Source organism: Chrysemys picta, chromosome 1 (assembly GCF_011386835.1).
Source record: "Chrysemys picta bellii isolate R12L10 chromosome 1, ASM1138683v2, whole genome shotgun sequence".
Classification (NCBI taxonomy): domain Eukaryota; kingdom Metazoa; phylum Chordata; order Testudines; family Emydidae; genus Chrysemys; species Chrysemys picta.
In genome coordinates, this window is record NC_088791.1 from 344255417 (window position 1) to 344399595 (window position 144179).

A 144179-nucleotide genomic window follows, 5' to 3' on the forward strand; every position below is an offset into this window, starting at 1 on the left:
TTGCTGCCCCCACTAAGGTAGTTGTATGCGGTTCTGGGGACCTGTTAGTTTGGCCGCCCCCATATGCATATAAAAGATGCATAGGTATGCACCGGTGCTGAGGGGTTTTTACCGCCTCAAGAGGGGTTGTTACCACCTCATAGTGTAAATGCATCGTGGTACATGAAAATAAAGGCCTTGGTGTGTGGGTGTGTTTGTGTGTGTGTGTGTGTGTGTACACCAGTGTGAATTGAGAGTTACCGAAAGACGCCCAGAGTACTCTGCAAAGTCTTTTGGCTCGTGACCAGAACTACTCTAACGCAAGCCCAGTAACTAGAGGATCTTTTAGAAGATCCGACCCACGGTGGGCTAACTCGGCCTGGCATTGTCCGGCGAGGAGGCTACCTGGGTCTAGGAGTGTGTGAACCCATCTTCCCTCCCCTTTTCCTCTCTGTGTGAGCCACTGACAGTCTGATCATCTCACTGGAAGCAACAGAGTAAGCGGCGCCGTCTTTCTGAGACTAGCCGACGCTCTTTGCTGAAGGGAGGTGTAGGAGGGTCATGGCCATCCTCGTTAGCCTCTCCTGTGTAAGTACCCTGTAGGGAAAGATCCTTAGTTTATGAACCGCTAGCGCGGACAGGGCATCCTCCCTGTGTGTGTAATTAAAAAATGGGTGGGGGACAGTCTAAGGATTCCCTCTCACCCCCTAAGGGTACCCCAGCTTATTTCATGTACGTACATTTCGGTCCGACAACCTGCAGGTATTTAAATAATTAAAATCTTTACACGCGTGTAAATCCATCTAAACAATGCCCACTAAAAGGTACCTTCAATTTAAATAAACTTACATATCTCAAAGAAACCCTAGCTTCACCAAAAGCTTCTAATACGTAGTGGAAGCAATTTGTCTATTGGTAAAAAAAAGCAACAAAGAGACTCTATAAGTCTCGGGTGCAAAGTCTAAAAAACTCCCCCAAAAAATTAAAAACCCAAGTACACAATTTACAACTTAAATGTAAGGCATCCGAATGTCTTCCTGCTCGAGCAATTCCTTCTGCTCCTCTTTATCCCCAATTAGTTAGGGCTAACTAAAGCTAAAAAAGCATTGCAATAAAATCTAGCATGTTCAAAAATTCAAAATTTCCTAAATAACCAGCTAATGGCCATTCAAAATAATCTTAAGCATCAGGCTTAGCCCATTGCCCTTACAAACACATCAAAAATACCATCTAATCTATAGCCATAAAAACATACTTAAAAACTTTCTAAATAAAAGTGCAAACGTTCTCAGTGCTCCTTCCAAGCATATAAACCAATTAAAAAAGTATGGGCTCCCACATACCAAATCCTGCCAGGTCCATAAAAAAATGCATATAAAATTAAATAATTCACCAAAACATCTAAAAAATTAAACCACCTAATATGCCCAATCAATTTTTAGTCAATGCTCCTAAAATTACACGTAACATTTAAATGGGGTTAAAAAGTCAGTAAACATTTTGGCCGTTAAAACCCCCACAGCTTCAATATATACATAAACTAAATCAAAAAAAAATTGTCACTGTTCATAACTACGTTTGCTAAAAAGATAAAAAACAAAAAACTACCCTAACAAAACACTTACTTTTTCAAGATAATAATAGCTATGTGTATGTTAATGCCACCACATCACAAAACATACATTTTAATTTCACTATCACTGCAAGCAATCATATTATCTACTGGCCTGCAAATAAAGTTTTGCAAATAGCCCTTAGGTTCCAAATACCCTTTAATTAAACTAGTTTAGTACCTAATAAATTTCAAAATTTGTTTTCACTATTACCAAAAATTCAAAAAAATCTCTAAAGTACAAAAGCAAATTCACATGCTTCAAAATATATATCAAATTAAAAAATATGCCTTTCAAACAGCTTATAAAGTATCCACCTTATATACTAAATATAATGTATTGTGTTTTATAATTAAAATTATACAACAACCCCATCATATTATCGCTATAAAAATGTTAGTGCTTATGTTGTTGTTAGCTAATGTAAAAATATGTTATTGTTATTATAAAAAACGTAATAATAATAATACCTTTCATATCCATGCTCATCATGCATTGTCATTACATCCAATCAAAACCCCTAAAATTAAAGCATCTAATATAAAATCTAAATTCCAAAATTTAATGCAAATAAAAATTTAAAAATGTTTATTGTACTAGTAGTACAAAAGGGGGGGCGGTTGTGGAAGCAAAAAAAAAAACTAACAGGAAGGGAATGCAATGCATGACAGGTTTCAGAGTAGCAGCCGTGTTAGTCTGTATCCGCAAAAAGAAGAACAGGAGGACTTGTGGCACCTTAGAGACTAACAAATTTATTAGAGCATAAGCTTTCGTGGACTACAGCCCACTTCTTCGGATGCATATCAGTTCGTTAGCAAAAGTCAGGCTAACTGTAACCCTAATAACACAAAATTTGTAGAAGCAAAAATTGTGTAAGTCAAGTAAAAAAAAACTGTGTAAAAAGTTGTTGCGACCTTATATAAATAATATATAAAAAACATTATATATAAACTAAAATCAAAACAAATAAAAAAAATAAAATATCAAAATAGCCTATATATAAACAAAATGCAACTGTTGCTTATTATTATCTATAATAAAAAATATAAACATTTACTATAATTATTTACCTATAAAAAAGCCTGTTTAGCTCTCTCCCTCTACGCAATTATTAAAAAAAATAAAGTATCTAACTTGCTATACCCAAACAAAAAATAAAAACTCGGTTATTCTCCAACACTATATACGCACACACGAAAACGGGCTTCTAATGGAAAGTGTCAGGCAGCCTTCCCCATAGGCATCACTGCCACCTATACATTGGAAGCAGTAGGATTTGGGGTATGTCTACACTGCATTGTAAATCTGGATCTGTGGGATCTGAGCTTGTGGACTCTGGCTATGCTGCACTAGGATACCCCACAGCACTCAGTCTCAGAGCCCGGGTCAGCTATATGATTGCAGTGTAGATGTTTGGGTTGGAGTCTGGGCTCTGAGACACTCCCCCTCATGTTGACACTGCAATTTTATAGCCCCACAGCTCCAGCCCCGTGAGCCCAAACCAGTTGACCCAGGCCAGCCGTGGACGCGCCACGGGTCTTTCATTGCAATGTAGACATGCCCTGTGTTTCCAAGCCTGCGTTTGAGCGTCCACACTGCATTGTAAATCTGGGCTTACAATGGGCGGGCCCAGGTCTCACAGCCACGCTAGCATGTCCATATTGCACTGCCCAGATCTTCTTACTCGGGTCTGCAGCTTGAGCTGCCCCCATACTGCCTGAAGTTAGACTCTACAATCTACATTTAGGCACCTAAATAGAAAGGGCCAGTTTCCAAAGGAGCTGAGGCTCAGATCCACAAAGGTATTTAGGCACCTAACTTCCACTGAAATAAATGGTAGTTAGGAGCCTAAATACCTTTGTGGATCTGGGCCTAAGTATCTCCAGGTCATGTTAACTTCAATGGAAGCATGAACGGTGCCCCGTGCCTCTGAGATAACAAGCCACTTTTACCCAGAGCCTAACTTTAGGCATCCAAGTTATAAAATTTTGGCCTAAGTCATTTTTTTCATCTCTAGAAAGCACGAGGCCAAGTGATGGGACTAGAAAAAAGGTTTACTACAAACAATAAGAACGTTAGGTCTTGCTGATACTGCACAGTGGTCTGGCCCATGTGTACACAGCTCTTTCCACGGCCATGATCACACTAAGCGTAGGGGAAATTTGTACTTCAGTGTGTCCCTTCGAAAGCAGTAACACTGAGAAACCCCTCAGTAGCAGTCTCCTGTTGAACATCGGTGAGCGTGGCAGGTTTGGGTTCATACCCGGTTATGATTAGTGCTATGGTATTTGCATTTGGGGTCAGAACACTGGGCTGCTGGGAACCTGGCCCCGAATTGTTCTGGGAACCTGGCCCTGAATTGTTCACCTCTAGTTCTGATTATTTTTTCTATCATCCATCCAAAGCTGTTCCCTACCCCCGTGAGTTTTGCATAAAAAGGTGTCGTCGTTCCAAAACGAGGCAGTGTGAACCCAACGACTTTTCATTGCAACTCTCCATGTTGCCTATAGAGTTGTGAGCTCTTCCAAATATTTCAATCCATTTTCACAAGGGGTCACCTGTCGTTTTTGATCAACCCCCTGGCTCCGGATTAATGTGACACCAGGGAGGAGGGAAAAGCAACTAGGAAACTTTGCTCAACTGTTTTCCTAATTAAAGAAAAATGCTTTGTAATAAAAAATAAGCAAGGAGGGAGGTAGCTTCAGCTACCAAACAGACTATTCCCTGGAAAGGTTTATACCTTGTTCTGGAAAAAATGTAGAGTATACTGAGCGTTATTATTGTTTGTATTGTACTTAAATGTCCCAATCAAGGATCAGAGCCCCTTTGTACTAGGTGCTGTGACAAAGAGAGAGTCCATGTCCCAACAAGCTTACAATCTAAGTGTAACCCACACACCTCCTGGGTGTGGTGTTCTGTCCCATCTAGTGGCACCAGGACCACGTAGAGTGAGAGAGAAAATGAGTCTGTTCTACAGCCTTAGCTAAGATCCAGTTGGCTTTTAGCTCACGTGGTAGAGGTTCATGCACTAAGCTCCAAAGGTCCCAGGTTCAAGCCTGCCCGCCGACAACTGGGGTCTGTCGGCGTTACATAAGTATAAGATGAGGCAACAGATGGATACGACAGACAGATGGAGCACAAGGAAAGAGTAAAGCGTTATGATTCGTATGCTAAGAAACGGTTGCAGCCCATCAATGTCAAGTGGCAATATAAATACAACCATCAGCATACACAGAGTGCCTAGCACAAGGGGACCCTGAGCTTGATGGAGCCCCTAAGTGCTATTCTAAATGAAAATAAATCGCTTTCTCGCTGACTGGCCTATTTCATCTTCAGAGGACGTGGGCTACACTTTTAGTCTGCACAGCACCAATCTAGAATCATAAAATCATAGGGTTAGAAGGGATTGCAAGGGTCAGCTAGTCTAAACCCCTGTCAAGATGCAGGATTTGTTGTGTCTAAACCCTACAAGACAGATGGCTCCAGCCTCCTTTTGAAAACCTCCAGTGAAGAAGCTTTCAGAACCTCCCAAGGCGTCTGTTCCATTGTCCTGCTGTTCTTACAGCTAGGAAGTTTCTCCTGAGATTTAATCTAAATCTGCTGTGCTGTAGTTGCAACCCATTGCCTCTTCTCCTGCCCTCTGTGGCAAAAGAGAACAACTTTTCTCCATCTTTTTTGTAGCAGCCTTTCAAGACCACTATCATGTCCCCCCTTAATCTCCTCTTTTCCAAACTAAACATACCCAGTTCCTTCCACCTCTGCGTATACGACTTTCATTCCATCCCTTTGATCATCTTTGTCGCTCACCTCTGGATCCTTTCCAGTTTCTCTACATCCTTGTTATACATTGGTGACCAAAACTGGACACAGTTCTCCAGCTGAGGCCTAACCAGCGTCGAGTAGAGCAGTGCTATCTCCTCCCATGACTTGCATGCTATGCCTCTGTTAATGCAACCTGAAATTGCATTTGCTTGATTTGCAACAGCATTGCATTGCTGACTCACGTTGCGGTTGTGATCCACCGCAACTCCCAGACCCTTCTCAGCAGTGCTGCTGCCACGCCGGTTATCCCCCATTCTGTACTTGTGCATTTGGTTTTTCTTTCCTAAGTGTAGCACCTTACACTTGTCTTTGTTGAATTTCATTTTGTTGTCTATAACCCAGTTCTCCATTTTATCAAGGTCCCTCTGAATTTTAGCTCTATCCTCCAACGTATTGGCAATGGCCCCTAGCTTTGTGCCATCTGCAAACTTGATCAGTATGATCTCTATACCTACATCCAGGTCATTCATAAGAATGTTAAACAACACTGGGCCCAGAACAGATCCCTGTAGAACCTCACTTGAGACCTCCCTCCAAGCTGACATGGCATCATTCCATTAATAGTTACTCTTTGTTTGCATTTGCTTAACCAATTACGTATCCACTTAATGGTAGTTCTGCCCAGCCCACATTTCTCCAACTTACTTATCAGAATGTCATGTGGGACTGTGTCAAAATCCTTGCTGAAGTCCAGGTATATTATATCCACCGCATTCCCCCATCCACCAAATAAGTTACCCTGTCAAAGAAGGACATCAGGCTGGTGAGGCATGATTTGTTCTTGGTAAATCCATGCTGGCTGCTAGTGATCATCCCTTCCTCCTCCAGGTATTCGCACATAGAATGCTTTATACACTACTCTAGTAGCTCCCCAGGTATCGAAGTCAGACTGAGTGGTCTACAATTTCCCAGCTCCTCCTTTCCCCCCCTTTTTAAAGATGGGCACTACGTTGGCCCTTCTCCATTTTCCAGAACCTCTCCTTTCATCCATTAATTTGCAAATATTATTGCCAGTGGCGCCGAAATTTCATCAGCTAATTCCTTCAGTACCCTCAGCTGAATAGCACCCAGCCCCGCTGATTTGAATTCATTCAAATTGGTCAAAAGATCTCTGACGTGTTCTTTACTTATCCCAATCTGCAACCCTCCCCTTTTATTGTCTGTGGTAACTTCGCTAGTCGTCTGGCCACATGTTATTTTTTGTGAGATGACCGAAGCAAAGCAGGCATTGAGCAGCTCTGCCTTCCTATCATCTTCCATTACCAACTCATGTCATCAAGAAGTGATCACAAAAGATTCCCCAAGATCAGGGGCATCACTGCAGAAAAATTTGTGGGAGAGAGGCAAAGTTGTGTCAACATATTGCTTCCACCTCTCTGCTACTCATGAGAGGTTAGCAGGCTGGTTCCATCCCAGAGGAGGCAGGGAGGTGGCAGGACAGTCCTATCGCAGGGAGTGTGGGGGGCGGTGAGGCAGTGAAGATGGGGTATGTGTCACCAATGGCCAGCCTGGGGCAGGGACCAGACCCCAGCTGATTCCATGCTCATCTTCAGCCCCAGCCACCACTACTGCTTCCTGTCCAGACAGCGGAGAAGGGGACAGTGCTGACAACATAGCAATTACAAGCTTCGGCCTGGCACACCTCACAGCAGGCCGAGGGGAGACATGGCAGTGCCAGTGAACAAGGAGCTTTGAAAAGTCTGGGAGTGAGGACGAGGGGGAACTGCCCCCACCCCACAGCCCATGACACCTCATGTCAAGCACTTTGGTGTTGGAACTGTTCTTAGTTCCAACATTCTGCCCAGAGTCCAGCTTGGGTAACATACAACTTGTCATATGGGACAGGATGATGGTCCAGCTAGTCTGGTGTCTGACAGTACCTGGTGATGGATGCTTCAGAGGAAGAGAGACGCTCCTCAAAATAGTCAGTGCTAGTTCCTTGGGAGGAATTCCTCAGGACCTCTTTAGGCCCCCGATAGCCTTTGTCAGAGTAGCTGAACCTGTCCTGCTGCATGTAAGTGTCACCCACACCGCTAGGATTTAGTTGCAAGTCAGATTGGATGGGTCCAGTCCTGCAAGGTGTCTCCCATTTTCAGCTTCCACTGGGAGTTGGGCATATTCAGCAGCATAGGCCTGTTTGCCTCCTGCATAACATATTCCTCCTCTCTGTGTCTAATGTGCCTATTAGAATGACTTCTGTTATCTGTGCAGCTGGGAGGTCGGAAGGGGAGTACAGGCCAAACACTCTCTATTGCTTCATTTTCAAATGTTTCAAAGCCACTGATCAGATGACCCAGATGGCGCTAAATGACCATGAACAACTATTAAACAGTGGGCTATTGTTGTGCTCATTGAGTTAGCTAATTGTGATGGCCCTGAACTAATTCATTTCTGCAAAAAGCACTGAATCGTGATCTTTTGGCAAGGCTGGTGAGAAGGACTTGCATACAGCCTCTTTTGGATTTATCCAGGGCACACACACCGCATTCTCACCGCTGGGGCAGTATTATTCGGTACCAGCTCCCAGGCCCGCAAGGTGACCTACTCAACAGCACAGGAACAAGGGGGAAACCTGTCGTGTGCCACTCGTAACAATTCAGCAGCGTTTCATCCTCCGATGCCGCCTCATCCGAAAAATACCCCAAGCTTGTTCTAAAACCCTTCACTTGTTTAGAATACACACGTGTTGGGTCGCGTCCTCAGCTGGTGCAAATCTACAGAGCTGCATTGGTTCAGTCAATTTACAGCTGTGGAGGATCTGACTTTACATGTATAATATCATCCCGTATGTATGAAAATATACAGAGCAAATTCGAAGGAAGAGGCATCCCCATGGGTAATAGCCAAGCTACGGTGCCACATGATGCTTTTCTAATTGTTTTTGATATAATCTATTTATGGTATATATAGGGCACCAGTCTCCATTCTGTCATGAAACAGACCCTCATCGAATCTCAGCTGGCCCCGATTCACCTCACAGAAACAATAACCCAGTTTCAAGCCTCCTAAGGCTAGCAGATGTGCAGTGTCAGTAGGTTAAGAGGAGCGTATCCAGGCCTTTTAAAGAGTTCTTTGGGGTTAGATAAGAGGAGACTAAGGGGGGATATGATAGAGGTGTAGAAAATCATGAGTGATGTAGAGAAAGTAAATAAGGAAAAGTTATTTACTTGTTCCCATAATACAAGAACTAGGGGCCACCAAATGAAATTAAATGGCCGCAGGTTTAAAAAAAATAAAAGGAAGTTCTTCTTCGCACAGCGCACAGTCAACTTGTGGAACTCCTTGCCTGAGGAGGTTGTGAAGGCTAGGACTATTACAGCGTTTAAAAGAGAACTGGATAAATTCATGGAGGTTAAGTCCGGGGTGGAGATGGATGGCAGGAGAGATATCACTTGATCATTGCCTGTTGGGGTCACTCCCTCTGGGGCACCTGGCATTGACCACTGTCGGAAGACAGGATACTAGGCTAGATGAACCTTTGGTCTGACCCGGTACGGCCATTCTTATGTTCTTATATGATCACACAGTACATCAGAAGAACCTCCTACCCTCTGCAACTCCCTTTTAACAATGGGAGACCTCATTAGCTGACATGGTGCAGCCTATATTATGTTTTGATATTAGGGTTGGTGAAAAGTTTTCCATCAAACCTTTTCTCAAATAGAAGAATTTTTCCCAGAATTAATTTTTTTAAAGTTGAAAACCAAAATTATTTTGTTTTTTGACAGTTTTTCAGCTGAAACTATTTTGGGTTTGGGGTTTTCAGGGTTTTTTGGGGGGTGGGAGGGTTGGCAAAAAGTTGACATTTTCTCCAGGAAAAAATAAAATACAAAATTCCAAACATCTCTACTAAATAGTATGATGGTAAGCACACTAGATTAGATACAATTCTCAACTCATCTAAAGATATAGCAGAAACAGAAAAGGTCCAGCGACAGGTAACAGAGATGATTAAAGGTACAGAAAGTTTTCCATATGAGGAGAAACTGAAAAAATTAGAACTGTTTAGTTTAGAGAGGAGGCAAATAACAGGAGACATGAACGAGGTCTCCTCAGGATACACTGCCAGTGGCAATCCCAGCAGCTCCTCAGCGTCGGCCAGATCTGGCAACTCTGGTAGCTCAGGAGAGTCCTCAGGGCAGCAGAAGTCTTCTGCAGGCTCCTGTGCCAGCAGTGGGGAGAACACATCCATCTACCTTGGCAGCTCCAGCCCAACTGAGCTACAGGGTCTGCCTTTTATACTTCCTGTTCCTGTCCCGCCCCTCTGTTTCCAGCGTACTGAGTGTGGCCTTCCTGGTTCCGCCCACCAGGGGGTGTCTGGACATCCCTCGCTGTCAATCTCCAATGGCGGCCACGCCTCTCTGCTACAGGAGTCCAGAGCTCAGGGGAGAATGACTTTTTCTTTGTCTCTTTCTCTCCTTTTCACTTGACCCTTGATTAGCGGGGGGAAGGTGGGGAGTGGATTATGTCCCACGGTGAGTATGGCCATTCACCTGCTTGGGAGGTGGGTCTTCTTCATTCACTAAAGTTCACTGGGGAACAACATCTAGTGACTTTTCGAACAAGGGTCTCTGCTTAGGTGGAGATTTGGGGCTTGCACAAAAAGAAAAAGGGGTGATCTGGACACAGCTTTGATAATTTATGTGGAACTGCAAGTGAAGCCATAACCTGCTGGGTGGGGCATTACACTCATCACACACCCCTTCCGGAACTATCCAACCAATGTGCCGAGTTCATGACCCCACTGCGACGCTCTGTACCTTGGGGGAACACCCAGCACCCCCATGTTCATCCTTGTAAAATGATTGTGTGGTATCCAATGCAAAGTTTGTCATGTTGGATATCTTCGGAAGGTTCATGATGCACTGAGCATTGTTGTTACAGTAATGTTATAGTAATGTTATAGGATATAATTTCATGTATGTAGTTATGAGGCTGAAAAGGTATCCTCATCGCTTAAAATAAACCCAGGCAAAAACTCTCCAAGAGCAGAGAGGCAGTTCACACCCCATCAGGGCAGGCATGGGACAAACCCAGCCCAGCCTCACAGGAACAAAGGACGCTGTTGGACTCTCAAGTGAGTCATCCCCCCTTCCTTTGGCTAGTTTGGGACTGTGATGAGGTAATGCTCACCTGACTCTGAAGGGAGGGGGCAAAGCCAAGAGGGAAGAAAGAGCATGGTAAAAGGGAGAGACGTTTGCCATACTCTCCTTCTCTCTTCCACGTACATCTACAGACACCACCACCAAGCAACTGAAGTGCTGAGCAAAGGGGAGAGCCTGGCTGAAGGGCAACCAGCCAGTCTGTGGTGAGAAGCATCTAAGTTTGTAAGGGCAAGTTTGTAAGTATTGAGATCAGCTTAAAATGCATTTTGCTTTTATTTCATTTGACCAAATCCGACTTGTTACGCTTTGACTTATAATCACTTAAAATGTATCTTTGTCGTTAATAAATCTGTTTGTTTATTCTACCTGAAGCAGTTTGAAGTGTGTCAGAAACTTCCCCTTGGGATAACAAGCCAGGTACATATCAATTTCTTTGTTAAATTGACGAACTCATATAAGCTTGCAGCGTCCAGCGGGCATAACTGAACACTGCAAGACAGAGGTTCATAGGGTTGTGTCTGGGACCGGAGATATTGGCTAGTGTTATTCGGTTGCACAATCCAAGGAGCAGCTTACATGCCAAAGGCTGTATGTGAACAGCTCAGGAGTGGGGGTTCTCACAGCAGAGCAGGGTAAGGCTGACTTCCAGAGTCAAGGATTGGAGTGACCTAGCAGATCACCGGTCCAGATAACACCAGAGGGGAACGTCACACCCACAAAAGAGATTGTTGCTGTTTCAAGTGGTTTTTGTATGTACGCATATAGAGTAAATAGTCTAGCATGTTTTTTCATTTGGGTGTAGGAAGTAGTGCCAGGGCTGCTTAGTATATTTTACAACTTTTCAACGGCTTAGAGTATTTTGAAACTTGCTTAAAAGCTTTTTCCTATTTTTAGGCTGTTCCTGAGAAAGATTAATCAGTTTTATTGGATTTAGAGTTTTGTGTCTGTTCCTTTTTTAACAGTTTAGTTCCAACTAAAGCTGTTTGGGGTATGTTATTAGGAATCTACCTAGTAGTCAGGTGGGAGCATTCCACCGCACAGACAGAACTGATGCAGGTAAGAGGAGCAACTGGGCAGGAGATTCCATGGTGAGAGGGCAAGATGATTTGGAAGCTCCCTTGCCATAGTCTCCAGTGTTCAGGCTCAGTCCTGGCCTCTCACCAGCAATTGTGATGTCCCTCAAGAGGGAAGGTAATTGGGTTGCAGCCTTAAACCCAATCCCAACGTGTTCTGGGGAGCCAGTAGGCAAGGCCCTGCTGGTGAAATCTCATTAGGTAGATCGGGCTAAACCCAGGGTTGTGAGTTCAATCCTTGAGGGGGCCACTTAGGGATCTGGGGCAAAATCAGTACTTGGTCCTGCTAGTGAAGGCAGGGGGATGGACTCGATGACCTTTCGGGGTCCCTTCCAGTTCTATGAGATAGGGTGAAAAGAAGTCCCCTGGCATTACTGATGTCCTGACCCTTCTCACAGGTGGGGAACCAGGCCCAGCCTGTTCCTCTGGTAACACTGGGGGTGGTAAGAGACAGGTTGTTTCTCATCCCACCAGGGTGACATAGGATCCCAGTTTACCAAACCCCTCCCAATAATCCGGTTATACTTGTTTCTTTAGTTTTCAAAATGCTTTGGGACCTTTGGGAATGAAAGGCGCGAGAGTAAGGTACTAATCGAATCACTGTTGCAGAACCACTGGACAGGCAGGGCTGATTCTTCAGGAGCAAGAACTCCTCCTAGCCCTGACAGACAGGACACTCACCTCTGACTCTGATCAAATGGATGCAGCCTAGCAGAAAACACCAATTTGTACAAGTTACACACATATTTTTCACTTTGCTGCAAATTTCAAATAAATATTCTAATTAGCTAGCTAGTGTGTACCCTCTGCTGGATGGAATTAGAACTGCACAAATGCACACGCTGGGCCCCACACTACTGACAGAGAGATTTCCCCTTCAGCTAAAGCAGTAGGGTGACATGCCCATAAATGGGATGAGCCAGGTAATTATAGGCCTTTCAGTCGGACATTGATCCCAGGCAAGATAATAGGCTAATGTGTGACTTGATTAATAAAAAAATAAAGGTGGGTAATATAATGAATGCCAATCAACATGGGTTTATGGAAAATATAGGCAACCATGGATCTACTGGACCATGGTGTACACGTAAAAGGTCTAGTCAGGTGCCTGATGAGTCCACTTATGGCTGACAAGGCCAATTTGGGAGCCACACAGCTTGTTACAAATTTCACAGATCCATGTGTTGTCAGAGCTGGAGTCCAAGATTACAGCACGCTGCTTTCTTCTTTCTCGCTTTGCTTCCATCCTCTAGATCAAAGCCGCTTGAGCTGCACCCTGGGCGAGATCTTCCCCCCAGATTGGACGGGACACTGCGCACTCCTCCCAGCTTTCTACATTGATGTTAAACAACTTCATATCATGTTTGCACACATCCTGGTACCGCCATGAAGGCCAACCCTGCTTTCTAGAGCCAACTCTAATCTCGCTGTACAAAATATTCTTGAAGATATGGTCTCCTCCCATTCTCCTGACATGACCGAGCCATCGCAACCTCCTCTTCTTTGACAGCACCTCTGTGTTTAGTATTTTGTCTTCCCACTTTATTTTCAGGATCTGGAGCAGGCATCTCATATGGAAGCTGTTCAGTCTCCGGATGTGCCTAACATATGTAGTCCTCGTTTCTGAACCATAAAGCAGATCAGACAGCACACAAGCCGCGTAGATTCGCATCTTCACCTTAGTCGATCGTTTGCTGTTATTCCATATTCGTTTTTGTAATAGCCCAGAATTCTTAGCTGCTTTTCCGATTCTGTTAGTCAGTTCAGTCTGAAGGTCAAGACTCCTGCTGATCATAGAATCCAAGTAACAAAAGCTGTCGACAATGCCAAGAGATTTACTCTCCAGAGTGACATCAAGCATCGGTTCTTCCACTCCTTGGTAAATGATCACAGTCTTCTTGAAACTACTTGTCAACCTGAAGCTCTTGCATGACACAGAAAATCTACCCAAGAGATTTTACAGGCAAGATTCATTGTGGGCAACCAAGACTGCATCATCCACAAACAGGAAATCTCTCAGAACCAATCAGTCTAAGAACTCTTTCCCCTTGGTTTTCACTCTAAACCAGGGGTGGCCAACCTGAGCCTGAGAAGGAGCCAGAATTTACCAATGGACATTGCCAAAGAGCCACAGTAATATGTCAACAGCCCCCCATCAGCTCCCCACCCAGTACCTCCCGCCCACCAGCAGCCCCGTTGATCAGCGCCTCCCCCTCTCTCCCTACACCCCCCAATCAGCTGTTTCATGGCATGCAGGAGGTTCGGGGGGGGAGGAGCCAAGGCACGGCAGGCTCAGGGGAGGGGGCGGGAAGGGGTGGAATGGGGACCAGGCCTGTGGCAGAGCCAGGGGTTGAGGAGTGAGCACCCCCCAGCACATTGGAAAGTTGGCGCCTGTAGCTCCAGCCCCGGAGTCGGTGCCTATACAAGGAGCCGCATATTAACTTCTGAAGAGCCGCATATGGCTCCGGAGCCACATGTTGGCCACCCCTGATCTAAACCTTGAGATGTTGAACAAACCTCCATCTGTTCTGGTTTGAAGATAAACACCATCATTGCTATCCTTAAATGCATTGAAAAGCAGGAATGAAATGTAGATGCTAACGAGCACAGGGGCTAAGACACCCCCCGCATTTCACCCTGTTGTTGATGTCAAAGGCATTTGATTCCATGTTTTCATAGGCTACAGTTGCCCTCATACCTTGATGTAATGAACAAATGATTTTCAACAATTTGGGGCGTCACCCCAGTTTCTTCAGAACAATGAAAAAGCCCAGTCTGTGGACTGTATCAAACGCCTTCATCAGATCGATGAAAGCAATGTATAGTGGTCTTTGTTTTTCTCTATGGAAAATAGAACCTATCAAACTAACTTGATATCTTGTTTGGATGAGATTACAAGTTTCATTAATTGTAGAATCATAGAACTGGAAGGGACCTAGAGAGGTCATCTAGTTCAGTCCCCTGCACTCAGGGTAGGACTAAGTATTATCTAGACCATCCCTGACAGGTGTTTGTCCAACCTGCTCTTAAAAATCCCCAATGATGGAGATTCCACAACCTCACTAGGCAATTTATTCCAGCGCTTAACCACCCTGACTGTTAGGAAGTTTTTCCTAATGTCCAACCTAAACCTCCCTTGCTGCAATTTAAGCCCATTGTTCTTGTCCTATCCTAAGAGGTTAAGAAGAACAATTTTTCTCCCTCCTCCTTGTAACAACCTTTTATGTTCTTGAAAACTGTTAACATGTCCCCTCTAAGTCTTCTCTTCTCCAGACTAAACAAACCCAATTTTTCAATCTTCTCTCATAGATCATGTTGCTAGACCTTTAATCATTTTTGTTGCTCTTCTGTGGCCTTTCTCCAATTTGTCCACATCTTTCCTGAAATGTGGCACCCAGAACTGGACACAATACTCCAGTTAAGGCCTAATCAGCGTGGAGTAGAGAGGAAGAATTACTTCTCGAGTCTTGCTTACAATATTCCTGCTAATACATCCCAGAATGATGTTTGCTTTTTTTGCCACAGCGTTACACTGTTGACTCATATTTAGCTTGTGATCCACTATGACCCCCAGATCCCTTTCCGCAGTACTCCTTCCTAGGCAGTCATTTCCCATTTTGTGTGTGTGCAACTGATTGTTCCTTCTAAAATGGAGTACTTTGCATTTGTCCTTATTGAATTTCATCCTATTTATTTCAGACCATTTCTCCAGTTTGTCCAGATCATTTTGAATTTTAATCCTAACCTCCAAAGCACTTGCAACCCCTCCCAGCTTGGTATCGTCCACAAACTTTATAAGTGTTCTCTCTATACCATTATCTAAATCATTGATGAAGATATTGAACAGAACCAGACCCAGAACCAATCCCTGCGGAACCCCACTCTTTATGCCCTTCCAACGTGACTGTGAACCATTGATAACTACTCTCTGGGAATGATTTTCCAACCAGTTATGCACCCACCTTATAGTAGCTCCATCTAGGTTGCAGTTCCCTAGTTTGCTTATGAGGAGGTCATGCGAGACAGTAAAAGTCAAGATTACCACATCTACCATTTCCCCCCTATCCACAAGGCTTGTTACCCTGTCAAAGAAAGCTTTCAGGTTGGTTTGACACAATTTGTTCTTGAGAAATCCATGCTGACTGTTACTTACCACCTTATTATCTTCTAGGTGTTTGCAAATTGATTTCTTAATTATTTGCTTCATTATCTTTCCGGGTACAGAAGTTAAGCGGACTGGTCTGTAATTCCCTGGGTTGTCCTTATTTCCCTTTTTATAGGTGGGCATTATATTTTCCCTTTTCCAGTCTTCTGGCATGTCTCCCGTCTTCCATGACTTTTCAAAGATAATTGCTAATGGCTCAGATATCAACCCAGTCAGCTCCTTGAGTATTCTAGGATGCATCTCATTTTAGCCTCTGATCCGATCTCATTTTCGCTGGCATTCACTATATTAGACGTCCAATAGCCACCAACCATCTTGGTGAAAACCAAAACAAAGAAGTCATTAAGCACCTCTGCCATTTCCACATTTTCTGTTATTGTCTTTCCTCCGTCATTAAGTAATGGGCCTACTCTGTCCTTGGTCTTCCTCTTTCTTCTAAAGTATTTGTAGAATGTTTTCTTGTTTTCCTTTTATGTCTCTAGCTAGTTTGATCTCATTTTGAGCCTTGGCCTTTCTAATTTTGTCCCTACATACTTGTGTTATTTGTTTATATTCATCCTTTGTAATTTGGCCAAGTTTCCACTTTTTGTAGGACTCTTTTTTGAGTTGTAGATCATTGGAAGATCTCCTGGTTAAGCCAGGTGGTCTCTTGCCATACTTCCTATCGTTCCTACGCAGTAGGATAGTTTGCTCTTGTGCCCTTAATAATGTTTCTTTGAAAAACTGCCAACTGTCTTCAATTGTTTTTTCCCCTTAGACTTGCTTCCCATGGGATTTTACCTACCAATTCCCTGAGGTTGCTAAAGTCGGCCTTCTTGAAATCCATTGTCTTTATTTTGCTGTTCTCCCTCTTACCATTCCTTAGAATCATGAACTCTACCATTTCATGATCACTTTCACCCAAGCTGCCTTCCACTTTCAAATTCTCAGCCAGTTCCTCCCTATTTGTCAGAATCAAATCTAAAACAGCCTCTCCCCTGGTAGCTTTCTCCAACTTCTAAAAATAAAAAATTGTCTCCAATATATTCCAAGAACTTGTTGGATAATCTGTGCCCTGCTGTGTTATTTTCCCAACAGATGTCTGGGTAGTTGAAGTCCCCCATCACCACCACGCCCTGTGCTTTGGATGATTCTGTTAGCTGTTTAAAAAAAGCCTCATCCACCTCTTCTTCCTGGTTTGGTGGTCTGTAGTAGACCACTACCCTGACATCATCCTTGGTTTTTTACCCCTTTTATCCTTACCCAGAGACTTTCAACAAGTCTGTCTCTTATTTCCATCTCAATCTCAGTCCAAGTGTATACATTTTTAATATATAAAGCAACACCTCCTCCCTTTTTTCCCTGCTTGTCCTTCCTGAGCAAGCTGTACCCTTCTATACCAATATTCCAGTCATGCGTATTATTCCACCAAGTCTCCGTGATGCCAACTATGTCATAGTTGTGTTTATTTACTAGCATTTCGAGTTCTTCCTGCTTATTCCCCATACTTCTCGCATTAGTATACAGACATCTAAGATACTGATTTGATTTCCTCCGCCCCCAGTTCTTTCTTGTCTCTCCCTTATTTCTGCTATAACAGCCCATGCTTCCCCCAGATTAATTGATTAATTGAGTAAAAAGCAAGAATCCTAAATTAACATGGCCACATTAAATGGATTAAAAACTGGCTAAGTGATAGCTCTCAAAATGTAATTGTAAGTGGGGAATCATCAATTGTAAGTGGGGGTATGTTTTTAGGGGGTCACTCCCGGATTGGTTCTTGGACCAATATTTCTAATTAATGACCTGAAAGAAAACATAAAATCATCAATGATAAAGTTTGCGGGAGTGGTAAATAAGGAAGAGGACAGGTCATTGTTAAAGAGCCATCTGGATCACTCTGGGTGCAAGCAAACAATCTGTGTTTTAATATGGCTAATTGTAAATGAAGGAACAAAGAATGTAGGGAATCCTTACAGGATGGGGGACTCTATCCTGGGAAGCAGTGGCTCTGGAAATGATTTGGCAGTCGTGGTGGATTATCAGCTGAACGTGATTTTGGGTCCCAAAGGGCTAATGTGATCCCTGGCTGCATAAACAGGAATCTCAAGTAGGAGTAGAGAGATTATTTTAACTCTGTATTTGGTGTTGGTGCAACTGCTGCTGGCACAAGTCAAAAAGGATGTTGATAAATTGGAGAGGGTTCAGAGAAGAGCCACGAGAATGATTAAAGGATTAGAAAACCTGCCGTACAGTGAATGAGCTCCTTGAGACTATCTATTTAGTTCAAAAAAGAGAAAGTTAGGGGGTGACTTGATCACAATCTATAAGTATTTACATGGGGAACAAGTATTTGCTAATGAGCTCTTCAGTCTAGAAGACAAAGCTATAACAAGAGCTATATTCAATCCCTGTGTGTCTGCCAAGTGGGCAGCTGTCACGGTGTTATAGGCCCCAATGTACCTGGTTCTGTATGTAAAACACAGTAAAAATGGCCCCTGCCCCAGGGACCCGACTGTCTAAAGAGACAAGACACCAGGTTGGAGAAAGGAAGTGGCTTTATTTCCATTTTGCAGAAGGGGAACAGAGGCCCAAAACAATCATGGGGCTTCTCCACAGTCAAGGAAGTGCATGCCAGAGAAAAAGTCCACGTTTTTCCAAGCCCTAGGTTAATGCTGTAACCACAAGACCATTTTTGTTCCCTAAGCGGCCCTCTCCATGAACTCTGACAGGCTTTGAAGTGTCATTTTTGTCACACTGATTGACAGAACGAGAGATGGGCCTGACTCAAAAGCCAAAATGTGAAGGGTGTGAATGCTGGGCTGCTGGAAATCCAGATCTAGGTTTGAATTTTGTAGTAAGAAAAGATAAGGAATTCGTTCAAAGCAAAGCAGCAAATCCCTTCCATTCAGCGCTACAGCTCCAGTGCTGGCTATTCTTGTTTCATATTGATTGAAGTCAATAGGAGCAGCAGGTGCCCAGCAGTGCTGAAGATCGGACCCCAGGTGTCTTAAGTTGGGCACCCAAAATTGAGACAGTCAGTGGCCATTTAAGAAAAAAATTGGCCTTACGCTCTGTGTACTACAGTTAACCCACCGGTGTAAGAAAGAAAAGGGGGATTGATCATGAGGCTTACTCACTTCTGTAACATGGTTTGGGATCTAGAAGTGCTGTCAAAATGTAAATGCTTAATACGCAGATGCACACACCTAACCTGTACTCTCACTGTGCCCCCCATAGTAACAAGAGCTGGGTGAAACAGAGTCACAACAAGGTTTTTAAAGACAAAATGTGCTTCAAAATTTGTACACAAAACACACAGCAGCCAAGACCTGAATGAGATGGGATTGTAGGGTGGGCAGAGCAAGATTTTTTCCTTCCATTTTGCTTTACACTAAATGAAACAATAATCAATACATGAGGAATGTGGGATGGTTTTGTGGGAGGTGGGGGGCAGGTTCAGAGGATGGGTTGCCCATTTTGAAAATGCTGCTTTAGGTACTTTTTGATAAAGTGATCATTATTAATAATCACTTGCACTGCAGTAACAAGCTCCACTCACGGATTAGCCCACCATTGTGCCAGGCGCTGTACAAACACAGAACAAAGAGACAATATCTGCCCCAAAGAATTTATAATCTCAGTTGACCAAAGGCCTGTTAATATTTGGTGCCAACTGTATTTAAAGATAAATGAATTAATTGCTAAGCATTGTGAGTATGCGCCAGTTCTTGTAGGAACAAGAAATGGAAAATATAACAGGGACATAACAAAAGTACTTACCAGCTAGAAGGCTGGGATATACAGCAGGTTGCAAAATGGCTACTTAAAAACTACAGATACTGATATGTGCCAGATTTAAAGGGACAGTCCCTAGAGAAGCATGCTGGGGAAAAAAATCCTATAAGAAAGCAACCCTACTCATGGGGAGGGAGAACAGGTGTCAGAGGATCACAACCAGCATGCCATCCCATATTGCTACGAGACTGTGGGGTCCCAGTATGGAAGAAGGGTTGCACATGGAAAAGATTGAGAACCTACTAGCCTATGACATACACATACAGTTGTACAGTTCTGACTCCATCCACTAGAGGGCAGAGCTATACATATTCTCTAGCCCTAAGGCTATGTCTACACTAGCACGGTAAGTCAACCTATGCTACACAACTCCAGCTATGTGAATAACAAAGCTGGAGTCGACGTACCTTAAGTAGAGTTACCGCGGGGTCTACACCGCAGGAGGTCGACTGGAGAAAATCTCCCATCAACTTACCTTAGGGTACATCTACACTACAGGGGGGAGTCGATTTAAGATACGCAAATTCAGCTACGTGAATAGCGTAGCTGAATTCGACGTATCGCAGCCGACTTACCCCGCTGTGAGGACGGCGGCAAAATCGACTTCTGCGGCTTTCTGTCAACGGCGCTTACTCCCACCTCCGCTGGTGGAGTAAGAGCGTCGATTCGGGGATCGATTGTCGCGTCCCGACGGGACGCGATAAATCAATCCCCGAGAGGTCGATTTCTACCCGCCGATTCAGGCAGGTAGTGTAGACCTAGCCTAAGTCTTCTCGTCTTGGGTAGAATACAGAACTGGAGAGTGTTCTGCAGTTGATTTGGCGGGTCTTTACTAGACCTGCTAAATTGACTGCCGGTGGATCAATCTCAGGGCGTTGATCCCAGCTGTAGTGCAGACCTGCCCTAAGATAATATTTCATGAGCTAGTGAAACATCTAGTTGTTAAGGACATAAAGGCCTTTACTGGCCTGTATGTGGTGATCATATTTAGTTTAATTTAATACATTCCCCATTTAAGAAGAGAAGTATCTGAGATCCTTTGAGATGTGCATCCCTGTGGGTACACTACTTCAGGAATTTTTCTTCCAAATAACTTTAGCCCATGACCAGTGACAAATGAATGACAGTGTGCTGCCTCTGTATGTCATAGAACTGGAAGGGACCTTGAAAGATCATCAAGTCCAGTCCTCTGCCTTCACAGCAGAACCAACTATCATCCCTGACAGATTTTGGCCCCAGATCCCTAAATGGCTCCCTCAAGGATTGAGCTTACAACCCTGGGCTTAGAAGGCCAATGCTTAAACCACTGAGCTATCCCTCCCCCCTGTGTGGCCTGATCGTTATTATAACAGGGACAGCACCAGCACCAATGAAGTAAGGCAGTGCAAAGGGGCCACATGGGGAAAAACAGAGCTCATCTGTGTACTCTTCCAGGGGCAGTCCGTAGCCCTACTGGGGCAGCAAGATGATTCCCTGCATTGGATTTCCATTTTACAGCTGCCAAGTGCTGAGTGATTAGCTGTCAGGATTGCTCCTAAAAAAACCAGAGATGTCACTTGGGTTTTCTTCAATTGTGCAAGTGCAGCGTGAGCCGAGGCACAAGATAACCTGCCAGCTGTTAAGTAGCAAAACTATAGCACTTTACGAGAGCGAGCCCAGGTCCATGATTAATGTGTGCACCACAGCGCAAGCTCATTGGCCTGCGTTACCGTGTCAGAACGGTAGGAACGGCAGCCAAAAGGAAAGTGTTTTACTGTTCAATATAAAATTTATGGGGTGGCTTTTATGACAGCATCCCAAGGTATGGCTGCAATAAAAGGATAAATAAAACACATCACAGAGGCTGAGGTAAAGGCGACGGAGATCTGGCGGCAGCGTTGTAAGGGTCCCAAGGCAGGTTTCTGATTGCAGGGGACACACAGGCAGCTGAGAAAGCACTATGCAGTTTTGGGGGCAGTCAGCAAATGGCCGTGCAATGAAGCTAGAAAATAAAGAAAGCTTCACCCATGAGGGAATATGGGCTAGTTACGACGTCAGTTACACAGTGCAAAAGTCATGATTAGACTCTTCATAGACCAACTTTTTGTTCTACGTTTGCGCAGTGCCTTGCACAATGGGGGCCCGGTCCATGGCTGGAGCTGCAATAATAATAAATAAATAAATAAATAAATAACTTACATCTATTTCCATGGCATATACCATGCAGGGGCATTGTATTTCCATGGAATGTACCATGGAGTGACACTGAATTTCTGTGCAATGTTCCATGCAGGGCGTATGGTATATGAAGAGAGACTGAAAAGACTGGGACTTGTGACAGGGGGCTTGGAGGGTCGGGCAGCCTAGTGGTTAGAGCGCTTGGCTTTCAGCCCCCTGCTTGGTCGAGGAGCCTCAGTCTTTAAGGCCGGGGAGGATAGGTGGACTCGGGCCCGCCCTCTCCACCGGGTCTCAGCTCAGGGCCCTGTGACCAGGGGGTGGCCCTCCCAGCAGGGAGTCTAAATCCACCAGTGTCTGTTCAGTTTGGGGCATGGCCCATCTAGTCCCGTTCGCTGGGTGACTTGCCTCCCACAGCGCCCTCTTTTGGATCTTGGGCAGCGCCCTGCCACGGTCCCAGGCTCCTTCGAGTGGGGCAGCCACAAGTTGGTGAGGCCGAGCCCCGCAGTGTCTCTGTCTTCGCTGTCAGAGGCTGCTCTGTCTCCTCCCGCAGTCTCCCTCGGGAGGGGAGACAGGGCTTACGCCCAGGGACTGCCTTGGCCGGCGGGCTAGTGATTCTTTCCCTCAGGTAGGCAGCTAGCTCCGGCCTCTTTGCCGGTCAGCCCCGACCTGAGCCCCCTCCAGGCTTGGCACTGGTTGCAGTTAGAACAAGGACAGGGCTAGCTGGGGTCAAAGGCTCTCCTTAACCCCTGCTGTGCTGGCAGGCAGTTTCTCTGCTTCATCACAGGACTGTTTAGTTAAGTGAGGAGATAAAGAAGAAGAGAAAATAATGAATGGGACAGAGAAGGTAAATCATGCACTCCTATTTATCCATTCTTATAATACAAGAATAAGGGGGCGCCAAACAAAATTGAAAGGCAGGACATTTAAAATGAATAGAAGGCAATATTTTGCTGCACAATACATAATTTACCTGGGGAACTCACCGCCACATGCCATCGATGAAGGCAAAAGCTTAGCAGGTTTCTGAGAAGGATTTGTCATTTATACAGATAATAAGACTCCACAGGTATACCAGACAGGATACAATATTTTTGTTTAGAAGGGATATAAAGCCACATGTTTGGTGGGATAAACTAGCCACTAAATGATGGAGGTTATGAAGAAATTTCCTCTAGGGACATGTTATTCTATAATTTTTCACTACAGGGTTTCTTACAAACGTCCTGTGGATTACCAGTCTCTATTGGAGCTACAAGACCAGATGGACCAGTGATTTGGTCTGGTCTGGCCATGCCTACGCTCCTATTGTATCTCCAAGCGAATACACCAGATGGTGGCATTGTAGTTCCATGGAATGGAGCATGTGTTTAGACATTGAACAGCGATATCTGAAACGACCGATTTCTGGAGCAGAGGGTGGTTAGTTTGGGAGCTGCTGAGTGGGTTAGAATACGTGATGAGCTGGAGTTTGCATGGCCCTTACAGTGTGTTTTGCTCTGTACCCTGCAAGGCTACCTCAGAAGCCACAAGTAAAATGTCGGACTGTACTGAGCTAATGAAGGCTACCCCAGTAAAGGAGAAAGAGCACGCTGCTTCTCAGGTACAGAATGCACTTAGGTACTGTGGGGCAGCCCTGACTTTCCACTGGCAACAAGGCTACACCTGGGAATCAAATGGGGAACCCAGTTTTCAAATGTCAGCGGCTACAGTAACTACATCTAAACTGGCATTTACTTCGGTGTCAATTACTGAAGTGTCCAATCGGAGCGTTAGATTAGATTTACTGGCGAGGCGCCGGCTTCACACAGAGAGCTGATGGGGTCCCTGTCCTGGGGCCTCAGCCTTATACCCGGCTCCCAGCAAACTAGATCTTTACTTAGCCCCGGTCTACACTACAAGCTTACATTGGTATAACTCCATTGCTCAGGAGTGTGGTGAACCCCCGAGTGACACTTATACCGACCAAAGTCCCGGTGTAGACAGCGCTGTGTCCAGGGCTGCCGAGAGCGGGTTCGGGCCCCGTTGAAAAAAAATTTTCGGGCCCCTCAGCAAAGGCAGACCGGCTAAACAGGGCCGACGAGGCGGGGGGGAAGCCGGGCCCCGGGCCCCCTTCCGGACTGCCAGGCCCCAGTAATTTGTATCAGCTTCCCCCCCCTCTCGTCGGCCCTGGCTTTGTCTACTGCAGGGCTTCTCCCATCGACATAGCTCCCGCCTCTCAGGGAGGTGAGCACCTACGCCAATGGGAGAAGCTCTTCTGTCAGCACGGGTAGCATTGGTGCAGCGCTGTAAGTGTAGACACGCCTCAGCCTCCATGGTGCAGCCCCAAAGCTCACAGGTTTAGCACCAGGGGTAATTAACCACTGGGACAGGTTTCCTAGGAATGGCGGTGGCTTCTCTGCCACTTGGAATCCTTAACATCGTGCTTGGGTGACTCTAGTTTAACACACGTTAACGAGCTGGAGGCAGAATCATGGGGTGAAATGGTCTGGGTCTAGATCGCCACCGTGCTCCCTTCTGGCCTTGGAATCTGTGGCTCTCAGCGGTTCTCCCTGAGGAAGGAAGCTGTTCTTCCTTCACTGCAGAGTTAGCCTGGGCTCCCGCAATCCCCCTCCTGTCCACACACAAAACCCTCTGCCCCGAGTTTCAGGCTTTCCACACAGACTAGCTGCCCTGACTGGGGGCTGGGTTACAGCTCGGGTGCTGCTTTCACTCAGGCTGGTAACCCACCCACTTTGGAGTGAGGACACAGGCTAAACCACTCGAGGGCTGATAGTCCTCCTAGTCCTTCCCACAATTCCCCCCGGGTGCCCCAAAAGGCAGGTACGTTCCCCTGCCAGTCACTGGGAGAGACTCATAGAGTGGCTTGGCGGACAGCAGCGCAATGGCCAATGGCATGTGCCCCCAGAAGGCCTAGGTACACTCATGGATGAATGCAGCGATGGAGAGGCTGCAGTAACTCAGGTAGGTAGCAGGAACGATCCCTTGTCCACTCTCACAGCCCACCAGGAGCAGGCTGGGCCACGGAGTTGAGCCCCGGGCTGAGGCCAGGTGGCTGGTGGGCGTGCTCCATGCATGTGGGCGGGGACCAGCTGGGGCCCATCAAGAGATCAGTGAGATGTTGCTGTTTGAAGGGCGAACCAGGTTGCACAGACCATGGTGCAGGCAGGTTCAGCCGCCGGGTGTCAGTCCAGGGCGAAAGGCAGTGGGTGAGCAGGCAAGGTGCTGGCCAACGTGGGGAACGGGCAGACCCAGAAGACTGGCTTGGATGAGCAGGAGCTTGATCTCGGGAGACAAGGAGCGTGTGGGCAGCAATAGGCCTACGAGACAAGTTATACAGACAAGGGGTGTGACAAGTTGTATAGACAACAAGGGTGGGGGGAGGGATAGCTCAGTGGCGTGAGCATTGGCCTGCTAAATCCAGAGTTGTGAGCTCAATCCTTGAGGGGGCCACTTAGGGGTCTGGGGCAAAATCAGTACTTGGTCCTGCTAGTGAAGGCAGGGTGCTGGACTTGATGACTTTTCAGGGTCCCTTCCAGCTCTAGGAGATAGGTATATCTCCATATATTAAGTACAGGAAGCTTTATACTAAGAGGTGACCACTCATCAGTCTGCTGCTAGCCAGCAGATCCCACGGAGTCAAGGGCTGTAGCTCCTGGGTGTGGGGTACCTGCTGCAGTTTCTTCATCTGAGCCTATAAGGTGGCAGTGCAGATGGTATGGCTCTGACCTGACAACTCCCACAAGCCTGAGTTTGAGATCTGGTGGCACCAGAGAGCAAAGATTAATGCAACAGAGTCTGGAGCAATTTTCTCTTCAAAGCATACGCTGTCTTTTCTTTGGTATTATTACTAGTTCATTTCCATTAGTATCTAGGTAATTAACCCCAACAAACTGGATACGAAGGCGATGGGCGCTGTAGAAGGCCCCAACACGGATGGACACAGAAAGAGCCCCGGGGGGGAGGGGGGGAAGAAATGCTGACTGGCCCTGGAGTGAAGAGGACCTGCTTGGTGCATAGAACTGACAGGAGACACACGACATCACTCTTGCTGCTGCTGGGAGGTTAAGAAGTGGTGGCAGGTTCAGACCATGAGTCTGGCTATGTCTCACTTCTTTCATCTGTAGAATGGGCTTAGCCAATCTTCCTGCCCTTGCAGCGCGCTGGGAGGCGTCACTGAGGAATGGTTCATGTACCATTTGCACTGCAGCTTGCTCCCGCCATTCCTCACGTCAGAATGTACGTCCAGCCCTGCGTGCTCCTAGCCTAGCACGCCGAAGACTGGGGTCCTAGTCAAGGCCGTCCTTACCCATACGCAAAGTACGCAGCTGCATAGGGCACCAGGAAACTTGGGGCATCACATTTCCTGGTGCCCTACACAGCTGCGTGCTGCTCCAGCCCCTGCTCCGCCTCTTCCCCAGGGCCCCCATCTCTGCTCCAACCCCACTCCACCCCTTCCCCAAAGCCCCCACCCCTGCTCCACCCCCACCCCACCTCTTCCCGCCCCTGCTCCACCCCAGCCCGCCCCCATTCCACCCCTTTCCCAAAGCCCCCGCCCCTGCTTCGCCCTCATCCCGCCTCTTCCCACTTCCCTGAGGACTACAGCAGGGCCGGGCCCCTGCACTCACCAGCAGTGGGAAGTGCAGGGACCCAGCCCCAGCCATGCCACTGGTGAGTGCTGTGGGGTGGTTCCCCCCTGTCTCCCCAAGCCAGCCCCTCCACCCCTATGGAGGCCTGGGGCCAGCTCCCCACCCCCGCGGAAGCCTGGGGCCCCACACACACCACCCCCACGGGGGGAATGCGTAGGACCCCAGAATAGCTAGGGACGGTCCTGGTCTTAGTCTTGGTTTAACCAATAACATCCTGTGTAATCTTGGCCAAGTCACTTCCTCTCTGTGCCCCTTTTCCCCCTCCCAGCCTTGGTCTGTCATGTCTTTGTAGAGTGCAAGCTTCTGGGGGCACGGCCTGTCTCCTGTGTATGTACAGCGCCTAGCACAATGGGGTCCTGAATCTGGGTTGGGGCCTCTTGCAGCGCCTCTAATACAAATAATAATTCATTGTAATCCTGAGCCAGTTTTCCCTTGCTAGCAATGGGTGTGCCGTGCTCCGGGCTCGTTTTCCACACACTTTATAAAGTTATAGAGCAGCAAAGCCCTGCTGCCCTAGAGCGTCACTGATGTGACTGTTACATGTGGGCCACTGAACTCACTGGCAGAAGCAGGGAAAGAATTTGACACCCCCCCTCAAGCCCCAGCCCCCACCACATGCAGCAAAGGCGAGTCTCCGTTATCTACATTTTATAAAGAGGAAGGATGGCTCGGTGAGCAGGGCGCGAGCCTGGAATGCAGATGACCTGGGTTCAGTGGTCGTCTCTGCCATAGACATCCTGTGTGACCCTGGACAAGTCATTTAGGCTCCGAACTCCCACTGATTTCAATGATAGTTAGGCACCTAAATACCTTTGAGGATCTGGGCCTTAGACTCTGTCTGCCTCAGTTCCCCATCTGTACAGCAATGGTGTCATAAAGGTGCTCAGGTACCATGGTAACGGGAGCCTTAGCTCAATATAGGCAGTGTGGGGTCTATGCTGCATAGGTATGAAAAATACCATAGCAACCCTAGAAAATAAAAGAAGGTGCCAGGCATGTGGATTCAGAAATACTTTAATCAGCTTCATCAGACAGATATGGATCTCCAAATAAATAGATTTAACAAAACCAAACCCAGGGATAAATACCTATACCAAACCATCTGAAAATCCCCCAAAGCTATTGCCGGGCAGTGTACACATCAATGCTACCACGCACCATCCTCGTATGGACAGAGAAGAAATGGCTCTGCTTTCCCTTTGGGAGATGCTCCCTCCTGTGAATATAGTCAGTAGATATTATGTAAGATATGTATATAGAGAGAGGTATATATATATATATATATGCCGGCATAATAATGTGTTTAAGAGCTACCTTAGTGCATGGTTTAGCTCTCAGCCCCAGAGCTCTGAGAACTCCAGAGGTTCCATCTTTGCAGGCTATGTTAGCAAGGAAATGTTTTCCATTGACGTGTCAGTAAGCTGAGAGAGGATGTCCAATCTGTGTGGCATCAAGGGCTGGGGCATTTCATCAGGCTCCCTCATGCCACGCCTAGGGCTCAGTCCCTCTGCCACTGGGAGCTTTGCCATTGATTTTGGTGGGAGCAGGATCAGCCCCCTAATTTGCCTATAAATTAACATCAAGTTTCAATAGAAAATAAGTACAACCATAGCGTTTGCCCCGATCAGCCTGGACCAAGGGCCAGAAATGGCTTGTTGCTTGGAGTCGTCAGCAGTGCAAACCTGCTGTTGATCGGCCTAGTCCTCACCCAGCCGCCACAGGGAGAGCATGGCTGGGTGCCACGTTATATGACACCATGGGCTGCATCAGCCCCCTGCACATAACGTGGGCGCCCCTGGTCGGAAGGATTTCCCTGGCCCCACGTAGTCTTGCTTAAAGTTTCCTGGCAGTTCCTAAGAAATAAGATAGAGCAGCAGGGACCTCCAGGCCATTTTGACTGGGATGGGAGATGGGGGTGGGAAGCGAGGAAGCCTCATTGAAAAGCTCACGGCTGCAGCATTTTCTTCCCAGGAAGCACTGAGCACCCTCAGCTCCGACTGACTCTGAGCAACTGAGAGGACTACACGCCTTGTGTCCGAGGTCGTCAGTATGGGGCTGCGGTTACCTCAGAGCAGAGGCAGCACCTGAGGCTGGGCACAAGGAAAAAGCACTTCACGCTCAGCTAGTGTGTGTCAGGCAAAGCACGATCTCCATCCACCTGCAAACTGACAGGGCTCAGGTGTGAGCCTGACTGCGAGCCCAGGCAGAGGAGGAAAGGGGTGTAAGGCACCCCCTCACTCCCCTGTGGGGGGACTAGCTGCGTCTCCAGACCCTGCAAGAGGGGAGGGCAGCTACTGATGGTCCCCAATTCCCCATCTCGCACGAGTAGGCAGAGCCTTAGCTCCCCCTGCCCAGGGCAATGGCCAGCACAGCCCGGAGGGGGAGTAACCTGCACTAGGAGAAAGGCCGGTCTTGTTTACTCCTCCCCTGGAGCCAGGGGGAAGCAGGGACTGGGACTCCCAGAGACTCTTCCTCTGAGGGGGTGAAATATGGGGTGGTTCAGGGTGGTGCTGTTTGTCTCATTTGCAAACATGTGCCAGCAAGAACCTGTGAAGGTGTCTAAACTGCTCCCAGTAAGAAGCCACCAGTGACCACCCAGCGGTATCAGACATGCCTCAGGATTTAGCACATGCGGTATAGTCGCAGTAAGCACTATCGTTGGCAAACGCTGCATTTTTCAGGGTTTTGCTGGTAGGTGCTGAGGCATTTAGCGCTCGTTTTGGTGCCTTTAACTGTCTTTGGTTCCCCAGAATTTGAAGTTGGGCTTAGAACTGCATTGAGATGGATTTGGTGATTGAAGACCACCTCAGTAACCTAGGAGTTATGACTAACTCCGTTGGCCCTCACGTGGATGCAGTAGCAAGCAGAGGAGCCGTGCACTCCTGAAAACCAGGTCATCTATTTACCTAACCATGGAGTTGTGTGCTCGGCTTTAGGCACTCAAGTTTGAACATTTTTGCCTGACACCGCCTCCATGCAAGTGTCTAAGCTGGCTTTGGTAATGTACAAGCTACAGTCAATAGGCCAGACTCAGATCTCTGTTACACTGCCAATGTCATTGCTCTGGCTTTATACTGGCATTATTCATATCAAAGTCTGGCTACCTTGTGGAAGGCTGTGCTAATCGATTAAGTCCCAGTCTACCCTGTGTAACTCCCAGCTGATGGATACAAGGAACTGTTTCTGCTGCCCTCTCACGGTCTGGACTTAACCCCAGAGGAATTTCAGTGACGTTCATTTTGTTAAGCCCCTTCACCCACTACACTAGGAGCCATTTAGGCCAGAGGTCTCAAACAGGCAGCCCGCGGGCCGCATGCGGCCTGCAGAGTTATTTGCTGCGGCCCGCCAAGCTCCCCTCACCTGCCGCCCCCCCCCCCCCCCAGCATGCCTCGTCCCCGCTCCTCTGCCTACCTCCAGGCGCTTCCCACTGCCAAACAGCTGTTTGGCAGCACTTAGCGCTTTCCAGGAGGGAGGGGGGAGGTGCGGGAGTCAAGCGCTCAGGGGGGGAGGCGGAGAAGAGGCGGGCCAGGGGTGGGGATTTGGGGAAGGGGTTGGAATAGGGGCAGCGAGGGGGAAAAGTTGGGGTGGGGACTTTGTTGAAGGGGTTGGAATGGGAGCGTGGAAGGGGTGGGAAGAGGCGGGGCAGGGCCTCGTGGAAGGGGTGGAGTGGGGGCCGGGCTGGGGGCAGGGTGGGGCTTTTGTACCTTTATATGAAAAGGTGTCAGTGGTGCAGCCCTCGGGCCAATGTACTAGTCCTCATGTGGCCCTCGTGGTGATTTCAGTTTGAGATCCCTGGTCTAGGCACTGCACAGATGATGGCCCTGCTTCTCCTCTAAGCCACACCGGTGTAAATCTGCAGTAGCGCCATTGATTTCAGTAGGTTTGTTCTGGATTTACACAAGTGTAATGGAGAGCAGAGTATGGTTTGCACTGTATCACCTGTGTGCTCGGAGAGGAGTAGGGGGGTGAGAAAGGTGCATAAAGGACAATAAACGAGTGACAATGGTGTCTGGTTAGCCAGCGGTGGGGGAACATTCTGGTATGATTACTGGAGCAAAAGCTGTGTGAAGGATCAGGTGCCCATCCTTGTGTTAGCCAGTGCTTTGCCAAGGTAATGCCTATCTGGGAGGGCAGCTATGCAGGGAATTTCCTACAGTTCATAAAACCAAACGAAAGCACTAGGCCCGTTGCAATACTCAATGGGGAGAGTAAAAAAACATGAGCACAGAAAAAATATAGGGGGTTGGAAATTCACACCTGGGGCCAAATTCAACCCTGCTGTAACGCTGTTGACGGTGGTGCAGTTACAGTAGGGATGAATTGGGCCCTTCGCTATCATGGGCAGTGTAATGAATGGTTTATAATCTTTAGAGCCTGGAGCTGTACATCACCACATGGCCTCGAAAAGTAAATGTATGTGACCTGCAAAGAGAAAAAATAATCTCTTGGTTCTGCATTTTTTTCTTTATGGTGCATAAAGGAGGCCTAGCCATTTTCACCCTTAGTGTTTTCCAAAAAACAATGTGCTCCTTTTCCACCTTAGAAATATCAAGAATATCAAATCTTGTCGTCTCTATTTTGTCGCTGGAGGTCTCCGAGGACGAGAGAACTGGAGTGGGAGCTTCTTTGTCTATCAGTTGAAGACAGAGGGTGAAGGATGTTCAAATCCTTCACAAGGAGGGTTTTTCCTCCTTCCTCTTTGTCAGGAGTTTGAGTTAAATAGGCGGTAAGTAAATCAAAGGAGATATAAAGCTCTGTAAACAGTTCAACTAAAAATCCTCTTCCCGCTCTGTCATCCCTATGTAGGACCCTGATTCAGCCAGGAACCCGAAGCATGTCACCTAACTTTAAGAACATGAATAGTTCCACTTAAGGAAGTAGGACTACTCACAGGATTAACGTTTGTACTTGAACTACTGGCTGAATTAGGGCCTAGGTCAGTCTGCAAAGAGGCTACATCCCTGGGAGATTTGCCATGATCAGATTATAACATCACTAGTTCTCCAGTCCTCCAAGGAGTCTTCCGGCTAAAATAGATTCAAGCGCTGATATTTCTAAAGTAATATAGTTTGTATTTTAAATGCTTTGTACATCACAACGATGCATACAAAGGAAACAATGACGATTTTCTCTCTTTGCAGGTCTCCTTTAAGATGATAACAGTAGAAGCAACAAGACTCCTGTACTGGTTCACTGATAGCCCATGATACTGATTAGCGATACAAAACAGCCGGGAACCAGAGTCCATAGTTTCTCTCTTCACAACGCATCCCTCCTGTCTTCTCCTCCTTTTCTTACACCCCCTGAAATCGTGGACAAGCAGGAGACGAGGGGTTGGCTCCCCCAAACCATCGCTGGGAACATTCCAAAGAGTGTCACGTCCGTGGTTGTCGCCGTGTTTCAGACTCAGATCTATTGTCATCGCTGGTTTGATTGCTTGAGTTTTTAGTTTACATCCGTCTTTTTTTTTCCTTTTATTGCTGTGCGAGTTTATTTAATAATGCAACTTTTTCATTTCTCTATATATTTGTTTTGGGTTTTTTTTTTACAAGTTCTTTGTTTCTTTCTCTGGACTCTCTGTCATCTTAAGCCCTGAGGTTTGGGCTCTGAAGTTGTTCCAGTGACCTAAATGAGAAGAGAAGACAGATGGATATTCACTACAGATGACTCTCCGACACTTGCCCTATTGGGAATGTAATACTAATAAATAATTATTATTTGTATTATCATGGCACCAGGATCCCTAGTCATGGACCAGGACCCCATGTGCTAGGCGCTGTGCAAACCCAGAACAAAAAGAGAGTATTATCTTATACTTACAATCTAAGTATAAGACAAGAGACAGATGGGGGAGTACAATGAATAGGGCCCTACCAAATTCACAGCCATGAAAAACACATCATGGACCGTGAAATCTCATCTCCCTGTGATATCTGATCTTTTCCGTGCTTTTACCCTATTCTATACAGATTTCACGGGGGAGACCAGAGTTTCTCAAATTGGGGGTCCTGACCCAAAAGGGAGTTGCAGGGGGGTCACAAGATTTATTTTAGGGTGATCGTGGTATTGCCACCCTTGCTCCTGCACCGCCTTCAGAGCTGGGTGGCTGGAGAGTGGCAGCTGGTGGCCAGAAAGCGGTGGCTGTTGGCCAGAAGCCCAGCTCTGAAGGCAGAACCCCGCCAGCAGCAGTGCAGAAGTAAGGGTGGCCACACCATACCATGCACCCTTACTTCTGCGCTGCTGCCTTCAGAGCTGGGCAGCCAGAGAGTGGCAGCTGCTGACTGAGGGCCCAGCTCTGAAGGCAGCAGTGCAGAAGTAAGGGTGGCAATACCATACCAGGCCATCCTTACTTCTGTGGTGCTGCTGGTGGCAGCTCTGCCTTCAGAGCTGGGCTCCCGGCCAGCAGCAACCACTCTCCAGCTGTCCAGTTCTGAAGGCAGCACCACCCCAAGCAGCAGCGCAGAAGTAAGGGTAGCAGTACTGCAATCCACCCTACAATAATCTTGCGACCCCCACACAACTTTTTTTGGGGTCAGGACCCCTACAATTACAACACCGCAAAATTTCAGATTTAAATAGCTGAAATCATGACATTTATTATTTTTAAAATCCTATGATCATGAAATTGACCAAAATGGACTGTGAATTTGGTAGGGCCCTAACAATATTAATATTGCATCTCCCATCCTCAAAGATCCTAAAGGAGAGGATTTTGCAAAGGATAGATTATAGAAGAATAGTTTCTTCCACTGCAGAGTGAAATTCTATGGCCTGTTTTGCACAGGAGGTCAGATTAGGGTGATCAGAGTGATCTCTGCTGGCCCTAAAATCGATGAAGTTATGGACGTGATCCTGCAGTCTGTGCTCAGCCCCCTGACTTCAATGGAAGTGGGTCTGAGTAAAGACAAATATCTCCATGGATCACATCGCCCCTGAAACTTAGCCATCCACAGGGTAGAGGGTAGCATTCAGAAACCTCTGGTGGAGAAAGGTGGCTACGGAAGACCAGAGCTAAACTCCTGATCTGTGCCCTGAGCAGGGCCGGTTCTGGCTTTTTTGCCGCCCCAGGCAAAAAAGCCGCCGGCCGCGCCCCCCCCCCCCCCCCGCAGGAGAGGGGGGAGGGCGCCGGGGGGGAGGGCGGCCAGAGCGCTGGGGGGAGGGCGGCGAGCCCGGCCGTGGCCCCGCTCTCCCTGGGGGCCGGAGCGCCGCACCGCCCCCCTCCAGGTGCCGCCCCAAGCACAAGCTTGGTGGGCTGGTGCCTGGAGCCAGCCCTGGCCCTGAGGCCTTTACAATCCATGCTTCACGGAGGATGTTTACGTCTGTGAGATCTCACCAAAGAGACCTGCCAATAATGAATTTACATTATCATTAGTTTTTATTTTTTTGCGTTAATGTAGTGCCCCATCAACCCTGACTCCATCTTGGGATTCCACAGAGCATGGGGATTTCAACCGCGAGGGGGAGATCCTGAAACCATCCCCGCTGCGGTGATTTTAGGGGCTTTCCACATCAGTTTTCCATTATGATTTTCAGTTGGAACCGCAAACCCAAAATAGAAAAAGCCCTTGGCCCCTCTGCCCAAAAGCTACAGTGAAGGGCCTAGGGTTACGGTTAGTGTTGGGGTTAGATAAGGAAGGAGATGTAGAGAAAACCAGCAACCCAAGGGACCTTTTTCTTCCTGCTATACAGTTTTCAACCTGTATAGCAATGGAGGCTATGCATGATTGACATGGAAATAAGACTGCTGTGCAAAGACTCCTCCCACTCTGGGCCCCCTAAATCCCAGCTCTCTAGAATCAAGCATATATAGCAAGCTACTGCCCAGAAATACACTCACAGTACGAAACAATCACATCCTCCAATGGCTCCCCGGTCATTCCAATTTAAAACCTTCCACAGAGTTACTCCAACCTATTCCATGATTCTTGGGAGGAAGGGCAGATTTGAGGCAGTGTAGCCCTAGGGCACTGCTCTGGGACTCAGAAGACTTGAATGCTATTCTTGGCTCTGCCACTGATTTGCTGTGTGACCTTGGTCAAGTCAGTTCACATGTCAGTGCCTCTTTCTCCTCTCCCTCTTAGTTCTGGCTTGTCTACCTAGACTATAAGATCTTAGGGCCAGGGACTGCTCTTACTATGTGTGTATACCATGCTTAGAATGATCTCAATGGGCGCCTCTATGCACTACTATAATACAACTACTCAAAATAGCATGTGGGTGTCAGGAGATGTGGTTTCAATCTCTGCCCAAGATTTCCTGTGTAATCTCTGGCAAATCACCCAACCTACAAGGTTTCTCAATCTGTGAAATGGGGATTAAATAATCCTCATCTACCGCTGAAAAGTATTGGGCAGTTTAATTAGTTAGGGCCAGATCCTCAGCTAGTGAAGGCAGTTGACACCAGCTCAAAATCTGGCCCTTTATCTTCGTACAGCACTTTCAATATGGTAAGTGATATAAGTGTTAAGTATTATTGGAACTAATCATTTGTATTGTGTGGTTTTTGGAAGAACTGCACTTCTTTTTGTGTTCACAGAGCATCCAAGAAAATATCACAATTTTCTCAAATGTATTCATTGTTAAAACCAATTCAACACATTTTGGGGGTGAAATTTGTTAACTCTCCAGCTCATCATTGGAAATCTGAAATTCACATTCTGTTACCTCGTTGTGATTGGTCACAAACCACAACCTTGTTGTGATTGGTCGTAACCCCCCTGTGATGGGTTTTTTTTCTGGCCTCTTATTGGCTAAGTGTAATTCCTTTTCTCCTAGATTTCTGGATTACAAATTTAAAATTCCTTTTCTGCTAACGCTCTTGCTAGTAAAACCTTGGCATACGACTGTACAAAGGGCTGGGAAGGACCTTAGATTAAAAATTCAAGTGGAAAATATTTTGCAGTATTTGCCTAGCTCTTATTGGCATTAAACGCATAGAGAGTGTCAGCTGAGTCAGAGAGAAAGGATGGCCCGGTGGGTAGGACAGTAGCCTGGCATCCGAGAATGCTGGGTTCAACTTCCAGTATTGCCATAGACTTTCGGTATAACTTAGGGTGAGTCACTTAGGGCAGGTCTACACTACCCACTGGATCGGCGGGTAATGAGCGATCTATCGGGAGAGCGCTCGGGGATCAATTTATCGCGTCTAGATTAGACGTGATAAATTGATCCCCGAGCGCTCTCCCGTCGACTCCTGTACTCCACTGCCACGAGAGGTGCAAGCAGAGTCGACGGAAGCAGTCAACTCAGCGCTGTGAAGACGCAGCGGTAAGTCGACCTAAATACATTGACTTCAGCTACTCTATTCTTGTAGCTGAAGTTGTGTAACTTAGGTCGATCCCCCCCCCGCCCAGTGTAGACCAGGGCTTAGTCTCTGTGTGCCTCACTTCTTCATCTGTAAAATGGGGATAATAAAACATTCCTACCTCACGAGTGTGCTAAGGGAATAAATACATTACAAATTGTGAGGTGCTCAGAGTCTATGGTAAAGGGGATATATATATATATATATATATATATATATATATATATATATATATATATGTATTTCAGATGGCTAGGACACACACTATAACAAATAAGTGCTGTTGTATATTGGTTCAGATTTATTTTACTGTGAAATATCACAATAATCATTGTACACCCATCTGAAAATCAGCCACGGAAGATGTTGGGGCGGCTGTCTTTTGTATTGCTAGTAAGTTTCTGATTCCAATATTCTATACAGTACTTTGAAACCTTCCTTATTCTCCCCGTAGCTGATCTCAGCCCCTTTAATCCCAGGAAGGATTGTGTATCCCTAATACTGTCATATCCGGGAGGAATATTTTCTAGCTGAATTAGTCTCCTGTCACTGGGCAATTGCTGGCCAAGGCTTTCCTAGAAATCTCGGTAACTGTAATTGATGATTTCACAACATTGCTATTTTTTCACACCACAGACCCTTTCAGAGCAGCACACTTGTGAAATCGCAGCGGGCAGGGTGTTTAGGTCATCGGAAGCTTCATCAGGGAAAAACAGGATCACAATGACATGGTGTTAATCCTTGTGTGGGCGAAATAAGGATGAACAAAAGGAATTTTAAACAGTTATTTTAGGCATTTCTGCCTTGGACATTTTGCAGCCCAATTAATTTTTGTTCTTGAAATCTCTGCTGTGCGTGACTTTAAACAATGGTGCGCTGTGCATGACTCAGGAATGTGAGTGCTCACAAAAGGTGCCAGTCTATTTAAATCCAGAGATTGTGAGCACAGCTCACCAGATCAACAAAAGGCCCTGTCTCCTCAGGTGAGGGAGGGGCCACATAACCCAGGATTTAAGTGCACACGGAAGACAAAGAATGAAAATCAGGGACAGGCGCAAGGGTCAAAGGTTTAAAACGAGCTCTCCCTACAGCACCACTGCTCTGCAATGGAGTTCATGGAGTCGGTTGATGCTGCCTAGAGGAACTCTACCTGGATGCATGAAATGACCAAGAAGGGAAACATGGACTGATGGCCTCAGACACTAAAGTCTTCTAGTTATCCACCAGACAGATGGCAAGTAATCCCACACAACCCTGCTTCAAAGCCCTCTGAACTCAATGAGTCGTTCCATGTACTTAATGGGCTTTGGATAAGGCCTGATATACATTTCATCTCTCTCCTAGCTGGACCCTCTCCAGGTGGAGCGGGAATCTCCACCTGCACTATGCATTCAGTCCCTGGCCCCTTTGCTGACAAAAGTGCCCATCAGTGCTAATTGTAACAGAAGGATTTGTGAGGTAGAAATTAGGATATTTAGGAAAAGCTTTCTAACTCTAAGCGTGGTTAAGCCCTGGAGTAGGCTTGCAAGGGAGGTTGTGGAATCCCCGTCATTGGAGGTTTTTAAGAACAGGTTGGTGTGACAGGGTGCCGGGCATGAAATGCTTAATCAGCCCCCTGCCACGCCAGCCCCAATCAAGGGGAATGGATCGGGACTGGCTGAATAGTCCTGCCTGCTTGGCAACTAGAAACACCTGCCAGCCTAAGTAGCCATGGGCAATAAAGGCTGGGAGGGAGATACAGGGAGAGGCCAGAGGCTGAGAGGGACTGGTGGCTCTGGTCTGCTGCTTGTGAAGCCTGGCTGTAAAATCCTGTATATAGATAGTAAGGTGGTAGTGGTGGGAAATAGATATAAATAAAATACACTGGCGATTGCATCAACCTGAGGCGTCCCTGACTGGTTTGTGAGGGCAGCAGGGGCAGAAGCTAGAGGGGCCCAGCTGCGCCTCGCTACAGTTGGACCAACAGCTGTCAGGGACTGTCTAGGTTTACTAGTTCCTGCCACAAACCAAGGGGCTGGACTCAGGGTCACCGGAACAGGGGGCACCCGGGGCCCATGGCCCCACCCCTTTTCACCGGTCGTAAGGGCGAGCGACAAGGGGAGGGGGCAGAGAGGAGAAATCAGGGGGTGGGGTCTTGGGGGGAAGGGGTGGTGTGAGGGCAGGGGTGGTGTGAGGGCAGGGCCTTAGGGAGTGGCGGGGGGGGCACAGTTTGGGTGCCAGTGGCTCCCCCACTTTTAGGAAGCTTCCTCCACTCCTGGCTGGTCTTGTGTCCCTTCCAGCCCTACATTTCTGTGATTCTCTGACATGGCTCCACTGAGCGGAGACCCTCACTTTCCTGTTACACAGGCTGCTGAACAGCTATCAGATGATCAGTCTTGGCCTGGACCAAGCAGTGAATGACTGTGCAGCTCAAGCCCTCTACAACCACTCTCTGTCAGCATGTGGCCTGGTGGTGCCAGGTTATTACAACAGTTACACACTTCCAGGAACATTAAGGAGGATTTCAATATTTCGGGGAGTGTTTTGTCAAAGCCATTGCATCACTTTTTCCGGCAATGCCAGATGGATTCGATATAAAAATCAAACAGTTTTACGGACTTTGGAGAGATGTAACCTTTGGGTTGCGTAATCATGTGTCCACTTGAAGGAACTTGGCTGGCCTTTCAAGTATTATTATAAAGTGAAAATGTGACTGGTAACAAAGCAGACTGTGCACATGTTTAAAGACACTTAGTCTGTGCCCCTCGTTAAATGTGGACAAGTCAGTTTGCTCACACTGTATTTCATTTCCCCCCATTTGCTCAGTGGGGTAAAAAAGATCTTTACGGGATGACTAATGAGTCCAGAACACATATCGGTAGAACCCAGTCTGCTATTGCCAGGAGATTACAGAAGTAAAGATTTGCTTTTTATTTGTACCTTCATTTGTTCTGGTGATCAGCCTAAAGTTCTGTGCTTCTGGGTTGAACTCCTGCTTCCTGATCTTCTTGATCTGTATCAAATGAAATATTCCTGGGGACAGAGATGATTGGCATGAATATTTTACAGCCAGTTATAGTTTACAGATCAGCTCCATTTTAAAACAGAACAACCCCCCCACCAACAACAACAAAAAACCCTTCTCTTTAGTTAGCTAATTAGAAAGGTAAAAACACAGGAACAGTGGAAGCACCAGACTGGATCAGACCTGTGGTCCATCTAAGAAGAACACAAGAGCTGCCATGTAGGTCAGATCATGGCCCATCTTGCCCAGTACCCTGTCTCCAACAGTGGCCTTTACCAGAGCTTCAAGGGGCGTGTACAGAACAGAGCAATTATGGACAGATCCGCCGCTGTCTTCTACCCCTGACTTCTGGTAGTCAGAGGTTTAGGGTCACCTCAACCATGGGGTTGCACACCTGACCATCTTGTCCCCAAGAACTTATCCAGTTCTTTTTTTTGAACCCAGGTATATTTTTGGCCTTCACAACATCTCATGGCAATGAGTTCCACAGGTTAGTTGTGCGTTGTATGAAAAAGTATTTCCTCTTGTTTGTATTAAACCTGCAGCCTATTAATTTCATCAAGTGGTCCCTGGTTTTTGTATTGTGGGAAAAAGTAAATAAACCTTCCCTATTCACTTTCTCCACACCATTTGTGATTGTATGGACCTCTATCAGATCCCACCTTAGTCAACTCTTGTCTAAGCTGAACACCCCTAATCTTTTTAGTTTCTCCTCATATGGAAGCCATTCCATACTCTTGATCATCTTTCTTGCCCTTCTCTGAACCTTTTCCAGTTCCACTATATTCTTTTTGAGATGGGGCAACCGGAACTGCAGCAGTATTCAAGATGTGGGCGCACCATGGATTTATATCGTGGCATTATGGTATTTTCTGTCTTATTATCTATCCCTTTCCCAGCAGCTCCTAACATTCTGTTAGCCTTTTTGATTGTCGCTGTGCACTGAACAGAAGTTTTTAGAGAACTATCTCTGGTGACTCCAAGATCTCTTTCTGGGGTAGTAACAGCTGGTTTAGACGTATAGTTGGCATTATTTGTTCCAATGTGCCTAACTTTGCATGTATCAACATTGCATTTCATCTGCCACTTTGTTGCCCAGTCGCCCGGTTTGGAGAGATCCCTCTGTAACACCTCGCATCTCATTGTCTCGTCCATTATCCCGTCTCCAAGAGTCGCAACACCAGATACTTCAGAGGAAGGTACAAAAAAACTTGCATTGAGTTATCATGATTTCAAAATATCTCTGTAATAATAGGAATAACTAATAACAGTAGCACTTGGAGACCCCAGCCAAGGCCAAGGCCCCATTGCGCTGTACAGCACCTAGCACCTGATCTCAGCTGGGGCCTCCAGCTGCTACCATAACACAGACAATAACAGGGCTCTCTCTCTCTCATTGCCCTCCTGACAAACACCTCCAGCCTCATCTCTGCACCCCTCCTTTCAGATACCCTCGTTCCCATGTCCATGGAACTGTCTGATGCTGATTCATATTTCATTTTTCTAGGCATTCAGCAGCCAACATTTTTTTTTAATCCCCCAGTTTAGAAATGTAGCTTGACTAGGAAATATAAAAATATTTCTATATAGATTTATGCTTCTTTTGTGCCAGAGTCAGAATGCGAGCGGAGGCGTTTGAGTGAATTGTTTAATTCAAGAAAACCAGAACATGTATTTAGCAATGGAAATGACCTTTAAAATGGATTAGGTATTGTAACGTTCATATTAAGTAGTGAAGTGCTGACAAACGTGCCAGGTATGCCTGGAACATCCTTCCTCACCCTCTCCCTTAGCTCACTCTTCTGCCAAGGGCAGCCTCTGTGTCCACTGGTTTGGGATGTGAGAGGAAGTGTCCCCTAGTGGTTGAAGCAGAGGACTCAAAGGCATGACTAGAGCTGAGGGAATCATTTTTGATTTTTCGATTTGGTGGCCGAATTGAAAAACCGAAGAAAAAAATCAGTTAATTTCAAACTCAAATTGAGGTGTTGGGGTTTTTTCAGTTCTTCTCAATGAAATAAAAAACCTGAAAACATTTCCTTCAGGTCGAACGAAACATTTAAAAACTGTCATTTCAGCTCAACGTTTCGGACATTTCCAAGATCCTTGTTTTCCGGTTTTTTTTCAGTCGAAGCTACTTGCCGAATTTGACCTAAATTCACAAATAGTTTCAGCGCCCAGAGAAATGCATTTTCTGGTGAGTTTACTATTAGCCAAAATAAAAAGTCACCCAGCCTTAGTCCTGACTCTTGGCCTCCATTTCTAGCTCTGGCTCTGCCTTTGAGCTGATCTGTGGCTTTGGGCAGCCTCAGTGCACTCTCTGTATAAAATGGATATAATACCTCCCTCACCGGAGTGCTTAGAGGCTTAATTAATGACTTGATGAAGTATGGTCCAGTGAATAGGGACCTCGCCTGGGCTGTGGGACACCTGTGTTTGATTCCTCTTCTGACACAAACATCCCATATGACCCTGGGCAAGTCACCTAGCCACTATGGGCCTCAGTTCCCCATCTGTAATACGGGGATAACAGCCCTGCCCTACCTCACAGGGGTGGTGTGAGGAGAAACACGTTGGGAGTTTGAAGATGCTCGGTTTCTTTGGTGATGGGGGCCATGTGAGTTCCTTAGTTAGATAACTAGAAAACATTGAACTTCCTTAGCTATAAAAGATCAGAGTAGATTATGGCTCACACTGGAGCATCCATTTCAGTAGGACCCACAGGGGCTTCACAGAGAAGAAGTCTTCTGTGTGAGGGGCTAAGCGGATCCAGCAGGGTTAGCAGATAGGTGGAGAGAGACAGACGTCCTGTCCTCTTAAGGAGCACAGCTTCCTGAGGGGATCCTTGCTTTTCTCCTTCATTCACCTTTCCTAGTGGGCAAAGGGCCCTCCGCTCTCCTGAGGCCAGCAACAGTCCTAGCCATGTGAGAAAACCGTGTGCGCGTCTGTGTGTGAACTGACACAGCCCCGAGCGTGTGTCTATAGAGAGTGCTACACAGTTCTGACAGCAGCATACATGCGTGTGAGAGAGAGAGAGAATGGCAGCTGACACAGGCCTGGCCAACAAGGTACATGTGTCTGTGTCTCTGAGACAGTGAGAATTGCTACTTGTCACAGAATCATAGATTTCAAAGCCAAAACGTATCATTTTGATCAGCTAATATGGCCTGCATAAAGGCCAGAGAACTCACCCAGTAATTCCGGAGGGGGGGCGGGGGGAGAGAGAGAGAGTGAAAATCTGCTAAAATGCTCCCTAAAACAGTCTTATCAACAGCCTGAATAAAAAGAGACAGGGACAGAAAAATCCAGTGTGTGCGTTCCACCCTGTGACGTGACTACAGGGCTCAGCTCATCTATCTGTAAAGTAATGCACATTGGAAAAAATAACCCCAACTATACATACAATAGGATGGGGGCTAATTTAGCTACAACGGATCAGGAAAAAGATCTTGGAGTCATCGTGGATAGTTCTCTGAAGATGTCCACGCAGTGTGCAGAGGCGGTCAAAAGGGGATAGAGAATAAGAAGGAGAATATATTATTGCCCTTATATAAATCGATGGTATGCCCCCATCTTGAATACTATGTACAGATGTGGTCTCCTCATCTCAAAAAAGATATACTGGCATTAGAAAAGGTTCAGAGAAGGGCAATTAAAATGATTAGGGGTTTGGAACGGGTCCCATATGAGGAGAGATTAAAGAGGCTAGGACTTTTCAGCTTGGAAAAGAGGAGACTAAGGGGGGATATGATAGAGGTGTAGAAAATCATGAGTGATGTGGAGAAAGTAGATAAGGAAAAGTTATTTACTTATTCCCATAATACAAGAACTAGGGGTCACCAAATGAAATTAATAGGCAGCAGGTTTAAAACAAACAAAAGGAAGTTCTTCTTCACACAGCGCACAGTCAACTTGTGGAACTCCTTACCTGAGGAGGTTGTGAAGGCTAGGACTATAACAGCGTTTAAAAGAGAACTGGATAAATTCATGGAGGTTAAGTCCATTAATGGCTATTAGCCAGGATGGGTAAGGAATGGTGTCCCTAGACTCTGTTTGTCAGAGGGTGGAGATGGATGGCAGGAGAGAGATCACTTGATCATTGCCTGTTGGTCCACTCCCTCTGGGGCACCTGGCATTGGCTACTGTGGGTAGACAGGATACTGGGCTGGATGGACCTTTGGTCTGACCTGGTACGGCCGTTCTTACGTTCTTATCTGCTCCCCAGGAGTCCCGCTAGGGAGTGACAGCAATGGCGGCAGGGGGCTAAGGGAAGGACGGATCGTTTATACCATGCAAGTTCCATCCCCCGGCTCCTGCAACAGTCTCCTCAAAGCCCACTTCTTTCTGCTCTCTGCCCCCAGCTCTGAGCCCCATCCCAGTGCATAGAAACCCAATTTAAAAATCAATGCCAGTGCTTTATAATGCCTTAGGAAATAACAGCACTCGCCTGCTTCACAAGGGTGTTGCCATGCTTACTAAATTAACATGATGTTAGGTCTAGGTGTACTTAATCCTGCCTCAGCACAGTGGGCTGGACTAGATGACCTCTGGGTTTCTCTTCCAGCTGGACACTTCTATGATTCTGTATTTACAAGTGCTTTGAGATCCTCAGATGAAACACATGAAGAGTGTCCTCTTGCGCCCTCTGAAATCAATGGCAAAGTTTGCACTGATTTCCACAGGCCCAGAATCAGGCCCTATACTCTTATAATTGAAGTGATGTGTAGACACAGACTGTACCAAAGCAGGAATAAATAATACCGCCTAGGGGTGAGAAATACTATAGGTCACACACAATAGTGAGGTGGATGAACTCCAATGGTCTGCTCCCAGCCTCCCCGCACCCACAAATCTTCTTCTGTTACTCAAGTGAAATACAGCGTACTGGTGGAATCCATACGTGCCGGAGCTCACACAGTCTCCCAGCAGTAACACTCTATGCTGCCAAGCAAAAGAGCAGAGCTGGACTCTTGGATGAGGGATTTCCCTGTCTTGGCTGGCAGAGCTGCAAGCTCCCTGGAGGCATTAAGCATTTGGCCTTGGTAGGTGGGAGGACCACACCATGCACTGTTTTGGTAATGACCCCTGCCAACCAATGACGAGCAGCCAGTGTCTGCTCATGAACTTGGCCCGATATCCTGAGTCAATGTCTCAGACTGTGACAATCCTTCAGTGCCTGTGAATCTCAGCATCCATGGCTGGAGACAGAGACAGACCTAGGAGGGATGGGTACTCCAGTGGAGGAGCTCAGATACTATGGTGATGGGTGTCCTTATTAAAACCTAGATCGGTACAGCCTTCATATTATATTATATATTATAGAGGTCACCTGAGGAAGAAGAACCTGGCCAATGTAAGAAAGAAGGCATTTATGGGTATGGATAGAAAGAACGGTTACTTACCTTCTGTAATTGTTGTTCTTCGAGATGTGTTGTTCACGTCCATTACACATTAGGTGTGCGCGCGCCGTGTGCACGGATGTCGGAAACTTTTTCCCTTAGCGGCTCCTGTCGGGTCGGCAGGGCCTCCCCCTCCCGCCAGAGCGGCGCCCTGCTCTAGGGTATATATATCCCTGCAGACCCGGCCCCTTCGGTTCCTTCTTGCCGGAGACTCTGACAGAGGGGAAGGAGGGTGGGAAGTGTAATGGACGTGAACAACACATCTCGAAGAACAACCGTTACAGAAGGTAAGTAACCATTCTTTCTTCTTCGAGTGATTGTTCACGTCCATTACACATTAGGTGACTCCCAAGCTTACCATTGGAGGTGGGTAGGAGTCAAGATACAACTGATTGTAGCACAGCCCGTCCAACCACTGCATCCTCTCTGGTCTGATGGTGGATCGCGTAGTGGGCTGTGAACGTATGCACGGACGACCAGGTGGCCGCTTTACAGATTTCCTGGATAGGAACCTGTGCCAAGAAGGCCGTCGAGGACGCTTGGGCCCTAGTCGAGTGAGCCCGGATCTCTGGGGCCGGGACGTTGGCGAGCTCATAACACGTGCGTATACAATGCACAATCCATGCTGACAAGTGTTGTGTCGAGATAGGCAGGCCTCTCATACGTTCCGCAATGGCAATAAACAGCTGAGGTGTTCTGCGGAACGACCTGGTCCGCTCCAGATAGAACGCCAATGCCCTCCGAACATCGAGGGTATGGAGGCTGCGGTGATAAGGGTCCGTATGGGGTTTAGGGAAGAACACCGGTAGACAAATGTCCTGCCCCATGTGAAACTGCGAGACCACTTCTGGGAGGAATTTAGGGTGCGGCCTCAGTTGCACCTTATCTTTATGGAAAACTGTATAAGGGGGTTCTGAAGTGAGGGCCCTCAATTCCGATACCCTCCTGGCCAATGTGATGGCCACGAGAAACGCCACCTTCCACGACAGGTGCATGAGGGAGCAAGTGGCTAGGGGTTCAAAGGGAGGCCCCATGAGCTTAGTTAGGACTAGGTTCAGACTCCACGCAGGGACCGGTGGGCGCGAGTAGGGAAACACCCTCTCCAGCCCCTTGAGGAATCGGGCTACTGTGGGGTTGGAGAACACTGACACTCCTAACTCCCCCGGGTGGAACGCCGATATGACAGCCAAATGCACTTTAATCGAGGCGGGGCGAGCCCCTGATGCTTGAGGTGCAGTAAGTAGTCCAGGATCAATGGAACCGAGGCTTGCAGAGGCTGTATGTGCTGAGGCTCGCACCAGTGGGAGAACCTCTTCCATTTGGCCAGGTAGGTCGCTCTTGTGGAGGGCTTCCTACTACCAAGGAGAATTTGCTGAACCTGGTGAGAGCACCTGTGTTCCGCATCGTTCAGCCAGAGAGATACCACGCCGTTAGATGTAGCGACGATAGGTTCGGGTGGAGCAGGCGACCCCTGTCCTGTGTGACTAGGTCGCGATGGAGCGGGAGGGTAATCGGGTTGGCTATGGACAATTCCAGCAGGGTCGTGAACCAATGCTGCCGCGGCCACACCGGGGCGATGAGGATAATTGTCGCCTTGTCCCTGCGGGTCTTGAGGAGGACCTTGTGGATGAGCGGGAATGGAGGGAAGGCATACCTCAGGCTCCCTCCCCACGGAATCACGAAGGCATCTGCCAACGATCCCGGGCTGAGGTTCTGAAACGAGCAAAACTGAGGGCATTGTCCGTTGTCCTTGGTGACGAAAAGATCCACCCGGGGAAAGCCCCACCTCCGGAAGATTGAATGCAGGACGTCCTGCCTCAAAGCCCATTCGTGCGTGTGGTAGGATCGGCTGAGGCGGTCCGCTAACCTGTTTTGGATCCCTGGGAGATACGTTGCAATAAGATGGACCGCATGGGCTATACAGAAGTCCCATAAGTGGAGAGCCTCGCGACAGAGGGGAGAGGACCGAGACCCGCCCTGCTTGTTTATATAGAACATGGCAGTAGTGTTGTCCATCAGGACTGCCACGCTGTGACCTTCTATGGCGGCGTGGAAGGTCTGACAGGCGAGGCGAACCTCCCTCAGCTCCTTCAGATTGATGTGAAGCAACCTGTCTTCCCTGGACCACAATCCTTGGGTCCGCAGTTCCCCCAGGTGCGCCCCCCCAACCCAGGTCCGATGCATCTGTTACTAACGTCAGAGTGGGTTGTGGGGCAGCGAAGGGGATCCCCTCGCAGACCTGCTGTTGATCGAGCCAGCAGCGGAGCGAGCTCAACACCCGAGCCGGAATCGTCACCACCAGATCCAAGGGGTCTCTGTTGGGGCGGTACGTTTGGGTAAACCACAACTGCAAGGGTCTGAGCCTTAGGCGGGCATGTCTGACCACGTGCGTGCAGGCTGCCATGTGTCCCAGGAGCTGCATGCAGCACCTTGCCGTTGTCGTGGGAAATTTCTGGACGGAGCTTACGGCCCCTTGAATTGCCAAGAACCGCAACTCTGGGAGACTTGCCCGCGCGGTCGCCGAGTCCAGGACTGCGCCTATGAAGTCCAGTCTCTGTGTGGGCGTTAACGTGGACTTGGGCACGTTGACCAGTAGGCTGAGCCTGCCGAACATCTGTAAGGCCAGCGTCACGTGACAGCGGACCTCGGCCTCCGACCTGCCCGCGAGGAGCCAGTCGTCTAAGTACGGGAACACGCGCATCCTTCTTTTCCGAAGGAAGGCTGCTACCACGGACATGCATTTCATGAACACTCGCAGTGCCGATGCTAGGCCAAAGGGCAGGACCGTAAATTGGAAATGGCGCTGGTTGACGGTGAAGCGCAGGAACCGCCGGTGGGCTGGATTGATGGCGATGTGAAAATACGCATCTTTCATATCGAGGGCAGCATACCAATCCCCCGGATCCAGGGATGGGATAATAGTTCCAAGGGAGACCATATGGAAACGCGTTCTGACCAGGAACTTGTTCAGTTCACGCAGGTCCAAAATGGGACGGAGGCCCCCTTTTGCCTTGGGAATCAGGAAGTACCTGGAGTAGAATCCTTTTCCCTTTAGGTCTGGTGGGACCTCTTCCACTGCTCCCACTGTGAGGAGGGTCTGCACCTCCTGCATGAGAAGTTGCTCGTGAGAGGGGTCCCTGAAGAGGGACAGGGAAGGGGGATGGGAGGGAGGGAGGGAGCGAGGACAACTGGAGGGTATAACCCGCCTTCACTGTGCGCAGGACCCAGCGGTCCGATGTTATGCGCGACCATGCCCGGTAAAAATGGGACAGGCGGTCCTTGAAACTTAGAGGTGGATCCGGCATGGGATGTGGTATGCTGTCCTCGAGCGTAACTTCAAAAGCCTGGTTTATTCCCTGGCTGCGGCTTGACCTGGCCGTGACCTTGGCCTTGGTTAGGCGTATTGTTACGTCTCCGCCTGTTATCCCTGCCACGACGGCGGTACGGTTCGTGCCGAGGGCAAGGGTGGTACTGCCTCTGTGGTGGTTGAGGCTTAAAGGGCTTGCGCTGTGTCACCGGGGTATGCATTCCTAACGACTTTAGGGTCGCTCGCGAGTCCTTGAGGCTATGTAGCCTGGCATCCGTTTGGTCTGAGAACAAGCCTGACCCTTCAAACGGGAGGTCCTGCAGGGTGGTCTGCACCTTTGGCGGGAGGCCGTAACCATGTAACCATGCTGAACTCCTCATCACTACCCCTGACGCGATTGTCCTAGCCGCTGCATCAGCTGAGTCGAGGGAGGCCTGCAATGAAGTTTTGGCCACCGCCATCCCCTCGTCCACCAGGGCCGTGAACTCTGGATGTGAATCCAGAGGTAGGGATTCTTTGAACTTGGAGACTGATGCCCAAGAATTAAAATTGTGCCTATTTAGAATTGCCTGTTGATTAGCGATCCTCAGTTGGAGGCCCCCAGACGAATAGACTTTTCTCCCGAATAAGTCCAATCGTTTCGCCTCCTTGCCCTTGGGCGCAGGGGCTTGCTGGCCATAGCGCTCTCGTTCGTTGACCGCAGAGACTACCAGTGAACAAGGAGACGGGTGCAGAAAGAGGAAGTCAAACCCTCTAGATGGGGCGAAGTATTTTCTCTCCACACCTCTTGCAGTTGGTGCACTGGAGGCCGGCGTTTGCCATACCGTCTTATAGTTAGACTGGACTGTCCGTATAATCGGGAGAGCGACTCTGGAGGGGCCCTCCGGGCTCAGGATGTCGACCATGGGGTCCTCCTGCTCTACAGTCTCCTCCGCTTGCAGGCCCAGGTTGAGGGCTACCCGACGAAGCAGGTCCTGGTGCGCCCGATGATCAATCGGGGGAGGGCCAGACACTGTCGTGCTCGCCACTGCCTCATCCAGCGAGGAGGAAGAGGTCGAGGCCTTTTGCCCATCCTCACCTTCCTGCAACCCGTCATCGACTGGTTGTTCCTCTGGGGCCTGTCCCACGGTGTGGGACTGGGACGGTACCATGCTCGGTGCTGAGTCCACTCCCTCCCGCTCCTGTGGTCTAGAGATCGTTGCCTCCTTGTGAGAGGGCGGACGGTACCGCGGAGAGCGGGATCGGTACCCTGATGGCCCAGATCTCGAGGCCCTAGATGGGGGCCCTTGTTGGTGGTAGGCCCAGGGTGTCCAGAATGGCCATTGGCTTGGTTGGCCCCATTGGGGATGACCACAGGCTTCATAGTCTCTACTAGCCTGTGCCCTGTGGGCATACCCGCCGTACCGGCCCGAGTCAGTCTCCGACACCACGGATGGTGATTTGGAAGGCCACGGCGGAGCCGTGGAACGGTGCTGGTCCGGGTTTGGGGAGTAGTGTCTCCGCGACCAGGACCTGGAGCAGCGTCTCACCGACCTGGACCTGGATCGGTACCGGTGACCACGGGACCGGGAATGACTATGGGTGGTCGGTCTCGGGGAACGTACAGCCAACGCATCCCGGTGCCGACTCACATATGGCTGCTCAGTCGGTGCCGACCGCTTGCTGAAGCCCGACGGCTGTGGCGCTTTCTGCGCCGAGGGCAACCGGGAGTCCACCGAGGCGGAACTTGACCGGGACCGGTGCCTTGAACGGTGCCGGGATGGCGACCGTGATGGGCACACCATCGCCGGCTTGCCTCTGGGTGGCAGTCTTGGCAGAGCGTCCTTAGTTTGTGGAGGGCCCTCAACGGACAATGCAATGAGGTCTTTTGCTGCCTCAAATGTGTCCGGAGTGGAGGGCTGTTCCAAGAGCTCCTCCAGCCCTTCTTCCTCACTCGACGCACCTATCCCGGGGCTCAACGGGCCTTTTGGCGCCGGAGCCACTACCGGGGCCTGTGCCGGGGCCGTGCCGGCCTTAGGCACAGTCGAGGTCTTCGCTGGCGCTGCCCTCTTATGCGGGGAGCGTCCTCGGGCCTTGGGCTGGCCCTTCGATTTTGTCGGCGAAGACGACCGGTGCCGTAACTGCCCCCGTTGGGTCGGTGCCGTGGGCTTCGGGTGACCCGCCGGCGCCGGTTCCCGAACCGATGTCGGGGCGCTCCGCACTGAGGCAGACGGTGCCGCCGAAGTGGAGGGCTGTAACGCCGTCTCCATGAGCAGCTGCTTGAGGCGAAAGTCTCTTTCTTTCTTAGTTCTGGGCTTAAAGGCCTTACAGATCTTGCAGCGCTCTTTCTGGTGAGCTTCCCCCAGGCAGCGGAGACACGAGTCGTGGGGGTCGCTCAATGGCATAGGCTTACGGCACGTGGCACAAGCCTTGAAGCCTTGGGCGTGCGGCATGCCCCGCACCCAGGGCCGGTGCCGGGGTTGACCAAACAACCACAGCAAGAACTTCAAGTACTTAATGAACTGTTAACTACTAAGCTTAACACTAACAACTAAAGAACTGATAACTGTTGTTCAGATAACACTAATGACTATGCTAAGGGACACTCTCAGACGAGAAACAGAGTTGTTCCAAAGCCGCCACAGACGGTAAGAAGGAACTGAAGGGGTCGGGTCTGCAGGGATATATATACCCTAGAGCGGGGCGCCGCTCTGGCGGGAGGGGGGGCCCTGCCGACCCGACGGGAGCCGCTAAGGGAAAAAGTTTCCGACGTCCGTGCACGCGGCGCGCGCACACCTAATGTGTAATGGACGTGAACAATCACTCGAAGAAGATAATGAGCTTAGTGAACCATAAGGAACAACTGAAATGGAGATCTTCTGATATAATAATACCCTCCATTTTCAAGCACCCAGAGCCTTCTAGCCTGTTCCAGTTTATTATGGGTGATCCACAGAGCAATCATCTACTAAATCAAGAATCTGAATTACAATGGGCAGTGGACAGTGGCTAACAGGTCCAGTGGGCCAGATCCTCCGCTGGTGTAAATAGGAACGTAGGATGTTAGTCTGTTACTCATTAAGGTCACACCGGACTCCTCATTGTTTTTGAGGATGTAGGACTGGAAAGGACTTCCAGTCCCCTTGTAAATTGGTGTAGATCATTTGAAGTCAGTGGAGTGACGCTGACTTATACCAGCTCAGGAAACTGCACGGTACCGTACTATATGTATAGTGTTTAATTTGAGGTCTCCTCTCATTTTACTGCTTATTAGCTATACTTCAACCTCAAAAAGTGAGAGTTTTGGGTCAGATCAGTATTCAAAAGTTTGGATCCAAAACCATCGAGTCTGAAGAATTTGACATGTTGTGTGATGTTGATTTCCAGTGTTTGCTGCTTCCTGTTGAGTCAGTATGCGAGTCAGGAGAAGAGCTTTATTGCAGTATTGCAACGTTTGCTCTTTCAGTTTGGGGTGGAAGATGGAGAGGACACGGCTCAGGCAAAAATGAAAAAGAATGAATGGAACTGTTTTGAGTGTCAGAAAGAGTTCACCTTGGGTTTGGTGTGAATTCAAGGGCAATGGCTGAAGGAGGGTCAGATTTCATCCAGACTGGTTTACTCAACTACTATGCATCAGGTCTATGGTACAATGGGGTTACCAGACACATCTACCTACAACCAATGCTAACCATGGAGATGTCTCCAAATCAGCAGACTGAGGTTACCTAGTAGGAGCATTGCAGAAAGAAGCCAAAAACATGATTCTCCTGCCAAAGCTGGAGAGGACACTAAACAGGTATGGCAATGACCCTTCAAATAACCCTTAAAAATCCTTTGCTGGTTTCATTCACCAGATTCACCTTTTACCAGTTTCCAGCTGTAAATTTCCACCTCTTCAGAAGAGTCTTTCTCGATTGCAATTTTTCTCAGGTCTTCCTTTGGGCTCTCAGAGCTGGGTGGCACAAACATGTAAACCGATACCCTGTTCGGATTCTTGGCACATCTGGGGGTATTTATTTCATCCGTGGGCCTGACTTTGGCATCTAGGCACAAACAAAGTCAGCATTAGTTGTTTCGCAGCTATGTAGTCAATAAGAGTGGCACAGAGAATGTAGACCAGGCCTTTTATTTACGACTCAGAGCAAGTCCACACTGCAATCAGAGGTGTGATTACAGCTCAAGTAGACATACCTGAGCTAGCTTTGATCTAGTTAGCAGTGAAGACGCAACACCACTGGCTTCAGTATGGGTTGTTCACGCCCACCCAGAACCCTGAGCATGTCCTCACATTCCTAGTCCATGCCAGGATCCGTGCCTGTGTCTTCACTGCTAATTTTAGTCATGCTAGCTAGAGCAAAGCTAGCATGGATATGCCTACTCAAGCTCCAGTCACACCTCTGAGTGTAGTAGAATTGTGTCTGAAGGCACTATCTGAAAAGAAGGAGCACCGAATATTATGATGAGTTTTAAAAGGAGACCATTTAGTTTTCTGTAAGTGGATGGAGACCATGACCATATTGCTATTGAATGCTGAGATAGAGACGTACCCTAGCATTAGCAATGGTGAAAGTCGATTTTTTTTAAGTTCTCTGTTATTTGCCATGTGGATTGTTAAAAACCGTTATTTTTCCGATTCACAGCCTCTGTGTTGTACACAGAAGGTGATAGGGACCGGGTAGCAGCAAACTGAAAACTTTCCCAAAACAAAACTGGGCAAAATTCTCATCTCAGATCCTGTCAGTGGGTCTCAACTTAGAATCATAGAATATCAGGGTTGGAAGGGACCTCAAGAGGTCATCTAGTCCAACCCCCTGCTCAAAGCAGGACCAATCCCCAACCAACCCCCTCAAGAACTGAACTCACAACCCTGGGTTTAGCAGGCCAATGCTCAAAACACTGAGCTATCCCTCCCCCCAAATTTGATTTGCTCTCTCTACCCAGGAGGGTCTCTTAGGGTATATCTAGGGAAGGGGGGCGGGACTTCAGAGCCCGAGCTACAACTTCCAAGCGCTGTCTACACAGCTTGTCTACCCTGCTAGCACAAGCCCCACCAGCCCAAGTCTGTCAACCCGAGCTGGGAGGCTTGCTCTAAAATGCTGTGTAGACCTACCCTCATTGACTTCAGCGGGGATAAAGTAGGGCTCAAACCAAACCCCTGGATCTGGACACTCTTCAATGTGGGGGATGATTTTCCAAACTTTGGGTCAGATCCACAGCTGCTGTAGATCTGCACAGCTCCACTGAAGTCAGCAAAGCTATGTCGGTCTACAGTAGTCATTTGGAGGTGTATGTAACACACTGGCCGACCATGTGGGACTGATCAGTCCCCATCTGCAGGTCATCTGCTGGACCTCCCTGTGGGGGAAGGGAGAGGGGCACTGAGACTTTAGAAGACAAATGCTTTGTACAGTGTTATTAATGGGGTCACTCGTGCTTTTGGGGCATGGGCTCCAGGGAAACAAAGCAAATCTTCCTGTCCTGAGCAGTGAATGAGAGGAAGGTGTATATTAAAGTAGCTGTGGGCTACTCCCCTGGGCTTCTTACACTGGCTTTACACGAGTAATGCCATTGACTTTAGTGGGGTGACTCCTGATTTAAATAGTTGTATCTGAGAGGAGACTCCAGCCTGGGTATAGCCACTCTGAATTGGAACCTCCCAACACCCACCTGGTAGGAGCTTTTCCGGCTGCACCCCTCTCCTCTGGCCCACTGACATGTCATTTCCACCAGTTCAGACTCACTGGACCTGCTTGGGATCTCACTTTCCCCAGCCAATCAGGAATAGTTTCAATTAAACCAATGGGAGGGCCCCAAAGTAAAATCGGGGCTAGAGCTTTGGCTGGTGCGTCACAGTGTAGATCTAGGATCGGGCCCCAGGTATAAGTGTGATCAGAATCAGCCCCCTTTATATTCACTCACACCCACTTATTGAGGTGTCACCCACACTCCCTTACACGTCACCTCTGAATCGGGCCTGCCCTGTCAGTTGGGAGGGTGGCAGCTGGAGGGATATTTACAACCTTGGGCAATTTTTAACACTCCCAAGCGAACGTGCGCCGTCAATTTTTGGCTTCTGCAGTAATGAAGAATTCGCTTTCAGATTTGGAAGCCAGTTTGTTGCATTTGGTTGAGGTCCCTGGAACTCAGAGGAACTCCCTCCCACCGCTGAATTTCGCCTTGTTCTCTCGCCCTTTTGGCTGGTAAGCTTTTCACACTACTCCAGAGAAAGTCTGGTTATAAATAAACACAGGGAGTTTATTTTAGGAGTGAGAATATGGGGTCTGATTCTGCTCTCACACCAGTCCTGCATCGGTGTATCTCCCTCCTCTGCAATGGATTTACACTGATATAAATGACATCGGAATCCTGAGAGAGAGAGAAAAGCAGAGCGGTGTTTTGCAATGACCATAACATAAGCATTCAGCTAGCTGTCTGGATTTAGCATGATGCTAACAGGGGTGTACCCAGCCTGCCCTCCTCCACCATTGCCAACACTGGCCTCCATAGTCCTAAAGCAGGCACACCCCCCATTAAAATCGGTGCATGTTTGACCAAGACGGTCCAATAGAGGAGGCATAGCACCACCATCTGTACTGCACTGATTCTAGTGATAGCAAACTACACCCCAGTTGCACCTTTCAGAGCTTTTGCCCAACAAGTAAGCAAGCCTTCCAACCACTCCTTTGTGGCACAGCAAGGTTTTACAAATGGGAGTGCCTATGGCACAGAATGTGACTTTCCCTCAGACAACACAATGAATCAGTGGCAGAGCTGGGACTAGAACCCACGAACCCTAGCTCCCAACCTCTCCTCACGGAAGTCAATACCAAAATCATGTGACATGGCTAACCAGTGACAAAGTGGGAGGGATGTGATAACAGCCTACGAGTAATGGAAGGGCCTAGGAGGAATTATTTAGGCTGCGGCAAAATATTTAAGTTGCAGTAAATGTACATTGGGAAAAAGCTCCTAGCGGTGAGATTCATAGATTTCAAGGTCAGAAGGGACCACTGTGATCATCTAACCTGACTTCCTGTAGAACACAGCCCATACAACTTCACTCAGCAATTCCTGCCCCTTGGTTCCAAGTAGACTCCTAAAGAAGTGGGAGAAGTTCCATTGCCTAAACTTCTAAAGCTAAATGAAGTACAGAGAGACATAACTTAGGAAACAGTCCTTCATTGGAAGGGGGGGGGGCGGATCAGGTGGCCTCACAGGTCTTTTCCATCTCTAATCCCTATGATTCAAGCCAAAAAGCTTTCACAAAAAGACCAGAATCCAATCAGGAGACACAAAAGTCCATGTGTTAATGTACGTAGTAAGGCCCTAATTTTGTTAACACATACATGTGCTTAGTCCACTGAAGTCACATGATTACTCTTGTTTGAAGTTCAGCCAGTGCATACGTAGGATTGGGGCATTAAAACTAGCCAAAGGAAAGGGAAGCCAGCAATAAATGAAGGCAAAATACCAGGAGAGAGCAGCGAATGCTGGGGAGGATAGTCTATCTGTTCTCCCACGTACCTGGACATATTTTACAACATTTCCCTTCTACTTTCTCAGGATATTCACAAGGATATTCCTTGGGACACGTAACCTTCTGGCAGTCCTGGATCCCATCCGTGCAGGTACACAGGATGCATGGTAGGACTCCATACAGTCGGAAGACGGGATGCCACACTTCTCCATGAGAGTAGGTCTTCCCATTGTAAACGCAAGCTGAAGAGAAAGAGAGAAGGGTAACAATAAATAATAATAATCGTATTGTACCTCTGTATGGTGCCTTTCGTCCTGATGGATCTCAAAGCACTTTGCAAAACTACCAAACTAACAGGCAAACTATGTCAAAGGGATTGCAACACCCACCACTGCAATGCAACCCCCTCTGGGGCACAACATGGCCGCAGCAATACTACAGAATACTTCAGGACAGAAGGTGAGTATGAAAATTATAGGGAAATGAAACTATAAGGGGGATTTAAGCAGCTGAATGTAGCTACAAGAGCTGGAACTTGGCCAGGACAGTAGGGCTAATAGCCCTACTCCTGCATAAATTGCATTGAGATCTTTAATGAGCATGTCAGGACTGTATCTGAAAAAAGAAGGCTGGGCTCCTTAGTAACATGCATCTGTTCAGCACTACTCCGAGGGAAGAGCGCCACCTACTGAATTGCAACACAAGTTGCTGTGGACTCTGACTTCCTTGGCGGTCTCCCCTCCAAGGGCCAGAATGTCCCCTCCTAGAGACAAATCCCCAGGAGGGAGCTGGAGGAGGAAAGCATCACCAAGTTACCCGAGTTTTCCCACACAGTTCCAGGAGGCTGCAGCGGTTGTCTCACACCCTCTCCTCACTGTCTAGTTTCCCCAGAGATTCTCTGGGAGACGGACGCCAGGCAGGGCTGTGCTGACAGGAATTAGCCCACTTCTGCCACTAACGCGAGGGGCAGCTCCACAGAAAAGTTACTACAGGTCCAGCCCAGGCTGTGTAAATGTTTCTGCAGGTTTTCCAGGGAGCCTGTGGAGGGACCTTGTGTTCCATACCTGCTCCTCCCCACTGCAAGGATCCCTGTCCCAGGAGGCCACAGAAGCTAACCCTTCCCGCAAACTCTCCTTTTGCCTGGGAAGAGGTAGTTCCCTGAATGGAGGATGCATCTGGGAGGCACCAGCTGACCACCAGTAATGAGCTGATCCCTTAGAGAGATGTGAGGGGCTCACTACTCCAAGCATGGCATTTAATCTGACTTGTCACAGGCAGACGTGACACCCCCCACCACCACCCAGTCTGCTGTTTATATGGCTGCCAATTGACTGGATTCTGCTGCGCTCCAGAAGCCAGCTGAGAATCATAGAATAGACCTCAGGAGGTATCTAGTCCAACCCCCTGCTCAAAGCAGGACCAATCCCCAGACAGATTTTTGCCCCTAGATGGCCCCCTCAAGGATTGAACTCATAAACCCTGGGTTTAGCAGGCCAATGCTCAAACCGCTGAGCTATCCCTCCCCCCACATGCCCTCTTCCCAGGGAACATGCAGAAACCTCGCCCCCAGGAATGAACAGCCTGTCACCTTTCTTGTGCTTTTCTTTCAAGATGAATTTGACTGTAGTGCCACCTCCGCCTCCTTTTGGCTTGAAGCCCTTGGGAATGAACTCCAGCGAGGAACTGATCACAGTGGAAGCCGTCCCGCCAAGCAATCTCTTGCTCACCAGATCCCCCGAGCACTGGTCTTGAGAGTGTCTCTGTGAAAGGCCGGAAACAAGGATACTACTGAGTACCAGGCAGTTCGGCTGCTCTGTCTGCAGCGCTTTATGGGAAATGCTAGCTCAAAGTCACGCACACATTTGCTGTGAGGGGGAAATGCTGAGCATCTAAAGAGGCAGCATGGTTTAGTGGATAGAGATCAGGGGACCTGGGTGCTATTCCTGGCTCTGCCACTGGGTGGCCTTGGGCAAATCATTTCGCTTCTCTGTGCCTCTGTTTCTCTTTCCGTCTTGTCTGTTTTGATTGCAGGCTCTCTGGCGCAGGGACTCTCTCTTACTATGTGTGTGCAGCGCCCACAACAATGAGGCCCCGATCTTCGGTGGGGCCTCTAAGTGCTACCGTAACACTCACAATAATGGTAGAGTTGAAATTTGCTACCCTTCCTCTATTCCTGCCACTCAATCCCACTCCCACAGGACATGCGTCAAGTCAAATACCATGTCTGACATCAGCAAAGCTACTCTTAGCTTCTGAACCTAGTCAATGGGTCATATTCTGTGTTTACCCGTTTACCCTGGGACACACACACACACACACACACAGCCCCGAGGTCAATATAGGCCGCAGGCCAGCAGAAAAGTCAATGTTCTCTCAAGGCTGGTAATCCTGCACTGCATGGGAATACCTTGCTCCTGGCTTTGGGATTCCAGAGAAAAATGGGACAAGACACATAGCACAAAGGATCTCCTTGTGGCTATTTCTGGAGTTTTATAGATTGGAGAGGTGTGGTGCTGGCATTTTGGCCACGGGGCTTTGGAAAGAGTAAGGACAAGAAGCTGTAAGTGACCTAATCCCGCAAACCTGGAATTGGTCATCCAACTCGAAACGCCGTCATGAAGCAACCCAAAGGAGCCAAGAGCTCACTTTTTCCTCCCTAGTAGTGTGGATACAAAGACTAGCCAGCGAGGCAGTAGGAAAACATGCTCCCATCCAGCTCACGCTCTGACTGCCACGCTCTGGGAGGAATGGGCTACATTTGTACGAGGGAAAGGGGAGAACCCAGTATTCTGACCAAAAGCAATTGCTATCACTGCACGGGAATTAGATTGTGTTTGCCCCTGGCTGTTTTCTGCAGCTAACCCTGGCGTCACTCCAATAGGGGCAGCACCAATGGGAGGCATTAATGTAGACAAGGCTCCGACTGCCTCTAGCATTTAAACCACCATATCATTTAAACCTGTTCTGAGCTATGGCGACTATGCCAGTGGCCAGCGGTGCTTTTTCTTTTTACATCAGCAGTAAAGTGGTTAAGAGACTGAACTGGGAGTCAGGAGACCTGGCTTCTATTCCCAATCCTACCAGTAACCAAGTGTGCAACTACTGACACCTCTCTGCTCCCACGTTACATTGAAAGTATAACTGGGTTAAAAAAAGAATTTGGTAAGTTCCTGGAGGATGGGTCCATCTATAGCTGTTAGCCAAGCTGGTCAGGGACACAACCCCATGGTCTGGGTGTCCCTAAACCTTTGACAGCCAAAAGTTGGGAGTGGACGACAGAGGATGGATCACTCGATAATTGCCCTGCTCTGTTCATTCCCTCTAAAGCATTGGGCACTGGCCACTGTCAGAAGCCAGGATGCTGAGCTAGATGGACCATTGGCCTGGAATGGTGAGCAGAGCTAAAACTGGGCCATCATCTCTATGCTCCTTTGCATTCAGAAAGGGCTTCCAGACATTTCTGAAGCGTGAAGGCCACTGTTTGTTCCAGGGTTGTATCCTGCTGCCCATCTCCACAGTATCCGAGCAACTTCCATGTAAAATAAATAGCATAATGGAGTCTCTAGCGGATTTCATGGAATCTCTGACACGTCTCCCTTTTTGGGATAAAGTCTCTGCCTGGGGTGAATTTTGTTGTTGTTATTGTTGGGGGTTTGGTTTGGGTGTTGGTAGAAGAACAGCTTAAAGGGCAAGTGTTGCAGAAACATGGATTTCCATGAATTGGCGATGTGGTCTATTTTAGAAGGGACACTTGGATTGTTAAAATGTAAACATCACGTACAACACCTCTGTTTAACTGCAGGGGCTCCTCGTCCATTGACTTCTCATAGGAACCGTCTGTAAAACACAACGTTACAACAGGAAACGCAGAAGGTTAAGATAGGAATTACGCTCAACAAACACCTGGCTTCTGGTGTAGGAGGCTCCCAAAAGGAGAATCACTACAGGAGGCCGCAGGGCACAGATACAATGTGAGCATCAATGGGATGGCATATTAGTTTCCACTAATGTCTCCATATATCCTGGTTTTATGAGGACAGTCCTTGTGTCACCACATCCCAGGCACTCCTGAAATGTCCTGGTTCTTTCATTTCATCAGTCCAAACTTTTGTTGCTGTTGTTTTTCTTTATAGCTACAAAAGTCGGTTCCAAACATATTGCTATAGCGAGCATTCCACCACCTTAGAAAATGTTGCCCCTAAAGTGTCCCAGAGGTTTTTGATTGCAGCTCCCTCCCCACTGTACATCCCCTTCCTCCTGGCTAAGAAGGGACTATGTTCCCCTTAGCCCAATCCCCATAGCACTTGCCTCTCCCTTGGCCAGGGACGGGAAAGGTCCCGAAGCAGGAAGTGGCCAGGCTGTCTGGGGGTGGGAGCTGCATGGCAGGAGGGAGCTGGAGAGAGACCCCAGGAACTGTGGACAGAGCCACATATGGAACAGGCTGTGACTGCTGGTCATCACAGCTGGGTACAGGTCTGGGTGGGACTTATGGGGAAGCAGCAGCAGATGGGAGGGAGCCAGTGCAGAGGGGCCCCAGTGAGAGACACTAACAGAGCCTGGCTTGGAGACCCACAATGCGTATTTGCTTGAATAGAGACTGGATGGGAGAGGGCTCCCTGGGCAATAGACCCGGAAAGCCCTGACCCTCACTCCATTGGACTGCCCCAGGGACCCAAACAGGAGCCATTATTGCTCCCTTTGAGCCGTAACTTTAAACCTCTGCACCTCAGGTATTTACAACCTTTTCCCTTCCAGTCCTATCTATCAGAAACCTTTCCCTTAGCCGTGGGTCTGAGTGGTTATGGAGACCCCCAGGGCTAATGCCTACACAGCCTACCTGAAGCACCTACAGTGCTTGCCTCCAAGACACGGTACACTGGGCACGCTACTGGCATCTTAAAAGTTTGGGGTACAGAGTAGCCCTGATAATTACATATGAAAAGGGGACGGTGGCACTCTCTATCTAAAACCCTGCTTGTCTCACACCAGTTCTGGTGGCTGCTGGCAACACGTCTGCCAGTTTCAGCTCTCAGTTGTCTAACTCTGACTTCCGTGGAGTTACTCCAGATTTACCCTGGTGTAACAGAGCAAAATTGGGGCCTCCAGCTGTTTATTATTTCAGTAGAAGGCAACAGCGTGATATGAAACTGCTGGCCTGATTCCCTGCTCTGAATTTTACATATAAATACAGGGCTTGATTGTCTTCCCATTCACCCTGGTGTCAATCTAGATGAATGACAGTAAAGTCACTAGAGCTACACCGGGGAGAATCAAGTGAGAGGAGAATCGAGCAGAAAATGCCATTGAGGTTCTTAATTACTTCAGAGTGTTTTTATCCCTTGAGAATGACTATGCCACTGCGGCATTTTCACCAGTTTATCAGAGCAATGACAATAATAGTCATAACCAGTCATACTTCCATCATCAAAGCAGCCTCTCCCCAGCCTGACAAATGAACTTCCGTGAGGCTGTCATGTCACTAACATAATATCACAGCGCCAGTAAAACAAGGAGTACGACTCAGGCCGTGACACCGATCCAACTTACACTCCACACAAGTACACAGCGGAGGGGCACTGCTGGAAGAGAGAAGAATTTGGCCCAAGAGGCTTTGTAGGCATCAGACTCTCTGACCATTGCTGGTGTCACGGAGGCAGAGATTTGTGCAATTTACAGCATGGATTTTCAAAGTCGTATTTAATAAGTGCGACATTCCCCCTCCTGGCTAACGGCCAGGGTTGCGATTCCCATCCACTGACCTGACAGCAGACCTCACTTAGCAGCAGGGACTGGTTCCCATGTTACCTTGGCAAACTTGGCAGCAGGAGTCTGGCACAGTTAGAGGAGAGGAGCACAGCAGATCAGGGCAGGTCACCAAGCCGCAGTAAATCTGGCCTTCCTAGGAAGCACAAAAAACAACCTGATGCATCATCGGCATTAACAATGTCCTGACAAGTACAGTGATACTTAGTGTTTAATAGCCAGGGGCCAAATTGTGCCATTGATTTTTAAGCAGATTTCTCTATTTGATTTCAGTGGGAAGTTCTTAAAAATGGGTGGATTGATAGGGCTCTCAATTTGCTATAGCAATAACAGCAGCTGTTGTATAATTAGCAATTACTCCATTCCAGCTTCAATCTATGTAGCCTAGTGGACTGGGACTCAGAAGACCAGCATTCTATTCCCAGCTCTGCCTCTGGACTGCTGGGTGACCTTGGGCAAATTGCTTCCCACTCTGTGCCTCAATTTCCCCATCTGTAAAATGGGGCTAATGAACCTAACCTTTGTAAAGCATTTTCAGATGTAGTGGTTAAAAGTGTTATAGAAGAGCTAGGTATCGCTGTCATAATGAAGCACCCTTCCCCAGCTTTGTTTCTAAGTGTACAGTCCTTGGGCCAGATCCTCAGCTGGTCATAGAATCATAGAATATCAGGGTTGGAAGGGACCTCAGGAGGTCATCTAGTCCAACCCCCTGCTCAAAGCAGGACCAACCCCAACTAAATCATCCCAGCCAGGGCTTTGTCAAACCTGACCTTAAAAACCTCTAAGGAAAGAGATTCCACCACCTCCCTAGGTAACCCATTCCAGTGCTTCACCACCCTCCTAGTGAAAAAGTTTTTTTTAATATCCAACCTAAACCTCCCCAACTGCAACTTGAGACCATTACTCCTTGTTCTGTCATCAGGTACCACTGAGAACAGTCTAGATCCATCCTCTTTGGAACCCCCTTTCAGGTAGTTGAAAGCAGCTATCAAATCCCCCCTCGTTCTTCTCTTCTGCAGACTAAACAATCCCAGTTCCCTCAGCCTCTCCTCATAAGTCATGTGCTCCAGACCCCTAATCATTTTTGTTGCCCTCCGATGGACTCTTTCCGATTTTCCCACATCCTTCTTGTAGTGTGGGGCCCAAAACTGGACACAGTACTCCAGATGAGGCCTCACCAATGTTGAATAGAGGGGAACGATCACATCCCTCGATCTGCTGGCAATGCCCCTACTTCTACAGCCCAAAATGCCGTTAGCCTTCTTGGCAACAAGGGCACACTGCTGACTCATATCCAGTGTAAACTGATAGCACACTATTGACTTCAATGGAGCTTAACTGATCGACACCACCTAAGGATCAGGCTCTGCAGTCTTTGTCCACTAGGGAAAGAAATCATGACCAGTCCCCAGCCACCAGACAGGACCAGAATCAAGCATTGTTGCATTGTATTGTATAGCACATGCTCAAATGAATGTGCGTGGTAGGGCCCTGCCCACACTGAGATGGGAAACTCTTTGGGGCAGGGACAGGGTTGATCTTCTACAGTGTGTGAACAGTGCCTAGTACACCCCTAGCGCTGCCATCACATCATAAATCTGAATAATGGGCTAACTTCAGCCTTGTTGTAAGCAAGCACAATTCCACTGCAGACAATGGAGTTTCATCCATTTGCCTCACGGCTGAATTTGGCCCATTATGCAGAATGCAAGTTAGAAATCAGAGAGAGATGGTATGAGGCTTTTACACCATCCCAGCCCCTTAGATATCAGGCACCTCTCCCCCTTGCATTGGGTCAGGGATAGTTTTCATTGTACCTATAGCATCCCAACTGAGGATAGTTAAACTAACTGTGAACGTCTCTAGATCCTTTGACAGCTTCTTCCACTGCCAGGTGAGAACAGACAAGGGTGTGGTGTGTAGGTGAATGGGGATAAGAAGAAAGCAAGTCTTGTGAATCAATGGATCTGAACTGAACCACTCTACACTACAAAACTCAGTTGACTTTGTTCCGTCGATATACAGTCCCCGCAGTAATTAAATTGGTTTTGCGTGTCCACACTAGCTCCTTCTGTCGGCGGTGCACGACCTCACCAGGAGTGCATGGCCCGGATGTCAGTGTGGGGTATTGACAGCCAGAGCCTCACCGTCCAGGGCTGACAGCTGGAGCCCCGCCGGGCTGATACCCTGGAGCTGGAGCCCAGCTCCGACTGTCAGCGCCAGGTGGCGGGGCTCTGACTGTCAACTGCCAGGCACTGACAGCCAGAATAGTCAACACAGCGTCTACACTGACACTACGTCGACCTAACTACACCAACCTAACGCTATGCCTCTCTTGGAGGTGGGGTTAGTAAGTCAGTTTAGTGGGCGACTTACATCGGTGGGAGCAACATTGGAGTGTAGACGCTTACAGAGTTAGGTCTACATAAACTGCCTTACATCCATCTAACTCTGTAGTGTAGACCAGGGCTCAACAAAGACAAGGTGAGTGAGGTAATATCCTTTATTGGACCAACTTCTGTTGGTGGGAAAGACAAGCTTTCAAGCCACAGGTTTTGTCTACACTACAGACATAAATCGGGATAACTACCTCACTCGGGGATGTGAAAAAGCCAGTTAGGGTTAGATTGTGGTAATTACCCATAAATCCAGTGTCCCTGTTCAGTCCATGATTTTTAGGCCATGTCTACACTGGCACTTATGTCAGCAAAACTTCTGTAGCTCAGGGCTGTGAAAAAACACACCCCAGAGTGACATAATTTCGCCGGCATAAGCACTCGTGTGCACAGCGCTATGTCAGCGGGAGACGCTCTCTTACCGCCGCTCGTGGAAGTGGTTTTATTATGTCAATGGGCGAGTTCTCTCCCAGCAGCATAATGTGGCTACATGAGCGAACTTACAGCAATGAAGATTTATTGGTACAGCTGTGCCACTGTAAGGTTGCTAGTGTAGACATGGCCTCAGTGTCTAGTGGGTACAGAATGTTGTAATTAGCCATAAATCCAGTGTCTCTGTTCAGTCCATGATTTTTTGTGTCTAGCAGAGTTATGAATGTAACAGAGACACTGGATTTATGGCTTATTACAACAATCTGTAACCACTAACCCCCTCTTTTTGTTTTAGGACCTCAGAGATGTTAACAGGCCACGCTATCTTAATGGTCCCTTAGAATACGTGGTAACTACTATGCTAAACAATCTGTTCCATCTTGTATTTAGCTGTGACACTCTGGGTACCTTTCCCAGACCTGAAAAAGAGCTGTGTGTGGCTCAAAAGCTTGTCTCTCTCCCCAGCAGAAGTTGGTCCAATAAAAGATATTACCTCCCCCACCTCATCTCTCTAATATCCTGGGACTCCACTCAGCAAAGACAGCCTTGAGCCAAACGCTGCTTTTGGGTCAGGGATGTAAATCCAGACTATCTCCACTGACTTCAGTGCTGCTGGAATTTGGCCCTTGCTTGTTTTTAGGTCACGGATGACTGTTTCCTTATTTACCCTTGAGAATGTCAGGTCGCTGCTTAAAGCTGCGTATGTATGGGCCAAGTGGAAGAGAGGCAAATGCCATAAATAAAAGAATTTATGCCAAAGGCTATGCACTTGGTGCAGTTTTCAAAGAGGTTACTTAGACCAGCTGTTCCTGCAGCTGTTTCAGCAACTGGCAATATTAGACAAGACCAATCACAATCCTACTGGTGCCTGGCTTCATTGTGATCATTTTATTTTCCCCTTAGCGTCCAAGACATTATCCCACTCAATAAACAGAGAACCAGAGAAAAGCAATCCAACGCATCTAGCAAGTACGTACAAACCTGGGAGTTCTTGATCAGCGGTGTCACAAAAAGCAGATGAGACAGTAAAACGAAATGCTGCAGTGATATATAATTGTTGACAGAAGCATCCCTCTCCATTTGTATATATTTCACACATACAAATATATACACAACCTTTGGGTCTGGTTCTCCTCTCATCAGCAAGGGCATCAATCAGGAGTTATGCTGGTAGAAAATTGGTGTAAATACGAGAAGAACCAGCCCCATCAGTTATATAATTTGTATGTCTCGTGTCTATCTGTCTATCTCTATGTGCCAGGTTTGGCCATCCTTATTCATACTGAGTAAGTCAGTTTAAGTGTAAGGCATCTTAGTGAGGACCAAGGACCTGGCCCTGTTAGCGCAGGGGTAAATGACTACACATGGTGCAAGACAACAACAAATCAAGCCCTCGTATTTTTTCAGATGAATTTTTGCGTGACTTCACTGCAGTTGATCGATGTGAAATTGACAGTCCGGAAGACTAAGCCCCTTCTATTTATCTATAGAGCAACGACACCTAGGCAGTACTAGCACTAGTTTACCATCCCCACTGTCCATGGCTTACTCAGTCCTTGGCTTCTCCACAGAGACTTCCAACAAGGGAACTACTGTCCAATGTGATGAGGAGACCCATCCATTAGGAACTGGTCTGAGACCAAGAACTCATTCCACGTAGTCTTCCCAAGAACCTTCAAGTAGTAACGACTTCTGGATGCTCTCATGCTGAACTTGATCTGGAGTTGAAAGGCTCCACACCCTATTACAACCCCATAAGCCATCTGGCCCCCTTTAATATCTTTATATAATAAATGGAATGAAAGCAATCTCTGTACAGAACTCTCCTTTTTATGGCTTTGGGACATGCAGAGAGAGGTTATTGATGCTTGGAATGTTACCATATGTCTTCCAAGTTTAGAGTGGTTGTTGCTCTGCCGTTTTATGTTCTACTCCTGGAGAAATGGGAAAGATGAGAAGAAGCCACTCAATCTATCCCCAGACACTCAGCTTACTGGCATCATCACACCTTAGACATCCATCTTTGGGCCTTACAATGGACAAACTGTGCGCTCGCCAGTCTAGTAAAGAGTTTGAAAAGCAAACGGGAGTTGGGATGCGGTTTTCAACAGGCCGTTAACACTATCTGTTGCAAAGACAGGGTAAAACACTGTGGCAGAAGGCTACCAGAGTCAAGCCAAGTCCCTGTCTGAGTCTGCTCCTGGGCTTTCAGGCTTTCTGGGAAGAAAAATATTCATCAAATGCCCATTGGCAATGTTTGCAAACTGAAAGACAAGATGATCCACTACCAATGGTTTGCTCTTCAGCAGCTAAACAGAGATCACACAAAGTAGCTAAGACTATCTCTGATGACAGGAATCTGTTCACAGCCAATGCCTCATAATGACAGAGGGTCATAACACCCACAACACTGGGGTCACCAGTTGAGGAGAATCACAGTAGTTCACTATAGAATCGGCCTTGAAAGCAAAAGATACAGCCTCTTGCAGGGTTTTCTGTCACAAATGGTCCCAAACTCACGCTGTAAAGCAAGCCCTGGGTAGCAATGTAACTTACTAAGGTATGCAGTGCTGCTCTGGGCGTCAGTAACTTGCTTCTCACTGAAATCTGCACTTCAGCGTGGTAACGTAATGGCTTCAGTGGATTTCTAAGCACACAGGAGCCGTGTTGCGAAGGCGTTGGTGTACGGCCAAGCCTCCTCTTCCAAGTGCTTCCATCTACACAGTAATGCTTCTATCCCAGCAAGGTCTCTGTGGTAAACTCCAATGGGTGATTCCAAGCCATCCCCTCTGCTGGTCTTAACTTTGGATGTTTACAATCAGATGGACAAGGCGCTAGAAAACGGACAGTAAGGAGCAATCTTGCACTGGTAGCAGGGTAGATCTTTTGGATCTTTTAAGAAGCTATTATTTAGTCAGGGTATGGTCAGAAGTTTTTGGAGGGCCCTTCGTCTTCCCAGGTGAAAAGTCCTGCCATCCAAGACCTGCCATCCTTACTCACGCTGAGTGGCACCTTACTTCACGAGTAATCCCATTGAAAACAATGGTGACTGCTTGTGGAAGGAAAATACTAAGCGTAAGCAGGGGGGCTAAAATCTGGTCCTAATACACTCTTCATATCTTCACACTCAATGGGCAGATTCTGCTCTTGGTTACTATTCTATTTCTATTCTGTTCTAGCCAGATTCATATCCCCCCCTGATCTCTGTCGTGTCTGAGCGCCTTCCAGTCGGGCATTAAGTGATGTGACCAACATGTGTTATGTGTGACCCGTTCTCTCTCTCTCTCAACCTCTCCCCATTGGGAGAATTGTGTGTGCAGTGCAGTGTTTTGTTTGGGGGTGTTGTGGGGGCATTTTTTGCAATGTCCATGCTGCTCTGTGTTCGTATCAGAGAAGACAAGTGGAAGAAGTTCATCTTGCACTGGGAGCAGAAGGTGGTGAGGTTTGCGATCAATCTTAGATCCTGGGGGAGTTCATCTCACAGTCCCAGACCACCGCCTGAGAAAGTTTTGAATAGATGAGCTTTAAATTCTTTCGAGCCAGGGTGAAGTTGTCAACCCTGGTCTTCATCCTGGAGCTTTAGGCTCTTTTAGATATCCTGGGTTGTGACGGGATGAACCAAACCCACACTGGTTCAGCAGGGGTTAACCACACTCTGTGTGCCAAGGAGACCATGCCCCCTCATCTCTGCTGGGCATGCTCCAGTTGGAATCTAGATATTAAAGGGAGCAACTCAGCTCAGTCGGGGCTGACCAGCGAAGGCGCTGCATGCTCCTGCAGAGGGACCCGCCGACACTCCAGTTCGCAGAGGCCAGCCAGCCAGGGATGACCAATGACCCTTAAGCACCCAATGCTGCAGAGAGAGGAGAGGCCGTGGGACTCCGAAGACAACTAGCCACGGAGGAACGGGTAGGAAATAACCCTGGGGAACTTAACAGGGAAACAGACATAGAACCGGGGCTTGGCTTAGCATGTTTTAGTAGGATCCCCACTGAGCAGGTGGCGGGCAACCCCACCACCGCCAGGGCCCTGGGTTGGGACCCAGTGGAGTAGGGAGGGCCCAGATCCCCCTACCCTGGCTGCCACCACCCCAAGGCACAGACCACCTCTCCAGCCACTCCTGGCCCAGGCCACGCTGCCCTGCTGGTCAAGGGTAGCCCTACTGAGTCTGGCCACTGGCCACACATCCCTGCAGAGGAGGGCATCCATATTGACTCTGGCCACTAGGCCATGCAGCTCTGCGAGGGAGGGCACACTATTAACCCCAACCATTAGACTGTACTGCTCAGAAGCCAAGGGCAGTCATCCAGACTCAGCTATGGGGTTATAATGACCCCACCACTCTCCCCAAAGGGTGGTGGGGTGTACCAACCCAGTGACATGGGCCCAGGCCATTGAGCGAGCACCTTGAAGACAAGGACTGAGACTTTGAATTTGACTCAATACTGTGTTGTAAACCCAAAGAGACTCAACTGAAATCAATGGGATTACTCTGTATTGACGCCAATGTAAGAGATCAGAATCCAGTCCTAGGTGTTGGTCAGCCAGAGAACTCCTGTCTCTCATCAAGTCTGATCGTTCTCATGTAACGGGGAAGGATCTGAATCTCCTCTCACTTATGCAGGTTTTACTCCATTGTGACTCCATTGACTGCAATGGAAGATCTTCCAGTTTACACCAGCATAAGATCAGAATTCCTATCCAAAGGGACAGGCTCTGATACACTACCTGATGCCACTGAATAGTCCTACGGAAGCCAATGGGACTACTCATGGAGCGAGGTACTATTCAACATAGGGATGGCTACCAGAATCAGCTCATGGGGAATAACATTGCCAGGCCAGCCGTGCCCGGTGGGAGCACCCCTTACGGAGCTGAGCTGGAATAGCTGGTCAGATTATTGTGATACTGCTGTAGCGACATAAAGGTTAAAACACAACGATTGGCATTCCCTGACCACGTCCTCCTCCTTCAAACCCATGCCCACCTGACAGATAAAGCATTGCGACTCCCTTTGATTCAAAAATAGCTTACGGAGCAGCTGCACTGTACACACTGATTTGGCTGCCGAGAAGGGAAGAGTTCGCTCGTGGTAAACATCTCCCCTGGTTGGTAGGTTGTCCCGTTGTACTGGCAAGACTTCACAGGCGCCCGGAGACCAGACGGCGTGTGCGGCTCTACAGGGGGAGAGGAGGAACAGCAACAGCCCGGCTGAGTCTCGTCACTTCCCAGGCCCGGCATGCAGGACCTGAAACCCTGACGCTAAACAGATCCACTCGCCTCCACTGACACTGCTCTGAATAATGGGAAGCTGGGACCATCTTCCAGGGGAGATGTAAACATGGAACACTTTTATCAGCCCTCCCTCAGCCCTGGATCTAGCCTGGCCTGGACCATCTCCGCCTGGAAGGGAGCCCATAAAGACAGTTTGCTCTGCCTCTCTGTGAGATTATTGTTAATCTTAAAAGTAGAGTTAGATTGCCAAAGACACGCCCATAGGAAAAGGGAAGGACTGGTGGATAAGGAAGCCACATTCCTTCCCTTTCTCCCCTTGGCTTCAGAGGGGAGTGAGCAGCTGCTTCCCTGCCCCGGCAGCACGTTCTTCCCCACAATGCAGGGAAGGGGGCAGGGAATGAGAGGAGCCTGGATTCCGTCCCCTACCCCCACCAATGCACCAGACGTGGCCCATCTGCCCTGGGTAGCCTGCACACAGGTGTAAGGGAGGATTCTTAACACCCCACATCCATCCCTATGTGAGCACGTTGTCTAAGCCACTATAAGTTTGGAGCAGGGGAGTGACGAAAACCAACAGGGTTTGGCTCAGATTTCCACGTTTTCCCGTCCTTTCACACCACGGCCCGGACGGCGCGTCTGTTTCAAACAGTGAGGTGGCATAATAATAGTTTGTTCCTCTGCAGCGACGTTGGCCATGAAAGCTCGTTACACACAGTAATCCCAGTACCCCCGTGAGACGGTCCCCACTTTGCAGAGGGATACACTGGGACAGAGAGGCTAAGGGTGTGTCTTCATTGCAGAGTTAATACGGGAGATCGGCACCTGGCTTTGCGCATCCAGTTCAGCCTCGCCTGGGTGGGCGTGTGCCCACTGCCTCCCCGCAAAAAGTCCTGTGATCCAGGTGCTATTTCCAGCCCTGCCTCGCTGTGAAGCACTGAGTGGGTCTCAGGGCCACCCTGTGCTGCTGTGAAATGGGGACAACAATTTGTGCCCGCTTTCACCAAGTGTTTTGATATCGCTGGGGGCAAATGGGGCTCTGTGCGCCAGCCCCTCCACTGGTGAAATTGGCACAGCTCCATTAATGTCCTGTGCTGACAGCAGTCAGTGATCTGGCTCTATTGGGCATTGTCTCTTCTGGGTTTATACAGATCCCGGCACACGGGAGCCCCATTCCCGCTTGGGCTTTTGGACCCTCTCCTAATATAAATATTTAGAGCTAAGAACAATGTTATAAGTGCAGAGCGTTGTTACGATTCCTGTTTTCCTCACGCCCTGACTGTCCAAAAGCAGAAGCATCTAGAGAAACCGAGCTCCCAGAGAAACAGAAATGTGGAACAAAGAAATCTGCTCCAGAAATCCACTTACCTGCACAGCGAGGGCAGCACTGCTGTGGGTCAGTGACAGGCTTTACGCAATGCAGGGCTGGGCACTGGATTTGGTAACAGCTCACATTCACATTCTGTTTGCAGGGAGAGAGAACAGGGCTGCTCAGGGACAAAAATCCTTCCCCCGCAGGCCTTTATGAAGATGCTGCCTTATTTGGCCTTTTGGACTGAGCCAGAAGTGGAAGGCACTAGGCTGAGTTACCTCAGCTTAGGGTTTGGGCCATTGTATTTAAATTGTTGGATAGCACCACGAGCTGCTAACCAGCATATGATCCTTGACAAGTAAAATGATTATGAGACTGTCTAACTAGTTACTAGAGGGGCCAGCTGGCCTGCAAACATTCTGCCCCGTGCACCGATCCTGTCAGATCTCCCTGTTCATCCAAACGGTGCAAAGCCTCTGCACTGCTTGACTCTTCACTAAGTTGATCTGGTCCAATAGGCTCCGTGGTCTTGTACCTGGGGCACTGCTGTGGGACTCAGGAGACCTGAGATCTACTCCTCGCTCTGCCTGTGACCTTAGGCCAGGCACTTCTCATCTCTGTGGCGCTGCTTCCCCTCCCACCCTTGGCCAGAAGCAGAGGATGGATCACCTGATGATTTTCTGTTCATTCCCTCTGAAGCACCTGACATTGGCCGCTGTTGGATGGCAGGATACTGGGCTAGATGGACCTTTGATCTGACCCACTATGGCCATTCTTATGTTCTTATGCCTATTTAGACTGTCAGGTTTATGGGATTCTCTCTTATGTGTTTGTGCAGGGCTTAGCACAATGGAGCCTCAGTCTTCTTTGAGGAATGTCATCCTTTGCTCCTGGCCCTGGCCCCAGGGACCCATGTGTTTGTCACTCTAGACAGGATCTTCCTGTGTCTAGGAGGACTGAACATGGGAGAAAATGCAGAAGCTCTAGCTTGTACAGTACACAGCTAATCTCCTCAGCAGGATGAGCTGCTGCAAGGCCATCACTCCCTGTACTCCAGTCCCTCCATTAGCTCCCAGCCCACTTCCATTGCTAGTCCAGGGCCCTGTCCCTGAACATCAAAGCCCTCAATGGGTCAGGACCCCACCGCATCTCCACCCATAATCCACCAACGTGGCTTCCCGCCTCTGGGACAATGCAGTTTACGAAGCTGTGAGAACCAGTGATAAAGCTTCACCATCCAGGGGATTCAGTTGTGGAATGAGTTTCCAAAAAGGATTAGGCTAATCCAGCAGCTGGTCACCCTTAAGGCAACTGCAAGACCCTTCTCTTTGATAGAGTTTGCCACCATAACTGGACTGATTAAAGGCCGCCAAAGCAAGGTTAATGCCCAGCGGCCCACTATAAACAAGTCTGGTAACAGCACCATTGACACCTGTTCTCATACTGTAGATCAGCACGACCGACTAGACTGTGAAGCTATACCTCCAAACAGGTGCATCGGATGCAGTACGTCAGCCCCTGAGGTTCCAAGTAGGGATGCCAGCTCTCTCCTGGACCGTACTTCTTGCCATTAAAATCACAGAACATATCTGGACCTGAAAATCAAACAGATGGACATTATGCATGAGACGGGAGCGCTCTTGGAAACGCATTCTCCTTCCCCAGTTGACCAGCAGGGCTGAGCCAATACTTCCTAGGGTCCATGTTAAGATGCAAACCCGAGCTTTTCGACTCAGAGTGTGTAACCTGGTGGTCCGGGCACTGACCCGTGGGACACCCACATTCAAGTCCCTGCTCTGCCTGCTTCAGAACAGAGTTTTCCATCCCATATTGCTCTAAATCAGGTACAGCAGGGATTTAGATCTCCCACATCCCAGGTCAGGGCCTTAACCACCCAGCCATGCAACATCAGTCTTTTTTTACCAGAAACTGTGGAAACTGATACATCTCTGGATGTATGCAGTGTTGTTGTAGCCGTGTCGGTCCCAAGATATTAGAGAGACAAGGTGAGTGAGGTAATATCTTTTACCTCACCAACAGAAGTTGGTCCCATAGAAGATATTACCTCACCCACCTTGTCACTCTAACATCTCTGTACAACGTTTAGGCTTCAATGAAACAACATCTTGTGGTGAAATTTCATTTCATTGGCAATGTTCCAACCGGCTGTTTTTCACCCTCATCTTGGATGCCCCGTGCTGTGTTCCCAGCAGCACCACCAGGATAAGGTGTCGGGTAGAGAGATCTGAGATGGCATTATGTATGGGCCATCAGTGTTACAGACTGGGATACGTGGCCAGAACAGAGTCAACTTCAGAGTGTCTCAGCTTGCAGGACATGCAAGGTTTAATCCAGACAGTGAGTGAGACGCAGTGTTGCCAACTCTCATGATTTTGTCATGAGACTCATGATGATTATTGTTTTCCTTAAAGCCCCAGCTCCTGGAGTCAAGTGAATATGTGATGATTTCAGCCTTCATTCTTAAAGAAAAAATAAATTTCTAGCTGTAGTGAGCCGGTGTGGCACCCCTCCATCTCCGATAGGGCCGAGCTTCCTCCAACCCCAGCATGGGCGGAGCCACCGGGTCTGGGGCCCGCCCCTCCGAGGTCACGGCCCCGACCCCGACCCGGAAGTATAAAAGCCCGCCAGCAGAGCTCAGTGAGGCCCAGACCGCCAGAGAGAGCAGACGTCCCGTGCCGAGCTCCCGCTTGGGAGACAGCCGCAGGCCGCGAGCCGCCTGCTACCCCCCCCCGGCCAGTCGAGCCTACCTCTCGCCAGGTACCCCGAGGAGGACTGGCCAAGCCTGCCCCGGACCAGCTACCCCAAGGAGGACTGGCCAAGCCTGCCCCGGACCATCTACCCCGAGGAGGACTGGCCAAGCCTGCCCCGGACCATCTACCCCGAGGAGGACTGGCCAAGCCTGCCCCGGACCATCTACCCCGAGGAGGACTGGCCAAGCCTGCCCCGGACCATCTACCCCGAGGAGGACTGGCCAAGCCTGCCCCGGACCAGCTACCCCGAGGAGGAGCCAAGCCTGCCCCGTGCCAGCTACCCTGGAGGAGAGCTGCCGGACCGGCCCCCAAGCCCCGCACCCGAGGAACCGATGCTGCTGGACTGGCCCCAACCCGGCATCACCAATGAGGTAGGCCCCGAGGGGGAACATGGAAGTAGCCCGGGGGTAGCCGACCCCGGTCAGGCTGCAGAGGCCTGTGAGCCGATGTCAGTGTGTTTCGGTCAGGATACCCCACTGACCAGCAGCGGCAGTAACCGCTGCTAGGGCCCCGGGCTGGAACGCAGTGGAGTGCGTGGGCCTGCGTTTCCCCCCTGCCACCCTGCACAGGTGGCAGGCTTCCCTAGGGTTACCATACGTCCGGATTTCCCCGGACATGTCCGGCTTTTTGGTGCTCAAATCCCCATCCGGGGGGAATTTCCAAAGAGCCGGACATGTCCGGGGAAATGGGGAGGCATAAGCCAGTGTCTGCCCAGCACGACCCGCTGGGTCCGCAGCGCAGCCCAGCTGCCCCAGCTACAATGCTCAGGTGGGGAACGGGGGGGGGGCTCGGGCTTCCCTCGTGGGCAGGGACCCCCCCGACCACTGGGGGACCCTTCCTGTGGCCCCGTTGCCCCGCGCAGCTTGGAACCCGGCGCCGCGGGAGCTGTTTCCCATGGGGACAGACAGGCCGGGGAACGAGGTCGGCGGCAGGAAGGAAGCTGCGGCCGGGGCTGCAGGGACCCGCGCTGCCAAGCGTCTGAAGCCTCCAGCAGGCAGAGGCTGCCGGGGGAGCAGGACAGGCGGGGGGTGCAGAGGCTCCAAGGGCAGGGGGGTGCAGTGCTGCAGGGCGAGTGGGGAGCAGGGGTCACAGAGGCTGCAGGGCGAGTGGGGAGCAGGGGTCACAGAGGCTGCAGGGGTGGGGGGGTGCAGGGGCAGGGCAGGCGGGGGGCACAGAGGCTGCAGGGGCAGGGGGTGCAGGGGCTGCAGGGCAAATGGGGAGCAGGGGTCTCAGAGGCTGCAGGGCGAGTGGGGAGCAGGGGTCACAGAGGCTGCAGGGGTGGGGGGGTGCAGGGGCAGGGCAGGCGGGGGGCACAGAGGCTGCAGGGGCAGGGGGTGCAGGGGCTGCAGGGCGAATGGGGAGCAGGGGTCTCAGAGGCTGCAGGGGCGGGGGGGTGCAGGGGCAGGGCAGATGGGGGGCACAGAGACTGCAGGGGCAGGGGGGTGCCGGGGCTGCAGGGCGAGTGGGGAGCAGGGGGCGCAGAGGCTGCAGGGGCGGGGGGTACCGGGGCTGCAGGGTGAGTGGGGAGCAGGGAAGCACTTAGCAACTCCCAACCAAGATCAGAGCAGGAAGGAGGAGGGGGAATGCAGGGTGCTCAGAGGAGGGGGCAGAGGGGCTTTGGGGAAGGGGCGGGGCTGAGGTGGGGCCGGGGGTGGGGAAGGGGTGGAGTTGGCGCAGGGCCAGGCCCCCATGGAGTGTCCTCTTTTTTCAGTGTTGAAATATGGTAACCCTAGGCTTCCCCCTCACCCGACGCTCAGGTGTAGGACCCTGGGCTAACCTTAACGGCTTGTGTGCTCAACCCCTGCCCCAAAGGGCTTGAGCTGTAACTGTCTGTGCCCTGCCCTGACCCAGGGCCTGGGCCCCTTAACTGCTTGTTTGCTCAGCCCCTGCATCCAAGGGCCTGAGTTCCTTAACTGCTTGTTTGTTCAACCCCTGCCCCAAAGGGCTTGAGCTGTGACTGTGTGTGCCCCGCCCTAATCCAGGGCCTGGGCCTGCTTAAACTGCTGGTTAGCGCTCAGCCCCTGCCTAAGGGCCTGAGCTCCCTGAACTGCAGGCTGCTCAGCCCCACGTAAAGGGACCTGAGCTTTGACCGTCTGCGCTATAGTGAGCCGGTGTGGCACCCCTCCGTCTCAGAGGGTAGAGCCCCGGCGTGACCCTACTACATTAGCCCTCGTGGCTTTGGAGAAAGCTTCAAAATGTGACTCCAGTGCCCCCTAAAGTTTCAAAAAGCAGAAGGCAAATAAAAAGAACACCAATTTGATTATTTGTACATAATCTCATGATTTTAAAGCCAATCTTATGATATTTGGCGAGCCTGACTCATGATTTTTGAACATTTGGGGTTGGCAATACTGTGAGAGAAAGAGAAGGACAGAGGGCAGATGAAGAAGCAAGATAGGAACGGACAAGCCAGCTGAAAAAACATTGAGGTTTTTTTGCAAAATATGTAGACAAAAATGAAAATGGTTTTGCTTCCATGGAAATTTTTCCTCAAAAATTTTCAGGTTTTCCTTGAAGAAAAAACAAAGAATCAAAAACTGAACATTTGTCAGGTTTTTTGGTTCTGAAAATTTCTGGGGGTGCAGGGATTTTTTTTATTCTTTACTTTTGTGGTTTCATTTTTAGGGATTTTTGGTCAAAAATCAGAAAATTTCGAGGAAACAATGTTTTTCAGAACTTTTTTCACGTCTTCAGAAAAGCCACTTTATGAAAGAAAAACTTCAGCTGCCCCAGCCTCTAATAAGAACTGGTGCTGTGCAGCTACGAAGCTGTGGACAAGCAGTTAATGTCTCCAGACACCCCCTCTGAGGTAGGTGGGTATAATCACTGACACACTGGGAACAAAAGAGTCCTGACTTGTAGCCCCCTGCTCTAAACCCAAGATAATTCTCCCGGCCCCTTTTCAGTTGCAGTTGCAAACCACTGGGACCTTCTCACTGCTGTGTACAGTGCAGACCTTTGTCTGATCCTTTGCACCATATGTGCCCCCAGCACAGACAGGCCTTACCAGGGATCAGACTGGCTCTGCAGTTAGGAGAGATTTGTTCCATCCCCCCAAGCATTTCTTAACAGAGCCAGCCAGTCTCTGCCAATGTGGACGTCTGTGGGAGCGAGAGCTGCTGAGATTGGGAAACTGCTCTCTCACTCCATCCCATAACATGCTGTGAAGTCACTGTAGATTTAAATGTAGTGGCCAGATCCATCCCTGGCATCACTCTAATGATTTCACTGGAGTTGGACCAAATTCATCCCTCGGGTTATTCCACTATCTTCACTGAGTGCAGGTGAATTTGGCCCAGCACTTGTCTCCATGTAAAGAGAATTCTGTGCTGTGGGATGGTAAAAGGAGCCTTGCAGTTGTGGGACCGTTAGTCAGCGTAGCCTTCTGGCTCATGACTGTTTCACATCAGTAGGGCGATCTGAAACCACTTTTAGCTGAAGGTTGTTACGTTTCAGCTGTTCTTTGTCTCTTTAGACTGGCGCTGACTGTGAGGTCATACAGTAGCGAGCACAATGGGGCCCTGATCTTAGCGAGGGCAACTAGCTGCTGCTGTGTCACAAATAATAATAATAGTAGTAATGCACAAGGATAAATGGTGTTAGTGCTCCAGGATACCACAAGCGGCGATGGTTAATCTACCGTCCCCTGACATTTTCAGGGAAGAATTTTCCCTCATCAGTGTCTTTTTAGAAAGGGGCTATATTCCGATCCCCTAGCTCCTGCGGATTTCCTTGGGATTATTAAGGTTCAATGTCAGCAACGGGTATCACGTTAGAGTAGCTGCAGTGTCTCAAACTACCCTGCAAATTGAGACACTCACGAGTAAAGGCCCCTTTTGAACAAGTGGGTCTGAGTCTCTGTGTTCCTCAGTTTCCATGGGCCTGGTTTTCAGAGGCACTGAGCCCACACAGCTGCCACAGACCTCAAGCAGAGTCACGAGTCCCTCAGTACGCGGAGAAATCAGGGAAAGCTGGCCTAAGAGACAGGGAGTCAATGGCAGAGCTGGGACCCCAGGACAGTCATTGACTTTGTCACATGCTAAGGACCCTGCTGAGGCTTTTCCTGCCTAGCCATGCTGCAAGGGGCTCCGGGGACCACACCAGCAGCTGCTCCCAGAGCCCTGGTGCGCTTTGGAGGGACAGCAAGCACTTCCTCCTTCCCAGCCCTGACCCTCCAGCCTAGCCTGACATCCCCCATGTCCTTTGGCTGCGCAGCCCCACTTGCAGTCCTGACCCCCGCTGCTTGTGCGCAGGGTCTCTTCCCTGCAGGTGCACAGGAAGAGGGAGGTGGCGTCTTTTCTGCTCAGGAGCATCCAGAATCCGGGTTTAACCCCTTAACAGCTGCCGTACGGAACCGGCCAATGGATAAGGAGAAAGAGCTGCACTCACCACCTGGACCAGTCAGACCCTTGGACTGAGGAGCCCTCTGGTATTTTAATCTGGATTCGCTCCAAACTTCTAAGCCCAGCACTGCAGCCTCCCTTGCGCATGGGGAGAATCCTGGAGGGGGCTCCCCACATTGCACTCAGCATTGGCTAGCGGGATGGCTGCTGAACAGTGCAGCACACTGAGACCCACTCCCACAAGGCTCCTGAACTCTGCCAGCTTGGGAAGGGAGAGGCCGAGGCCAAGGAATCAGACACCCGACTGAGCTCAGCGCTGCCACTCAGCCACAGGACTGGAGCCTCCTTCCCTCATCTTTACTGTGCCTCCGAGGACACTTTGTCAGCAGTTACAGCAGCTACATTCGGGACAGGATAACCTGAAGAATACGTTCAATGGGCCCAATTCACTAACACTCAATGGCACCGCCTTGCACCACGTGGCTCCCTGCACCCTTTCCACTATTACCCCTGGTGCCCACCTCCTGATTGGGACCCATGTCCCCACCCCTCTTACTTTCATAGGGCTCTGGCATTTGAGCCCCCAGCTTAATGAGGTACTTTCAGCTGAGGGTGACCCCCTCATTTGGGACTAGTTAAGCACAGTTCTGCTTCCCTGTATTCATACAATAAAGACAACACCATTGATAACAGCATCTCACTACCCCGGCATTCAGCACTAAAGTGATTTGTAACCCAACACCAGGCACATTCGATCACTTTGAGCAACACAGCTCTATCTGCTGGATATCTTGGCAGAGTAGGTGTGTTCATGTAAATACAGGAGGACTTGTGGCACCTTAGAGACTAACAAATTTATTAGAGCATAAGCTTTCGTGGACTACAGCCCACTTCTTCGGATGCATATAGAATGGAAAATATATTGAGGAGATATATATACACACATACAGAGAGCATAAACAGGTGGGAGTTGTCTTACCACCTCTGAGAGGCCAATTAATTAAGAGAAAAAAAAACTTTTGAAGTGATAATCAAGCTAGCCTAGTACAGACAGACAGTTAGATAACAAGTGTGAGAATACTAACAAGGGGAGACAGATTCAATGTCTGTAATGGCTCAGCCATTCCCAGTCCTTATTCAAACCGGAGTTGATTGTGTCTAGTTTGCATATCAATTCTAGCTCAGCAGTTTCTCGTTGGAGTCTGTTTTTGAAGTTTTTCTGTTGTAATATAGCCACCCGCAGGTCTGTCACTGAATGACCAGACAGGTTAAAGTGTTCTCCCACTGGTTTTTGAGTATTTTGATTCCTGATGTCAGATTTGTGTCCATTAATTCTTTTGCGTAGAGACTGTCCGGTTTGGCCAATGTACATGGCAGAGGGGCATTGCTGGCACATGATGGCATATATCACATTGGTAGATGTGCAGGTGAACGAGCCCCTGATGGTATGGCTGATGTGATTAGGTCCTATGATGATGTCACTGGAATAGATATGTGGACAGAGTTGACATCGGGGTTTGTTACAAGGATAGGTTCCTGGGTTAGTGGTTTTGTTCAGTGATGTGTGGTTGCTGGTGAGTATTTGCTTTAGGTTGGGGGGTTGTCTGTAAGCGAGGACAGGTCTGTCTCCCAAGATCTGTGAGAGTAAAGGATCATCTTTCAGGATAGGTTGTAGATCTCTGATGATGCGCTGGAGAGGTTTTAGTTGGGGGCTGAAGGTGACAGCTAGTGGTGTTCTGTTATTTTCTTTGTTGGGCCTGTCTTGTAGGAGGTGACTTCTGGGTACTCGTCTGGCTCTGTCAATCTGTTTTTTCACTTCAGCAGGTGGGTATTGTAGTTTTAAGAATGCTTGATAGAGATCTTGTAGGTGCTTGTCTCTATCCGAGGGATTGGAGCAAATGCGGTTATATCTTAGAGCTTGGCTGTAGACAATGGATCGTGTGGTGTGTCCTGGATGGAAGCTGGAGGCATGTAGGTAAGTGTAGCGGTCAGTAGGTTTCCGGTATAGGGTGGTATTTATGTGACCATCGCTTATTAGCACAGTAGTGTCCAGGAAATGGACCGCTTGTGTGGATTGATCTAGGCTGAGGTTGATGGTGGGATGGAAATTATTGAAATCATGGTGAAATTCCTCAAGGGCTTCTTTTCCATGGGTCCAGATGATGAAGATGTCATCAATGTAGCGCAAGTAGAGTAGGGGCGTTAGGGGACGAGAGCTAAGGAAGCGTTGTTCTAAGTCAGCCATAAAAATGTTGGCATATTGTGGGGCCATGCGGGTACCCATAGCAGTGCCGCTGACTTGAAGGTATATATTGTCCCCAAATGTGAAATAGTTGTGGGTGAGGACAAAATCACAAAGTTCAGCCACCAGGTTAGCTGTGACATTATCAGGGATACTGTTCCTGATAGCTTGTAGTCCATCTTTGTGTGGAATATTGGTGTAGAGGGCTTCTACGTCCATAGTGGCCAGGATGGTGTTTTCTGGAAGATCACCGATGGATTGTAGTTTCCTCAGGAAGTCAGTGGTGTCTCGAAGATAGCTGGGAGTGCTGGTAGCGTAGGGTCTGAGGAGAGAGTCTACATAACCAGACAAGCCTGATGTTAGGGTGCCAATGCCTGAGATGATGGGGCGTCCAGGATATCCAGGTTTATGGATCTTGGGTAGCAAATAGAATACCCCTGGTCGGGGTTCTAGGCATGTGTCTGTACGGATTTGTTCCTGTGCTTTGTCAGGGAGTTTTTTTAGCAGATGGTGTAGTTTCTTTAGGTAATCCTCAGTGGGATCAGAGGATCAGACAGGCCCAACAAAGAAAATAACAGAACACCACTAGCTGTCACCTTCAGCCCCCAACTAAAACCTCTCCAGCGCATCATCAGAGATCTACAACCTATCCTGAAAGATGATCCTTTACTCTCACAGATCTTGGGAGACAGACCTGTCCTCGCTTACAGACAACCCCCCAACCTAAAGCAAATACTCACCAGCAACCACACATCACTGAACAAAACCACTAACCCAGGAACCTATCCTTGTAACAAACCCCGATGTCAACTCTGTCCACATATCTATTCCAGTGACATCATCATAGGACCTAATCACATCAGCCATACCATCAGGGGCTCGTTCACCTGCACATCTACCAATGTGATATATGCCATCATGTGCCAGCAATGCCCCTCTGCCATGTACATTGGCCAAACCGGACAGTCTCTACGCAAAAGAATTAATGGACACAAATCTGACATCAGGAATCAAAATACTCAAAAACCAGTGGGAGAACACTTTAACCTGTCTGGTCATTCAGTGACAGACCTGCGGGTGGCTATATTACAACAGAAAAACTTCAAAAACAGACTCCAACGAGAAACTGCTGAGCTAGAATTGATATGCAAACTAGACACAATCAACTCCGGTTTGAATAAGGACTGGGAATGGCTGAGCCATTACAGACATTGAATCTGTCTCCCCTTGTTAGTATTCTCACACTTGTTATCTAACTGTCTGTCTGTACTAGGCTAGCTTGATTATCACTTCAAAAGTTTTTTTTTTCTCTTAATTAATTGGCCTCTCAGAGGTGGTAAGACAACTCCCACCTGTTTATGCTCTCTGTATGTGTGTATATATATCTCCTCAATATATTTTCCATTCTATATGCATCTGAAGAAGTGGGCTGTAGTCCACGAAAGCTTATGCTCTAATAAATTTGTTAGTCTCTAAGGTGCCACAAGTCCTCCTGTTCTTCTTTTTGCGGATACAGACTAACACGGCTGCTACTCTGAAACCTTTCATGTAAATACAGTTTGCTCCCGGAGTCTCTCCCCCTCCCAGCTCGCTGTCAGGAGAGAACTCATTCAGACCCTGCTTACACGTACCACACTAATGTCTTTCAATAAACTAGAGTTAAGGATGGTCTTGGGATTAAGCATTGGAGTAGGACGGAGGAGGGCCAAAGACTTCCTGAGTGACCGTGGCTGAGTCACATATAAGCATCAGTTCCCTGTCTGTAGGGCCAGTAATCCTGTCTTGTCTACTGAGATTGTAAAATGATTCTCACGTACAGGGGGAATCATCAGCAGTTCTCTCATACCAGGTTTGCAGCCTGTCTGCCCTTCTAGAGCGTGGCTTAGAATCTCATCTACTCTTTTCCACCCAGTGTTTCTTCTTAGATTTCAATACAGGAAACGGAGCACAGAAACAGCACACTTTTGTGCCAGTGTCTGAAATGCCCATACACCCTGAAATAATAATATTCACAGCAGGGCTGGCCAAAACTGTGCTGACAGAAAATTGGGGTTTTGACAAACAATTTTTTTTGGGTGGAAAGTGTCTGTTTTCTTGGAAACTTTTCCATTTAAAAAAAAAATGAAAATCAAAAATGTTCCAATTTTTGGCCAAACATTTTTCAGTTTGGGGCAATTTCTGGCTTTAAAAGTTCAGCCAAAACCCCCTGAAAAATCAAACATTTTTGGACGGAGAATTGCTGAAAACCAAAAAAACATTTTCAGGTTTTTGACCAAAAGTTTAAATTGTCCTCAGGAAAAAAGCCATTGTCCAGCCAGCATTAAACTCACAGGTCTATATATTGCAGAAGCCTAAAAGCTAGGGCCCATATCCTGCTTCCGTTGAAGTCCATGGCAAAACTCTCATAGATAGACTCATAGATTTTAAGGTCAGAAGGGACCATTATGATCATCTAGTCTGACCTCCTGCACAAGGCAGGCCACAGAATCTCACCCACCCACTCCTGTAACAAACCCCTAACTCTTATTGACTTGAATGGGAATTTTCCCCAATGACAGACATATTGGTTGGATAATAGTACATATGAATGACTGAAAACTGACTGTTGCATATGGCCAGGAGAAAATGTGATTCAACCTCTGTTACCATATAGTATAGTAAAAAGATACTACACATGTGTGTGCATGCGTTGTTTGATATGATCACTTGATCCGAGTCAGACTGATCTCAGTTACACCTGTGTAAATCTGGAGATTCTCCACCAGAACCAGTGCAAATGCTCCAGATTCACATTGGCGTAACTGAGATCAGAATCTGGCTAGAAGCATGCCCACTTCAATGCATGCCAACAGGCAGGCAGTCCTAGAGACCGAGTGGCTTATGCTCTGTCATCAATAAGTACACACTTGTCACTGTATGTTATTAGCTGTTTAAAAGTGCTTAAGCCACCCTACATATTTCAGGTGATTAAAAAGGTTATGTCATCAGGAGGATTTAAGGTGGCTCCGGTGATGATGTTGCCGTAAGGCAGCTGAAATTCTTATGCCACCTTAAGGATTTACAATGCTTTAAAATCTTACCCCAGTCTGGGGCTGTCCGATGGTTCCAGGAGGTACTGACTGATGTCTTCACTTTCAAAGGCGCCGTGCCCAACCCCCACTGACCATCAGCGGGAGTCAGCACTTGGGGTGAAATCCTAGCCCATTGAAGTCAATGGCATTGACTTCGCCAGGATCTCACCTTTAGGCTGCAGCAGGGACCTTTGAAGGATACAAATGACCCAGCTCTGGTCCCAAAGCCCAGCTGCTCAGAAGCCAGCCTCCCTTTTCGTGAACAGAGGTGAGCTGCCTGGCTGCTGCTTCTCCTAAAATGTCCTAGCGCCTGTTCCGCCATGAGGAGCCCTGGCGTCTGCTCCACAGCACACGACACCCACGTTGACATAGCACCCCAACTGGCCCTATATCCTCCCTGTGGAACAAACACCCGTGCTGCAGTCCGGGGAGCTGCGCCAGGGAAGCTGCCTTGTACATGGAGGGATGTGTCACACCTTGTAGGCACATTCCCCTACCAGCAGAAAGCAAGACGAGCTCAAATCTTGCCACTTTCAGCATCAAGTGGATAATCGTTTCTCTGCTTGGGCATCCCCCTCAGGACCAGTATCTGGAGAAAGGTACCTGCCCGGAAGCTGCTGCAGTAACAGATGAGAGGGAAGATTGAAAAAAACGGGTTTGTTTAGTCTGGAGACAAGAACACTGAGAGGGGACAGGATAACAGTTTTCAAGTACATAAAAGGTTGTTACAAGGAGGAGGGAGAAAAATTATTCTCCTTAACCTCTGAGGGTAGGACAAGAAGCAATGGGCTTAAATTGCAGCAAGGCTAGTTTAGGTTGGACACTAGGAAAAACTTCCTAACTGTCAGGGTGGTTAAGCACTGGAATAAATTGCCTAGGGAGATTGTGGAATCCCCATCACTGGAGATTTTTAAAAACAGGTTAGACAAACACCTGTCAGAGATGGTGTAGGCCAGTGGTTCTCAACCAGGGGTATTCAGCCCTCTGGGGGTACGCAGAGATCTTCCAGGAGATACACCAACTCATCTAGATATTTGCCTAGTTTTACAACAGGCGACATAAAAAGCACTAGCAAAGTCAGTACAAACTAAAATTTCATACAGACCATGACTTGTTTATACTGCTCTATCTACTATACGCTGAAATGTAAGTACTATATTTATATTCCAATTGATTTATTTTATAATTATATGGTAAAAATGAGAAAATAAGCAATTTTCCAGTAATAGTGCACTGTGACATTTTTGTATTTTTATGTCTGATTTTGTAGGTTTTAAGTAATATGAAACTTGCGGGTACGCACAACAAATCAGAATCCTGAAAGTGGTATAGTAGTCTGGAAAGGTTGAGAGACACTGGTGTACGTCAGTGGTTCCCAAACTTTTCCTGTTGTCCCCCGCACACCAGTAATGGAATCTGTCTATGCCCCCCCCCCCATTACTGCTCAGCATGGGAGCTTGAGCTGAAGGTGGAGTTTGGAGCAGAACTGGAGATGGGGAAGGACCTGGGGCAAGAGGCAGAGCTGATCTGGGGGTGGAGAGAGAATGGGGGCAGAGCTGGGCTGGGAGCGGAGCAGGTGCTGGAGCAGGACTGGGTGGTGCTCCCTCCCTGCCCCCTGTGGGGGCTGCTCGGGCCCCACTATGCACCCCCCCAAAAGTTCCTCCACGCCCCCATGTGGGGCATGCCCCACAGTTTGGGGACCACTGGTCTAGCTAATACTTAGTCCTGCCATGAGTGCAGGGCACTGGATTAGATGACCTCTCGAGGTCCCTTTCAGTCCTACGATTCTATGAGTCTATGAATTGCACTTTGGCAGTGGAAGGCCAGGTAATGTGATGGAGATGCTGCTGGTTGGGTACTTGGAAGGACTTGGTTCTAGTCCCAGATCTGCCCATGACCTTGGCCAACTCACTTTACCTCCGCTTCTCTTCTCACCCTTTGTCTGGTGGTCTATTTGGAGCATAAGCTCTTCAGGCCAAGACTGTCTCTCATCATGTGTTTGGCAACTGCATCACAATGGGGCCTCCAGACACTGCTGTGACACGTAATAACGACCAGTTAGTAAAGCGGTGGAAGTCCTTTCTGACTGAATCCTGCTGTTCTAGGTATAACATTTGGCATCTAGGTACCTTACTGCGGTGATGGGTAAAGTGGATGACCTCTATCCGGTGCACCGTACCTTAAAAATAGAGGCAGACATTGAGCCACAGTTGCCCTCGATTCCTTGAACTGAACAGGGCCATGGAGATACCTGGTATATACAGCACTATAATTACACAGAACCAAACAGAGACAGAAGTGAGGTTTTAAAATGGAGCTACAAGCACAGCGTAACCCTCTTTCACCTCACTGAATTGCAACTCTATTTCCATGTGAATGCGTCTCCGCAGGAGCCATAGTGGATTTTAGAGCTTCCTGAGGATTAAACCCACCTCTGTGTTAAGACCACCTTTTGTTAGTCCCTTAAGTGACTGCACAAAAAACAGGCTTTACGGTCCATGTTTAATGTGATACAATGGCCGCATTGTCAATTACAGCAGAAAATTCCATTACAAACAGAATGGCATTCAGTGTTGATGCAGACGTTTGCACTGCATTCTGGGTGGATCTTTGGGGGTCTCCATTCTCTCCAAGTCTGTGGTCGTTCAGTTCCCAAAACCACTCACATAACTCACGCCAAACCAGACAAATCAACAAACTCATCTTTCCCACCCCGATGGTTCGGAACGACGAGGTCTTAGAGCAAATGACCAATGGCACAAGGACTGTGTTTATCTACGCAACTGCAGGAAACTAGTAAAAAAAAAATAATTTTCAAAAGGGTGAATAATGACTTCATTTTTCCCTGCTTGCAGCATCTTAATGAATTATGCTGAAGATGAAGAAATATAGTTACCTTAATATGACATAGCTTTGCTAAGCTAGCAGGCTCCCCATGCCAATTGGCTGGATGGTTTAAATGTTTAATCACTCGTCTTTCACAAGTGGAACCCTGGTTTGAATCCAGCCCTAGAAAGCAAGCCTGATTAATGTCTGTAAAGGTCCTGCCATTAAAATTACAAAGAACTGGTAGTTTCAGGCACCCGTAGACACTTGTCCGCATCTCAGCAGCACTCCAGTGCATAGTTGGCAGCAAGCGCATGGATGTTTGGTTAAAGGTGATCCAGAGATGTAATGAAGGAGGAGGCTTAGAAGCTTCAAGGTTCAGATCATTTTTTCCCATGCCAGTATAATAATTTCATTTTCATAGGTCAAATGTTGGACATCTTCCCAATTTGCTCTGAGCGAAAAGCCATTTGTGGCTGTAAATTGCCACTTGGGCTCCAGTCTCCTTATTTATTGCCGTCTTCAGCAATAACACCCTCACAAAAGTCACGTTGTTTTACAAAAAGAGGATTTTCATGGTGAAGACTTTCAAATATTAAGTACCAAATGAAAAACCGTAACCTGGTTTCCCATTCCAATGGCTTTCACTGGTTTTCCTTACGGCAGCCCACATGTCCCCCTCTGAAGGAGGAGAAAACAGGACGGCCTTCACCCTTAAATCAGCACAAGTGGGAGCGCCACCATGGAACTCTCTCTGATGATCTGTGGAGCTGGGGCTGCGGAGGTTTGGAGGAGTCACTTCAGGATCTGGAGCTGGAGAGCAATAGTTGGACAGGCAAACTCCCTTTTGCAGATGAGGACATCTTCCTTCTACGCTCACAGCCCGGCTGGAAGAGAGGGTAGAATGGTATGGTCCTGGGAGCCAAAGCCAATAGGATGTGCAGCAGGGGAACAAGAATAATACTTAGCAATTATCCTCCATAGATCTCAAAGCACTTTGCAAAGGAGCATCGTTAGTCCCATTTTAGATGGGGAAACTGAGACTCAGAAGAGTTAAGTGACTTGCCCAAACTCACACACTGAGCTCTCATGATTCCCAGTCTGCCTAATCCCAAGGCCTCACAGTGAAGTGAGGGTCAGAGACCCACTCAGTGATACGCCAGGGTCCACATTGTTCTGTGTGGATTTCTCTGCAGATTCACTGGCGTAACTGGTACAAAATCCTCCCTTCTCACCAGCAAGGAGAACCTGTGTCTTTACGTGATACCTGCTACCTTACTGCATTTGGGGTGCTTGTTTTATGCTTCCGCAGGAGAGTAGCATATGGCCCAAGGCATGCTAATTCCCAGTGTGGCTAATGTTTAAACAAGGTCTTGCTCCAGCAGCCTCCTGCAAGGAAGTCCCAAAGCCAAATCTGAGATGTGCCCAGATCGGTGTCCATTTGCTGACACCAGAGGGCAGGATTATGATAGGAGGGCAGGATCCGGCAGAAAGAGAGCTTGAGTTGGGAGGATGACAATTCTTCATGAAAAACAAATAGTTTGGGCCAGATTCTCATCCCCGTGCTCATGTTGAGTAGCACCATGGATAGCCACAGAGCAGCCACCTTATGTGAGGGAGCATTTTACTCCCACTTTGTGCCAGCATAAACAACTCCACAAGGTTTAAAGCAATGGCTGTTCAAGCCTCTTCGTCTTCGCAGGCAGTGATAACAGTAACACTGACTCGCCTCCTTTCATTTTCATCAACTTTACTGGGTGTCGTTCAGTGGAGTTACTCCAGATTTACACCAGTGTAAGAGACAGCAGAATTGGGCCCTTAGCATTTACAGATCACCTTACAAGCATCAGGTCCCTTCCCTACCGCTGCTCCCATTGGCTCCAATGGACATGCCTTGCATAGAACAGCAAGACTCAGCCAGTGATTCCCCACCAAGCCCCTCAGTCCATCAGAGATGAGATTTGTTAATCTTACAGAATCATCGAATCGTAGGCCTAGAAGGGACCTCAAGAGGTCATAGAGTCCAGTCCCCTGCACTCATGGCAAGACTAAGTATTATCTAGTCCAGCAGTTCTCAAATTGTGGGGTCAAATTGTGACCCCAAAGTGGATTAAAATGGGATCACCAGGGCTGACTTGGACTTGCTGGGGCCCAGGGCCAAAGCCGAAGCCCGAGCCCCATCACCTGAGACTGAAGCCTGAGGGTTTCAACCCTGCATGCTGGGACTCAGGTTACAGGTCCCCCTGCCTGGAGCTGAAGCCCTTGTGCTTCAGCTTTGTTCCCCCCCCACCCAGATCAGTGGGGCTCTGGTGGGCTCAGACTTCAGTCCTCCCCCTGGGGTCATGTAGTAATATTTATTGTCAGAAGGGGGTCACGGTGCAATGAAGTTTGAGAACTCCTGATCTAGACCATCCCTGACAGGTGTTTGTCTAACCTGTTCTTAAAAATCTCCAAGAATCTCCAGTCTTCCACTCGTGTTACAAGCCCTGGGCATTTTGGGCATGGAGGGGGGTTTGTTCACTGTTGGATCCTGAGGGGAGGTGGTGGCAGCTATGTATTTACGATGGATGGAGCGGCCTGCTATTAGTGTCATGGGGCAATGATTCCAGGTGGTTCACTTTACCTGTTGTCCGGATGCCCAGTAGAGGGTGTGCCCCTGTTAGGTAGAATACATTCTTCGGTCCACGTTGAAAGGATAATGTAATAAATAAGCAATGTCACAGCCCTGCAAGGTACTGGCAGCCCCACCTTACAGCTGAGGAGACGGAAGCCAAGGCCACCTGTGGAAGCCAATTCAGAAAGTGGCTGTGTCTGCTCCAGGTAGCCTACTCAAGGAGCTGAGAAGCTTCAAGAAGAGCTGTAGTGTTCAGGTTACCTCCCAGAGCCCCACACGTGGCTTCCTTGTTGCAGACGATAGAAATGTAACAAAAGAATTAAGATGCCACTCGCACCTGTTCCCCGCCATAGAGGCCTGGACTCAATGACCCTGGAGGCCACTTCTAGTCCTATGTCCTTCAACCGTCTTCTTAATCAGGTCATGTGTTTTTTTGAGAGTGATCCTTTGGGGCCGTGTAAAGGCCTGTACCATCCCTGAATGCCCCTTTGTGTCCCGGTGGGGTGTGCCCCACCTTGATTTACCCAGATTGGGCAGCAGTGGGTTCACTTTAACAGCCTGTGGCAAGGAGAAGCCACCACACACTAACAAAACGGCACATCCCCTTTTAATGAGGGTTCAGGACAGGAGCAATCACAATACACAGTTCATGAGGGCCTCACCTCAGGGCCCTGGTTCAGAGCTGCCACACTTAACGTCCACCAAACAAAGTCTCTGAGTTGGATCAGGCTGGTCTCCGGGAGCCTGAGAGAGAACCCACCACCCACCTCTACTCCCCTCTCTCTCGCCTAATTGCCTCTTTAAATAGCCCCGCCCTAGGGTGGGGCGGGGCCTCTTTCATTCCACACCGGGCTGTCATGGTGGTAAGTTCCAGCCTGTCCCTAAAGGGGCAGTGCGCTCCTTCACCACCCCACTGGTGAGCCCAGTGAAGTCAATGGCAGTTTTGTCATTGATTTCTCTGGGAGCAGGTGAGAGCTCCTTGTGCTGGGAACAGCACACAGAAGTTGGCCCTTTTTAATCATCCTGTGGTAGCTTGTGAGATGAGTGTCTGACTCCAGCAAAGGCCTTTGGCTCTCTCAAGATGGAATTCCATCTGCTTCAAGAAGGAGCAAGTTCTTCATCAAAACACAGCGGTCACTGACTGCCTCCTGAATGGCAAGCCTGGGGAGGCATTGCTTTCTGATTCTGACTAATGGACCATGCTGGATGGAAACGTCTCTCAGACCTTGAGCACTGCCACCAATGTGATCCCATGTATCCCCATGTTTTAAACATCCTAGGTAAAAACAGGCCATCCCATATCTCAGTCATGCCCATGCTTGTCCCTCTGCCCTTCAATGAATAATAATTAACCATAGGGGAAAAACAAAGACAACATAATCACTGCTATTTCAGACCTAGGCTTCCTGGATAGATCTCTGATTAGAAACCAATTCTGGAGTTCTACCAGAGGCTTTCTGTGTGACCTCAAGTGAATCACAGCCTCAGTACCCCATCTCTAAATTAGGGGAGTTGCAAATCCTAATTCCTTAGCGTTGGTAAAGTGGTTTTGATCTTCAAATAGAAGACAGAGAGAACTGCAGAGTAAACAATGGCCTCCCTCTAGACCCAGGTAAAGCTGTCAGGAAAGTACCTCTACATGTTCAGTGCTGACTAGCCCCTGCAAGGAACGTAACAATAGCCTATGAGGTCTGAAACTGAAATATCAAAGGAGGAGAAGCTCTCCCTGCTGTTTGCCATGTCCATGACGGACAGCTACAGCAAGCAGAAACCAGTGCATTGAAGAAGATCCCGTACTATGTGAATGTTCAAATCAACGTGTCTGGTCAATACTTGCACCCTCAATGGCTAGAATAGCATCTACACAGCGAGCGGCAGCGAGTTTCAGAGCTTGGGTCAACAGACTTAGGCTCATGCTACAGTACTAAAAAGAGCTGTGTAGACATTTGGGCTGGGTCTGGAGATCCGGCTCTAAAGCCCATCCCTCTCCCTAGGCTTCAGAGCCTAAACATATACAGCTGGTATATGAGCAAATCTCTCCACCCAGGCTCTGAGACTCGCTCGCTGAGTGGGTGCTTCTGTCAGCATAGCTAACGTCATTCAGGGAGATGGTGTTACTACACCGGTTGGACTATTGCGGTTGGCATACATTGTATCTACACCCGGGGACTCTGTCTCTAGAACTATGCCCATGAAGCTGGATCGGCAGAGCCCATGTAGCATAATCATGGTCTCTGTTGGGGAAGACTGCCTAATTCAGTAAGGGGTGTTCTCAGTGACAAACCATTCAAAAGGATCACTACTGGCCTGACATAAGCCAAATGCCAGAACCAGAGGGTCAAGTAGAGTCATAAACCAGAGGCAGAGGCAGAGACAGGGATCAAAGCTAGCAGTCTGAGGCTGGAGGGAAGTGGGGGCTGGAGGGACTGGAACAAGGGCAAGCACAGCTAAAGGCATGGTACGCATCAAGCAGCCACTGATCTGGTGTAGGAGCCAGGCTTATAAGCAGGGTTGCTAAACCAGCAGCCAGTCAGGGGCTAGGCCATTCTGTCAATTCCAAGGCAGTGCAGCTAGCAGGGAAGTTAGTGGGAGCAGGCCAGCAGCTGGTCCTGGCTGGTCTGGTCCCTGACACTCTGGGTTACAGAAGTCATGATCACAGCTCTCAGCAGTTTATCCCCACCAAATCTCTGAAGGTTTGGAGGTTTGTGTACCGTTACCGCTGACTTGAGATGGGGACATGGGAGAAACTCACAGTTAAGCTTTGCTGACCCATATCTCAGCTTTAGTAAAGCTTTTGATACGATGTCATATGACCGTCTCATAACCAAACTAAGAAATACAGCCTAGATGAACCTACTATAAGATGAGTGCATAACTGGTTGAAAAAGCATTCCCACAGAGTATCAACAGTTCGCAGTCAAGCTGGAAGGGCATATGAGTGGGGTTCTGCAGGGATTGGGTGCCTGTTCTACTCAGTATCTTCATAAATGATTTGGATAATGGCATAGAGAGTGCACGTATAACATTTGCGGATGATACCACGATAGGAGGGGTTACAAGCATTTTAAAGGATAGGGTTATAATTCAAAATGATCTGGACAAACTGGACAAACGGTCTGAAATAACTAGGATGAAATTCAGTAAGGACAAATGCAAAGTACTACACTTAGGAAAGAATAATCAGTTGTGCAAATACAAAATGGGAAACGACTGCCTTGGAAGGAGTACTGCAGAGAAGGATCTGGGGATTATAGTGAATCACAAACTAAATATGAATCAACAATGTAATACTGTTGCAAAAAAAACTGAACAACATTCTGGGATGTATTAGCAGGAGTGTTGTAAGCAAGGCACAAGAAGCAATTCTTCACTGATAAGACTCAACTGGAGTATTGTGCCCAGTTCTGGGCACCACATTTCAGGAAAGATATGGACAAATCAGAGAAAGTCCAGAGGAGAGCAACAAAAATGATTAATGGTCTAGACAACATGACCTATGAGGAAAGACTGAATAACTGGGTTTGTTTAGGCTGGAGAAGAGAAGACTGAGGTGGCACAGGATAACAGACTTCAAGTAGGTAAAAGGTTGTTATAAAGAGGAGGGAGATCAATTGTTCTCCTTAACCACTGAGGACAGGATAAGAAGCAATGGGCTTAAATTGCGGCAAGGGAGACTTAGGTTAGACAATAGAAAAAACTTCTTAACCGTCAGGAACAAATTGCCTAGGGAGGTTGTGGAATCTCTATCACTGGAGGTTTTTAAGAACAGGTTAGACAAACACCTATCAGGGAGGGTCTAGATAACACTTAGAATATCAGGCTTGGAAGGGACCTCAGAAGGTCATCTAGTCTAAGCCCCTGCTCAAAGCAGGACCAATCCCCAGACAGATTTTTGCCCCCTCAAGGGTTGAACTCATAATCCTGGGTTTAGCAGGCCAGTGTACAAACCACTGAGCTATCCCTCCCACCTTAGCTCTGCTTCAGTGCAGGGGACTGAACTGGATGACCTATCGAGGTCCCTTCCAGTCCTACATTTCTGCAAGTCAGAAATCCAGCAATCCAATAATCCTTCACAATGGACCAGCTCTTCAACTGGTGTAAATGACATAGCTCCACTGATTTCAACAGATCTTCATCAGTTTACATAAGCTCAGGCTATGGCCCAAAGCACGTACAATGCAGTGCATCCATTTCCAATGCTGCTCCTGTATCCAGCGAGTTATGGACTGGGCCAGCCAAATGAAAGAGACTGTCTAAGAATGTGCATTTATTGGTCAGCTTGTCTGTCATTGTAGCAAGTGCTGAGTTGACAGTGGCATGGTTGGACTGAAAGTCCTTAGACACGGCCAGGCGGTTAGGGGAGAGGCCCTGTTGGGCAGGTTCCCAAGCCCACATGCCAGGTTATTAACAAAAAAAGTGTGTGTAGCTGTTATTGAAACATAATGTTATGGCTATAAAAAGAGTCGACCTACTCAGGGTGAGCTGTGTTTTCATTTTACTTCTGTCTGGGCATATTAAATGATCAAGAATAAAATTTACTGAAGGTCCACGTCACCCACACATACACACACAACCCCTTGACTCTGGTTCCTCCAAACACTAGCAAGGGGATTGGCTGGGACACATGAAATTCTGTATTACACTCCCAGCCCCTCCTGTATCAGACTGCGGAGAAGTCTCGTGCTCACTCGCAGATAAGTGGGCCTGAGTCTCCTCTCACTCCGGGGTCACGTTGGTGTGACTCTGTGGGGTTACCCCAGTGTGAGGGAGGGGATAACTGGGCTCATTAAACCCATTATCCACACAAGGGGTGCCAAACACACAGACTTTCTCCTTACTCTTGCAAAGGGATTAGACCTATCAGAATACAAGGGACCTCCTGACTTGGGAGGGGAGCCCTTCTTAGCCAACAGGCCCATAAATTCTACATGGAGATCAGCTCTTCCATTCATGTGGTTGAAAATATTTCACTGGGCAGCTGTCCCCTCCCCCCCCCCCAGGCCCAAAACATCCCAGGGGATTACCCCACCTCCACCCCCAACTTCTCAAATAGAATGTAGTAATAATCTCTTACGTTTTTCTTAGCCCTGTTCACCCTGAAGTGCTTTACAAGCTACTGTAGCTACAAGGTTCACTTTCCTAGGGTTACCATATCTAATAAATAAAAAAAGAGGACCCTCCACGGGCCCTGGCCCCACCCATTTCCCCACCCCTAGCCCTGCCCCAACTCCGCCCCTTCCCCGCCCTAACTCCGCCCCCTCCTCCCTCCCACTCCCAGCCACGGGGAAAGGGCTGCCCCAGCGCTACCGGCTTCAGGGTTTGCCGGGCAGCCCCCAGACCCTGCGCCCCCGGCCGGCGCTTCACCAGTGCAGCTGGAGCCCGGGAGGGGAAGCGCCCAGCTGGGGGCGCAGGGTCTGGAGGCTGCCCGGCAAACCGTGAAGCCGGTAGCGCTCGGGCTTTGGGCAGCCCCTATGCCTCCGGACCCTGCGCCCCCAGCCGGGCACTTCCCCTCCCGGGCTCCGGCGGCGCAGGGTCCGGAGGCACGGGAGCTGCCCGAAGCCGGTAGCGCTCGGGCAGTCCGGCTCTTAAACAGAGCCGAGCTGCCCGAGTGCTACCGGCTTCGGGCAGCCCCCGTGCCTCCGGACTCTGCGCCCCCAGCCGGGCACTTCCCCTCCTGGGCTCCGGCGGCGCAGGGTCCGGAGGCACGGGTGGCTGCCCGAAGCCGGTAGCGCTCAGGCAGCCCGGCTCTTAAACAGAGCCGAAGAGGAGCAGAGCCTCCAGCCGCGGCGGCTCTGCTCCTCCCCGACTCTTCAGCTCTGTTTAAGAGCCGGGCTGCCCGAGCGCTACCGGCTTCAAAATCTGAAATCAATGAAGTGAGTTCAGTGGCGATACACTGAGGTAAATCCAGAGTAACTGTGAACCAGATCCTGCTCCCATTGAAATCAATGGACACATTTCAACTGACTGCACTGGATCAGGCCTTCTATTCATTTATATTTCAATAGTCACAAAGAATCCATCCTCCTCTGGGCCTTTTCAGGCTTTTGTGTCAATCCTTGTTATGCCCATAGATTGTAAATTCATGCCACACCCCTCTTCACTTTTCAGAGCAGGGGACAAATGAGCAGGGGTTTAGTTGCCATAGGTTTTCATCAGGGTCATGCCCTCACCAGTTAACCTTGTTTTAAGTGTGTGTTAATCAGTATCAGTGTTTCAAGCGCAGTTGTAAATAAAAAGCAAAAAACGCCGTCTGGTACAGAAAGTCCAGGAGCTGATCTGACAGCCCTGTGTTTACGGAGGGCTTCAAAGGAAAAGTATAGAAAAAGCTGTGAAGGGGACTTGTTAAAATAGGCTGGGTTCTTGATCTGTTGCATCTTAGCTACTCTTGTATCAGCGCTGACTTCTACACGTGCACTAAGTCCTGGTGCTAAACATCACCATCGAGCTTCTAGCGGATTGTAGCTACCGCACATACATGGAAACAATTTCCCTTTGCACTTGTACACAGCACGTCTCATTGGAGGATCTCAAAGCATGTTAATGAGGCCTCACGACCTGCTCCCCACCAGACATGGATGCGTTAGTGTAAAGTGAAATCTTCTTAACTGGAGCACTCCTGTGGACAGCCCCATTAAAGGGCCATTCCCAGCTGATGGCTTAACCCTGTACCCAAGGAAGTCATTGGGAGTTTTGTTGTTGACTTTAATGGAAGCTGGATCAGGCCTTATGGAAAGGGGGTCTTTAAAAAAAAACACGTCAAAATGATTTCCAGGCTCAGTGGTAAAATAATAGTTCCTGGATTCTCCAGTGACACTGATGTGAAACAGGCTCTGTTTCACTCTACATTAGCAAAGTGCATGCGACCACAGTCACATTCTTGTTGAGTTCGTGGCCTCAGTGATATCCCAGGGCAGTGGGTTCCACAGATTAATTGTGCATTGTGTCAAACAGTACATCCTTTTATCAGATTTCAGTATGTTGACTTTTAATTTCACAGGGTGCCTCCTTGTTTTTGTGGATTGAGGAAGGATGCATCAGTGTTCCTCATTGACCTCCTCTAGACCAGACATCAGGAGTGGCGGAAGCACCCTAAAACGGGGGAGGCATAGGCACCCGAACCGTGGCCCCGCCCTCCTGTGCCCTGCCCCCAAGGCCCCACCCCCACACCACCTTTTCCCCCCGAGCACCTGCCCTCCCGCTGCCCATTCCCCCGAGACCCTGCCCTCGCACCGCCCATTCTCCCCAAATCCCTGCCCTCACACTGCCCCTTCACCCAAGACCCTGCTCCCACACTACCTCTTCCTCCCAAGACCCTCTACCCCTGTCACTTGCCCTTACGGCAGGTAAAAAGTGATAGGGCCATGGCCCCTGGCTCCCCCTGTTCTGGTGCCCCTGCCAGACATTCTTTTTTTTACAGTAGCATGTAGAAGCCCCAGTGGAGTTCCAGGCCCTGCTGTGCTAGGCCGCGCTGTGTAAGCACACAGCAACAGACAGTCCCTATCCTGTAGACCTTACAATGTAACTAGACAAGACAAAGGGAAACAGAGGGGAAGTAACTTCCTCGAGGTCACCCCACAGGTCTGTGACAGAGCAGACAATACAACCCAGGCCTGCTAACTCCCAATCTAACACCTTATCACTGGACCACTCTGCCTCTCAGATTTCATATACCTCATTCACATCAGCTTTTATTTATCTCCTTGCTATTCTGAACTGCCCTAAACGTTATTACCTCTCCCCATGGGGGAATCCATGTCTTTTCTTGCTTTTCACTGGACCATGTCTAGGTTTGCTACGTGTTCCATGAAAGACTTGTGCCAGCACAGATTAACATTCTTGTGCCAGGCAATAGTTAACTACAGTGGTGTGAGCAATACTTCGATGACAATGCATGAGGAGATGTGATCTTGTCAGTTCCGATAGTTTGGCCTGGATCTGTACCAACCGGAAGATGACTAAAGAAACCCGGAGCACTGCAGAAAGCAATGCTGGAGTTTCATTAGTTGGCACGCTCCTCCTGGAGTCAACACTGAAGCAATACCCTGGCAGGGTGTTAGGGGGCGCTGTGTTTCTGGGGTGGTGTCACCCTTCAAAGGACTGAAAATTGTGATCATGACCACATGGGGTCATTATAAATCTCGTGGCACTTTCTGTAACAACATGGATACAAATCCTGGTGGCCTGCGCTAATTTCAATGCAGGTAACTGCATTCTGCTCAGCTGCTGGTCCTCATTTCTAATGAATAAGGTATTCTGCACTTCTTGCCTTAAACGGCTGTGCACTGTTTGCGATGTGTTGATAAATATTTACCATGCTTGAACCCTGTTTCAGTAATCTGTGTGCTCACCATCTGGAATGCCTTCCGTCAACCTAGCAGTGTCTATAATGGGGCTTTGGTTGGCTTAATTACGTCTCTTGGGATTTTTCACACCCTGAGCCACATAGGTAGGTCAACCTACATTTGAGGTGTAGATCAGGCTACAGGCACGTCTACACTTTGAGTTGGAGGTGTAAATTCCAGCTGGAGAAGCTAGTTCTGACTGATTTATAACCTCGGAGGCAGGCTACCGCGAGTATGTACCCATCTGAAATGCTAGCTACATCCGCAGGGCAGCCAGCCCCTCCCATCTCTGCAGCGACACTCTGTAGTGCAACACCCACTTGGCCTGAGTCCCAGGCCAGCATCCTAAGGCCTGGCCCATCCCTCCTCTTCTGTACACATCTCCAGGCTATTTGTGCAAGCTCTGAGGGATCTTATTTCCCACCACAAACCTCCATTCCAGTCCATCGAATATTTCCCGGTTTGGAGAAATCTCCAAATCCCAGCACGAGGAGCCGCTCCCTCTGATCTTGCACGCGCACTAAAAACGGATCTCTGCATGACCAGTTTCGACCGGGCTCTGTGTAGATTCGCTAGCTAATAACCGTATGTATTGGATTGATTTTGTTATTTTGTGCTAGCGTGGGGTTTACATTGTATAAGGGAGTGCAATGCATTGGGCTGGGCTCTTAAATAAACATCACACTAACAGCCAGACCCGCCACCCTTACACTGAGTAACGCCTCACTTTTCATGTCATCTCGTCGTTCTAGATCATCCCAGCTAGCTCCATGCACTGATCCTCCTTCCTTCACGTGGAATCAATCAAGCGAAGGTGCTTACATGGCCCCCAACACTGCAGTATCTGAGCCCGTCTCACTCTTCAGTGTATTTATCCTCCCAGCACCCCTGTGAGGCAGGGCAGTGCTGTTCTCCCATTGTACAGATGAGGAACTGAGGGGCTAAGTGACACAGTCTGTGGCACTGTGGACTTGATGCCTGGTCACCTGGATCCCAGACTAGTGCCTTAACCCTGGACCAGCCCTCCTCTCCGAAGAGGGGCTCAGGGCCTCCAATGCACCGTACCCACACTCTGAGACCTCTCTGTGCTGTCTGCGACCCTGCTGGGGAGGAAGTGGAGTCAGGGTGCACCGGGGTGCAGGGGGTGGGCCAGGGACAGGATTTGCAGAGGATGTGCACTGTCCACATTCCAACCCCACGGATCTACGCTCTGAAGTTAATAAACTGCCAGGTTTGCTCTGGATCCCCCTGCGGATCCTTGAGAGCTACTTCAGCCAGAGGGATAATAACCAGTAGCAAAGCTCCAGTAGTGCTGCATTGGTGAGGGAGAGGGAGCAGGAGGGGACAGAGCTGTGGCAGAGCTACAAGGCTTCATGCAGATCCCAGGGGCAGCTTTCCGCAGGGGAGCAAACTCTACCACCCCATGAGAGAACGATTCAGGGAAATCTCAGCTAGGAAATTCCCGTGTAGGCTTCCTCCCAAGAAATCCCCTCCTACAGCTTTTCACCTGGGAGGGAACAATCTAAGCCACTGATTTCACTGGGAGTAAGGATGGCAGAATCTGGACCTAGGTGAGTGAACCCACAGCACACACATTCGCAGTAAGGGGTACATACCCGTGTCTACGCACTCAGACTAAAATCTACCAGCCTGTGCTGCCATTGAATCACTTTTGAAGCCCTTGGCTAGAACAACATCTAACCCTTTGGAACTCGTTCGCTGCCTGACAGCTGAAAGCAGACAAGTTAACAGGTGCAGGAGCTGGAGTAGCCGCTGTCTAGCTGCGTATAAGAGAGACCTCTTCTGGTCGAAGAGAGGAGAGTTATGTCTACAGTCAGCCCTGCTTTCTTTTAGCTCACCAGCTAAAGGCTCCTACTTCTACCTTGTCAGATCCCCAGCTAGCATTGCCCCTCCATCATTGCTACCTGGGAGAGCCCTCCGCTGAGTTAGCACTGATCTCGGAGATGTAGCTTTGAATTGCCATGTGCCTTGCAAAATCAGCTGTAAAGCATGTGTGAAGTGGCTCCGCTGATTTGAGCAACAACTACTCACATACCTCAGATCAAGATTAAGCCCTAACACTTTGATATGCTGTGGAATAGGAAGAAGAAGAAGCAGATGAAGCCATAAGCTTTGGGCACAAAACTCTATGTCTTAGTTTCAATATGCTAAACTGCATTACCAGTAGTTTACCAGTTTCCAAATCGCATGTTGGGATGTTATTGCATCTGGTGAGTAAATACCAGTGAATGAAATAAACATCCCCTACCAATAAGATAGCCTGTCTCACTGAAACTCAGAGGTAAAGCGAGGAGCTGCTGGGGTTGGAGTATAGGACTTTCCCAGGTCAGTGGACTAGATGCCAAAGAAGGAACTCCTCCTGCATCATGGCCAGCAGAGAGATGCCCATGCTCATGTCCCACTGCACAACAACCTCCCTGATGAGTTTATGAAGGCACAACGTAGGCTTGCTGTACAATGTGAGCAGAGAGGAAAGGTGAAGACGGCAGACTAGAAAAAGAAGTCACCCATGCCCTTGTTCCTAAATCAGGTCGTTAGTAGTAAAGGACAGCCAGACAATTGACCAGGCTCAGATACACACGTCCAGTCGGAACTATTGCTCCGAAAAAATATCTCCTTGGGGGAGTGGGTGGGGATAGGAAGTTCTGCAAGATAAGTAACAGAATCTTATATGTGCCTGGTACCAAACTCATCCCTAGCATAATGGCTGATTTCTGTGGTGTTGCCTCATAGAGGAATTTGGCCCATTGTTTCTAAAGGCTATTCGCCAGTCAGTGGAAATCTGCAGCTCCTACCTGCACTGAGAAGCAAGAGCAAAGTAGAGATTGCCAGACTGGATCAGTTCCGAGGTCTAGCTAGACCAGATCCTGCCTCTGACAATGGCCGGCACCTGATGTGTCGGAGGAAGGTGCAAGAAACCCCACAGTGGGCAGATGTGGGAGAACCTGTCTCCCACGAAAATCTCATCCTAATCCCTAATCGGTAGGGAATGTCTTAAACCCTGAAGCATGGGGCTTCAAATCCCTTCCCAAGCTCTTCAGTTAGTATCAACTATCACAATACTAGGAATTGTTTCTGTTAGTGATACTTTTGCCTTCTGATTTGCTCTGTCAGAAAGTGGAATGATTCTCAGTTGCCTGGGCTTGCCTTGGAAAACTTTCCTTACCAGCCTTGTATCTGCCATGAGAGGAAGACCCAGGAATGGAGGATATTCAGCAAAAGCAGTGAGGGCGAGCACGAGACTATTGCTAGGGGGATATCGGAAACGCTTGCAGGTGAACCAGAAGCATGTGGGTTCTGAAAACAAGACCCTCTAGAAAAGGAGCATCAGTAGCTCGCTGCACTTAATGAGAGCCTGCACTGTACTCACTTTGGACGGGAGGGAGAGAGAAGACATTATAAACAAAAGCGTTACAGGTAACAACTCCCTTAGAAGCTACGCAGAAGAGAACGCATCCACACTGGTTTTCAACGCAAATACTTCTATCCATTTATTAACAAACCTTTGCACTTTGTTAGCACTTGTGTTATTATCACTGATGCCTGCATGCACGGCACTTTATGGACAAGTGTGAAGCCAATACCCTAAAGACAGGATCTCTAAGCATTTTAGAGGCTGTAATGACTTATACCTCAAACACAGAACACCACAGTGTTACTGGCCCCATTTTACATATGGGGCAACAGAGGGGTTAAGAGACTTGCCCAAGGCCACACACAGCAAGCCTCTGGCAGTGCTGGGAATAGGGGTCAGCTCTCCTGCAATCTAATCAGAAGGGCACCTTTTTTTCTCCACAGCTGTAAGGACAAGCCTCCCAGCTTCAATCCATTGGAACACCGTGCTCTGAGTTCCTTACCACAGACTTGCCACAAGCAGGGCTGCTGTGGCATTGCTCCTTTCTCTTTGGAACATCACTGGTGCAAAAGCCGATTGCTCAAAAATCATAACTCCCCGCACCTGAGAGTCTCTTTTGGGGCAAGAGGTTCATTGACACGTTACTGACACTGCATTCTGTCACCTGAGTACGGATGCCTGGTTAGTACAATCCGGAGCATCAATCAGTAGCTCACGCTCTTTAAGGCAAAGCTGTCTCTAGCAACTGAGCTGTTCACAACCTTGTGACTCAGGTTCTGATCTCAGCTACACCAGCGGAAAGCAGCAATAGAGCCAGTGAAGAGAATTTACACAGGTGGGACCCAGATTAGAATCTGACCCTATGTTTTCAGACCTGGTACCCACTGCTGTCAGCATAAGGGAGACCACATGCTAGTAATACATGTATCTCTGCACTTATTCCTGCCAAATGCAGCCTTTCCTAATTATCACTAATTATCCATGATGATCATTCCTTCCAGACACAGAGACAGAATCTCTCGGGGAAAAATCCCCCAGCACACAACTGCACAGTCCTGGTCCCCATCAATGAATTCCTTCCCTCCCATACTTCTCATCCTTAATCATTCCTTTATATCTTATTTTTTAATCGCTCTTTACTTACGAGCTCTGGCTTCAATCTCAGAGGCAATAAAAAGCAGCAAAAATCCCAGGAAAAAGGAAAACTCTCTGATTTCAGGAATCATTCTTCCTTTCAAGGGGAGGAGGGGGGAAAAAAAACCAAACCCCCAAACGCTTTCTTTGCAGAGCGTTTACAAAGGACTCAATATCCACCAAGCTACTTAAGAGCAGCAGCAAGCGGCCACCGAGTCAGCATATGAGACACAGGCACGACACAGCTAATTCCTTCTTTACTCAGAGCTCCCGCCAGCAGTTTGTTTTAGTCTCATCAAAGGCGCCTCCTTTTGGGGAAAGCGAGGAACTTTGTTAGTTGTTATTTTGAAAAAAAAATCAGCACTTTTTATTTTTTTTATTTTCCCACTTTTTTTTTTTTTTTTTTTTTTTAAGTTTTGTGAAATTCCTCTGCTTCTTGGCTGCACTAGGGGAGGGGCTTCAGTGAGGAGGATTTGGAAAGAGTGGAAACATATTAACCCCTCCCTTTCTGCAGCCTTCCCAGGAATATTCTCTCCCCCCCTCACCCCGTCATGGTGAATAACATTCCTAGGATTTTTCCCCCATCGTGCAGTTTTCTCCCTTCCCCCCAAATACCTTATCCTTCTGTAGAAAAAAAAAAACCCCATACTGAAGGTTTCTTACAACACATCAAAGGCTGTATCGTCAGTTTCACATCTGATATGTCCCCAGTCGGGGAAACGTATCCTGCTCTCAGGGTATATCGTCACTGCAGTTTACCCAAGTCCAGGCAGCCAGGTGAGCCAACCCTGGGTGTGAATGTCCACCCTGCTAAGCCACGCTCAAGTCATACCCCTGTAGCTGCGTCCACGCTGGTGCTGGGTTAACCTGAGTCAGGTGCTAGGATTTCTGGGGCGTAGCCCATGGTTCTTAGTGCTGCACTGAACTGTGCCACTCTAGGAATCGTTCCACAGTGTACTGTGGGAGAACTTGTCTGTCTTTCCCAGTTGATTGGCTCCTTGGCACCATAAGCAGCCAGGCATCAATTGCAGCAGCCCAAAGGCTACTCTTACTTATGCTGGGACTCAGCCCAGGGCCCACCAGTGCCCAGTATCAGGGGACCATAAAGATATCTTATAGCCACCATTCCCACACCCCATCTCAGTGCTGCACTGAGAGTTGCTCATCCACATCAGAGGATCTACGCCAAGGCCCTTGCTCCAAAGGGTTTACAATCCAAGTTTCATAGATTCAAAGCCAGAGAGGACCATTCTGACTATCTAGTCTGTCACAGGCCACAATTTTACCCAATAATTCCTGTATCGAGCCCAAAGATTCTCGTTGAGCTAGAGCCTATTGTTATGATGGAGGTTGGGCAATCACACCACCACCTTGTTAGAACAGCTGAGTAGGATAGCTGCCTTCCATTCACACTAAATGAGGGAGCAATTAAATGTCCCTTTGTTTAGTGGTAGCTGAAACAATGCAAAACCACTGCCCAAGGACTAGACCACATGCAAGCCCGGGCAATGGCTGCACCATGCAGTCCAAGTGTTTTCCTGGGAATCTGTTAACAAATGCTGGGATGGAGGATTGATTTAATTGCAACTGTGTGATTGTGCATGTGAGAGAGAAGCAGCAGAAATCCAAGGGGACAGCCAGAACAAGCATAGGAAACGGGATCTACGAAAAAGCCTAGAGAGAGAGAGAGAGAACTTTTTGGGTGGAGTACGGCTGAAAGAGGTTTGTAACTGTGAGCAAAGAAACTGTCTCCTGCTGTTTGATTCCTATTGTGCTCAGAGAAACAAAACTTTCTACATTTTTTGTAAATATTCAGGATTGCATCAAAGAAATACCTGACTCCATCATCAATTTCTCCTCTTCACTGAAATAACCTGCAAGACTCCTAATATTGGCCAAACACTCAGGTCAAAAGAGGTAATAACTTTTAGAAAGACATCCAATCATGCTTTAAACACTTCAGGTGATGGAGAATCTACCATGTCTCTAGGTAAGTTGTTCCAATGGTTAATTACCTTTGCTTAAAATAATGCTCCTTATTTCTACTCTGAATTTGTCTAGCTTCAGCTTCCAGAACTGGATCTTCTTATGCCTTTGTCTGCTAGATTAAGGAGCCCTTAAATCATTTTTGTAGGTCTTTTCTGAACCCGCTCCAATTTTTCAATAGCCTTTCCGAAGTAAAGACACCAGAAATCCAGTATTACATTAATAGTCTCATTAATGCCATATACCAAAGTAATACCACCTCCTTAATCTTACTCGATATTCTCTTGCTTATATATCCAAAGATAACAAGATAGCATTAGCCATCTTCACCACACCATTGCCCTGGGAGTTCATGCCAGTTGGTTATTCACCATGAACCCTATGTCTTTTTCAGAGTCACTGCTTTCCAGGATACAGTCCCTCATCCTGTAAGTGTGACCTACATTCTTTGTTCATATATATAGGCTTTGCAATTGACTGTGTAAGCAGAGTCAGGATGAGATCTACCCTGACATCTGGTGGTGAATTATGGCAAGTGTGGAAAAGAACTCCAGGGGCTGATCTTGTTTGCATAGCCACACCCACCCGCCTGGCATGAAACAACAGCAACTGAAAGTGGTTACTTTGGCTGGTGTGGGATCCCCAGTTTCTCTATTATTGGGGCAGGAAGAATAAAGGTTTGTTACCCTGATTCTGTGAATCAAGGCCAGTGGGACTGTTGTATGACAGAAGGACTCACCATTACCTAAGTAGCACTTGCTTGACAAGGGTCACAAAACCAAGTGAGGATGAGGACAGGTATTTGTACCTGATTGAATGGGGTCCCTTTGAGGTATTGAAATACCAATTGTACGGTCTTCTCTTTACACTGTTCAATGTTAGAGCTAGCTTTGAGTCCATTAGGAATCTAGTTACAGGCTGAAAAGTTTCAGAGTAGCAGCCGTGTTAGTCTGTATCCGCAAAAAGAAGAACAGGAGGACTTGTGGCACCTTAGAGACTAACAAATTTATTAGAGCATAAGCTTTCGTGGACTACAGCCCACTTCTTCGGATGCATATAGAATGGAACATATATTGAGGAGATATATATACACACATACAGAGAGCATAAACAGGTGGGAGTTGTCTTACCACCTCTGAGAGGCCAATTAATTAAGAGAAAACAAACTTTTGAAGTGATAATCAAGCTAGCTCAGTACAGACAGTTAGATAACAAGTGTGAGAATACTTACAAGGGGAGATGGATTCAATGTTTGTAATGGCTCAGCCATTCCCAGTCCTTATTTAAACCGGAGTTGATTGTGTCTAGTTTGCATATCAATTCTAGCTCAGCAGTTTCTCGTTGGAGTCTGTTTTTGAAGTTTTTCTGTTGTAATATAGCCACCCGCAGGTCTGTCACTGAATGACCAGACAGGTTAAAGTGTTCTCCCACTGGTTTTTGAGTATTTTGATTCCTGATGTCAGATTTGTGTCCATTAATTCTTTTGCGTAGAGACTGTCCGGTTTGGCCAATGTACATGGCAGAGGGGCATTGCTGGCACATGATGGCATATATCACATTGGTAGATGTGCAGGTGAACGAGCCCCTGATGGTATGGCTGATGTGATTAGGTCCTATGATGATGTCACTGGAATAGATATGTGGACAGAGTTGGCATCGGGGTTTGTTACAAGGATGTTCTTCTTTTTGTAGTTACAGGCTGCTGAGCTGAATTCACTTTGGGCTAATGATGCACCAGTACTGGAGCTCCCCTACTATGAGCTCAAATCATAAAAGAGCTGAAATCACTGAGTGATGTGTTAACTAGTGGGGGAGCCTGAAGCTATATTGCTAAGCAGCTAGCAGAGCAATTTGTGGGGATGACTGGAGGAGCAGCGAGGGGTGCAGAGCCTTGTGGGGATGGTTGGAGCAGCCCAATGAACGGTGAGTGGAGCTGTTTGCGGGGATGGCGGGAGCGGCTCACAGGTGAAGGCTGCGGCGGAACCCCACAAAGAGAAGGCCGGCCTCGGATCATGTAAGGTGCCCCTTAACACCCTGCATGCCCCCCTTTTACTCTGGGACTGCACTGACCAGGGACAGAGACTTTGGGGGTTGTTGGACTTTTGGGACTTTGGGTGGTTGCTGGACCCAAGAGACTTTGGGGGTGTTGGACTTTGGGGACTCTGGGTGATTTTTTGGGTTGCTGGATTCAGGAACTAAAGGGAAAAAACACAGCCCAATTTGCTGGGCTGGGCCTTTTGCTCATGGTTTGTGTTAGGAATCCGGTTTGTGGTGTTTTTTCCAATTTAATGCTGATGTCGTTTACCTCATGTTATTAAACATTTTCTGCTACACTCAGACTCCGTGCTTGCAAGAGGGGAAGTATTGCCTCTTAGAGGCACCCAGGGGGTGGTATATAATTGGCCCAGGTCACTGGGTGGGGGCTCGAGCCGGTTTTGCATTGCGTTATTGAAACGGAACCCCTAGATACAGAACCCAGCCTTTGTTGCTGCCAACTTAGATGGGCAGAAGGGTTACAACTGTATAAAAACATATATTGTTCAAGTGAGCCCAGCTTACCAATGATCCAGATTGCTCTGTATAACTGAACTGTCATTATTATTTACCACTCCACCAATTTGTGTGTCATCTGCAAACTTACCCAGAAATGATTTGATATTTCTTCCAGACCATTGACAAAGATATTGAATAGCTTTGGGTCAAGAAAAGATCCACTAGAGACACCCTCTGCCTTGTCCTCTGAACTGTTTTCCTAAAGAAGGCAGCAGTGACATTTGAAAAGATCTCTAATGTGTGTCTGCTGACAAGACTATGAAAATACGTATCTTAGAGAGAAGAGAACTGATCATATACAAAGTCTGAGACAATACAGTTATTCTGGCTCTCCACTGCAACTTTAGCCCCTGATGTCAAGGGATACTGACCATGGCCACGTGACAGGGGTAAAACCCAGGGCCGGTGCTACCATTTAGGCAAACTAGGCGGTTGCCTAGGGCGCCAAGATTTGGGGGTGCCAAAAAGCGGTGCCCCCAATTAATTTTTTTACAGCGTTCCTACACCCCCTCCCCGAGCGCGCGGTCGCCGCTCCATTTCTCTAGCCTCCCAGGCTTGCAGCACCAATCAGCTGTTTGGCACCGCAAGCCTGGGAGGGGAGGAGAATTAGAGCGGGGGGTGGCGTGCTCAGGGAGGAGGCGGAGCAGAGGTGAACTGGGGTGGGGAGCTGCCGCATGGCTCCCCGGGCCAGGGAGGTGGGGAGCTGCCACGGGGGTGCCTCAGGGCGGGGTGGGGGAGCTGCCGCAGGGCTCCCCACCCCAGCTCACCTCTGCTACGCCCCCTCCCCGAGCACGCTGTTGCTGCTCCACTTCTCCCACCTCCCAGGCTTGTGGTGCCAATCAGCTGTTTGGCGCCGCAAGCCTGCTCGGGGAGGAGGCAGAGCAGAGGTGAGCTGGGGTGACGAGCTGCCGCACGGCTCCCTGGGTGGGGAAGCTGCCTTGGGGGGGGAGGGGCGCAAGGTGGAAGTTTTGCCTAGGGCGCGAAACTTCCTTGCACTGGCCCTGATAATACCTGATGGCATGTGACAGAGGCAGGAAATAAAAGTCAGTCTGGCATCAAGCACAATGTTTTTCCATGGCGTGGAGAACGTTAGGTGATGAGCTGAATTAAAGTTAGTTTATGTAAGGGGTTGTGGGAAGTAAAACCTGCAGTTGGAGTTGAGATGGTGATGTGACTTCTGAGGACTCTGAAGTCCATTTGGTTTCAACGAGCCACCATGGCAGGGGCAATGGACTCTTCCTACAAGTGGAGAGGCTATGAGGTCCCACCCCCTCCATGGCTCCACCCGTCCCTCCGCTTCCCCCCGAGACCCCACCCCCTGGCCAAGCCAGAAGCCAGAGCTCGTCAGGGGAGCTTGGGCGTCTCCATCTGTTTGGGGTGGGGGGACCCGAGAGCAGCCCCCGGCCTGTGTCCCTGCTCCCCGGACCTCCCGCCCAGGGAAGTTGGAGGGTCTGCAGCTCCCCAGACTGTTTTTACCCAGGCTAGGCTCCAGCTTCCAGGCTGGCTGGCAGGGCTGGCCTTACCATGAGGCGAACTGAGGCGGCCATCTCAGGTGCCAGACTGTGGGGAGGCGCCACTAGGACCCAGAATGTAGAAAATTGTGTCTGCTGTATTCTTTCTGCTCTAGATGCATAGAGATGGTGGAGTGTGGTGCTGGAGGAAGGAGGGCACAAGAGACATAACAGGCAGGCAGGAGAAAAGGGGAGAGGGAATAACAGAAAGCAGCAGGAGCTGCACGGAGAGAGAGGAGGAAGAGCCTCTTATGTACCTCTCTAGCACCCCCAGGAGCCTGGACTGATTAACACCAGCTTCTCTGGGAGCTTCCTGTTTCCTGCTGCTTCCCTGAACCCACTTGAGGAGAACAGGCAGTCAGCTGAACTAGTAGGAGCCAGTTAGGCCCTTAAGACGCTGATATCTTCCCTCACTCAGGCCCTGCTACCAGCCTGCTTATTTGTCCCCTTCAATTGAGTGTTGAGAGCCACTATAGCTGGCACAGAACAGCAGTCATGAGTGAAAGAAGAAAACGCCCCTCTGGGGCAGCATTCAGAAAAAGAAAAAAGCAAAGGAAGCGTTTCTATTTAAGCAGGAAGGAGCTCTCCTGAGATACATAGACACAAATGTTCATGGTGAGCCTTCCGGCCCCAGCGAGGATGTGAGTGGTGAGGAGATGCCTGATCTTCCAGTTAGTCAGAGTGCAGGTGACCTGGCAGCTACTGCAGCATCCATATCTCCGTCTCAAATGGATGTAACCATGCACAGTCCTGAAGAAAAGTGTAGATCAGAGAAGAGTGTGGTGGAGATGCAAGAAACAGCTGCTGCTGAGTTTAGTTCCTTAAGTCTAGATGATCCAGGACTTTGAACCCACATGAGCAGTACCTTGAAGGACTTCCTTGTACTGCATGAGCCACACCAAGTGAAAAACTTCCTGTTTCCCAAGGACAATGAAAATAGAAGTTTCCATCCAACACATTACTGCCGTGAAATCCACAATGGTGACAAAGTGGAGAGGCCATGGCTTATGTACTCAAAAACCCAGAATGCTGCATACTGTTTTTGTTGCAAACTCTTCCAGTCTAATGTTCCAGCCACACTGGGTTCTACAGGAACAAAGGACTGGAAAAATCTGGCTAGAAATCTGGCATGCCATGAGAAGGCAGCAAATCACCAGAGAGCATTCCATAGATGGAAAGAGCTTGAGATGAGACTAAGGTTAAAGGCCAGCATCAAGAGAAGATTGCATCAGAGTCTCTTTATTGGCAAAATGTTCTGAAAAGGCTCATTGCCATTGTGAGAATGCTTGCTACCCAAAACTTAGCACTGCATGGCACTTCAGATCAGCTGTATGTGCCAAACAACGGAAACTTCCTTAAAATTGTGGAGCTGATGGCTGAGTTTGATGCTGTACTCCAGGAGCATCTAAGAAGAGGCACCACCCAAGAAATGTACACACACCACTACGTTGGAAAAACAATTCAAAATGAGATCATACTCTTACTGGCAACAAAAGGCAAACAGAAGTTTGTGGCAGATCTGAAGTCAGCAAGATATTACTCTCTTATTCTGGACTGTACACCTGACATCAGCCATATGGAACAAATGACTTTAATGGTGCGTTTTGTAACAACAACAGAACCTAGTGAAAAAGTCCCTGCAATGGTGACTGTCAGAGAGCATTTTCTAGAATTTATTGACACTGATGATACAACAGGAGCTAGTATGACAAATGTGCTTCTTAAAAAGCTGGAAGATACGGGAATTGCGATAGCTGACATGAGAGGTCAGAGCTATGATAATGGTGCCAACATGAGAGGAAAGAACAGAGGAGTGCAGACACAGATCTGCGAGTTAAACCCTCGAGCTTTTTTTGTCCCATGCAGTTCTCATTCATTGAACTTGGTGGCCAGTGATGCAGCATCAGCTTCTAGTGAGTCTGCTGAATTTTTTAATATAATTCAAAGCATCTATGTATTTTTCTCTGCATCAACTCATAGATGGCAAATTTTGAAGCAACATCTGGGGACATCCTCGCTGACACCAAAACCACTGAGTGCCACACGATGGGAAAGTCGAGTGGAGGAGATAAAGCCTATCAAACACCAACTTGGGAAGATAGATGATGCCATAGTTGCCATTATGGAGGATAATGCTATGACAGGAACTGTTCATGGGAGAACAGAGGCAGAGGGAAATGGAATCACCAGAAACATACATAACTTCACATTTCTGTGTGGCTTAATGTTGTGGCATGACATACTGTTTGAAATAAATGTTGTAAGCAAGAGACTCCAAGGTGTTGACCTTGATATATCTGGAGCAATGAAACAACTGGACAAAGCAAAGTCATACCTACAGTCAGGGCCGGCCTTAGCAAGAGCGGGGCCCGCTTCCTGGGGGCGGGGCTTGCCACTGGCAAGCCCCGCCCCCAGGAAGCGGGCCCCGCTCAGGCTGGGGTCGCGGGGTTTGGGTCCGGGCCGGAGCCGCAGGGGCCGGGGCCAGGCTGGAGTCGCTCGGCCCGGGGCCGAGCCGGCACGCTGGGGCCCGAGCCAGAGCCGCCAGGTCCCGAGGGGCTCGGGCCGGGGCTGCTCGGGCCAGCGCCCCAGGGCCCAAGCCGGGCCGGGGGTGCTCGGCCGGGGCCGGAGCCGTGGGGCCCGAGCCAGGCCGGGGGTGCTCGGCCGGCACCACTCGGCTGGGGCCGGGGCCTGAGCCAGAGCCGCTGGGGCCGGGGCCAGGCCGGAGTCGCTCGGCCCGGGGCCGAGCTGACGCGCCGGGACCCGAGCCAGAGCCGCCGGGGCCCGAGGGGCTCGGGCCGGGGCCGCTTGGGCCAGCGCCCCAGGACCCGAGCCGGGCTGGGGGGTGCTCGGCCAGGGCCGGAGCCGTGGGGCCCGAGCTGGGCCGGGGGTGCTTGGCCGGCACCGATCGGCTGGGGCTGGGGCCGGCGTCCTGGGGCCTGAGCCAGAGCCGCCGGGGCCTGAGCCAGAGGTGTTCGGGCCGGGGCCGGGCCGGCGCCCTGGGGCCCGAGCCGGGGCCGGGGGTGCTCGGCCGGGGCCGGAGCCGTGGGGCCGGAGCCGGGCCGGGGGTGCTCGGCCGGGGCTGGAGCCGTGGGGCCCGAGCTGGGGCCGGGGGTGCTCGGTCGGGGCCGGAGCCGTGGGGCCGTGCTGGGGGTGCTCGGCCGGAACTGGGGCCGCTGTCCCGGGGCCCGTGCCGGGCTGGAGCCAGAGCCGCCAGGGCCGCTCGGCCAGGGCCGGACTGGGCCGCGCTGCGCCTCCCAGGAGCCCTCCTCGCGCCCCCGCCCCCTTACCTGTTGCTGCCGCCGCCTGCCCCTTTTCAGACTTCCCGCGAACATCTGATTCGCGGGAAGCAGGGGAGGGGGAGGAACAGGGGGCGGAGCATTCAGGGGAGGGGAGGAGGGGGAAGTGAGCTGGGGGCGGAGTGGACAGCTGCGGGGCCCTCTTAGGCGCGGGGCCCAATTCAGCCAAATCGGCTGAATTGGCTTAAAGCCGGCCCTGCCTACAGTCTTACCGGTCAGATGAGGGATTTCAAAACGTTCTGAAGAGTGCATGGAAGTTGGCAGAGGAGCTTCACACTGAAGCTATTTTCCCACCCATTCAAGAATACAAGAGTCACCGAAGAAGAAGACATTTTGATTACGAGGCATGGGATAATTCCATAAGAGACCCCAAACAACAATTCAAAGTTGAATTCTTTAACCAGGTGCTAGATTGTGCAATACAGTCAGTTGAACGTTTCATGCAGCTCAAGGAACACAGCAATATATTTGGGATGTGGTATGATATTCCAAAACTCCTCACTATACCTGAAGAAGATCTACACCAGCAATGCAGGGCACTAGAGACAGTGTTGACACATGATGACATGCGCGATATTGATGCAAGTGATTTAGGTGATGAACTGAAAGCCCTTTCAAGATACATTTCAGCAGGATCAACTCCAAAGGCTGTTCAGGAATATATGTGCACAAATAAGGTGACCACCCTCTTATTCATAGATTCATAGATTCATAGATTATAGGACTGGAAGGGACCTCGAGAGGTCATCGAGTCCAGTCCCCTGCCCGCATGGCAGGACCAAATACTGTCTAGACCATCCCTGATAGACATTTATCTAACCTACTCTTAAATATCTCCAGAGACGGAGATTCCACAACCTCCCTAGGCAATTTGTTCCAGTGTTTAACCACCCTGACAGTTAGGAACTTTTTCCTAATGTCCAACCTAGACCTCCCTTGCTGCAGTTTAAACCCATTGTTTCTGGTTCTATCCTTAGAGGCTAAGGTGAACAAGTTCTCTCCCTCCTCCTTATGACACCCTTTTAGATACCTGAAAACTGCTATCATGTCACCTCTCAGTCTTCTCTTCTCCAAACTAAACAAACCCAGTTCTTTCAGCCTTCCTTCATAGGTCATGTTCTCAAGACCTTTAATCATTCTTGTTGCTCTTCTTTGGACCCTTTCCAATTTCTCCACATCTTTTTTAAAATGCGGCGCCCAGAACTGGACACAATACTCCAGCTGAGGCCTAACCAGAGCAGAGTAGAGCGGAAGAATGCTTTTGGATTTTCTTTCCAAATGCTTTTGTTGTTCTGCGCATACTTCTAACACTTCCTGTAACAGTTGCCAGTGGAGAACACAGCTTCTCCAAGCTGAAGTTAATAAAAACACATCTACGCTCCACAATGACACAGGAGAGGCTGGTCGGCTTTGCAACCATCTCAATAGAGCATGAGCTGGCCCAGACTGTGGACCTTCAGGAAGCAGTTCAAAGCTTTGAAACCAAGAAGGCACTGAAAGCACCACTTTTATTATTCAAACAGATAAAAATGCCAGTGTTTACTATGCAGACAAGAAAAGTTACATTTGCTGTTCAGGCGTTTGAAAGTTAAGTGTTACTTAAAATTTTTGAACAAGGCATTTTAAGTTGTTAGTTCTCCTTTATTGGGGTAGGTAGCAAAGCAGTACCATGAGAGAAGTAGAACAGGAAGAAGGCAAAATTGAGATCTTTCAAAGTTTTGGCCCAAGCGAGGGGGCATGGGGGCGTCATTTGAGCTCCCCACCTCAGGTGCCAAAATGTTGTGGGCTGGCCCTGCTGGCAGGGGGGCAGGGCCTTGGGGGGAAGAGGAGGGGGAGGGGCCCAGGCCCCTGCCAAAGGTGGATGGGCCTGACCTGTCCACTTCAAAAGTGGGAGAGCCATGGCCCTAAGGCTCTCCCTTCCCCTCCCCCCGTTCCGGCGCCCCTACACCATGGGATGCTCGTTCAAATGCTGGCAGTTGGGCCATGACTGTTAGAAGAGAGAGCTGAGACTTGCCGACTAGAGATGGGTTGTTCCAGGACCTGGCTGAAGGTGCCAGAAATGGACTCTCAAGACACCAGAGACTAGTCTCATTGGGGACTGTGTGGGTCCAGGTTACTGAGAAGGAGGCCGTAAGACCACGTTTGGAGGCTGTAGGACCCAGCAGCTTCTGAGAACGATGTCTGAAACTGGGATCTGTAATAAGACTTCCCTGTGCTTGGGAGGATAAAGAGGGCCCCTCTAGAGGAACAGTAAATGAGTTCATTCATGGGTTTACTTGTCATTAATAAAGAAAGAGTTTGTTAACTAAGTCTGGAGTGGGGCACCGGTTGCCAACCCTCCGGGATTGTCCTGGAGTCCCCAGAATTAAAGATTATGTCATGTGATGGAACCTCCAGAAATACGTCCAACCAAAATTGACAACCCTAAGTGGAGCTGTGGTGACTGGGATTTCCTGCAGTGACCTTTGAAAAGCACCTACCATATTTCTTAGTGAGCACCAGGCTCCTGTGAGGGGCCGGAATAAAGGGACAGAGTGAGGGGTGACACCATATAAAATTTCTAAGTGCAAAGCTCAGTGATGGCAGCAATTATCCAAGCTCAGGACGTAGGATGAGTTTTCTTCGTGCTGCTCCTTTACCAAAAAACATAAATAAAAAATCCTCCTTTTCTCTCCATTAGGCCAGATAGGGAGGTGTGTCACTCTCGCAACTTGACGCAAATACTGAACTGGAAAAATTCTTATGGAGGCTGCCTGAAAGATTCATTAAAATAACTTGGCAATTCGTTTTCACACAAGCATTCGATCCTCCAGAGACTCTTCTTTCAGGAAAGCAACCGCATCCCTGATTTAGCGTAATAGTTCTTAAAATCAGGATCCTGGCAGTAGCGTTGGCATCAAGAGAGATTGCACTGACCCACCGTCCTGCCCTCCTAAGGTAGGCATCCAAAGTGCCACACCTTTCAGGACTAGGAAGGGGAGGCAAAGCCTCTATGGACAAGACAGAGGCCAACCACTGAGCAGGGGAGAAAGGAGGGGAAAAGGTCCAAAAGGAAAGAGTGGAAAGTGATGGGGAGAAAGAGAAAAAGGAAGGGAAAAGAAGAAAAGAGGGAGAGGCCAGGGTTAAAAACCTCAGAAGAAAGTGCATGCATGTGTGTATGTGTGATGCCCACGCTCCAGCCTCAGTATGTGTGTGTTTGCCTTTCTCTTATGTCTCTGTTAATTTTCACCCTGGATCTTGCCCCGTTCATTGCTCAAGAAGGCGTTTTTCATAGAGTTTGTCCAACCAAGTGTCTTCCATCATATAAGAATGTTTCGATTTAAACTGGAGGCTGACAGATCCAACAAGGAAGAGACCAGCTTTAAGCTGGTTTTGTTTTCTTCCAGGTGCTAAAAATTGCATTTGTCGTCTACTTGCAATTAATCGCTGCCCAGGTGACCAATCTGGAGGGCACTGTTCACAATCCACATGTTCAGCAGATGTTTTCTCTCCGTGACAGGAATGCACCTCAGGATTTAAAAGCTCACTCATTCAGCTTCCACAAAGAGATACAGGCTAGGAAGGGATCTACTCCCAAGACCATTTATATGCAAAGCAGCTTATTCCATTTCTAAAGCCTACGAACAGCTAAACCCACATAAGTTAGCACAATCTGGAGTCAGGTATCAGCAATGCCTCCTACACACGCCCAGGGAGCAGACCACCGGCACACCCCCTATAGTGCAATTGTAAGCACTCAACCGCTGATGTTCAGGTGCAGTCAGTGTTTATACCCTGCACCTGCTTTCCCATATAACCTCATTCTTAAAGGGATCTGTCTCCCTTAAACAGATTACTAATTAAGCTACCACAGTGTTCTCTGCACTGGCCAAGGTCCAGGAGAAGACTTGGTCCCCGCCACTGCAAAGTAAACCATCAGCTTAAACACAGTGGAGGTTCAGAGGAAAGTTTTGTCTTGAGGTGTTTTGATTTTTCTTTTTAATATCATGACACAGGTGACAGCTGTTAATTCTTTTTCAGCCATGAGAACAGCCACCAGGGAAGAACACCATACGTAGGAGTGATTCGACCTCCAACGTACAACACTGACTCTGCATATAGGGCAGGAGTGGGAGGGACCTGACACCTTTGTAGGACACCGATGGCTGCACAGTTGTGGTACACAACCCCTGTTACCACAGTGGCAGGAGATCTTCATCAAGCATGAAGATAAAAGTCTCAATCCCATTCACAGTGAACAAGGGTCCACAGCACAAAAGCCACCAGTGAACAAGTAGGATGATGTAACAGATAGCCAATGGAATGCTTGGAATGTTGGAATATGAATATGCATAGAAAGATCTGATAGCTAACAGGACAGTATAAAAGTCAGATGCTTGGAGAGAGAGAGAGAGGTTAGGAGCTGCCGAGAAGGAAGAGAGCAGAGAGGAGAGGAACAGCTGGAGAAACAGGAGCTGAGGAGAACAGAACAGATGCAGACCTGGAAAAGCAGCAGCAGCAGAAATCAGTGGACAGAGTAAACCTGCCAGCTTTAATTATAGCAAAGCATAGTATAGTATAGCATTAGTATGTGTGTAGGTTAATAAAGATGCATGAATTTAAGAACTGCTGTCAGTGATCTGTAACAGACTGGCCATCTGTTCCAGAGCGGATCCACTTGGAATCATTTGAACTGTACATTATTATGGCTTAAAATGCTCTTTAACTGGCAATAAGGGATTTGTGTTCTCTTTAGATTTTTAAAGTATTACCATATTAGGGATTATTAGTTACATTAATAAAAAGGTGCCTTGTTTTTGGAAAGAAGACTGACTGTGTCAATCGTTTATCTGTGTCCTTCAAGTATTTCCTTAACTACCCTGGAGACCCATACCTTAGGAAGGACAGATTAAGGGGGCAATAGTAGGTTATTCTAGGGATTCTCCGAAACCTGTTTTGGGGGGTAACCATTTGACCTGCATTCATGGACCCAGCTCTGCTTTAGGCCTCATTAGAGCAGTCTGATTGTAAAAGACATGCCACTGAGCTAGGAGATTCCCCCAGAAAACCACCCCCAAAGCTTCTTTGGAAGCTGAGCATGGCGCTGAAGGAGACTCGTCGCAAGGCAATCAGCACCTGTATGTGGATCAGCAACACAGAAGCTCGAGGGAGGATGCCCCTGGCTGTAAGTTTTAGTACACATATCACCTTGCTCTGCCACCTTCTTTCCTGTTTCCACTTCCATTTTGATGAGTGGCCAAATGCAGGTAAGAGCAGAGCAGTCCATTGAGGGTGACTCTCTATGGAATATTGGATGAAAATCAGTGTCTGAGCATCGCGTCGCATGTGTTCACAGTGAAATGATCTCTGAGAACATTCTCACTCTGTTGTGATAGATCACACCCAGTGGAAGATCCCAATAGGTGTGTGAAGGAGTGTATCTTAGTCTCAGAGGAGAACCTCAGTAGTGTCTTCCAGCCAGACACCCAACCTGAAAAATTATTCTATCCCATTGCTCCCGACTGATCTGTTTCACTGACATCAGAGACTTGGGAAAGATGGTGTGTCAGTCACACTTACTCTAGTACAGTACTAGATCACTGTGAAACAGGAAATGATGTACTGTGTGTAACATTATTTGTAATAGCTGCTTTAATGCAAAGTGTATGCCAAAGTGCTTTATAAAGTTACACACAGTACATCATTCCCTCTTTCACAGTAAATTAAAGCCAAAGTTGGGGAATGTCTGTTCCTCATACAAACATCCATAATCTCTTGCAATCAAAAGTATCTAAGTGCAAACATGAATCTTAGAGAGGATTTCTTTTTAACTAAAAAGGGCTATAAACCCTCACCTTACAGGGCATAAGGCAGCCATTAGCAGATGAGGGTTAAACAGAAACTTTTCCTATGGGAAGATTATTTCATAATTGTCCATTATCAGGTTTTTTGCATGTTCCTCTGATGAATCTAGTGCTGGCCACTGTCAGACACAGGACTGCGGACTGGATGGACCACAGGTCTGATTCATTCTGGAAATTCCTGTTATTTGTTAATGTCCTGTTTCAGAATTTCATCCATTCCAAGCAGGAAGCAGAAACAAATCTATTAACATTATTTTTTGTATTTTGGTAGCACCTAAGAGCCCCAGTCATGGGCCATGGTTCCGTTGTGCTAGGCACTGTACAAACCCATCATAAAAAGATAGTCCCTGCTCCAAAGAGCTTACAATCTAAGTATAAGATTTAGGTGGATCCAAAGAAACAGACAGAGGAGCAGAAGGAAACAATGAGATGATAGTGGTCAAAACAACAGGCACAGATCGCAGCATACCAGTTGTTGAGCTTTCTGTAGGCATCACAGCAAAGGAGAGTTTGAAGGAGGAATTTCAAAGGGGACATTGAGGTGGGTTTTGGGATGTTTACAGGGAGCTCCTCTCAAGCAGGAGAGGCAGCACTGGAGAAAGTGCAAAGATGCTTGTTCGACAATGTAACAAGTGAGCAATGAAATCAAAGTGGGCTAGGAGACCAGTCACAATAGTTAGGAGGATCTAATACTTTTTCAGAAATCAGGATCAGTTTGCTAAGGATTCATGAGCAAAAAAGGGCTAAATTCCCAACCAGTATAATTCACCACAAATAATTTAACCACCTCTAGTTACAGTGTTGAAGTAAAACCTGAGGGAGATGGAGGTAAGGCAGGAACAGTGGGTTTCAGATGATCAACCAAAATAAATGGGGAGTCTGAATGATTTAACCTGCATCTGATTTAGAATCTGAAGACCTTGAAGAAGGGACCCTTATCTTCTTATGTCTGAATATGTTGCCAAGCACAATGTCAATACTCAAATAATCTATAATCAGGATGAGTCAATGACGTGGAGAGGCACTGGTGGGATGTTCCAGACAATAGGAGCTTCAAGAGGAGAGATGCGGTTCTCTGAAGGGAGAGAGGAGGACAGCATTGGATGAGCAGGGAGGGAAGGAGAGAGAAAGGCCTGTTAAATCAAGTAGAACAAGTCTATGGAGGACTTTAAAACCAAAATGAGCAGTCTTCTAATGGATCCTGAAATAAGATGAGAATCCAAGGGCATGGGCTAAGCGTGGGAATGACATGGTTGTGTTTATTTGTGCAAAGGTGGACAGCAGCATTACACACATGCAGGAAGTTGGAGAGGTGGGAATTGCAAATCAAGAGGAGATGAAGGTATGGATAGGCTTTCAGCTGGAGTCCAGGCAGTGGCATTACACAGGAAATGATAGGGAGGTGGTGATAGGCAGATGGCAGACATGGGTGGTGTGGAGGAGGAAAAGTCAGGGTCAAGGAGGACACCAGCATTATGGACAGAGGAAGCAAATGGAGCATATTACAGTACAGTGCCTGCATAGTGACCAGGGTGGGGTTGATGCCTGATGCAGTACAATGCTCATGTCAAACAACCAAGCAGTACTGTGGATCATCTACACAAGCCCTCTGAGTGGGACTGTTGTGATCCAGACAGTTACCCTGCTCTTGTTCTGAATTTAGGTCTGCAGATGTTGCTGTGAAGGTTGAAGAGCTACAGAAGTGAAATAATGTTACCTTCTACAGAGAGGGGAAGAGGTAAGGGCTTCTCACATGCTGGAAGTGTTCTTCTACTGATTCGGTAAGTAAAGAGAAGTGGGCTGTAGTCCACGAAAGCTTATGCTCTAATACATTTGTTAGTCTCTAAGGTGCCACAAGTACTCCTGTTCTTCTTTTTGCGGATACAGACTAACACGGCTGTTACTCTGAAACTGGTAAGTAAAGAGTTCAGTACATTTGGCTGCACAGGGCAGTGTGAGTTCAGAATAGAGTGCTCTGCAGTCTTAGGGTGCCATCTGTAGCCCAGTGCTGTGCTATACAACTTCCTTTATCTCAGGTAACAGGGTATCTCTATATATGATTATATAGACATAGTGCTTGTGACACTGAAATAAAGTCCAATCAAGGTTCCGACAGAAGGGTTCAAACAATCTGGGCAGTATACGTTGGAGAGGCCCACAAAATCCTGTTGTCAATTTATTGGAATGATACAGATTAAATAACTGCATGTAAGTTTCTCTCATCTGTGCACACTTGGTGGGTGGCAATGGCTGACACACACACCCCAGCATGCCCTCCAATGCAATGCACCACCACTACCAGCCTTATCTCTCTGATCCAGGGGCAAGGTTTGAAAAGCAGAATCAGAGAATGAAAGACAAGAGGAGAGGGTGTAAGCTATCAAACTGCAGCAAACAGAAGCTCTTCGTCTGAGCCACAGCAATGGAAATATCCTAGTAACTCTACTTGAACAGAGACCAGGTTTTGATCACAGTGACTTTGGTGGATTTCTCCAGATTCCGACTAGTGTAGCAGATCCAAATCTGGCCCACCCCAGCTTTGTAAATGGGAAATGCTTTGCTTTTTGGGAACACATTACCATCTGCAGTAACAGCTAGAGCAAAGCCTGGCTCTATATAACAGAGACACCTACTGGAGACTCTCTTTGAATGCATGTACTGCAGCTCTGGCTTTTGGACGGAGTACATACCAAGTATTAATCTAGGGTTACCATACGTCCGGATTTCCCCGGACATGTCCGGCTTTTTGGTGCTCAAATCCCCGTCTGGGGGGAATTTCCAAAGAGCCGGACATGTCCGGGGAAATAGGGAGTCATAAGCGAGGGTCCGCCCAGCACGATCCGCCGGGTCCACAGCGCAGCCCAGCTGCCCCAGCTACAATGCTCAGGTGGGGAACGGGGGGGGCTCGGGCTTCCCTCACGGGTGGGGACCCCCCCCGGCCACTGGGGGACCCTTCCTGTGGCCCCGTTGCCACGCGCAGCTTGGAACCCAGCGCCACGGGAGCTGTTTCCCACGGGGACAGACAGGCCGGGGAACGAGCTCAGCAGCAGGAAGGAAGCTGCGGCCGGGGCTGCAGGGACCCGCGCTGCCGAGCGTCTGAAGCCTCCAGCAGGCAGAGGCTGCCGGGGGAGCGGGGGAGCAGGGGCAGATGGGGGGTGCAGAGGCTGCAGGTGCGGGGGGTGCAGGGCGAGTGGGGAGCAGGGGGCACAGAGGCTGCAGGGGTGGGGGCTGCAGGGGCTGCAGGGCGAGGAGGAGCAGTGCAGGCAGGGGCATAGGGGCTGCAGGGGCAGGGCGGGCGGGGGGGTGCAGAGGCTGCAGGGGCAGGGGGGTGCAGGGGCTGCAGGGCGAGGAGGAGCAGTGCAGGCAGGGGCATAGGGGCTGCAGGGGCAGGGCAGGCGGGGGGTGCAGAGGCGGCAGGGAGAGTGGGGAGCAGGGGTCACAGAGGCTGCAGGGCGAGTGGGGAGCAGGGGTCTCAGAGGCTGCAGGGGCGGGGGGGTGCAGGGGCAGGGCAGGCGGGGGGCGCAGAGGCTGCAGGGGCAGGGGGGTGCAGGGCGAGTGAGGAGCAGGGGTCACAGAGGCTGCAGGGGTGGGGGGGTGCAGGGACAGGGCAGGCGGGGGCGCAGAGGCTGCAGGGGTAGGGAGGTGCCGGGGCTGCAGGGAGAGAGGGGAGCAGGGGTCACAGAGGCTGCAGGGTGAGTGGGGAGCAGGGGTCACAGAGGCTGCAGGGGCAGGGGGGTGCAGGGGCAGGGCAGGCGGGGGGCACAGAGGCTGCAGGGGCGGGGGGTGCAGGGGCTGCAGGGTGAGTGGGGAGCAGGAGTCAGAGAGGCTGCAGGGTGAGTGGGGAGCAGGGAAGCACTTAGCAACCCCCAACCAAGATCAGAGCAGGAAGGAGGGGGCAGAGTTGGGGCAGGGGCTTTGGAGAAGGGGCGGGGTTGGGGCGGGGCTGAGGTGGGGCCAGGGAAGGGGCGGGGCTGAGGTGGGGCCGGGGAAGGGGCGGAGTTGGGGCAGGGCCAGGCCCCCGTGGAGTGTCCTCTTTTTTCAGTGTTGAAATATGGTAACCCTAATTAATCTTAAAATTTCTTCTAATTTTATTTTACCATTGTGCATAGTAAAGTCATAATTATAGTCCTTTTTTTATTTCGCAAGTTCTATTTTTTTAACCTGAGTGGCATTCTTTGAAACAACAGAGGCTAAAACAAACTCAGTGTAACAGTATAAAATTACAACCACTCAGACCACACAATTAGGTTGCAAAAAGGACAACGGGGGAACGGGGAATGTGAATAAGCCAATGGGCAGCGCACACTGAGCAAGACTTCAGACCACAGAAATGGACGTAGACTTCTCTATCCACACCCCTCTGAGGGAGCTGTACTCCGTGGGGACACTGGAGGGTGAAACCAATGATATCCCTTCCAGGGACTGAGATGGAGCAGTCACAGAAAAGGGCCCTTCTTGGCTATGGAATTTCCATTTCCTTCAACATTCCAATATCCAGGTTGCCAAGCGTGGTCTTTCAGGTGACACAGATGTCATAGCAACTTCCATAAAAGCAGGGATTTACTTCCAGGGCTTGAATGCTAAGCACTTAACAGGAGGAGCTGCCCCCTTCCCTTTCCTTTCCATCCTCACAATCTAGTATCTTACTTTAACCTCTCTAGTGCTCGTGTTTAGCTAAGCTCCTGGTAATCACCACTGGCAGCTTGTGTGTACACAAGTTATACTGCTTGATCTATACCAGTATAGCTAATGCAGTACAACTCTCCCCCCGTGTGGTTAATTTTTGTACGGGTATAACTGTATCGGAAAAGAATCACACTCCTAACTGACATAGCTGTTGGAGTACAAAAACTGCGTGTGCTCTTCCTCTTTTCTAAGGACCTTCTCTTGGTGGGGGGTGGAATAAGCACAGCTTTGGTGGTAGAAGTCGTGTCCACACTAGGAGTGCTTTGCTGGTATAGTTCATCTATACTGGCAAAGTGCTCCTAATGTAGATGTGGCCTCAGCTGGAACACTGAGGCCATGTCTACACTAGAGAGCTTACAACCAACCGCACAGCTGTACCAATGCAGCTGCGCCACTGTAAGATTTCCCATGTAGCCACTCTATTCTGATGGGAGAGACCTCTCCCGTCGATATAATTAAATCACCCCCCATGAGCGGTGGTAGCTATGTTGGCGGGAGAGCATCTTCCGCAGACATAGCACTGTGCACACTGGCACTTCTGTCAGTGTAACTTGTGTTGCTCAAGGGGGTGTTTTTTCACACCCCTAAGCGGCATAAGTTATACCAACAAAAGTGCTAGTGTAGACAGAGCCTGAGTAACTCTTTGCCTGTTTCAAAGCATTTATTCCCCATACAGGCTTTTTAGAGCAATTTAATCTGTGTGTTGAACTATGCCAATGATGACACTGCAGCCGTTCCAATGAGCTTGTCCTGGCACTGATCTTCAACCAGATAAATTCAGGAGATTGTTTACATTTAAAAAACAAACAAACGGGCTGTATCATAAAGGATGCTTTGCTATTTCTCCACTGGACTTGTACTAAGGATCTAAGCTACATTTTGACTTTCTTTGTTCTAGTTTTTTTTTTTTTTTAAGCCATTTCAGGATGTGGATGGAACAAACCCTTCGCTAGTGAATAGAAAACACACAGCACCTACTTTTTCTCTGTTTCTCTAGATTAGAACCACCCTGAACTTGCAAAACAGTATGTGCCCCTTTAATGTCCACCATCAGGTTCTCCAGAGCTAAGATCAGACCTCATATATACAGCTGTGATGACAGAAGCTGCATTGACCAAGACATTGGTGAGACAATATTAAACTCCTTCGACTCTGTAAACTCACTTCTGGCGCTCTTGGTCCAACGGTTAAAATTCTAGCTTAATTTTGCCTGTTAATGTTTCTAAAGATTGTTTGATACTTTTCATTATTCTACAAGAAACCCTTTCGGTATCTTTCGCCGGAATTCCCCCTCATTTGTGTCCGGTGCACTGGTGTTGGCTGACACCCTCCCTCATTGCATTTCAGTGGGGAAATATGTAGCCAGCTAATAAGGCATATCAAAATAAAGTTGGTTTACATACTTTTATTTCAGGTATTTAGATTTAGGGTGACCAGATAGCAACTGTGAAAAAACGGAACAGAGAATGGGGGGTAATAGGCACCTATATAAGAAAAAGTCCCAAAAAATGGAACTGTCCCTATAAAAACGGGACATCTGTTCACCCTATTTAGATTAAAAACATCAATTTTTCTCTTATGCTATTTCTCAGCCATAGGGTGTGTGCCCTGCCTCAGTTTTCCCCTGGGTTCACTCACACACACAAAAGTTTTCACGGGACCTATAATAGCCCTTCTTGGGGCCTGGTTTGATTAATGCTAAATTCAAAATAAACACAGTCGTCCAACCTAGCCTTAAGCTGAGCACAATCCCTCCTCCCTGAGGTATTGTATCTTTGTGAGCTCTGAGCCGCGGGAGACACAAGGCCAGACCTGCTTTTTTGCCCAAAGGAAAATAAAACCTCCAACCAGGGCTTTCTATCCAGCCATAACTCCCTACCTCTGGGACCGTGCAGGAGACTCTCATCCTGCCAGCTTACTCTGCAGTCCCCCCTTTGGCTGTTCACTAAGGTGACAATGTGTCCGGTTTTCAACCGGAACACCTGGTAAAAAAGGGCCCCTAGCGGCTCCGGCCAGCACCACCAACCGGGCTGTTAAAAGTCCGGTCAGCAGTGCTGCAGAGCTCAGGCAGGCTAGTCCCTACCTGTCCTGACTTCGCGCTGTGCCCTGGAAGCGCTCAGCAGGTCCGGTTTCTAGGTAGGGGGGCCATAGGGCTTTGTGCGCTGCCCCCGCCCTGAGCACTGGCTCCACAACTCCCATTGGCTGGGAACCGCAGCCAATAGGAGCTGCGGGGGCGGTGCCTGTGGGTAAGAGCAGCCGCACCAGCGCTCAGAGATGCCTGCCGCACCTTTGTCTAGGAGCCGGACCTGCTGGCCACTTCCGGGGTGCAGCATGGAGTCAGGACAGGCAGAAAGCCTGCCTTAGCTCCCCCGCTGCACCGCTGACCATGCGCTGCTGGAGGTAAGCCCGTGTCCCAAACCCCTACCCCAGCCTTGAGCCCCCCCCCCCCCAAACTCGGAGCTCGCTCCTGCACTCCAAACCCCTCATATCCAACCCCAGCCCAGAGCCTGCACCCCCAGATGGAGCCCTCACCCCCCCCGCATCCCAACCCCCTGCCCCAGCCCAGAGCCCCCTCCTACACCCTGAACCCCTCTGCCCCACCCCCCATCCTGGACCTCCATCCTGCACCCAAAACCCTTCATCCCCGGCCACACCCCAGATTCCACACCCCTCACCCCCACTCGCACCCCAACCTCTTGCCCCAGCCCAGAGCTCCCTCCCACACCCTGAACCTCTCATTTCTGGCCCCATCCCGGAGCCTGCATCCCCAGTTAGAGCCCTCTCCCACACCCCAACCCCCTACCCCAGCCCAGTGAAAGTGAGTGAAGGTGGGAGAGAGTGAGCCACCAAGGGAGGGGGAATGTAGTGAGCAGGGAGCAGGGCCTCGGGGAAGGGGCAGGGCTACGGTGTTCAGTTTTGTGTGATTAGAAAGTTGGCAACCCTACTTTCCACAGGCCTTTGTTTTTCTACCCCCAAAAGCCTGGGTTAGTCACATGACTCTCTGTCACATGGTCATTTTCTTCACCTGCGGGAGGCCAATCAGCTGCATAACAGGTGGGCTGAGACCCATCTTCCTTTAAAAGAGCCAGCTGCCTTGTGACAGGCCTCTTGTTATCCAAATCAAAACCTGACAGGAAGACAGTCTAACACCCTATAGAAAGAAAAGAGTCAGAACAGAAACATGGAAGAAACTCCCTCCCAACCAGTGAAGAGGAGTTTTTTCCTCTTGCTTCTTCCCAAGCCACAGATAATATAACAGATTTGAATGCATTTAAATCCTCTGCACCATTCCTACTTCTGCAGAGAAGATATACACATTCCTTTGAAGGTGAACTTGGAGATTCAGAAGTGTGTGGGAATATGTGACAAGAGGGGCAACTATCTGTTAACATTCAACACTCTGAATACAGAAACTCAAAAGCCGTTTTCATTTTTCTTCTTAGAACCCAAATGCTGACGTGACAAGGCTGCCACCCCAACAGAGACAAAAGCCGCTACCCCAGATGATGATGAAAGCGCTGGTTTTAAGTCTGAAGCACGGACTGATGGGCTTGAGCTCTTTACAACACAGAGTCAAAAGCATCCCCAAACTCAGCAGGCCTTTTTACTTTTCCTCCTAGAAGTACGAGGGCTCCTGTGAAAGCCATGGAGAGGAAGGCTGTTGTGGACCCAAAAACAACTCCATGGGAAACAAAGTGGGGCATGCCATGTACACTAGGGTTACCATACGTCCGGATTTTCCCGGACATGTCTGGCTTTTTGGGCCTCAAATCCCCGTCCGGGGGGAAATCCCAAAAAGCCGGGAAAATAGGGAGGTAGGGCCCGGCGCGGTGCTCGGCAGGGGCTGGGGCCAGGGGCGCGGGGCTGGCACGGTGCTGGGCCGGGCCGGGTGCGCGGGCACTTGGCCGGGACCGGGGTCGGCACGGTGCTCGGCCGGAGCTGGGGCCGGGGGCGCGGCGCGGTGCTGGGTCGGGGGCGCGGGCACTTGGCCGGGGGCCGGGACCAGAGTCGGCGCGGTGCTCGGCCGGGGCCGGGGCAGGGGCCGGCGCAGGCGCTCGGGCGGGACCGGGGTCGGCACGGTGCTCGGCCGGGGCTGGGGCCAGGGGCGTGGCGCGGTGCTGGGCTGGGGGCGCGGGCACTTGGCCGGGGGCGGGGGCCGGGGCCGGGACCGGGGTCGGCACGGTGCTCGGCCGGGGCTGGGGCCAGGGGCCGAGCCAGGGGCCGGGCCTGGGGCGTGGGCACTTGGCCGGGGGCTGGGGCCGGGGGCGCGGGGTCGGCATGGTGCTGGGCCGGGGGCCGGGCCGGGAGCGCGGGCACTTGGCCGGGGCCCCAGCCAGGCGGGAGACACTGGGGCCAGAGCCTCTTGGCCTGGGCTGGCTGGCCGCCAAAGGGAGCCGCTCAGCCAGGGGGGCCGGACTGAGCTGCGCTGTGCTGCGCCGTGCCACACGCCGCCCCAGCTTACCTGCTGCCTCCCTGTTTCAGGCTTCCCGAACATTTGATTTGCGGGAAGCAGGGGAGGGGGAGGAGCAGGGGGCGGAGCGTTCAGGGGAGGGGGCAGAATTGGGGTGGGGCTGGGGGCGGAGTTGGGGCAGGGCTGGGGCGGGGAAGGGGCGGAGTTGGGGCGGGGCCAGGGACCCATGGAGTGTCCTCCTTTTTAAAAATTAAAATATGGTAACCCTAATGGACACTGAGGCCTCGTCTACCCTAGGAAATTAGATCGGTATAACTACATCGCACAGGGGTGTAAAAAATCCAAACCCCTGAGTGACACAGTTAAACCGACCTAACCCCCCGTGCAGACACTGCTAGATCAGTGGAAGAATTCTCCCATTGACTTAGCTAATGTTACTAGAGAAATTCTCCAGCCTCCATTTTTGTCTGCCTGCTCTCTATTCTGAACAAGCAGGAGCTACTCCACTCTAGCTGCTGATCTTAAGCATGCTCAGTACTGAGATGGGGTGAAAAAGCCCAGAATTTCTAAGATGGCAACTTGGCAAAAGGCCAAATGTGTGTGTACGGATTGGCAGAATCATAACTCTGAGGTAAACAACAGCAGTGAGCATATGCAAAGTTAATAGCTACTTTGCATGTGCAGTATGGGGTAGAGAGAGAGGTCAGCTAGCTGACTGGTCACTGCCCACTCATAACTTGTTCTAAAGGTCAGAGCTATCAATCATAGCTCTGAGGTAAGGGTTGATATTGAGCATGTGCAAATGAGGTAATTGCTTCTAATAATAGAAAGTTATTGTGACGTTGTGCAGTCTATATGGGTTTATAAAAATATGATAAGTGAATATAATGTAACTGGAATATGCTTCATGCGAAAGGTCTCTTGTTAGGTATCATTACAAAGTTTATCATCTACTGAGTGTGATCATGCTATTTGTATAAATGTACCACTCTTGTATCTAAAACTAGAAATATGAAATATAACTCTGAGGGCCTATTGTCATTATGTAAAGTGTGAGCCATTAATGATGGTTTGGAATCTTGATGACTCCCATTAACCAGGACCATTGTCTGCAGATGGCTGTGTTTACCTGTTAGTCTTCCTGTATATGTGTGCTGGCAAGTGGGCAATGAAGTCTTGCAGTGACATGTGATCATGTCACCTGAACTGGAATCCATCTTTAACCTGGTGCTTTTCCAGTGAGGGGGGGTGGAAACCCAGAGGGACAAAGGGTTCCCGCCTTATGTAAAAGATATATAAAGGGGTGGAAGAGAACACAAAGGGGAGAGGAGCCATCATGAAGAATCCCCTAGCTATCATCTGAGCTGCAACAAGAGCTGTACCAGGGGAAAGAATTGTGCCCAGGCCTGGAAGGTGTCCAGCCTGAGAAAAAACTTACTGAAGCATCTCTGAGGGTGAGATTATCTGTATTCAGTTTAATCAGACATAGATTTGCGCATTTTATTTTATTTTGCTTGGTGACTTACTTTGTTCTGTCTGTTACTGCTTGGAACCACTTAAATCCTATTTTCTGTATTTAATAAAATCACTTTTTATTTAGTAATTTATTCAGAGTATATATTAATACCTGGGGGAGCAAACAACTGTGCATATCTCTCTATCAGTGTTATAGAGAGCGACCAATTTAAGAGTTTACTCTGCATAAGATTTATACAGGGTAAAACGGATTTATTTGGGTTTAGACCCCATTGGGAGTTGGGCATCTGAGTGCTAAAGACAAGCAAACTTCTGTGAACTGTTTTCAGGTAAACTTGCAGCTTTGGGTCAAGTGATTCAGACCCTGGGTCTGTGTTGGGGCAGACGGGAGTGTCTGGCTCAGCAAGACAGGGGGCTGGAGTCCTGAGCTTGCAGGGAAAACAGGAGCAGAGGTAGTCTTTGCACATCGGGTGGCAGCTCCCAGGGGGGTTTCTGTGATCCAACCCATCACAGTGGCCGGATTCCAGTTCAGGTGACATGATCACATGTCACTGCAAGACTTCATTGCCCACTTGCCAGCACACATATACAGGAAGACTAACAGGTAAACACAACTATCTGCAGACAATGGTCCTGGTTAATGGGAGTCATCAAGATTCCAAACCATCATTAATGGCCCACACTTTACATAATGACAATAGGCCCTCAGAGTTATATTTCATATTTCTAGTTTTAGATACAAGTGGTACATTTATACAAATAGCATGATCACACTCAGTAGATTATAAACTTTGTAATGATACCTAACAAGAGACCTTTTGCATGAAGCATATTCCAGGTACATTATATTCACTTATCATATTTTTATAAAACCATATAGACTGCACAACGTCACAGTTATACCAGGACAGAGAGCCAGAGTGCAGCTGCCAGGAGGCAGAATTTAATTTGGAGAGAGCGAGAGAGCAATCGGGAAAGGACGGATAAGGGGGAGCTGTCGCAGAGAAAAATAAAGACGACTGGAGCAGAGCAAAGCTGACTGACCAGAGCGAAGCTGACTGATCAGAGATGAGGAGCAGCAGCAGGGAGCAACTGTAATCTAAAGGGATACCACCAGATTGATAATTAAGCCTGCTATTTTTAATTATAGTATAAATATAGTGTAGGATAGTATATAGGCTTAGCCTTTGTGTATGTGCTTATAAGAATGCATAAAATTCTGTTATTAATTGCAATTTACCTATGTAAACTGTATAGCAAATTTAAGAACTGCTGTCAGCGACTTGTTGCAAACTGGACATTTGTAACAAAGCGCTTTACTTAGAATCATTTAAACTATATGCTATTGTAGTGTGAATGCTCTTTAAACTTGCAGTAAGGGATTTATGTAAGGGATTTTGAGCCTTCTTTTGGATTTTTAGACTATACTGTATTAGGGATTACTAGCTACATTAATAAAAAGATACTCTGTTTTGGAAAAGAATACTGCCTGTGTCAATTACTTTATCAGAAGGTTAGATCTGTGTCCTTCAGTGTTTTCCTTAACAACCCCGGAAATCTATACCTCGGAAAGGACAGATTAAGGGGGTGGTAGGCAGGTCATTCTAGGTGTGCCCCAAATCCATGTTTCGGCGTATCACTACAATCTCTCGAGGAGGTGGATTACCTGCATGGACAAGAGAACTTCTCCTGTTGGCATAGGTAGCATCTTTATTGAAGTGCTACAGCAGCACAGCTGCAGTGTTTTATGTGTAGACAAGCCCTAAGGGGGCAAACGCTGTGGAGATCAAGGCTGATATGATATGGTGGTAGTTTTCCTAGGGCTGCCAAGTCAGGAAAACCAAGGCTATACTCCTTCCCCTTTGCTTCTGTTTAACCTTGCCCCCTCTTTTCCCTCCCCTAATCATTCTCTAACCCAACTGTCTATTGAAACCTTCTCAACCTGCCCTCCCTTTCCTTCCGAAACTCCCTGGGAGGCCTGTCCAAAATCAACTGATAGGGAAACAGACTGACATTCCCAGCCACCCAGGTCCAAGCCCTGCCTGCAACAGCAGGCTAAACTTCACCAGGCTAGCAGCCATTCTAACGTCATCTGGCTGTTTATCTACAGGCCTATGATTAGGCTCATTCCTGTGTGTCAGTATAAATGGTATTTGATAAACTAAGCATAGAAGATTAGCTGCTCAGTTCTTGGGCAAGTGCTACAGAGCTATGGATCAATTAAGCAACCCTGTGCTTTGCCTTTATGAAAGACTGGATGGGCTGCACAGAAGAGATCAGATTCTGCAGGTGTAGTTCTATTTCAATGGAAAAGACATTTTGTATTCTGACTTCTAGTTGACGATTCCTATGATGTTTTTAAGTGACCAGGACACTTGCCACTGTTTAATTTCAATTGTGAGATCTGCCTTTTATTCTGTTCTTCCCCCTTCCCTCTCCCCCATGTTAACTTAGACACTTCACAGATCATTGTCCTGCTTGGCTTCTTTGAAGGTGCTTTTTGCCAATGCTACTTGCACCCCTCCCTATATATACCTTGAATTTTCACTGTAAAGCTCTTTAAAGAGGAAATGTGTGATATAAAAATTAACAAGAACACAGATTTTTTTTCAACGTAGCTAATTATTATTATGTATTTGTGTTACACTAGCGCATAGAGGCCCTGCTAATGGGGAACCGAAGCAGAACATGCACAAGGCAATCCCAAAACCAAGAGTTGAGACACCTGGTTATAAACTAGAAAAGATCAAGGAGGAGACTTCAGATGTGCAAGGCATCTTTGTTCAACTCATCCAGGTGTACATTATCTGCAGGGTGATCCCGACCCAGGCAGGTGATTGTGCTGAATTTGAGCAGTGCCCAACCGTTTTGAGAAAACATAATCAAATATGGAATGTTTGTGGATCCAATACAAGACAGAAAAAAAGGGAAAGGATTGAGTTTCCTGCCCCAAATGGCACTTTTTCACCTCTGGCTGCTTTTCTGGACACAGAAGTGGTGGGTTTTATACCTCACTATTCAGAAACATAACAACTGGCCCTTTTCATGGCAGCAGTTACAATCAACCTTTTTGTCCTAGAGGAGAAACACCAGCAGAAGCTGGGCCTCCTGGTTTGGGAGATAACTGGTCATATCTCCTTTCTCCAGCATACAGTATAGAAACTCTGTTGGTGAAAGTAAAATGCCTTTGTGTTCTTGGCTGAAACTCATTATAGGCGTATGTGACAGTGATGGAGGATGCACTGGTAAATGATGTGTCCCTGAAGAGGACCATGATGTCTTTGTTGATACAGGTTTTGAAACCCAGTTAAATAAAGTGGTAAAATTGTCACCTAATTCCATCATGTCTCAGGACATTTTTTTCTGCCTCCTTTTCCTCCTAGCAACCCCTTCATTCAAGCCAAAGGAGTGGAAATCCCCTCTCAATTTGCTGTTGAATGCTTAAGAACAGTCACAAGAAAACTGAAGACCACCCATCCACTAGCAGACATTAAGTAAAAGTATTTGGAGATGTGGGCTTTCTAGCATAAACTGTCATCAATGAATGCATGTAGAAAGGCAATGCATATTTTGTAACTTGTACAATACAGAATAAACACACACAGTTTTATTCCCTAATCTAGCCATGCATTTATAAATCTATTAGGAATAAATATACTCAAACCAAATTAACTGCAATAAATAATGTTAAAAGGTCAAGTTCATTATGTGTAAGGATAACTACCAATCAATGTTTTAGGGCTGATTGGTTTGTAATGATATTAACATTTTGAAACTCTGGGTCCTTTCAAGACTGAGTTGCTAATGGATGGATGTGACAGAATATACCCGTGATCACACCCTACGCACTACTGTAATTATGTTTGACAAGGTATGCCTTCTGAGGTATCATTTAAAAACTCATAATTTGCTGATCAATCATATCATGGCAAAATGCACATAGCAGCATTCTATATGAAGTTACAAGCTGAAATCATGACCAAAAGTATGTTTTCCAAATATGTCTGGGGTGTGGCCAGACTAGTTCCTCAGAGATAAAGGGCACGCTGATGCCTCAGTCAGGTGTAAACAAGGCTGGTGGACCATTACCTGCTAAGTGGCTATTCTTTGGCAGGGGCAAAAAATCTACATCTTGGCAAAGAAACAGCATGGAGTTTCCTTCCACACAGACTGCCTGTCACCATGCTTCCAGCTGGAAATGTTTGTCAAAAAGGGGAACTGAAACTATAAAAAGCAGGGGCAAACACCCCAAGACACCTCTTTCTCTCTCCCTGCCCATCACGTTCACGGCACCTGGAGAGACAAAGGAAGCACCAATGGACTCTGGGTCAGAGGTCCTGACCTACGGAGTTTGGTCAGTAGGATTGCTGAAAACATGTGGTGAGAAAACGTTGCTTTGAATCTAATATAGTTTATTAAGTTAGGCACCAGTAAGCATTTTATCTTTATTTTTCTTTTAACTATTTCTGACTTTTATACCTCATTACTTGTACTCACTTAAAATCTCTTTGTGGTTAATAAACTTGCTTTATTGTTTTATCTAATCCAGGGTGTTCAAGTTGAAGAGTCTGGGTAACCCCATTTGGGTAACACGTTGTGTGCATATTATTCCCTTAAAGGAATAACTGACTTCGTATATTTGTACTGTCCAGGAGAGGGCTGGGCAGTAGAGGACATATGTTTCCGGGGGAGGGGAATCTGAGACTGGGAGCGTGCTGGGGACACCCTTTGGTAATCTTTAAGGCTGGTAGGAGCCAAGGTGTGGCTGGCTGGCTGCAGCACAAACACGCATCGCTGGGAGTGACTTGACATGCTGGAGGCTGTTTGTGAGCAATCGGGACTGGAGGCTACAGCAGCAAGGGATTGTGAAGGGCACCCCAGGTTAGAGGGCAGGGATGACACAGCTACTCAGTTAGTCTGGATTGTACTCTGATATTTCAGCGCAGTGTCCTTTTTAAAGTAGGTGTTTATAATGATGATTTATTTATATTACAGTAGCACCAAGGGGCACCAATCAGGGACTGTGCTAGGTGCTGGTCAGACATGTAGTATGGAGACAATCCCTGTCCTAATGAACTTACAGCTTCATAGATATGTTTTATATTTGTTTGCCATAAAGAAGGGTTAATTTTTTTCTATTACCATTTATGCCAAAAATATATTTTATCAGCTCTTCCATATGGGAATTAAATCACGTGAATTCTAATAATTCTATAGGGGATCTTCCCGAATCTGCAAATAGTCCCTAGAGAGAGGGATTTATGTAACTTTGCGCAATGCTCAGATTCTACAGGGATAAGTGCCACATCGATAGATTGGCCAGATTCCTACTGTGTGTTTGAAAACTAATCCTGGAATCTGTCAGCCTAAATATAGGAATAAATGAGCGAATTTGGCTACTCGTCACAAAATAGTTCTGTCTTGAAAAAATAGTCGTGATTATGTCCCCAACGGTCGCTGATGGGACAGTAGATGGGGAAGGCTCTGAGTTACTACAGAATTCTTTCCCAGGTGTATGCCTGTTTCGCGCGCCGTGGCCGCTTGGGATCTCCCCCTCCCTCCCAGGTTTGAGAGCCTGGGAGGGAGGGGGAGACCCCGAGTGGCCACGGCACACGCACTGCTTCTCCCTCTCCCTCCCCCTCCCGGGTTTGAGAGCCTGGGAAGGAGGGGGAGACCCCAAGTGGCCACGGTGCATGCGCTGCTTCTCCCTCTCCCTCCCTCCCTCCTAGGCTTGAGAGCCTGGGGGAGGAGGCAGGGCTGGGGATTTGGGGAAGGGGCCAAGGGTGGGGTAAGAAAAAAACGGGGCGGGGGGAGAGCCAAAATTGTTTTTGCTTGGGGTGGCAAAAATCCTAGAGCCGGCCCTGATTACAGGAGTGGGTGGGCGAGGTTCTGTGGCCTGCAATGTGCAAGAGGTCAGACTAGTTGCTCATGATGGTCCCTTCTGGTCTTAAAGTCTATGAGTCTATGATTACACTCAATTCACTAAAAAAAGAAGAACAGGAGGACTTGTGGCACCTTAGAGACTAACAAATTTATTAGAGCATAAGCTTTCGTGGACTACAGCCCACTTCTTCGGATGCATATAGAATGGAACATATATTGAGGAGATATATATACACACATACAGAGAGCATAAACAGGTGGGAGTTGTCTTACCACCTCTGAGAGGCCAATTAATTAAGAGAAAAAAAAAAAACTTTTGAAGTGATAATCAAGCTAGCCGAGTACAGACAGACAGTTAGATAACAAGTGTGAGAATACTTACAAGGGGAGATAGATTTAATGTTTGTAATGGCTCAACCATTCCCAGTCCTTATTTAAACCGGAGTTGATTGTGTCTAGTTTGCATATCAATTCTAGCTCAGCAGTTTCTCGTTGGAGTCTGTTTTTGAAGTTTTTCTGTTGTAATATAGCCACCCGCAGGTCTGTCACTGAATGACCAGACAGGTTAAAGTGTTCTCCCACTGGTTTTTGAGTATTTTGATTCCTGATGTCAGATTTGTGTCCATTAATTCTTTTGCGTAGAGACTGTCCGGTTTGGCCAATGTACATGGCAGAGGGGCATTGCTGGCACATGATGGCATATATCACATTGGTAGATGTGCAGGTGAACGAGCCCCTGATGGTATGGCTGATGTGATTAGGTCCTATGATGATGTCACTGGAATAGATATGTGGACAGAGTTGACATCGGGGTTTGTTACAAGGATAGGTTCCTGGGTTAGTGGTTTTGTTCAGTGATGTGTGGTTGCTGGTGAGTATTTGCTTTAGGTTGGGGGGTTGTCTGTAAGCGAGGACAGGTCTGTCTCCCAAGATCTGTGAGAGTAAAGGATCATCTTTCAGGATAGGTTGTAGATCTCTGATGATGCGCTGGAGAGGTTTTAGTTGGGGGCTGAAGGTGACAGCTAGTGGTGTTCTGTTATTTTCTTTGTTGGGCCTGTCTTGTAGGAGGTGACTTCTGGGTACTCGTCTGGACACAATCAACTCCGGTTTAAATAAGGACTGGGAATGGTTGAGCCATTACAAACATTAAATCTATCTCCCCTTGTAAGTATTCTCACACTTGTTATCTAACTGTCTGTCTGTACTCGGCTAGCTTGATTATCACTTCAAAAGTTTTTTTTTTTTCTCTTAATTAATTGGCCTCTCAGAGGTGGTAAGACAACTCCCACCTGTTTATGCTCTCTGTATGTGTGTATATATATCTCCTCAATATATGTTCCATTCTATATGCATCCGAAGAAGTGGGCTGTAGTCCACGAAAGCTTATGCTCTAATAAATTTGTTAGTCTCTAAGGTGCCACAAGTCCTCCTGTTCTTCTTTTTGCGGATACAGACTAACACGGCTGCTACTCTGAAACCACTCAATTCACTAAGACCTGGTGAGAATAGGGCATCTTCCTACTGAGGTCATTGCTTGTGTCTAAAATAGCTGATGCTACTATCCTATCCCGGCTCCCGTGTTCTCCACAGACAGGCAGGTTAGCACATCACACAGGCAGATGTAAACGGGCAACGTCTGTAGTGGCTATTTACAGAAGGCTAAATTGTAGCTAGGCCCAGGAGCCAGCAGGGTTCATATCTCCTCCCGCTTTGGCCCCCGACCCCCGCTGGCCATTCCCACAACCGTCGTTCCCAACTGTCATGGACAGGGCCGGCTTTAGCAAGAGCAGGGCCCGATTCCTGGGGGCGGGGCTTGCTGCAAGCCCCGCCCCCAGGAATCGAGCCGCGCCACGGGGGGGACGGTGGGACCCGAGCTGGAGCCGGGCCGCGGGGGGGATGGGGAGACCCGCGCCGGAGCCGGGCCGCGGGGGGGACGGGGAGACCCGCGCCGGGCCGCGGGGGGGACCCGAGCCGCGCCACGGGGGCCGCGCCGGGGGGGGGACACCCGAGCCGCGGGAGCCGCGCCGCAGGGACCGGGCTGGAGCCAAGCCGGGCCAGAGCCGCTGCGGCCTGTGGGAACGGGCCGCGCCTCCCCGGAGCCCTTCTCGCGCCCCCACCACCCCAGCTTACCTTGTGCTGCCGGCCCGCCCCTGCTTCTTTTCAGACTGCAGGGGAGGTGGCGGAGCGTTCAGGGGAGGGGAGGGGAGGAGGGGGAAGTGAGCTGGGGGCGGGGTGGACAGCTGCAGCGCGGGGCCCTCTTGGCGCGGGGCCCAATTCAGCCGAATCGGCTGAATCGGCCTAAAGCCGGCCCTGGTCATGGAACCTTCTGGTCCCCTATGTTCCAGCTCTCCCCTTGCACCTGAGCTCTGAACCCCGCTGCTGCGCTCACCAACAATCCTCCCATGGATCTGAAACCCCCGATCCTCACACTTAACCTTTCTGGAGGTGTATGGACCAGCCGACCTGTGTGAGATTGTCCCCCTCTGGAACAGAGTCCTAGGGGGCATATGAGACAGCACATCTTTGTCTGTAGATCTTCCTCCCTACAAAGCATGCCCCTATACTCCTCCTAGTTCATGACCAGTTTCCTCCTCAGGCTTCAGGGGAGTTTGATACAGGATTTAGCTAGAGACAGTGCAATGGCCATGATGAGTTTTGTTCAGACAAAGGCTGAGGAAAAGGCATCTTAGACGGATTTATTGCCTTCCCATGAAAAATGTCGTGTCTGTGGCTATAATGACAATACTGAAGAGCAGAAACCGCTCCATAAAGTTTTGCTTATTATTTGTTACCAGGGCTGGAGTAACTCCGCGCTCCTAAAACAAAGCTCTCCTTAATGCAACAGCGAGTTTGTTTGTGCTCTCTGTTCAGCTCAACAACTTTTGAACCTTGCACCAAAAACAACTCTGCTAGGGCATGTCCCATAAGCACATATGGGATGATGGCTAAAATAAATGAGGCCACAGATACAAAATGAGTTCAGTTCTGCATGGGGGCTTGTTTATCTCAAATCATTTTTGAGACCACACCAGGAGTGGGCAAACTACGGCCCGCGGGATTGCCCCCAGTGATGCCGTGGGCCCCGCGCCGTTCTCAGAAGCGACCGGCAGCACGTCCCTGCGGCCCCGGGTGGGAGGGCAGAGGGCTCCATGCGTTGCCCTTGCCTCCAGGCACCGCCCCCCGCAGTTCCCATTGGCCGGGAATGGGAAACCATGGCCAATGGGAGCTTTGGGGGAAGTACCTTGAGGCACAGCAAGGGAAGAGCACGCGGAGCCCTCCGCCCACCCCCCCTGCCCCTCGCAGGGGCCACAGCGCTTCCTGGAGTGGTGCAGGGCTGGGGCCAGGGCAGGCGCGCCGCTGCCACCCCGGAGCCGCTTTAGGTAAGTGGTGCCGGGCCAGAGCCTGAACCCCTCCTGCACCCCCCAATTCCCTGCCCTAAGCCCCCTGCCTGCACCTTGCAACCCTCCTGCACCCCAACTCCCTTCTCTGAGCCCCCTCATACACCCCACACCCCTACCCCCTGCCCTGAGCCCCCTGGTGCACCCTGCCCCCCTGTGCACCCCAACCCCCTGCCCTGAGCCCCTGCCGCACCCCTGTGCACCCCAACCCCCTGCCCCAAGCCCCCTCCTGCACCCCGCATCCCTCCTCTGCCCCAATCCCTTGCCCTGAGCCCCTTCCTGCACACCACACACACACCCCCGCACCCCAACCCCCTGCCCTGCATACAATTTCCCCACCCAGCTGTGGCCCTTGGCCCAAAAAGTTTGCCCACCCCTGGATTACACTCTGGTGGGGAAAGGAGCTGCTCCGTGCCCTAACCTAGCAGCTGCTGGTTGCAGGCCCAGAACATGAAGGGTTTATGGCAGGGGTGGCCAACCTGTGACTCCGGAGCTGCATGCGGCTCTTCAGAAGTTAATATGTGGCTCTTTGCATAGACTCTGACTCTGGGGCTGGAACTATAGGCACCAGCTTTCCAATATGCCAGGGGGTGCTCACTGCTTAACCCCTGCCTCTGCCCCAGGCCCCCACCCCTTCCAGAACCCTTGCTCCTCCTTCATTCCCCCCGTCCCCAGCCTCCTGCACACTGCAAAACAGCTGATCACGGTGGGCAGGAGGCATGGGAAGGGAGGGGGAGGCACTGATCGGCGGGGCCACCAGTGGGCGGGAGGTGCTTGGGGGGGGGCGAGTGGGGGGCTGCTGACTTTTTACTGTGGATCTTTGGCAACGTACATTGGTAGATTCTGGCTTATTCTCAGTCTCAGGTTGGCCACCCCTGGTTTATGGATTAGAGACAGTCAGTTTCTCTTGCTATTTTTGTAACTGGGTTTTAAAAAAATCTTGTTAAAAGCAATATTGAGATTCTGATGGGGGAGAAAAGTCAAACCTATGCTTTAAAGCAAACATGTTTTAGGTTCAACTGGGAGAAGAAGTGGAACCAATTTATACAATTAACAGTTTTTCTGAAATACATCTCCCCTAACCGGCCCTCCATACAATTTCCGAAACCCGATGAGGCCCTCAGGCCAAAAAGTTTGCCCTCCCTTGCCCTAGAGCAACCAGGGACAAACAGATTCATTTTAGGATCCTCATGCGCTGAGGAGGATGTGGAATTCAAACAGATAATGGGTGCAATTTTGAGATTTAGAATAATAATCCCTAGGTTTTGTATAGCACTTTACATCAGCTCTCTCAAAGCACTTTACAAAGGCGGCTGTATCATCCCCATTCTGGGCCTCAGTTTCCCCATCTACAAAATGAGGAAGTAACTTGCCCAAGGTCACACAGCAGTTAGTGACAGAGCCATGAATGGAACTAGGTCTCCAGAGTCCTCAGTGCTTCATGCACTAAACCATACTGACCCAATTTGCACTGGGGGGGGGGGGGGCTGAAATTAGGCTTAACCCTAAAAAACCTCTATCTTTCACAACTTGTTCAGCTGCCCCTTGGCTTTCTTCCCTTCATTTATGTAATATCCCCACTAGAAATGACCCACTCCCCAGCTTGTGATTTTCATTCAGAAAAGCCCCCTGGTGTGGTGGAAACCAGCCTAAAGCGCATATTGCGTGGATGTGGCATTGTGGGCACCAGGCTGAGATCCGGTAAAATGGAATCCTGAAATGCTCAGAGACATTCTGGGGTTGTGGGGCTTGCATTACAGCTGCCAATGTTTCTGACTAGGGGCTATATCTCTGCTGCTCCCCCACCACATATGAATGAAAAGGCCCAGATATTTCAGAAAGGGGTCTTATTAACCCTCAGCCCTCCCCTTCAGTGAAACCAGTGGTGCAAATAGAATTTCTCGCTTACCGGTAGGCTGAGCATAGGCGACTCATGGGAGGGACACAAAGGGGGGCCACCAGCTAACGGGGGGATGTGACCCCCCCACATGACTCCTCCCCACCCCACCCCCAGCCTGGGGCCCCCGTGCTCTCCCTGTCCCCTCCCCATCCCACGTTACCTGCGGAGGGGCTCTTTGCTCCCGCTGCGCCAGACACAGACTTCTGAACCACAGGGCTCTCTGGAACTGCAGCAGCGAAAGGAGCAGAACTTGGGGCCACCTGGTGGCCCCACGCCAGCAGCTCCTCTGGCATGGCTGTACCGCCCCCAGCCCTGTCTTCCGGCAGGGCTGTACAGACCCAGACAGGAGATGCACAGAAGGGCTGGAGGTGGGGCTGGGGGCAGTACAGCTGTGCTGGAGGAGCTGCTGGCATGGGGCCGCCCGGCGGCCCCACGTTCTGCTCCTGTGTCTTTCCGGTACAGCATACTGGCAATAAATATCTTAATGGTATGGCGGACCAGACCACCCTATTTGCACCACTGGGTGAAGGTTGAATTTTTCAGATGAGTGGGCGTATCTCTCCCCATTAACAAAATGTTAAGTAATGTATAATCCCTGCTATGCTCTGTAGCACTTGATCCAGAGGCCTTTCAAAACTGGCCACAATGCTGGCCTTTCTTTATAATAATCAAACATACATGAATAATCCCCAACTGTGTACGAGTGGTGAGCAACATGTTGGAAGCATCATCTACAACCCGCGTTCCCTTCGTATCTGAGCACCTCACAGGCTTTAATTTATTTATCCTCACAACTGCGCATGAGATAGGGCAAGGCTGTTATCCCCATTGTACAGATGGGAAACTGAGGCCCAGGGAGGCTAGGTGACTTGCCCAAGGTCACACGGGAAGTCGGTGGTGGAGCAGGGAACTGAAGCTGGGTCTCCCAAGTCCTAGGCTAGTGCCCTGATCACTGGACTGTCCAGTAGGTTGATGGGCCATCACAGATATTCAATGCGGGACTAGTGGCCATACAGCCCAAAGAGGGAAAAGTCCCAGATAACTCCCCAAAGCAGCAGTTTACTGTTGTATTAATCCTCCCTGAGTCTTTACTGGTAGATTAATTAGCACCCATCACCCATCCAGAAGCACAGGAAGTCTGTCAGGCATTTACCGTGTGCTTCACTTAGGCAGATCTGGGAGCCAGCAGGGCCCCTCTCTCCCCCCATGGGCTACACCCATAACCGTCCTGGAACCGTCTGTCCCCCTGTAAACGAGTCAGAACAGCCCCTCCCACCTGAGCTCAAAGTTTTCACCCACATTCACCCCCTTGGTCACTCACTCACTCACTCATGCCCGTCACCCCAGTCGGGGTATGGGCCGCCAACCACAGATCTCCAGAGTCCTTTATCCTGGGCCATTTGCTCTAGCTGGTTCCAGGTATAGCCCATTTTTATGCTATCAGCCTGAAGGTCGCGTCGCCAGGTGTTTCTTGGTAGAGCCTTGTAAATAACACTTCTGTGAAGTAAGGAACTCTTATCTTCATTATTTGGCAGAGAAAGAAACTGAGGCAGAGGGTTTCATGCCCAAAGTGGCAGAGGGAATTAGAGCTGAGGTTAGAATTCAGGAGGTCCTGGCTGCTAAGCCTGCACTCAAGCCACCAAACTGCAGCTCTTTGCCTACTGCTTAGATACTTGAAACAAATCACTGGACATTTTTCTGGACTGACCGCTGCCAAGGCTCGAAATATCCAAAATTGCCACTTCACCCATAATTTATATTTAGACATTATGCAAAACCTTCCTAAAAGGGAAGGGGAGTGGGTAGAATTGTACCTAACTGCCTAAATGTTAGGACTGTATTCAAGGGCAGACAAGCAATTCATTCGTCAGTAAACGCCTATTATTTTACTGAGCACCTTGTGTGCTCGGTGCTGTACAAACATCGCGGTGGAGACAGTCTTGCTCTGATCTTATGATTTAGCCTAAATTCAGCTTGGAAAAGGACGTCAGAGTACCGGGCGGTTACTACTGATCACTAGTAAAATGCAACAGCTGATGTAGTTATTCTGCGGAACTTCTCAATGGGACAGCTCCTTCTGCAGGAACTGAATACCAGGCCAGACAAAGGGAGAAATAGGCCCTCTTGGTTTAGTGCATAAGACAACAAAAGATCTCCTTAGAGGCGCACAATATCAATAGCCTATAACCAAAGTAGTGCCGGGAATTAGAGTGCCCTCTACACTCCAGATCCCTGTACTTATCCCTCACTGCCCAGGAACAGACTCCTTGTCTCAGGTACAGGAAGCAGGAGACAGGTCAACGGCTCCCATTTCATGGAGCAGTTCTGGCCCCTGCTGGCCATGGGGTGAACCACTAAACACTTGTTCAAGCTGAATTGGCGTCAGTTACAACAGGAGAGCAAGTGAGCATTTGGTAGTTGTTCAGAGCACAGGACTGGGTATCAGGACTCCCTCTGTTCTATAAATGGGTTTCCACTGGTTGTATCAACTTGCGAGCTTCATAACCTCCCTATGACTCAGTTTCCTTTTCTGTAAAATAGGACTAATGATACTATTCTCACCTAGTGTTTCAGATTCTTCAGTGCACATCACAGTATAAAGGCATAGCATTAATATTAGTAATTAACACACAGCCTGAGACTGCTGTGTCCTCACTTCCGAAGGAAAGTCACAGCTGGATTTCACACTTCCATGAGGAATGTGACATGTTGCTCTGTCCAAAAGTGCTGCCTTAAGCCAAGAGTCCTCATAGCACAGACCCACCAAATTTTCATAATAGCCACACCATACAGGCATTTATAATCAGTAACATTTTTCTTATCTTCCATCATCGCAGTTAGGGCCTAATCCTGAGAGGAATGGAGTACACACACATCCCTCCGAAGTCAATAATAATTATTATTATTTATTACTTGTATTATTGTGGCACCTAAACACACCAGTATTGGACCAGGATCCCATTGTACTAGGTGCTGACCAAACAGACCAAAAAGATGGTTCCCCACCCCAAAGAGCTTATTATATCAATGAATAAGTAATCATACTCAGCACTTGTATGGGGAAAGGACTCATCAGAGTGGACCCCATTTGATGGGATTAATGCAAGGAAGAAGATAACACTTTCATAATACTTTACACTGTAGATCTCAAGGTGCTTTACAAAGCACCCGGGGGGGGGGGGGTGCGCAGGAATTTAAATTTGACCCCTTTTGGAGGGGCACATTCTGTGCCCGCCCCCACCACCTGAGAGCTTGCTCTCCCCCTCCCCACCCATCCCTGGGAGGATCTCGCTGCCCCCACTGCCCCAGCAGGACCTTGCTCTTCCCTCCCTTCCCACCCCCCACCCGTGACCAGGAACTCACTCTACTGTCTCCCCCCCGCCCCCTCCACCCCAGGAGGAGCACACTCTTCCCTGCTTCCATGGCCCCAGGACTGGAGAAGTTCTGTGCCCCAGACTATTACTGGGGGGGCATGCCCCTGCTTGCCCCCACTCTGTGTATGCCCCTGAAAGCATCGTTATTTCCATTGAAAATGAAGCACAGAAAGGTTAAGTGACTCAACCAAGGTCCCACTGCTAATCATTGGCAGAGCTGGGAGTGTGAATTGTAGTTGCTCAGGAATAGCCCCTTAGATAGTGAACGTGGATTTTAATGTACAACATGTTTGTCATAGCTTGAGAACAGCATAGCTTGAAGGGGAAATTTTTATTTTCACAGCAGGCTGTTTCCAAGGCAAAGCCTATTTCAACTGATCCCCTAAAGAGCAGGCAGAAGGTCTTCTTGTATTTTTGGTAGGTCGATTAAAGTGCATATCACTACAAAATGGAGTGGGCCTCCTGGCTGACTGACTCTGGGGCCCAAGATATGGGATAACATCCTACAGTGTGACCATTGCATAGGTTATAAACTTGATTAATAATAATTGCACTTCTACAAAATCTTCCGCCTGAGGATCTCCAAGCACTTTGCAAGCACTGTAAGAATTAAGCCTCACACCCAGGTGAGGTAAGCATTATTATCCCCATTTTACAGAAGAGGAAACACTGACAAGAGAGGTTAAGGCCCAAATTTTCAAAACTGGCCACTTATTACGGATGGTCGCATTTGAAAATATGAGTCAACGTGACTTGCAGAAGGCCACAGAGGAAGACCATGGCAGAGCCGGAGACAGAACCCACAAAGCCGGAGACAGAACCCACAATTGCTAACATCTAGGTTGTATGCTTTAGCCATCCTTCCTCTGTAGCTAGGCTTAAACTGAATCAACAAGTAAGCCACATGGACAGGACAGCTTTCTGCCCTGGGCCCCAGTGAGTCTAATGCCGGCCCTGCTTGGCGGACCCCTTGAAACCTGCTTGCGGCCCCTCAGGGGCCTCAGAGCCCACCCCTCCCCCCAGTTGAGAACTGCTGATTTAGAAGGCTCTGACCCTTTAAGGGCACCCTACTGTGCTTAGGGCATCAAAATATCCAGCGCCAACCCCGGGACTGCGTTGGGAAGTGTTCTCTTTCTACAACTAAAGCTACCCTGCCAAGCCAGCTTGGGGGTATTTTTGCAGTTAGGCAGATTGGCAAATGAATGTTCCTCACTAGCCACTAAGAGCCAGAGTTTTAAAGGGCCTATGCGTGCCATCAATGGAAGTCGGGCACTTAGGTGCTTTTGAAAATCTCACCAGGCACCAACCTGCATGTTTGGGTTCCTAAATACCTTTCCAAATCTGGCCCTAACATCTCATCCCAGGCAACTTGCTGTTCTGACTGCATGGTAGCCAGCCACACAGCCTCCATGAACTGAGCCTTAAAAATGCAAACTAGAGTTACATATCATAGAATCTCAGGGTTGGAAGGGACCTCAGGAGGTCATCTAGTCCAACCCGCTGCTCAAAGCAGGACAAATCCCCAAGTTTTGCCCCAGATCCCTAAATTGAACTCACAACGCTGGGTTTAGTAGGCTAATGCTCAAACCACTGAGCTATCCCTCCCCCAAGGTGCCAGGAGAGATTTGCCTCCCGAGCTGGTCCTTCGGGGCAGGGGGGAGAAGAAATCAGGCTCTGAGCTGTCATATACAGCCCACCCAAGTGATCCACCATGCAGCGTGTGGGAGGCAGAGACATCAGGTTGCAAGCTGCTTGCTCCCCCTGTAGTCCCACTTTCAGGGTGATTAGGCCAGGCCTGCTCTTTTGGGTACCCTGTATCTAATGCAGATTGTTACTCACAAGCTGACCTTGTATCACTCACCAATGGGACCAGAGAGAAGGAAGCATTCTGCTCCTCCCAGCCCTGCCACTAATAGGCCAGGTGGGGAGGCAATTCACAGGCTGATCCCTCCCCTTCCAATAGCTCAGGGTCCCCATAAATCTGAGTTCTCAAACTGGGGGTCACGACCCCTCAGGAGGTTGTGAGGTTCTTACATGGGGGGTTGGGAGCTGTCAGCCTCTACCCCAAATCCCACTTTGCAACTAGCATTTATAATGGTGTTAAATATATCAAAAAGTGTTTTTAATTATAAGGGGGGGGGTCGCACTCAGAGGCTTGCTATGTGAAAGGGGTCACCGGTACAAAAGTTTGAGAACCACTGCCATAAATCATTAGGCTAGTTCTTGGCTGGCCCATGAGTTGTGGCTGGGCAGGGTCCCCTTGTACCTTGCTTGTTTTATGCCACATGGCTCTGAAGCTACAAACACTACTAGTCCTCCAGGTAACCAATTGTCTAGCTTCTTTGCTCCAAGCTACTAGTCCCGAGAGATGAGACAAGGCCTATATGTCCCTGATTCCTGGGAAAGGCATGTCAATCTGGATTTCACAGACTGTCTCCTTTAACCTTCTCTCATTCCAAACCACCCATCCTTACCCTGGAGCTGATTTTAAACACCTCTTCAAATCCTGCACAGTGGGGAAAAGTTTCTACTGCCATGTCCACAAAGATCTGCTCTCCGGCAGCTGAAAGCAGTGGTAACCCTGAATTGCAGGGGCTTGTGTGGCGGCAGCAGCAGCAGGGTATGCACACGTGCTGATTGTCTCCGCAGCCAGTGCCTACTGCACACGCCCACTCCCAGCTGCCTGTGCCGGAGTTGTTTACTTTCAAAGCTATTGGCTGTGCTCTTCTCCCTACCCAGCCGGCTGGCACCTGCCGCACAGGCAGAGTTCTGCTGGCAGAAGGGTCTTGGCACAAACACTCACAGCTCATCAGCCATTATTTTGCAACCCCCACTGAAAATTATTTGAGAAGCATTTTGCATTCCTCATCCCAATAAGCCCCCCTTAATTTCACACCTTCCACGATTCAAATATTTAACAGCTAGCCTCCCCTTATTAAAAAAAGAACAGGAGTACTTGTGGCACCTCAGAGACTAACAAATTTATTAGAGCATAAGCTTTATTGTTTGTTTAAGCAACGAAGGCCCATCTGCCCCGTTTTTTTTTACTTTGCTGTAGAGGCCAAATCTTGTTTGCCTTATTCACACTAGGATTATTAATGTTAGGCCTTGGCTACACTGGCAATTCACAGCGCTGCACTTGCTGCGCTCAGGGGTGTGAAAAAACACCCCCCCCCCGAGCGCAGCGAGTGCAGCGCTGTAAAG

The 144179-nt window shown here is 48.8% G+C and overlaps 1 protein-coding gene across 1 annotated transcript; it reads right to left on the minus strand.

The window, feature by feature from the left end:
- Nucleotides 1–31863: 31863 nt before the first annotated feature.
- Nucleotides 31864–100941, minus strand: CHRDL2 (chordin like 2). The gene is made up of 11 exons (XM_065596263.1): nt 100669–100941; nt 71422–71534; nt 69996–70089; nt 68430–68572; nt 60610–60703; nt 58586–58641; nt 56393–56564; nt 54852–55046; nt 51188–51370; nt 38561–38653; nt 31864–31962 (listed from the first exon to the last, which is right to left on the minus strand). The coding sequence occupies exons 1-11, from the start codon at nt 100748–100750 to the stop codon at nt 31883–31885; spliced, it is 1305 nt and encodes a 434-aa protein (XP_065452335.1). The 5' UTR covers nt 100751–100941; the 3' UTR covers nt 31864–31882.
- Nucleotides 100942–144179: the final 43238 nt, after the last annotated feature.

Coding starts and splice junctions, on each gene's coding strand:
- CHRDL2 (XM_065596263.1), bottom strand. CDS start 100,750: ATGATTCCTGAAATCAGAGAGTTTTCCTTTTTCCTGGGATTTTTGCTG. Junction 70,090..71,421: donor TCCGATGCACCTGTTTGGAG/GTATAGCTTCAC, acceptor CCCTGCAAACAG/AATGTGAATGTGAGCTGTTA. Junction 55,047..56,392: donor GAAAGAAAAGCACAAGAAAG/GTGACAGGCTGT, acceptor CTTTCTCTTCAG/CTTGCGTTTACAATGGGAAG.